This window comes from Malus domestica, chromosome 10, assembly GCF_042453785.1.
Source record: "Malus domestica chromosome 10, GDT2T_hap1".
NCBI lineage: Eukaryota > Viridiplantae > Streptophyta > Magnoliopsida > Rosales > Rosaceae > Malus > Malus domestica.
In genome coordinates this window covers 36,997,969-37,140,210 of record NC_091670.1, presented here as the reverse complement: position 1 = coordinate 37,140,210, position 142,242 = coordinate 36,997,969, and the positions used below count along the sequence as shown (strand labels likewise).

The 142,242-nt window shown below is 37.5% G+C and overlaps 12 protein-coding genes and 2 long non-coding RNA genes across 24 annotated transcripts; 8 read left to right on the top strand and 6 right to left on the bottom strand.

The window, feature by feature from the left end:
- Positions 1-10,690: 10,690 nt before the first annotated feature.
- Positions 10,691-14,330, bottom strand: LOC103422493 (thymidine kinase a-like). Its single transcript, XM_008360557.4, has 4 exons — positions 13,774-14,330; positions 11,507-11,651; positions 11,271-11,392; positions 10,691-11,161 (listed from the first exon to the last, which is right to left on the bottom strand). Exons 1-4 carry the CDS (start codon positions 14,103-14,105, stop codon positions 10,915-10,917), a joined length of 846 nt encoding a protein of 281 aa, XP_008358779.1. The 5' UTR covers positions 14,106-14,330; the 3' UTR covers positions 10,691-10,914.
- A 759-nt stretch (positions 14,331-15,089) lies between these two features.
- Positions 15,090-24,259, top strand: LOC139188896 (uncharacterized). 2 transcript variants are annotated; one of them, XR_011572288.1, is made up of 8 exons: positions 15,090-15,160; positions 15,296-15,431; positions 15,515-15,636; positions 16,392-16,450; positions 17,450-22,015; positions 22,099-22,220; positions 22,976-23,034; positions 24,034-24,259. It is a non-coding gene; the product is annotated as an uncharacterized lncRNA (long non-coding RNA). The 2 variants fall into 2 exon arrangements; XR_011572289.1 differs by lacking the exon at positions 15,090-15,160 and having other exon boundaries at positions 15,211-15,431; positions 17,450-21,744; positions 21,880-22,015; positions 24,034-24,258.
- A 5,530-nt stretch (positions 24,260-29,789) lies between these two features.
- Positions 29,790-33,924, top strand: LOC103435017 (CBL-interacting serine/threonine-protein kinase 23; the record flags this gene model as incomplete). The annotated part of the gene is given in 14 exon segments (NM_001328936.1): positions 29,790-29,969; positions 30,760-30,822; positions 31,127-31,198; positions 31,292-31,399; positions 31,583-31,663; positions 31,845-31,898; positions 31,977-32,102; positions 32,250-32,339; positions 32,466-32,585; positions 32,671-32,796; positions 32,966-33,082; positions 33,224-33,280; positions 33,406-33,480; positions 33,883-33,924. Coding segments are annotated over 14 exon segments (1,311 nt in total), but the record flags the coding sequence as incomplete, so codon positions are not given.
- A 10,610-nt stretch (positions 33,925-44,534) lies between these two features.
- Positions 44,535-51,669, top strand: LOC103435019 (solanesyl diphosphate synthase 3, chloroplastic/mitochondrial-like). Its single transcript, XM_008373408.4, has 12 exons — positions 44,535-44,913; positions 45,009-45,104; positions 45,475-45,555; positions 45,699-45,770; positions 46,034-46,162; positions 46,633-46,719; positions 47,316-47,387; positions 48,218-48,303; positions 48,883-49,015; positions 49,246-49,335; positions 50,330-50,431; positions 51,217-51,669. The coding sequence occupies exons 1-12, from the start codon at positions 44,773-44,775 to the stop codon at positions 51,394-51,396; spliced, it is 1,269 nt and encodes a 422-aa protein (XP_008371630.2). The 5' UTR covers positions 44,535-44,772; the 3' UTR covers positions 51,397-51,669.
- Positions 51,670-52,113: 444 nt separating this feature from the next.
- On the bottom strand, positions 52,114-56,876 carry LOC103435020 (uncharacterized). Of its 2 annotated transcripts, none has more exons than XM_008373410.4 (7): positions 56,191-56,876; positions 54,047-54,597; positions 53,308-53,384; positions 53,152-53,208; positions 52,959-53,048; positions 52,571-52,747; positions 52,114-52,419 (listed from the first exon to the last, which is right to left on the bottom strand). In XM_008373410.4, the coding sequence occupies exons 1-7, from the start codon at positions 56,676-56,678 to the stop codon at positions 52,375-52,377; spliced, it is 1,485 nt and encodes a 494-aa protein (XP_008371632.1). In that variant the 5' UTR covers positions 56,679-56,876; the 3' UTR covers positions 52,114-52,374. The 2 variants fall into 2 exon arrangements, with proteins under 2 accessions (XP_008371632.1, XP_070663042.1); XM_070806941.1 differs by having other exon boundaries at positions 53,308-53,357.
- A 3,921-nt stretch (positions 56,877-60,797) lies between these two features.
- Positions 60,798-64,526, bottom strand: LOC103435021 (pentatricopeptide repeat-containing protein At1g09900). Its single transcript, XM_008373412.4, has 2 exons — positions 61,830-64,526; positions 60,798-61,609 (listed from the first exon to the last, which is right to left on the bottom strand). Exon 1 carries the CDS (start codon positions 64,454-64,456, stop codon positions 61,925-61,927), a length of 2,532 nt encoding a protein of 843 aa, XP_008371634.1. The 5' UTR covers positions 64,457-64,526; the 3' UTR covers positions 60,798-61,609; positions 61,830-61,924.
- Positions 64,527-66,640: 2,114 nt separating this feature from the next.
- LOC103435022 (putative hydrolase C777.06c) lies at positions 66,641-76,609 on the top strand. Of its 9 annotated transcripts, none has more exons than XM_008373419.4 (10): positions 66,641-67,034; positions 67,140-67,275; positions 74,075-74,202; positions 74,568-74,715; positions 74,805-74,910; positions 75,627-75,685; positions 75,777-75,812; positions 75,892-75,992; positions 76,101-76,161; positions 76,298-76,609. In XM_008373419.4, the coding sequence occupies exons 1-9, from the start codon at positions 66,871-66,873 to the stop codon at positions 76,156-76,158; spliced, it is 936 nt and encodes a 311-aa protein (XP_008371641.1). In that variant the 5' UTR covers positions 66,641-66,870; the 3' UTR covers positions 76,159-76,161; positions 76,298-76,609. The 9 variants fall into 9 exon arrangements, with proteins under 9 accessions (XP_008371641.1, XP_008371642.1, XP_028966071.1 ...); XM_008373420.4 differs by having other exon boundaries at positions 76,101-76,180; XM_029110238.2 differs by having other exon boundaries at positions 76,101-76,202.
- A 2,178-nt stretch (positions 76,610-78,787) lies between these two features.
- Positions 78,788-80,843, top strand: LOC103435024 (uncharacterized). Its single transcript, XM_008373421.4, has 3 exons — positions 78,788-79,168; positions 79,296-79,361; positions 80,186-80,843. The coding sequence occupies exons 1-3, from the start codon at positions 78,995-78,997 to the stop codon at positions 80,702-80,704; spliced, it is 759 nt and encodes a 252-aa protein (XP_008371643.1). The 5' UTR covers positions 78,788-78,994; the 3' UTR covers positions 80,705-80,843.
- Positions 80,844-86,990: 6,147 nt separating this feature from the next.
- Positions 86,991-90,224, top strand: LOC103435025 (uncharacterized). The gene is made up of 6 exons (XM_008373422.4): positions 86,991-87,270; positions 87,769-87,937; positions 88,070-88,759; positions 88,952-89,378; positions 89,541-89,622; positions 89,884-90,224. The coding sequence occupies exons 1-6, from the start codon at positions 87,241-87,243 to the stop codon at positions 90,088-90,090; spliced, it is 1,605 nt and encodes a 534-aa protein (XP_008371644.1). The 5' UTR covers positions 86,991-87,240; the 3' UTR covers positions 90,091-90,224.
- Positions 90,225-93,493: 3,269 nt separating this feature from the next.
- Positions 93,494-100,022, bottom strand: LOC103435026 (auxin response factor 6). Its single transcript, XM_008373423.4, has 14 exons — positions 98,672-100,022; positions 97,984-98,096; positions 97,679-97,777; positions 97,540-97,596; positions 97,313-97,468; positions 97,072-97,156; positions 96,814-96,904; positions 96,552-96,716; positions 96,353-96,475; positions 96,155-96,230; positions 95,862-96,009; positions 94,634-95,769; positions 94,310-94,500; positions 93,494-93,937 (listed from the first exon to the last, which is right to left on the bottom strand). The coding sequence occupies exons 1-14, from the start codon at positions 98,712-98,714 to the stop codon at positions 93,739-93,741; spliced, it is 2,682 nt and encodes an 893-aa protein (XP_008371645.1). The 5' UTR covers positions 98,715-100,022; the 3' UTR covers positions 93,494-93,738.
- Positions 100,023-108,237: 8,215 nt separating this feature from the next.
- Positions 108,238-109,352, bottom strand: LOC139189014 (uncharacterized). The gene is made up of 4 exons (XR_011572471.1): positions 109,167-109,352; positions 108,986-109,083; positions 108,805-108,902; positions 108,238-108,629 (listed from the first exon to the last, which is right to left on the bottom strand). It is a non-coding gene; the product is annotated as an uncharacterized lncRNA (long non-coding RNA).
- A 14,136-nt stretch (positions 109,353-123,488) lies between these two features.
- Positions 123,489-128,826, bottom strand: LOC103435027 (protein PLASTID TRANSCRIPTIONALLY ACTIVE 12, chloroplastic-like). Its single transcript, XM_008373424.4, has 11 exons — positions 128,588-128,826; positions 128,344-128,412; positions 128,111-128,181; positions 127,118-127,798; positions 126,655-126,767; positions 125,910-126,169; positions 125,517-125,638; positions 125,324-125,392; positions 124,290-124,340; positions 124,036-124,137; positions 123,489-123,751 (listed from the first exon to the last, which is right to left on the bottom strand). The coding sequence occupies exons 2-11, from the start codon at positions 128,375-128,377 to the stop codon at positions 123,653-123,655; spliced, it is 1,602 nt and encodes a 533-aa protein (XP_008371646.1). The 5' UTR covers positions 128,378-128,412; positions 128,588-128,826; the 3' UTR covers positions 123,489-123,652.
- Positions 128,827-129,323: 497 nt separating this feature from the next.
- On the top strand, positions 129,324-134,433 carry LOC103435028 (hydroxyproline O-galactosyltransferase GALT2). Its single transcript, XM_008373425.4, has 7 exons — positions 129,324-130,907; positions 131,130-131,365; positions 131,579-131,869; positions 132,758-132,886; positions 133,050-133,223; positions 133,648-133,755; positions 133,901-134,433. Exons 1-7 carry the CDS (start codon positions 130,028-130,030, stop codon positions 134,108-134,110), a joined length of 2,028 nt encoding a protein of 675 aa, XP_008371647.1. The 5' UTR covers positions 129,324-130,027; the 3' UTR covers positions 134,111-134,433.
- Positions 134,434-134,877: 444 nt separating this feature from the next.
- On the top strand, positions 134,878-136,810 carry LOC103435029 ((S)-scoulerine 9-O-methyltransferase-like). The gene is made up of 3 exons (XM_008373426.4): positions 134,878-135,732; positions 136,219-136,283; positions 136,397-136,810. Exons 1-3 carry the CDS (start codon positions 135,018-135,020, stop codon positions 136,700-136,702), a joined length of 1,086 nt encoding a protein of 361 aa, XP_008371648.1. The 5' UTR covers positions 134,878-135,017; the 3' UTR covers positions 136,703-136,810.
- Positions 136,811-142,242: the final 5,432 nt, after the last annotated feature.

The following is a 142,242-nucleotide window of genomic DNA, read 5'->3' as shown; positions in this document are numbered from 1 at the left end:
TGTCTTTACTTTTAAGTTGGCCACATTTTTATCACTTCCTTTTTTCAACATATTTTAAATATATTAGTTTTCCATTCCAATGCAATCTTAGAGACCAAACGATCAGGGAGTTATTGGTTTTTCTTTTATCTTCAATAACATTAGAGACACTAAGAATTATACTAATTTTTGGTTACCAACTGATGTGGAAGTATTTAATTGATGTGAATAAATTAGTTGCAAAGTAAGGTTAAATTAAAAAAAACAAATGAAACATCATATGGTATCTAAAAATTTAGTGCGAGAACCTCGAACATATTTCTGAACTAAGTTTGTTTCCATATGGTTGCGAATTATTGTAGCTTGTAAAATAATTTCTTATCCAAAAATCTCCTCACAATTATAGTAAAAAATGAATTAAGGCAATGGGCAAAATTAATAGAGGGCAAAATTAATAGAGAAAATAGGCTGGGGAAGGGGCACAGATCAGATTATTACAAATTAAATACTGCTTAATTTGTGATTTAATTAGGCTTAACTAGGAGCATAAATGACATAACCAGTTTAAAATGGAAAAGGCTTGTAGCCAAGCAATGAAAGGATAAATGGAAGCATACACTTTTGGCTTAAGCTTAATAAAACGGTTGAAAAGAAAAATTAATTAGCTAATGAATCCTAAATATATTTAATTTCTTTTCTAAGCACAGTACTGGCATGCAATTGTAGGGCGAGTGCACGATGGAAGGGGCTTGTCCATCACTTGCAAGAAGCAGGCTGCCGAAAAGAATGATGATACCGGTGAAGAAGGCACCTGAGAACACACCTCTTCAGAAATCATATTATCGCCCTCAGATTCTTCCTCGTGTATTGTTTCCAAAATTTGCACCCTGCTAGAATTTTTAAGTAGTGGAAGAAAGCGAGAAGGTGCAACCGCAGATAATGGGGTCAATGAGGAAGTTTCAGCAGTGTTGGCCATTCTGTTATAAATATAATAAGTAGGTCGGACCAGATTTTAGAACCTCAATAGGCTAAGCTTAATTTGCATATGAATATTGCAGAGGGAGGAGGAAGGATAAGTTGTGGGTTTGGTATGCCATGGTCGGTTTATATAGAGGTCCTAATGTGGTTGGAATTGAACAGGTCTATTACTTGATCATGCAGTAACTAATTTTGGATAATGGATGTTGTATATTGAAGTTGAAACTTTTCAACTTGCTCCATTTCCTTTTTTGTTTTGTGGAAATAGAAAGCAAGTTGCTTTCCAAACAAGTAGCTCACAATTACCTTCCTACTTCAATACCATTATCGAATACTTCTAGATATTTCTGAGTTTTTTTTAATTTGTTTCATTGAATTTTGGGTACGATTGTTGGAAAATAATTTTTTGAAGAGAGTGTTGGAAAATAATTAAATTAGGACACTGTTTTTTTTTTCTTCCGTAAGTTAGGAAGTTGGTTTGTTTTTACGTTAGGGCTTTTTTGATATTTTATGTACATGTTTTTTTAGTGGGAAAAAGATTATGGTTTATTCCCTGTTTTTTATTAGGGTTAGATTGCTACTCTATTTGTTTCAGAATTAAGTCTTTATAAATACACCTTGTAATTTAGTAGACAAATGAAGCCTTCACACGATATTCTTCTTTCTTATGTGTCTTTGAAATAAAATTCAGAGTTTTGCAATATCAGTATCTCTTTCTTTTCATCATTTCATCATTTGTTAACAACGTTCCTTTACAATTGACTACACTCTGACTCAATAGTGTTGAAAGATCGTCGTGCTTAACCTAAATCTGTTTTGATTAATGCCTCATATATATATATATATATATTATATAGGAAAATATGAATTCACGTAGTATAATATATTTGGTAAGGGATTAAACTTTCGTTAAAGGTCGTGCGCAGGTTAGGACCTATCATTGTCTTCTCTCCGCCGCCCCATATGAACTGAGCAGCCTGAGCTCAGATGTGATTCTTCAACTAGTACAACTTTATTTGAGGAAACATTACTATAATTAAAAGAGAGAAAATCATAACATGTATTGACTGTAACTCTGTAAAATTAACACGCACATGCATCTTCCTCTGCAAAATTTAGAACATCTACTGATCATGTATTGCATGGAATTAGGGTTTGGGGGATTGAAAATCAGATGTACACTTTGCTGCCAAGTTTAGAAACCGCGTCCATCGCTTGGTAAGCAGATGAGCACGAGTACTTTATGAATTGAATGGAAATCTTGAAGCTATGTACGTACTCTGTCTTCATCAAGTCAGGTCTTTTTAGTTTTTATCCACATAAGTCATTGGAGTCATATGACAATTTGGGTAAGGGGGGCCCGACTGATGTCCGTTCTCGATCACACAGGCTTATTACAGACCAACATGCTGTACCAATTTCTACAACTTTATTTTAGCTTTTCGCATTTATTGGTGCCCTACTTCACACGGCACACGTACGTCAAGATCGTCGTATGCAGAGGCAACCCAAAGACAAGGCGAACAAGACATATGTTTTGAGTCTCACTTTAAATTAGACCTCATTTATACCCTTATTATATGTCTTAAAATTTTCCTCATTAACGAACAAAGTTATTCAAATAGCCAGATAGATGTATTGCATTTCTAGACCGCATTAGTGAACCACATTATGCAACTAATAACATCATATTATGATCCATGGGTGTTGGCACATCACGGATCATTCACTATAATATGGCCCCTCTGGCATTATTATCAAATTACTTCACTAACATATTGTTAAGATATATTAGTCATTGGTCACACTACAAGTTGATCTGTTACTGATCCGGCGGCCGACATATTAAGCAGGGTTTGAAGTACATCAGTAAATTCCTTTCTACTATGCTTACAATGCAGTGTTCTCTATTCATGCCGTCTTAGGTCATCATTCCTTTGTTTTATCACGATAAATAAGGCAAATGCCACGTCCAGAAAAAAAAACTAATTGGAAAGAACCAGCAGAAAAAAGGCCCTAAATGTCTGATAGGATGCAGACGAAAAGGGAAAGAGCATGGAAATTGTTAGAGCAAGAATATGAGTGTGGACCATTTGACACTTTTCTCCAAGAGTAGTGACTGTTCATGAGTCGGATAAGAAGCAATTTATAAGCATGGAAGAGAAATAATGTATGAACTTTGACCAATGCCCGATTATGCTTGGCAACCATGTGTAGTGATTATAATTTGAGAACATCCATATATCCCTTTCCCTTTGAGCATTCTTGTCCAAATTAGCACTTTCTAGCATGTGATTTGTAGGACCACGTATAAGTTCATCTGTATGCTTTTTTGCTTTGCAATTTTCTCCAAGGATGTATAATTGGGCTAAGGCTAGCATTTTTTATTTAGGATCATGTGCTATGGCTGGAAAATCAGGCTGAGCAATCGATCAAGTTCCAATTAATTATAGATTGTATCACAATCATCTAAAATGTTCTTCACTTGAATAAAAATTTGAGAGTTGTATTACGGCCAGTCGCTCACATTTGTAATAAAAAATTTAAGAAATGTGTTATAGTTAGTTAGTTGTGCCAACAATACTGGCTCAACCTTTAGAAATGTCATAAAACCACAGTGAGTACAAGAATTTCTACATTCATGAGTCAGGGTTTCACTCGAAGCAAAACTTTCAAAAAGTTGATTAATAAAATGAATGTTGGAAAAAGTTCCAAACTCAAATCTTCTTACTACATAATGATACAAGAATTGGAAAGGATATCTATCCCATCAACAATCAAAGCGAATCCTCCTAATGTAAGAGGATTGTCGTACGAGAACCTCACCTAGCATTTTGACAGTAGATTGAGTGTTGGATTACACACAAATTAGTGGTATAATGTAGGTAGGGGAACAAGTAGGTTTCCCTATAGAGGAATACAAGCATTATCCTTTTTTTTAACTTTCTTTGCAAGTGTGAGCAACTAAGCTCTGAAACCCTTTTGAGTTTGCTGAAGTTTCCCACCACACCGGGAAGGCATATGCAACTACGATAGCGGCCATCTCCTCCCCACCACTCCTCCTGAAATGGGATGGGATCACTACTTTCGTACAGCTATGAAGGTCGAGGGCAATAAGACGATTTGAAATTTGCCTGTAGCTGCGAACTCAGCTGTATCTTTGATTATAGGAGCAGAATCCGTTTCGAACTGAACTAATACTGAGAGTGCGCCTGGGCTTCTTTTTTCAATTGAGCTCAAGGGCAAAGTCCTCCTTCCTGGTATACGACGCCTTAGGTCAATCAGACCCACTGCTTTCAGACGGGCTTGCTGGTGTGCTTGTGTTTGATGGATTATCCTGTAATTAATTGGAGCTTGAAAGTAGGTTTTCCCAGGTAGCCCTTAATCCAAATCATATCCTACTCTATACCGGATGAAAGATCTGATACATGTTCAAAACTAATCAAACTCCAAACAATTATAATCACTAATTAATCATGTTTAAAAGCATGCTGTTACATAATTTCATGGGCTAAATAAACTGATTATCCTGATCATTGTCAACCTAACAAACACGGTACGTACCGCGTACTGGTAAGTACCATGAGTGGGATATTTTCCTAACTTGTCAACTGATAGGATTTTTAACGTCTATGCAAATAGGGTCAAAATCACTTGAAATACTTGCAAGAATACAAGGATGTTATAGTATAGATGCTCATGTAAGGTCGTTCTCCTCAAGGACTATTTGGATAATTTATGTAGAAACAATTCCTAATCAAATACTTAGAATTAAAAATTGAGAAAAGAGATTATGAAATTGAGTAATATTAAAAACGAATTCTAATTAAAAACTAATATGACAAAAGAAAAGAGTTTTAAATACCAATTTATAAAAGCACTAGGGTTCCACCATCACCTAGCAATCCTATGTATTTTTACCAATTACTTAATCTACACATGTCACTTTGAAGGTTAGGTTTTCTTAATTTATATTCTACTTGGAACCTCCAACATAGAATGTATATCTAACATGCAACCCGTCCGGACGTTCAGATCAAATCCGAACATGAGAGACTCATTATGCTTTATGAAAACCCTTTGAAAAATCATGCAACCCTTAAGAAGTGGTGTTCATCCTAAGTGAAATTACAATTATTAATCACAAGAAGCCAACGTCAATTTCAGGGAACCTTCTGACCAAAATTGCATCACATTACTTTTCTAAAGATCCTAATGGTGATCAGGCATTAAGACAATTAGATAGTTTTAATCACGGTGATTAATAATTTAAAGCATGCATGCAATCAATCATAAGCAATCAAATAAAAATCACATATTCATGCTAATGCTCAAGGCTTCGCCCTAGCAAAAGAAATTAGTTACGCATATTCATAATTAAAATCATAGAAAATACTAGTAAGAAAATTATTGAAAACACCTTAAAGTAGAAAATCTCCAAGAACCCTAGCAATTCTCTCTGTCTAGCATAAAAGAAAGCGTAGGAAAAACTAAGAACGGCAAAGCAATATATTTTCTAAGCCATCGCACAAACCCTAAACATAGGTCTCTTACTCCAATTAGGAAACTAAATAATAATAAAATATCTTAGAAAATAAAGTCCTAATTAAACTAGGATAATCTGTCAGGTAACTGTACAGCCATGTTTTAGCATCAAATATCCTCCAAATCCGGCCCATGAGAGGTTGTTCTGAAGATTAGGACATTTTGAACACATCTCTAGAAGGCCACGAACCCATCCGAGGTCATCTTGGGCTCCAAAAACGTAATTCAAACCTAAAACGTCACAATTTCAGCACTGCGCATCACTCCTTTATTTTATTGTCAGAAAATAACCGTTTGGTGGAAATATCTGATATTTTGATAAGATCAAGTTAACTGACTCACGAACGTCTTCCAACTAAAATTCCTCCAAAATTCCTCCATTTGACCATATTTTGCTCCAGATGAAGTTGAAAGTCCTATATTATAAATACAATTCAAAATATCAAAATTCTTCCAAAATATACTAAGAATATGGTTAAATATATAATATAAAATCTACTCATCATCAACCCAAATGAATTTGAGCCAGCCAAATGGTTGGACCATTATTTTCTCGGAAGAAAGAAATTTTCTCGAGAAAATTTTGTCAGCATCACTGTGACCAAGTCAGGCCGACTAATCCGAAACGTGGCACGGCAAATGGCTAATCCGGTTGCGTGTGGGAAAAGTGCAAATTTGGAAGCATCGTTCCCAACAAAGACCCTATCTCTCGCAGATATCTGACTCCCACCCAAGAATCGACACCTACCAATACATGGGTCCGACGTCAGCCCTAACAATTAATGTTAAAAGCAAGTGGCGGCACTAGCTATTAAAACATGATTTAACATTCTTGGACTAAGACCCGTGGGCTTAATTACTACAAACCCTAACAAATTTCATCTATATAAGTTTGCGTTCTTATGCTCGTATGACGGCAATACCTTTTTCTTCAACACATTTCCCTCTCAGATTTTCTTCTCTTCGCTCTTTCTTGATCACTTCTAAGTTCTCAATCGTTACTATAGTTTTCTTCAACTTTTAGTGAAGAAAATGGCGAATTCACGGCTAGCAAGGTTCGTCACAGAAGTTGCGCCACCACAGTTTGTGAGTGTGATGAGGCACAGAACTTCAAAGGTGTTGGATACAATCTATGAGGAGGAGAGAGAAAATGCTCATACCCCAAACGATTCTCTCACGTCATCATCATCCAACGGTTTTGCTCATTCCTCTTCATCATCGTCATTGTCGTCGCCGTCGTCGCTACCAAGTTTCGCTTCTGCTTCTTCCGCCAGAGCTGAGTCGAAGTACTTTCTGAGGAAGGTTCGTAGGTCTTTGTCGGTGTTTGGACACTAAACTTACACCTTTGAAGTTCGAGCAAATAAACCGTGAAGCTCGCTAGCTAGCCTTGAAGGCGTTATTTTGTGACAAGTATTTGAGTTGCAGCCGTGTTTTTGAGGCCCTATTTTATGCCAACAGGATCCTCCGGATGCTTTTGGTGAGGATCTTGGAGATCCGTGAATCGTGTTCGTTTATTGTACATCATGCAATCAGTTTTTATCAAGTACTGTTTATGTTTATTTTTAAATAAAAATATTTAAAATGATTTCTGACCTCACAATGTATGATGAACGGACACGATTCATGAATCTCTGGGATCCTCACAAAGAGGATCCGGACTTTATTTTATGTTCTCTCTTTTTCTTTTTTCGGTTCAACAAACATGGTCATGGAGAATTTTAGCGAGATGACCAAACCAGCTGAGCTGATGAGAGATTGTGAAAGGACCTTTTCTATTAGGCCAATGGAGGAAATATAAAATATAATACAGAAATTGAGAGGCAATATTAATTATGCTGTACAGAATCACTAACTATTTACTTTTCCATCAATCAATGTTTCATATATATTTGCTCCTATTCGTTTTGAGAAATATGAGGACTAATGCATCACATCCTCACACGCTGATTAAAATATCAATGTGAGACTCTTGAACATTCATGTGCTTCTTTCACCGACGTGGGTGTACTCTTTAACCTTAGCTCCGTATCAAACTATACGTGACTGCAAGGTCCTGCTATGTCATCTGAACCAACCATTTACGACTAAGAAGGTAGCAAAAATGTTTTGTTGATAAAATTACCCCGCCCGAAATCTTCTCTCTTAGGTAGAACTTGCTTCAATTCAAGGATGCTCTATTTCATTTCCTTTCACCGCTTTCTCTTCCGCGATGTTTCCATTTCAACAGTCTCCTTCAATTTCTCCAGAGCTGTCACATTGAGAAAGAAAAGAAAAGATATGATAAGGAGGCATTGTTGGTCTAAAGTCATTCGACTAAATCTAGCTGGTGTCCATGTAAGCTCAAAACCATTAGAGATAACACGTAAATTCGATGGAGGCCAAACATTGTAATGGTGGAAGCCATTAGAGCGAACACCGATATGATTTAAAAACCATTGACCCAAGTATAGTTCACCCAAACCAGTGTATTTATTTGTTATAAAAAAAACTATGCAGTGCAGTTAATCTACATAGACATGAAGAATAAGCAAAGCAATTACCAGAATCATAGATAGAGTGGAGTGGTTCAATGTAACTAGAAGGTACAGAGTATTTAGGGCGAGAATTATTCTCAGCTTTGCGTAATAGCTTGTTGAAACGCTTAACCTGCAACGAAAGGAGAAAATTACAAATATCCCAACTTATAATCGATAGTTCAAGTAAATGACATGTAAGCTTAATCTGAACAACGAGCGATAGTTAACACCTAAATGACTTTCGTTCCAACCATGCGCTGGTGTGCAAGATCAGCGAGTAATTTGTTATGAGCTAATATATTCGATCAAATAATAGGACTAAAAAGGGCAGCAAAGTGAGCCAAACAAACCCAAACTCGGAGCAGGTCGTCCTCTGAATGATTTTACTTATTCGAGCTCAAGCCTGCATCTAAATGAAAGGTAAAGTACATATGATCATTGGGAAATTGATTACTCACATGGGCCAAACCAAGGTTAATATTAATCACCTTTTTCGAATAGACCTCGGTTGATATATAAATTCGTTCCAAACTCAAAGCAAATATCTACTTTACATGACAAGCTCACAACGAGTAGACACTGACCAAGTGGCCCATTTAAGTTGTAGTTGGACATAGAAGAACGAAGGAAATACAAAAATAAGAGAGAGAAGAAAAACATGGGCCTTGATCTGAAATGCACGTTGAGGTGGAGATTAACAAGACAATGCAGACCTCTTCTTTACGCAACAGTGTGAAGCTACTGTTGTGCGAAAGCGTCAAATATAAAACCAATAAGCTAATATGGCAAAATATGACAAGACAAATAATTCAAATGACACAAGGATTTATACTGGTTCGGCGTAAGCCTACGTCCAATTCAGAGACGGTGAGGAAATTCCACTAATATCAAAATGGAGATTACAAATAGAGTTGAATTCTCAAACCCAATATCTCATATACACCCAATAGCTCTCACTCATACAAAGAACAAATGGAGAAGAAGAAACACATATCAAATTCTTCTCTCCCAAAAGCCACAAAATGTAGCACAATATCTTAGAATGAATGATGGCACAAATGGAGGATAGAAAAACAGTAACCCACCTCTTCTTCTCTCTAATCTGCCATTCCCAACCCCCAAAACCAAAGGCATAACCAAATGCTTTAATATAAACAAAAGGAACAAACATCATAATTGCCACTCATGTGGCCACATCATAAAGGAAAACCTCCTAATGATGTTCCCACATCATTATGTCCTTCATTCTTTTGGTTTGTTTAATAGCCGAAATGAGAGTTGGCTTGTTGTCCACTTGGCCACTAATTTGGCCACTATCCAACAGCTACGACCAGTTTGGCCTGCTCTTGCTGTCCGACCTGCACGGTGTATGAATGTCTTTGCGTACGGAGGCATATCATAATTAATGACATTCCTCACCCCTTCAACATCCATTCCATAAGTCACTGCATCAGATGAAACGAGTACTTGAATCTCCCCTTTCCGGAATGCCTTCAATGCCTTGCTGCCATAATTAATCAAATATTCACAATCTTATCCCTTTAAATTTATTAAATATCCAGGAACTTACCTTCGTATAGATTGGCGTTGAAGGCGTGAATACTCCTTAATCTTGAAAGGTAGATGATCAAAAGAGTTCAACAATGTGCATAGACGATGAGTCGACTCATCGCCCACTTGAAAGGCAAACAAGACAATGTGTGCATGATATGAGCTTAGAAAGAGGCTTTGCCATTACATCAAAGAGGACACCACTCTATTTATCCTAAACGCTAAATTGGTAAAAGTCGCCCTTACGTACAAAAACATATACGGAGCCAATCTCATGTGTTTACCAATAGAGTAAAGATGGAATACCAGTTTGTAGGACCGTAAGTTTTCTGGAAGCTGATAACGCCATTGTCCGGTTGTCAAGAATAAAGGATGATGCAGGTCAAGCTGAGCAAGCTTTCTTGGATCCTGGGTTAGCGTGGCTGAAATAACCATCTTCACAAGCCTGGGTAGGATTAGTGGTTGAGAATGAATTTTAGACACGACACATTCTAAATTTGATTCTTGGTGCTGTGAATCGCACGATGATAGTCAAGAGAAGACCCTGTGAGCCAGCACCCAACAGGGTGGAATGCCGTGGCAAAACTATCAGCCGACCTTATTTTTAAGGGTTTATTGGCCAAATCTGGATCGATTTTCTTTCAATTTATTGACCAACTCTGGGTGGTGATCGCATAAAGATTATCGTCGACGTTGACTGTCCTTCCGGCTTCGGCTTGGGGGCTCCTCCGTCGACGGTGGTGTCATATCCTGTTGCCTTGTGGTGATGCGGCATCACTGCCTCCACCATTTTGGCGGGCCATGAGACCGATATTTGATTTTATTCTAAATTTTTACAATTAATTTTAGTTTTTGAAATGTTTTGTTGGTAATTTGCCGGTGATAAAACACACCATCTTCCGGGAACGAATGTTTCAACAAGAAGAACGACCTTCAAATCAACCTATAAAACTGGAAAATTGTGAATTATAACCCACGATTTTCATTTGCTTAAGAAATAATAAGACCGGTTCCAAATCGCTAATAATTTTTTTCGATTACCATCCACAACAAATCTCACAAAAACTCAGAAATTGCATTTTTCTAAAAAATTGTGAGTTACAACCCATGGTTTTGGTCGGTTTTGCAAAAATCTTCAAATCCATAATAAAACTTTTTTTCATGGTGTTTGCGCATTCTATGGGTGGTGAAAAGAAATATATACATTCTTGATCCAGACTCGTAACCGTTTAAATAGGAAGGGAGGGAAGGGTAAAGAGTTTAGGAGGGAAGAGAATCCTACTCCTATAAAATTTCCAACAAGAAATGTAACGAGGTTCTAAAATACATGTACTACTTACTATGCCTATGACGCGCACTGAACTTGAGACTCCAGCACAACTCTCGCAGCTTCTACGGCCACTTGGCCACCAACGTAGTGTTGCCGGCAGACAGGCATGTAGACGTCAGCCCCGCCAATGAGTTCAGTCTGCAACTCCTCCGTCTTTCTTAGTGTAAAGAAAGCACGTTTCCCACAAAGTTCGCATCGAGCAGTTAACTTGGTTACAGAGTCAGCAAGGGGAATGATATCTAGCACAGAACCAAAGCTCCTCCTGCCATCAAATTTAGAATTAGAAGGGAACAACATTCTCCGAGTGACAAGGAAAACTGGTCATTGCTAAGTCACGAGAACGTCAACTGGTGGAGAAATCAAACAATTACCTTAAATAGTCACCATCTAGTCCAGCGACTATCACTTTTTTACCATCATGATCAGCAGCTTCAGAGCAGAAATCATACAGGTCTTCAAAGAATTGAGCTTCGTCGATACCAATCACATCTAGCTGTCACCGCATATTGGTTATGAGTGGATAATATGAATCATACATGGCAAAAAGATGTAATCATTTGAAACATGAACTTTTGTAATCATTAATCAAATAACGGAGCTCAGATACCTTATCATATGCCTCAGGGGTAAACTTTTGTTTGAACGATGATAAATCTTTCAAAGGCCAGCATGGCAACTTGACCCCGTCATGTGTCACAATTGAATCCAATCCATATCTTGTATCCTTGATCGATTTGATTATAGCAACATTTCTGGCAAACGGTTAAACAAAGGAATTAATGAATGATATGCAGGAACTAATCAATGATATATAATATTCAAGCAAAGATTTGGAACGATCAGCCCTTTGCTTACAAAGAAATCAGAAACCATTACATCACAAGAAAATCCGTGCAGATACTTGGAATGTGCAAGTATATAGATAATGTACAATATCATTCAGTGAAGCACTGAAAACCTAAAGGAGAAGAGTCAGAAGACACTCGGTTTCACGTATCAGTGTCATGCATGGGGTACATGTACTGAAATCTGAATATAAACAATATTCTCTCTCTTACATGCTTTTCAGCTTCCTAAAAAATGAAATTTCTCGCTTATGACACCGTTTAAATGACTTTGCATGAGTATATCACAGCATATTCAACTGGTGTTTCAGACAAGACCGAGAATACCTCTCAATCATGAAGCTCTTAGATAGATCTTTTCCGTAACATGAATTAGCTTCCCCTTACCGAGGAGCACAGGCTGAATCCTTTAGAGAGAAATCAACCAATTTAACCATTTCATAAATCTCTTCGGATTGTTTGTGATATGTATCAGCCTTGAGAAAGAAATGGACCTCCTTTTGAACCTCTATTTTGCTATAAGCGGGTTCCTTTACTAACCCTGATTCCTTCATCATATCCCTAATCTTAGAAACATTGTCCCACAACCCAAAAGTGGCATAAGCATTAGACAAGACCACATACTTCCCAGCATTCTCTGGTTCCAATTTGAAGTACTTCTTTGATGCAAGTTTTAACAAGTCTCTATCTCCATGAATTCTACAAGCCCAAAGAAAAGCACCCCATATCACTGAGTGCTCCTTCTAAGGTGAGTTTGAAACAAACTCATAGGCTTCTTCTAACCGCCCAGCACGTCCTAAAATGTCTACCAAGGCTGCATAATGTTGTGCTCTTGGCTGAATTCCATAATCTCTTGTCATGGAAGAAAAGTATTCCCTGGCAATCTGGCATCGTCAACTAAACCTCCATGACTACAAGCAGAAAGAACTGAGATAAAATTAACATAGTTTGGTCTGAAACCTTCACTCTTCATCCTATGAAAAAGATCTAGGACCTCTACAACTCTTCCATTCTGACCATACCCGGATATCAAAGCAGTCCAGGTAATGGCATTCCTATTTTGAGAGGTATCAAATACCCTATGCCCGTCAGATATATCACTACATTTACAGTACATATCCATGAGGGCACTACTGACTACAACATTTGTCAATTTGGCACTATATCATGACACCGTGGGCTTGCTCCATGCTCCAGTGTTGCTAAAAAGGCATACGCTCTGAAGACCGAAGCAAAGGTATATTGGTCTGGGATCAAACCACTCTGTCTCATCTTGTTATAAAGACTCAACCCCACATCCGCAAGCCCCTTTTGCACATATCCTGCAATTATTGGGTTCTATGAAACCAAGCTTTTCTCAAGCAACATATCAAGCAAACTGTGGGGCAGTTCCTAAATCCCCTGATTTTGCTACAAAATCAATAACTTGGTCTTCAGATATTCGCTAAGAACAAAACCCACAACAATCATTTGCGCATGGATTCGCTTCCCCTTCTTATACTCTTTCCCAAATATTTTCTGCCAATCTTCCCTAATAGCAGAGTCCCTTGAGTGTTTTATCCAGTTGGGTATGCTTTTGAGGCTTGACCTGAAAGCTGGAATATCTTACTGGTGATATATGTACTCAATCAAGAGACCCGAGACATCGGTACAAGACACAGAGACTGAATGTGCACCCCAATTACATGTAAATGAAAAGAAAAAAAGCCGCCAAACACTTACATTTAATTCTAATCTAGTCTCTTCATACAAAATTTCCATAAAACTCAGCATACAAGCTCTGAATTGGCAGTTGCAGAAAAAGGGAGCCATTAACTCACATGGAAGAACAACTCACATTCAATATACAAATTAAGAAACTTCAAATTTCTCCGGCATACGACATCCAAACATTCAAAATCTTAATAGCCAGCCAAATTATTCCTCTTCATCACAAATGGAAATTCGTACTTTTGTTTTTTTTTTGTCAAGCATAAAATTTCAGACTTCAAAACCAAAAAATGCAACAGAATAAGTGGGGGAGTCAAACCTGCCGTCGCCTCTCTCGGACTGAACTTTGCGAAGAAGCGTGGTGGTCTTGCCGGCGAACATGGGGCCGACGATGACGTGAATCTCACCGGAGCGCTGGTGAGATTCCGCCTCCATTTGCAGACAACGGACGTTCTGAGGTGAAAAAATGGATCTTTTGGGGAGAAAAATATTGGGTTTCGGGAGGAGAAGATTGGGTTTTTGGAAAAGGGTTGGAGGGCTGAAAGAGAAGGACTTGGAGGAGGAGGCTAAAGATAAAAGGGCGAAAGGTGTGGTCTTGGAAACGTGAGGGGCGGAGGAGATGAAGGCCTTCATTCTCGAAATAGCTAACATCTACTTGGGGTGGGTGGAGAGACAAGGCCGGAAGGAGATGGAGAGAGCGAGAGAGAGAGAGAGAGAGAGGGGGAGGGTTTAAGGGTTTTGCTTATTTCAATTTTATTCGAGGAAAAAATAAACAAATTTGCCATCGGAGAATGCTCTACTGACGCACTGCGACTGCCGGAAATTGTTTTTGGAGGGAAGGAAACCTAGGCAATTAACCGAAAAAAGTAACCTAAGGACATTTCCAGCCGATGGCTCGTTTTAGCACTCTCATTCTTCAATAAATTAATATTTTAATGAACAATGCAGGGTTAAATTTCTTATCATCTTTAACCGAGGGCCGAAGGATCATAAGGCTCATTTTAGCATTGTCACAAAAAACCATCCCTAACTGGGGGTCAAAGGGTTATAGTATGGAATGTGAATAATTGAAATAAAATGAGATAATATAGTATGGAATGGTGAAAAATATGTGAGAAATGGTGTAGGAAAAAATTAGAAATTAAAAAGAAAAGTCAAAAAAAAAAAGTGGGTTGGGCATAAATGAAGAATGTCAAACCATATCTTATACCATCTCCAACAGATGGAGCCAAAGGGCTATATGCCAAATATAGTCATTTGACGAAAAATCATCTCCAACCGAGGGGGTCAAAGGACCATCGGCCAAACATAATTTATTATTTTAATTGAATTAATATGGTTACTTAAATTAAACTACCATATTAAAATAAGGTTTTCGAACATATTTTGAGTACCACTTGTCGTCAAATGAATAAGCCTTCAAATTTCTTATCTCTATATAATCTCAATAATTTTTTGGATATGATTTCAAGTGACATATGTCACTAACGTAGGTAACTTTCCAGATTTCTTATCTTTATGTGATCTCAATAATTTTTCGAATAGGATTTCAAGCGACACGCGTCATTAAAGTGAGTAACTCTTTAGATTTCTTATATTTATGTAATCTTAATAATTTTTCGGATATGATTTCGTGTCACAGCCCGTCCCGGAATTTTTAATTCCGAGGACGTGAAATTACAAAAACGCCCTTAAACGGGATTAAGGTGCGTAATTTTGGTGTTTGTTTTACCTAAAATTTCTAAGCTATTGTTGTGTTGGACTTTAGGTAGGGTCCTATACCCTAATTTCCTCCCCATTTTCCGTAACCTTTCCTTATCTCTCTTCTTCTTCCATTTCAGATTTTCACTCTCTCTCTCTCTTACTCTCTAACATACGGACTCACACACAAACCACAATCAAATCTCCACGAACGTCCAAGTTAAGACCACCATTGCAACCCTGAGGACTCCACGATCACGTAGACACCATTTTCAGGTAAGTTTTGCTTCGGAAAACCCTAGTTTTTAAGGTCCCGTGTTTATATACTGTTCATGATCTTTTAAATGGTTACGATTTAGGCTAAAAAAAGCTCACAGTGAGCTTAAGGAGGTCACTAGGAGGCTCGGAGTGCCTCGTTTGAACAAAATGGACGTCGGGATCACGTGGTTCATCTTTGGCCGGTTTTCTTGGAATTTTTCCGGTGAGATTTCCTGGTTTTTAGAGCTTTAAAGTAGTATATTGTGATTCTACATGTTTGGGGCTTCAATTTGATATATTATACGAAGAAAATGGTTGAGAAACGAAGGAGAACGAAGCATTTGAAAATTCCCCAGTTTTCCGGTCACCGGAAAAACCAGTCCGGCGACCCAAGGAAGAAGAAGGTGCGCGTGGGGGCGCGTGGACCCGTGCCTTCCTTGGCGCGTGGGGGCGCGTGATAAAGTAAACAATTATTTTAAAAATATGTCGACGTCCGTGACGTCGAGTAGATCACTGTGGTATATTCATATACCTAAATTGAACACCGTATGAGAAAGTTATTAAGGATTGTTGGTTAGGTGTTCGAATAACGTTTTATAGTTTTGGTGAAAATGTGAATTGATGATCCGACCGTTGGATCGTCACCAAAATTTGATACGTTGTAATACGTAATATTTGAGGATTATTGGAACTTACGGATTGGGAATCCGAGTTACGGATCTTCCGGAATTGGAATTGTAAGTCCATAATATAAAATGTTAACCGTCACTTAGTTTTGGAAATTGACGGAGATCCGACCGTTGGATGGTAATGAAATTTTAGGATGTTATCCTAGAGATATATTGTGGACCTCTGGAAGTTATGGATTTAAAATCTGAGTGGCAGATCTTCCGGATCGAACTACGTAGTGACGTATTTTATATAAGTTATATATTCTATCGATATGAATTTTGAGCCTGGATTTGATTACTATTCTAGGCGGCGATCGTCATGACGCCTTGATGTGTGGTGCTAGGGAGTTGTTGGACGAACTCCAGGTGAGTGGGCAGTTTTGTTTTCCGTATATATATATACTTGACGTTTCCCAGAAATTGAATTGAAATGAAAATATGTTTAAAATGAAATGCATATGAGTTATGTGGAAAAACGGGAAGTGAAATACCATGCATAGAATTGATATGAAAAGTATATAGAAATGTGAGTTGAAATGCCATGCATGAATTAATATATGATGCATATGTATGAATTGGTGCGGTGGACGCACAAGTAAGAATTGATTTATGATGCATATGTATGAATTGGTGCGGTGGACGCACATGTAAGAATTGATTTATGATGCATATGTATGAAATGGTGCGGTGGACGCACAGGTGAGTATCAGGTGATTATTTAAATACTGTTATGATGATGTTGATATATATTGAGCTCAAATCCTGCACCATGGTTTAGTGCTTATAGTATTCACCGCATCGCACGCTCGCCTTGGATCCAAGTAGATGCTAGTCGTACAGTCCACGCGGAGTGGGTACGACAGACCAGTCGCGAGAGTGTTAGTGAGATTCCGACTGGTGGGTGACCTTAGATTATGTGCACAGATGATTTATGAGAAGCACTAGAGCGTAACTTGTGTGCAGAAGGCCGGACGGGTCACAGAGGTGACTCCGGTAGAGTGATAATGATAGATTTTGAGCTCTAGGTTCAACCGTATAGGGCTATTAGAGGGCCTACGGTTGATTACTTTCTTGCACCTGATATGATTATGTTGATGCATTCATACCTTATTACTGTTGAGATGATGTGGCATGGCATAATTAATATGAGAAATGTTGAGATGACATGGCATGGCATGATTGATAAAGAAAAATGTTGAGATAGTAAAAATGAAGTTTTGAGAATATATATGTATATTTATATTTTACATTTCTGGGAAAGTATACAGGTTTTACGGAGAGGGGTTACAACGTTTTGAGAAATGTTTGGATTTGGAAAAGAATTGTTTTACTGACCCACTCAATTTTGGTTTTGCGCCCCTCCAGGTTCAGGAATCACAAAGGTGTGGTGACTACGAGGAATTCGACGGTGTTCTGACAGATTGGACAAAATTAGGACTCACCTTCGGGTGTATCAACTTATAAATTGTATCTTAAAGCTTCCGTACTGTGCAAATGGTTACGTCACTCTCACGTGACGGCCAGCATGCCCTCCTTCGGGACGGGGTGTGTCAGTTGGTATCAGAGCATGGTTGCAATCTTGGACATCTTGAGAAGTTTCTAGTGAATTCTGTCAGAACTACACCGCCTCGTAGCAAACCACGTAGTTAGAGGAACTTAGTCTCCCTGATTTAGCGAGTTAGGGGAAACTATTCTTGTGGTGATTCAGTATATTAGAAAAATGGACATTTTAAGACGGGTTATGAGTTGAATTTGAATCACTTAAGAGAAATGATGAACCTGAGGGAACAAAGTGACGGTTTAACCATTTGGAAAAGATGTTTCGGATTATGCAAGTCAAAGGAATCTTCCTTCTGACAAGGGGTCGAGATGACTACCTGGTTTTGGTTATGAATTTGTATCCTGGTGGAAACAGGAGTATGATTTGTTGTCACCGGAGGAACAGTCGATTGAGAATTGTTTAAGGACTTGTTTAAGGAAAAGTTTATCCCTCCGGCATTTATCGATGGTAGTAAACAAGAGTTTACAAATATGAGACAAGGAAGGTGATGATCGAGGGATATTATAGAAAGTTTTCAGACTTGCCTCGTTTCATCCAGATATTGTTGTTAATTTGGTGGAGGTGTTATGTTGTTTTAAGTTGGGTGGCAAAAAGGGAAGTGGTATTTTGGGTGACCACTATCCATTGTACTTCTTACCAGGAATATACGAGATGCTATTGAGTCTTGAGGACTCTGAGAACATGAGCAACGAGAATAAAGAAGAATAAGAAATGAATGGGAATTAAAAGAAGACGATAAAGTTAATGATTCGTCATATCAAGGATATAGAAAAATTCAGAGCTTCGAAAGAAGTGAAGCTAGAGTTAATTCTTCCAGCTGAGGTTTTATTGTCGCTGGTCAGAGTAAAAGTGATGGATATACTGGTAATCCCAGATATTTGAGACAAGGTGTCTCGAGTAAAGGAAATGTACCTTGTGTAGCAGGTACAAAATTAACACTTTGGGAAATGTGAAATTAATGAATGTGTTTATGTGAACAGAGGGGACACAGAATTGTGAATCGTCCCTAGAATCAGTTGTACTCAACAATTTTCCATGATATCATAGTGTCGATTCAGCAGAGTTATGGACTTAGTAGTTTGGTCGGATTGACCGTGAGTACAGAGAGATTTGATGAGTTATATGTTCAGCTGTACAGACTATGAGAAATTGGTGAGTTATAGGCTCGGCCGTACCGACCACGCGGAGTGGATCCGGCCGACGTATTATTGAGATAAGAGTTGAATCAGCCGTATTGGTCATTCTAGTTGACTTCGGCTGATATATTTCTTATTATGTATGTTATTACCTTGAGAGTAGTAAATAAATGTAGTTGAGATGAGTGTATGTATTTTGCATTGAGTGACAAAATAGTCATGTTATATCTTTGAGAGTGGTTGCCTACTTATCGAGACAACGATGATTTATCAGTATTGCGGGCTGCAGACCGTAATATTAATAACTCATTCGTGGATTCGTTAAGCAAGCAACCCGGTAGATTATTTTATGTTAGTATTGTACTTATTTGGAATGCTTAATAATAATAGAATATATATTGTATCAGTTAATTCTGTTCCATTAGATTGGTTGGTTATAATTGTGACAAGACGAAATGTTATGGGAAACCAGTACTTTCCATCGATCTGGATGAACAGAGATTACTTTTGTAAGTATGCAAAATGGATTGAGTCAGGCTGTTATTTATGCTGTGAGAGCAAAGAGATTGTTTTCGAAAGGCTGTCAAAAATACTTAGCTCATGTGGTGCTAAATGATGTTGTTTGGTGTAGTGTGAATAATGTCGAAAGAGTTAGACTTTTCTTGATGTCTTCCCTGAAAGTATACCTGGATTGCCTTCAGGCAGAGATATGAGGTTCACTATTGATTTGTTGCCAGGTATAAATTTATATTGGAGATTGGTTCATGATGAGTTAAGGGAATTGGAAATTCAGTTGAGGGAATTGGTTGATAAAAGTTTTATTCAACCTAGTACAACACTTTTGAGGAGCCCCAGTTTGTTGGTGAGGAAGAAAATGGATCTTGAGACTGTTCATTGATTATAGACAATGGAGTCGGGTAACGATTGAGAACCGTTATCCATGGTGATGTACTGATGTTTATTTAACCAGCTCAGAAGTAATTGCGAAGATTCAAAGATTGAATTGAGATCTGGTTACTACCAATTGAATATTATAAGTGACGTTGATCATAAGATGGTTTTCTGGACTTGTTATAGTTTTTATGAAGTTTGGTGATGCTATGTGGATACTCATGCTGTTTTATGAGTTATTGGATGAAGTATTCCAATAATGCCTTGATAAATAGATATCATTTTCATTGAAGATATTCTGGCATATTCTGAGCCAGAGCGGAGCATGTAAACGTATTAAGTCAATGAAGCAAAGATTGAGAGAACGTTGGTTGTATGCTAAGTTTAGCAAATACTAATGTTGGATGAATCAAGCAGCATTTCTGGGATATGTTATATATTCTTAAGGTATTCAAGTGAATCCTTAAAAGGTAACAGAAATTAAAATTTGGAACAACCACGAGTCGTAATTGAGATTTGGAATTTCTTAGCTTACCATGCTATTTTGGATGGTTGTGAAAGAATTTTTAGTCATTGCTTTGTCATTAACGAGACTGTTGAGAAAAGAGGTCATGTATGAGTGGGAAGGAAATTGTGAGCAAAGGATTCAACAATTGAAGTATTTCCTCACTCATGCACGTATTTTGGTATTCCCAGATAATAGTAGTAATCATAAATTTTTAGTGATGTTTCTTGAATGGTATTGGAGGCATGTTGATGCAAATGTTAGGGTGATTGCATACGTTTCACGATAAATGGAATCTCATAAGATGAATTACCCTACTGGTGATTTGGAAGTCACGATTACCATTCTTGCTGTGAAGTTATGGAGACATTATATTTTAGTGGGAATGCAAGATTTTTTTTACGAATCCAAAAAGTCTTCAATATCCATTACTTGGAAGGATTTTGATATGAGGCAGCGAAAGTGAATTGTATTGCTTAATGAACATGATTGTACGATCAGGGTGATCGTAAAGTTTGTTCTAGCTGAAGCACTTGGTGAGAAGACTACAGTAAGATTAATATCTGGCACGTTTGCCAAGAGTATCATTTTGTGGATTGAAAACCAACGGAAGAAAAATTAAGAATGGAAGATCGAGAAGAAGTTATACTTGTTAAGTAACAAGTTAGTACATTTACTCCAGTGTTGAGTAACAACCTTTCCCAGACAGTGCAACACTACTTATTTGTTTTATGGAAAAGAGAATTGGATTACGGAACTGCTAAGTTTCTTAAGTATGTTGGTTGTGCAGTTTCCGAAGTAACGCCATAAGGACCATGAAATGTGTCACGTGAGTCGGTTTTTGATGACTTGTGAATGGAATGTTTCTGGGTAGAGAAAGATTCGATCGAGAAAGAGTTTTAGTAGACCCTGAGACTATGGATGAGTCTCCTCAAAGTATTCAGGTGATTAAGTTAACCTGAAGTAACCAGGAATGGCAAAAGAGATCAACAGATGGATATGCCACTAATCGAGTGTGTAAGGTAAATGGTTTGATATTTTTGGAAAATTCACCACGAACAGAAATGAAGAGAATTGGAAAAGAGACAAGATAAGATTTAAACACATCAGACCGTTTTGATCATTAAAAGAATCAATGAAGTTGCATATAAGTTTGTGATGCCTTCAAAATTGGCTAAGGTGCATAATGCATTATATTTCGATGCGTTGTCACTAGGTGGCAGATTCGTCACATGGGATTCTGGTGCAACTATTTAGAATTCAATTGGATTCGACTTGATAAGGAACCAAGGACTACTTTGGATTGGGAAAAGAAGGTCCTGAGAATTAAGACAGAGTAAGTGGTAAAAGCTTTGTGAAGGAAATCATTCAGTAGAAAATTATGTGGGAGAAAGAGAAACGGATGAGAGAGATTTACCCGAAGCTATTGTTGGAGTATGGTTGATTTAGTTGATTGCTGGAATTTCGGGGACGAAATTCTATAAGGAGGGAAGATTGTCACAGCCCGTCCCGGAATTTTTAATTCCGAGGACGTGAAATTACAAAAACGCCCTTAAACGGGATTAAGGTGCGTAATTTTGGTGTTTGTTTTACCTAAAATTTCTAAGCTATTGTTGTGTTGGACTTTAGGTAGGGTCCTATACCCTAATTTCCTCCCCATTTTCCGTAACCTTTCCTTATCTCTCTTCTTCTTCCATTTCAGATTTTCACTCTCTCTCTCTCTTACTCTCTAACATACGGACTCACACACAAACCACAATCAAATCTCCACGAACGTCCAAGTTAAGACCACCATTGCAACCCTGAGGACTCCACGATCACGTAGACACCATTTTCAGGTAAGTTTTGCTTCGGAAAACCCTAGTTTTTAAGGTCCCGTGTTTATATACTGTTCATGATCTTTTAAATGGTTACGATTTAGGCTAAAAAAAGCTCACAGTGAGCTTAAGGAGGTCACTAGGAGGCTCGGAGTGCCTCGTTTGAACAAAATGGACGTCGGGATCACGTGGTTCATCTTTGGCCGGTTTTCTTGGAATTTTTCCGGTGAGATTTCCTGGTTTTTAGAGCTTTAAAGTAGTATATTGTGATTCTACATGTTTGGGGCTTCAATTTGATATATTATACGAAGAAAATGGTTGAGAAACGAAGGAGAACGAAGCATTTGAAAATTCCCCAGTTTTCCGGTCACCGGAAAAACCAGTCCGGCGACCCAAGGAAGAAGAAGGTGCGCGTGGGGGCGCGTGGACCCGTGCCTTCCTTGGCGCGTGGGGGCGCGTGATAAAGTAAACAATTATTTTAAAAATATGTCGACGTCCGTGACGTCGAGTAGATCACTGTGGTATATTCATATACCTAAATTGAACACCGTATGAGAAAGTTATTAAGGATTGTTGGTTAGGTGTTCGAATAACGTTTTATAGTTTTGGTGAAAATGTGAATTGATGATCCGACCGTTGGATCGTCACCAAAATTTGATACGTTGTAATACGTAATATTTGAGGATTATTGGAACTTACGGATTGGGAATCCGAGTTACGGATCTTCCGGAATTGGAATTGTAAGTCCATAATATAAAATGTTAACCGTCACTTAGTTTTGGAAATTGACGGAGATCCGACCGTTGGATGGTAATGAAATTTTAGGATGTTATCCTAGAGATATATTGTGGACCTCTGGAAGTTATGGATTTAAAATCTGAGTGGCAGATCTTCCGGATCGAACTACGTAGTGACGTATTTTATATAAGTTATATATTCTATCGATATGAATTTTGAGCCTGGATTTGATTACTATTCTAGGCGGCGATCGTCATGACGCCTTGATGTGTGGTGCTAGGGAGTTGTTGGACGAACTCCAGGTGAGTGGGCAGTTTTGTTTTCCGTATATATATATACTTGACGTTTCCCAGAAATTGAATTGAAATGAAAATATGTTTAAAATGAAATGCATATGAGTTATGTGGAAAAACGGGAAGTGAAATACCATGCATAGAATTGATATGAAAAGTATATAGAAATGTGAGTTGAAATGCCATGCATGAATTAATATATGATGCATATGTATGAATTGGTGCGGTGGACGCACAAGTAAGAATTGATTTATGATGCATATGTATGAATTGGTGCGGTGGACGCACATGTAAGAATTGATTTATGATGCATATGTATGAAATGGTGCGGTGGACGCACAGGTGAGTATCAGGTGATTATTTAAATACTGTTATGATGATGTTGATATATATTGAGCTCAAATCCTGCACCATGGTTTAGTGCTTATAGTATTCACCGCATCGCACGCTCGCCTTGGATCCAAGTAGATGCTAGTCGTACAGTCCACGCGGAGTGGGTACGACAGACCAGTCGCGAGAGTGTTAGTGAGATTCCGACTGGTGGGTGACCTTAGATTATGTGCACAGATGATTTATGAGAAGCACTAGAGCGTAACTTGTGTGCAGAAGGCCGGACGGGTCACAGAGGTGACTCCGGTAGAGTGATAATGATAGATTTTGAGCTCTAGGTTCAACCGTATAGGGCTATTAGAGGGCCTACGGTTGATTACTTTCTTGCACCTGATATGATTATGTTGATGCATTCATACCTTATTACTGTTGAGATGATGTGGCATGGCATAATTAATATGAGAAATGTTGAGATGACATGGCATGGCATGATTGATAAAGAAAAATGTTGAGATAGTAAAAATGAAGTTTTGAGAATATATATGTATATTTATATTTTACATTTCTGGGAAAGTATACAGGTTTTACGGAGAGGGGTTACAACGTTTTGAGAAATGTTTGGATTTGGAAAAGAATTGTTTTACTGACCCACTCAATTTTGGTTTTGCGCCCCTCCAGGTTCAGGAATCACAAAGGTGTGGTGACTACGAGGAATTCGACGGTGTTCTGACAGATTGGACAAAATTAGGACTCACCTTCGGGTGTATCAACTTATAAATTGTATCTTAAAGCTTCCGTACTGTGCAAATGGTTACGTCACTCTCACGTGACGGCCAGCATGCCCTCCTTCGGGACGGGGTGTGTCATTTCGAGTGCCGTATGTCGAGATATAATTGGTTGTGCAAATTTTAGATATGATTCTTATTTACATGACACTTCTTATCTTTAGCTTCCAATGTTAATATATTGGCTGGATATTGGATTAGAATTCACACACCTCTAAACACCTTCACTTGTTTGAGAACTGCCCCTAACACTATCTTCTGAGACTCATCTATAAGCCCTGCAAAGAGCTTCATTTTCTTTTCGGGTCCAAGCCCTTCCTTTCATTGTAGATGTGACCATTTGAAAATTATTGAAAAAATTAAAGGAAAAATTATTGGAAGAGGTAAGAGAATAGAATGTGAAGAATTGAAATAAAATGAGGTAAGATAGTATGGAATTGTGAAAAATATGTGAGAAATGGTGTAGAAATGATTTAGGTATTTATAGGAAAAAAATTAGATTTTTTTTTAATTTGTCACAAAAAAAAAAACATCCAACGGTAACCTAACAGCAACATGACGTCAGCTAGTTGTTGCTAGCTAGCGTCATGCTAATACCAGGTAGCTGTTAGTATTCAAATGGGCTGAGCTAAGAGTTGGCAAATTGTCAAGCTTAACATTATGGCATTGAAGGGCTAGCAAAATGTCAAGATTAACATTCTGGCGCTAGAGGGTTAGGCTATAGGGCTGACGAGGCTGGTTGCTCTTGGCCAGCCATTTGGTCAGTTCTCCCATTTTTGGCCGAGTGGGGACCACGAGCCATTTGGTCTAGCCCTCGAGTGGAGATGATTTTCGTGTCAAAAAGGGGCTCTTTTTAGGCCTATGGCTCTTTGGCCAAGTCGGTTGGAGATGGCCTAAGTGTTTGAAAATGAATTTTTTTTATTTTTTATTCTAGTGTAAATATATTGGTGTATTTAAAAAAAAAAGTTAAAAGATTGTTTACTACCCTCATGTTTCGTGGTTTTCAACATTTAGTACATCAAGTTTTTTTCATCCCAAATTCATACCTAAAGTGTTAATTTTGGAACAGTCTCTTACATTCATTAGTCAAACTTTAATTCTCCCGTTAAGTGATGACGTGGTGCCCATGTGGACAATGACTGGGCGCCATGTGTCATTAAAAATATTAAAATAATTAATTAATTAAAAAAAAATCATCCATTCTCCCCCCCCTCCACCCCCAACCCAGAAGAAGAAGAAGAAGACGAAGGAAGAACAAAAAAAAAACCGAAGAAGAAGAAGAAAGGGAAAAAAAGAATCTGCAACCCAGAATGAGGAAGAAGAAGAAGAAGAAGAAGGAAAAGAAAGAAAAAAAACGAATCTGCAACTCAGAAGAAGAAGAAGGAGGAAGGAGGAAGAAGAAGAAGAAGGAAAAAAAAAAACGGAATCTGCAACCCAGAAGAAGAAGAAGAATAAGGAGGAAGAAGAAGAAGGGAAAGAAAAAAATAAATAAATAACGGAATCTGCAACCCAGACAGAATAAGAAGAGGAAGAATGAGGAGGAAGAAGGAGGAAGAAGAAGAAGAAGAATAAGAGGTGGTTGATGGGAGGGTGGGCATAGGTGGGATTTGGGGAAGATGAAGGTTTTTTTTTAATTTTTTTTAATTTTTTATTATATTTATTTAATTTTCCATGTGGATGACACGTGGCGCCCAGTCATTGTCCACATAGACGCCACATCACAGTTAACAGGATAATTAACAGTTTGACTAACGGATGTATGAGACTATCCCAAAATTAACACTTTAGGTATGACTCTGGGACGAAAAAAACTTGATAACTAAATGTTGAAAACCACGAAACATGAGGGTAATAAACAATCTTTTACCATAAAAAAAATGTGTTGATCTTGAATATAGTAGAATTTTAAAATCGACCTTTGGTTTGATTCTAGTCCCATATGTTTCAATGTTAGGTTTTAAATTTGGAAAAGTTTTGTAGTTTCAATTTTGCAGTGCAGTCCTTGCTTAAGTAGATGATGAACTTTTAGATACCATTTGGTACGTGGGACGGGACGAGCCGTTCCGTTCCACGTTTGGTGCGCCTAAAAACTGTGGAACGGGTTGTCCCATGGGACGAAATTTGGCTGATTTTTCGTTCCACCTATTCTCCCTGGAACGACCCGTTCCACATCAGTGGAACACAAATTTATAACATTTTATGACAAAATTTCTCCTTATCTTTTTTAATATTTACATCATCCGTTCCGTCCTGTCCCGTCCCGTCCTGTTCAGTCTCGTCCCGTCCCGTCTGCGTACCAAACGGTGTCTTAATGACAAGATGAAAGTGAATGGCAGAGCCAATTGAGTTTTGACTCGCTTTAACATGAAATAAATAAAGAGAAATGTTGATGGCATCAAAACTTTCATTTGCACATATATTAAATAAATATAAAAAGAAATAAAGACAAACCACGTTTCAAGTTCGTTTGCTCACACGGCCCCACACCACGATTAATCATAGCCAACATAACACAATGTCTATTGACTGGTTTGGAAGTATTTTTATAATGACCGTTCTTATAATTTTGAGATGAGTAGCTTACTAACTTAGAATAGAATTAAGCTACTCCTCTCAAAATATAAAAAAAAAAAAAAAAAAACCAAAACAAAATTAGCTACGAAAGAACACGCGCATTTACACAAATTTAAAATTATAAGAACACTTACCAAATGTTGGACAGCATAAAAAAAAGAAGGAATTATTAGTACCACTCCAATTAAAAAAATGCACTATTAGATTTTTTATATACCAATAATAGTTTACAAAAAAAAATGTTTGAGAAGTACAGAGAGAAGACAATGGAAAGATGATTTCTCCAAATAGTTTATTAACAAAGGTTATGAAACGTTTGAATGTTTATCTTAATCATATGGTGATTAAGAAATGCATAATTTTTTTAGAATTGTTATTGGCACTCCAAAATTTTTATTATACACTCCAAACTTTCTATATTTAGAAAGAAAAATACACTTATGAGGAGTGTAGAATGAGATTTTTGGAGTGCCAATAACACTTCCCAATTTTTTAACCTTAAATCTAGTCTAATATTACATAATGAGATTGAAATATTAAAGCCGCCATATTCATTGAATCATTGATTCTCCTTTTTAATGCCATATCCATAAAAAGTCTATCCCATCCGTTAATAAAATTCTCTAAGTTAATTAATAGAGGGTAAAAAGACAATTTAATATTCTATTCACAATTCAATAAAAAATCAAAATGAAAAAAATCATAGACATTAAAATAATTTCATATAAAAATAATTTTATTGTTTTCAAATCATCTCTCTATAAAATTCAACGTTTTCTTTATCTCTTCTCCCTCAAAAATGAAAAAAAAATTTCAATAAAAACTAAATTAACCCACATTTATCTCCTTATTGCTCCTATAAAATTTTAAAAATTTTCACACAGAGTGTATGCATAATCACTTTTTAATTTTAGTGTCAAACATAATATTTTTGAAAAATATTTTTTTTTGTATTTTTTATTATCACTTACGACGTTTTATTGAATTGGCATCCATTGTGGATTCAACTCCCACCCATTTTTTGATTTCACCAATTTTTCTCCTCGTACTACAAAATAACACACTGCTTATTTAACATTATGTTAGGGAGGCCAAAATTCTAAATTAAATTTTGTACACCAAATAATATAGTTTTTTTTAATTATTTTTTATTTTATAAAAAAATGACAACTGGTGGTAAGTCATGATTATTCATCCCTTCCAAGGGCCGGGAAGACTCGCAGAGGCATTTAAGCCTCCCCCTGGCCACAAGTCTGGCTTCCACACTAACAAAATAATATAGTTGTAGATAATTGAATTATTACTTAAATATCAGTGTTTTAAAAGGCTCGCCTCAGGGCGGCGCGCTTAGGCGGCCTCTGAGGCTGGGTGTGAGGGTTGGCACCTTTGTTTTGAGGGAGTGGGCGGAAGGTGTCGCTGGAGCCTTTGAGGCATGCCTCGAGGCGTCTTTGTTTGGTTAAAAAATAAAAAAAAACAAAAAAAAAACTCCCAAACCCAAAACGACGTAGTTTTGGGTAGGATTTTAACTACCTCATAGCTTTTCCTTGCATTATAGGTCTCTTTGCCTTTTTTTCTTGATTTCACGAGCTCTTTCTCTCGCGCGCTTTGGTGACAGCTGCGACACTAATCTTCAACAACCTTTTGTAGCACTCGTCGCAAGCCTTCGGCAGCACCACCGCCACCCCCCCAAGAGATAGCACCGCAACACCCAGAGACTGCGTCGCCGCTAGCACTTCCACAAATCCCGAATTTTTACAACTAGGGTTTCTGATTTTTATTTTTTTATATAATTGACGTGTGTGCTGTCTGAGTGCATCATTATATGTGTGCTCATTGTGTTTTTCATCCTCTATATATAATATATGTGTGTGCTCATGGTGATTATTGATTAATAATCTTTTTTTAATATAATATATGTGTATGCTCAGTGTGTGATTAATATTTATGTGCTATGTTCACAAGTATTATAATTAATATTGCCGTGCATTGTAATTACATAATATATAGTTCCATTGATTAATTGTAATGCTTGGTTAATTTTATAATGGATTTGGATGATATTACCATTTAAAATTTTACAAAGTATAATTTTCTATATAATTATATATAATATATAAAATAATATATTAAAAAATTTAGGTTCCGTAAAGCTTCGCCTCATGTCTCACGTCTCACTCCTTTCACACCTCACGTCTAGACGGAGCTATCCATGAAACGTCTTGTCTACACCTTCATCTTTTAATACATTGTTAAATATTAATTAATATATTTATTTTCATTTCATGACATATTATTTAATTTAAAATTTTGATGTACCTAATATTAGGCTTAACGTTATCGCCCTATTAGAAAAAGACACCAGAACGGATCCGCGAAGAGGTGGCCTGCAAAACACCCGATCCCAACTTCCAAGGTTGAAAAGGTAATTCAAAATATTCACAGATGCAACCTTCCTCGTATAGAAACGAAGTAGGCAAAGCCACAGTCCCTCAGCGTGACGTGTCCCCCAATCATCGCCCCAGAATATTCGCTTTTTGGTTAATTACAAAAAACCCCGCGGTGCCATTTATTTCCAATTTTTCACCCAAAAAAGCACAAAACCAAAAGCTCCAAAAAAAAGAATCAATCATCAAATCCACCGTCCACGGCCCTGATTCAATCTCCTGGAGATCTCCGATCCCTTTCGCCCCACAAAAGCTTTCAGATTCTCTGCATGCATCGCAATCCGTTCGATTTTTGTATGATTGGAAATCCGAATTGATGGGTTTCTTGTCGGATCGGACGGTCAACGATTCTTCAACCTTTTCTTTCTCTTTTGCCTCCGAGTCTCCTTCTTCTTTCCCGATTTGAACCGCCGAATCGCGTCTCGGATTCGTTTGTCTCTGCGGATTAAGGATTTCGGGTTTTTTTTTTTCGGATTAAAATTCAGGAAGGATGAGCGTGACGAAGTCTCAGGTTTGGCAGCCTTGCAAGAAGAAGAGGTAGTTGGAAGAGGGAGTGCGGACTGGAATTTTGAGAGAGAAATTTGGAAGATTTTAGAGAGAGAAGCGAGGGGAGAGAGAGGGGTTGGAGGAGATGGCGTCGAGGTCGAACACCGGAAGCAGGACGCGGGTCGGGCGGTACGAGCTGGGTCGGACTCTCGGGGAGGGGAATTTCGCCAAGGTCAAGTTCGCGCGCAACGTCGAGACAGATGAGAACTTTGCGATCAAAATTCTCGACAAGGAGAAGGTCCTCAAGCACAAGATGATCGGCCAGGTTTGATTTTTTTATTTATTTTTTCAAATTTTGTTAATTTGATCAGTTTTATTTAATTTAGCGTTTCGTTGCATGTTAGTTGGATTATTTTCTGGGAATATTGGATGACCCGCTGTTTGGTTGCTGAGAAAGTGATGAAGGAATCACGGAAAATGAAAAATATTTTATTGTTTACATATAGAGGGAAAGAAAAGTCAACTTTGAAAGATTGGCGTGCTGGATAGGGTTTGTCGTTTGATGACCTGAACATTTTACTGTTTGATTGCTACTGCTTTATTGACTTTTTGAATTTGGAGAAATTTGTTGACTTTCTTGACTCCGAAGAAATTTAGAGGGGTTTTTGTTTTGTTTTCCGATATCATCAGTTAAGCAAGCAAAACGAGATTAGGGAGATTATGGTTTTTTGTAAACATATTTGAGTTTAAGTTCGACAATTTGCATAGGATATCATCAGAATTGAACTAAACTTGACGAACATCAGAATTGAATCGACATAATTTGCTATTGGCATACCTGTTAGTAGATGTTATGTACCATCTCCAATGATTGAAGGTTGAGTTCATATTAACTTCAACCACGAAAAACAAACCGATCACATGGTCTGACTTGATGGATTTGCTCGGCACCCTCACCTTGCCTTGCTGATTTCTTCAGCTGCAGCATCTAGATTCTATACGCACAAATCTAATTGAAATTAGAAATCGAACAATTTACACAATCATTTTTCTTTGAGGGTACAATCCTAATTCTGATTTCTGATGAATTGCAGTCATATCCTTTCCTTTTGCAGATCAAACGAGAAATATCAACAATGAAACTAATTAGACATCCGAATGTCATCCGCATGTATGAGGTAGTCAAATCTGATCTTACATTGCTTTTGGATTCCTAATGGTTTATATGTATAAGCTAAGATGAATTACATCTTTGGCATAGACTTATACATGCGTTTAATCATTATCAGAACAAACATTTACAATGATGTGGTGGTCATTGCAGTTGGATTTCTTTCTATTTCTTGTTTTCTTTTTGGTTTGTGGCATAAGTCATGACAACAGTACAATGTCCACTGTCAATATTGTTAAGTGTGGGCGGATTTTTAAAACCGTGATTTATTTAGTACTTACAAATGACTTTTGGATGTATTTATGCTGTAGGTGATGGCTAGCAAGACGAAAATATACATTGTTTTGGAATTTGTGACTGGTGGAGAACTATTTGACAAAATTGTAAGATAGTGCATATTCAATTGAATTGCTGGACTTTCTATTTACTTCTGATGATATATATAATCAGAATCCTTGCGCTATTTGTATTGTCAGGCAAGTAAAGGAAGATTGAAAGAAGATGAAGCAAGAAAGTATTTTCAGCAGCTTATAAATGCTGTTGATTACTGTCACAGCAGAGGTGTTTTTCATAGAGACCTAAAGGTGTGAATTATCGTTGCCCCCTTTCATAGAGACCTAACATCTACATATGTATATATGATAATTTTTTTTGGCGTAATAAGTTCAGATCTATTGTTTGCAGGAAGTTTGGATCTATAGTTGCCCTGTGTGATGTATATATTTTATAGTGTACCACTAAATTGATTTTGTGGTTGTCAACTGCAGCCAGAGAATTTGCTGCTGGATGTTAGCGGGACTCTTAAAGTTTCAGATTTTGGACTGAGTGCACTACCTCAGCAAGTTCGAGTGAGTGCTATGCTTTCATGTATCCGTTCAAATTTGATAGTCAGGATTGGATGGCTTCTTTTAGCAATACCTATCTCATACTTTTAGTCATAAGCATACCATGGTGAATAATTAGGCAGCCAGTTTCACACGTTCATTTCTTACAGATTGTGTGAGTGATTATCTTATTCCTTTCATTCAGGAAGATGGATTGCTTCACACGACATGTGGGACACCAAATTACGTTGCCCCTGAGGTATATTAGCGTTTGCTCAGACTAGCTAGTTTCCCATTTTGTTACCCTGTTCCTCTTAATGACATTTTTTTTCTCTAGGTGATCAACAACAAAGGGTATGATGGTGCGAAAGCGGATTTATGGTCTTGTGGTGTGATTCTTTTTGTCTTAATGGCTGGCTATTTGCCTTTTGAAGATTCCAACCTCATGGCATTATACAAAAAGGTGATTCTCTCTCTTTTTCTCATCACTCGTAGACCAACGCATGGCGATGGAGGAAAAACAGACAGCACAGCCATAAAATTGGTCAATATATGGCTCTGTTATCTTTGTCTTACACGATTACATCTATCGTTTTTGTGTGGTCACCAGATATTCAAGGCTGACTTCACATGCCCCCCATGGTTCTCCTCGAGTGCAAAGAAGCTAATCAAGAGAATCTTGGATCCTAACCCCTTGACAGTAGGTCCCTGTCGCCTGTCCTTTTTAACTTTATACAATAGATTTGTCTGTTTTTCGGGCGTTTCAGTTTCTTTACGTTATTATTTATATCTTGCATTTACTGTACAAGCTAATTTCATGCAACAGAGAATTACAATTGCTGAGGTCATTGAGAATGAGTGGTTTAAGAAAGGGTATAAGCCACCTAGTTTTGAACAAGTTGATGTCAGTCTTGACGATGTGGATTCTATATTCAATGAATCAGAGGTAAGAGCGAGTCATTATGTATTATGATTTATTTTGGTTCATGATGCCAGGGCTTGACTTTCTACTCGATTCTTCCCAAGCACAGGATTCTAAGAACCTTGTAGTGGAGAGGCGAGAAGAGCGGAATGTGGCACCTGTCACAATGAATGCCTTTGAGCTTATCTCTACATCCCAGGGCCTGAATCTCAATAGTCTTTTTGAGAAACAAATGGTACGGTTAAATTTGAAAAAACAAACGTAAATTTGTTATTTATCGCACATTGTTGGTTTTCTGTTTGCTTAATTGGCAAGTTTTGACCTTTCCTCTCTAGTTCTGTTTATTTAGTTTATTCATAAACATAAAATCTAAGGAAACAGCTGACATTTCTTTAACAAACCAGGATCTTGTTAAACAAGAAACAAGGTTCACATCCAAACGCCCGGCTAATGAGATCATTTCTAAAATTGAGGAAGCTGCAGGGCCTTTGGGTTTTGGCGTAAAGAAAAATAACTTCAAGGTACAATGGCTATTCTCTTTGCATTTTGATTTTCTCTCTCTGTTACTGGGGAAAGTGGGATCGTAACTGGTAAAATTCTTTAAAGATGAGGAAAATTGCACCGTTATGTGACATATCTCCATGTCATATTTTATATCTCAGTTGAAGCTGCAAGGTGAAAAAACAGGACGTAAAGGCCATTTATCTGTTGCAACAGAGGTTTGCCTCTTTCATTTTCATTTTTTGTTCAGGCGTTTCACTTCTTTTTCAAAATTTCCCTTTACTGTTCAAGTCGGTTGATGTGCCTTTTAACAAATGGGTTACAAAATGACTTTCTTTTCCAGATTTTTGAGGTGGCCCCCTCACTCTACATGGTTGAGGTCCGCAAGTCTGGGGGAGACACTCTGGAATTTCACAATGTATGTATTGCAACGTTGACACACTCATTGATCTAATAAGTATATTCATCTAATTAAGAGCAATTATGGAGAACTACACCTTGGAAGAGTGTCCCTACAGGATTGGACGTTAATCCCCTACAGCATTAGAGTTACTGCACATCTAGCTGCAGCTTGGGCATTCACACAACATTTGAAACTGCACGTATCTTGCACCATTATTTGTTCTGTGATGTGAAATTTTGTCTTCTGCGTATATTTAGTCGATTGTCTTGTATTTACAGTTCTACAAGAACCTGTCGACGGGGCTGAAGGATATAGTGTGGAAATCAGCAGATGATGGTAAGTATCACCTCCTAATCTGTCTAAATTCTAGGATCCATCACAGAGCAAAACCCTCGTACACTTCTTTCTCCCGCAGGTGCAGCCGCAGCCGCAGGTGCAGGTGCTGTGCCATCTAGGTGATTGACTTCCTCTGCCGAACATGTTGATGGGGTTTCTTTGTTGAATGCTGTTTCTTTTTTTTTTCGAGTTTTTCGGTGAACATCATCGGATGTCCGTTGTCTATCGAGTATAAACAGTATTATGGGAGTATATACAGTATTATGTATAACTAGTACTTGGGGTTATCTCCTTTGAGTGACCGTGTCATTCAGAAGTCAAATGAATGCAGTACACTTGTTGGGGGTTGTATCTTTTGCGAGAGAAGATTCAACGTCAAGCTAGACTCTCTACAATTGAAAAACATTTTAAAGTTGGATAATATGAAAACATATGCAAATTGTATGTACTTTTTGGAAAGTGTATCCTCCTTGGAGGGTACAGGCAAAAGGAAAAGGATCCGACCTAGGGATACTGGGATACTGTGATCGTGGTCGTTTATCGTATATTGTACGGTTAAAAATCATTTTAAAATTTGAAATTAAATATAAATAGTACCTAACGAAAACTGACTGCATAATGTACGATGAATGATCATAATCACGTGATTCTTAGGATCTCTAGAAAAAAGGATCTAGCAAGGATCCTTTTCCCAGGCAAAAGGTAAATTCCGGGTGTTTTACCTCAAGAAGTCTTGTAAAACCAATGAAGAAGTGGGTCGTAAATCCAAATCATAACTTGTTTGGAAATACGTTTAAATGAGTGGAATCAATTTTAGAGAAAATGTTTCGGGGACTGAAAAATACTTGAAGTGTTTTTTGTGCTTGTTGCAGGAAGCATTTCGAGTGTTTTTTTTTTTTCCAGGATTTACTTGCATTTTTACAAAAAATTGGTTTCAAAATATTTTTACCAAAAGTGTTTTCAACTATTGAAAATACTTCTAAACGAGGGAATTAGATCCCCTCCGGACCTTAGTGTCTAGAGCCTAAGGATCAATTCATCTAGGGCACTGATTGGTGTGTAAAAGAAAGCATAGCTGTTGGTTAGTGTGTGCTGGGCCAACGAAATGAGTTAATGGAAACATTTGGATTCAATTTGTATGGCCTAGATAAGTTGATCCTTAGGCTCCAAACACTAAGATCTGGTGCGGATCCAATTCCCTAAACGAGTTCTCAAGCTACTCTGTATGACGATTGAACCTATCTCATTTATAAATAAAAAGAAATATCACACTAAAATAAGAATTTATATAGCATGAATACACTGTCATGTGTCGTTGCATGCTAACGAAACAATAGTAGCACATAAACACGTACACATGTTTTTATATCATTAACACGAAATACTACGTAACAATGTAACTAGATCATGTAAGTCATTCTCTAATATAAATCACTCGCTTAAAGTAAATCGTATTATAAAAGATTAATAAGATAAAATTTAAGGCCTACTAGGCTGGTCTAGCCAATAAAAAAACACTAGGCTGGTTTAGTCACGTTGTCCAGTCAAATTGGGGCCCGATCCAGCGTTGAGGGCGGCGGTGGATGGGTCCACCCAACTGCAAAGCCGTGATTCAATGCTACCAATCTTCAAACTAAACTTTCTTATTTAAATTTTGTCACTTTTTCGTACAACGTGTATTTTGCTAGGAGAGAGGATTCTCGTCGAGTTTTCTTTATGAGGATGAGAGATTTTTCAATTACATCTATTTATCGTATATTTTTGTCCGTTATTATTTATATTTAATTTTAAATAAAAAATATAATAATTTCTGACATCACGATATACGATAAAATATAATTTAAGGATATTCGGAATCCTTACAAAGAGAATCCGGTAAGAATCTTCACTCTTTTACTAGTACTCGTAATTATATTATAATTCTCATTCCCTTTCATAACTTAAATTTTAGGTTATTAATTAAACAGTAATTAATTTTAATAAAATATGCGTGAATAAAACTGAAAAAATAAATAAAATAAAAAGATAAGCGTAAAAATGTTGCTACAACTCCATTTTCTCCCGGCCTAATTAGAATAATAATCCTCGTAAAAATAGGATAGTTATAGTGAAAACAAAAAAGAGATTTAAGCTCATGTGGTGCAGTTTGTTAGAATTTAGAGTAAAAGTTGAAAATTTGTCAACTTTTAATTGTAAGCACCTGAGGCCTAAAAGAATAAAGTTAGCCTCACATGTAAGCATCACGTACTAACAATTAATAAAGAGTTTCGTTTTAGCCTCATATATGTGGTTTACATGCTAAAAATTAATTGAGAATTGATATAATTTTCAAGTTTAAAATTAAATCCTAACAAATTTTACCACATGAACTTAAATCCTAACTTTTTTTTTTTTTTTTTAATCACGAAAGTTTCTTTCGAGTACCTTTCACTGGGGACTAATAAGCCTTTTCACCAAAGCGGAAAAGGAAGTGAGAGTAACGCTTACGCGCCGCACCACACTCATTCGGTACTTGGTATAAAAAAGGGGCTGCCAGTACGCACACTCTCTCGTATCCTCTGCTTTCGAAAAATCAACAGGAGCAATGAGAGAGGAGGTCATCAGCTCCGGAGGGAACATTGATCCTGCCCCTGCTGCCAGGTACCCTATCCTCTCTCTCTCTCTCTCTCTCTCTCTCTCTCTCTAAATCTCCGTCTTCGTTTTCCTCCAATTTCTCCTGCTGATCCAATTAGGGTTTTGCATTTGCTTGCTGTTTGGTTCGAGCTGCGAGTGTAGTGTTCCAATTTGCATCAATTGGTGCAGTTAGTGTTAGGATTTTGGTCATATCTGTGACGAATTGGTCGATTTGTGCCTCTGTATGGTTGCTTGGATGGTGGAGATTTGAGCTTCATTTCCTAGTGTTGCGTGATTTTCAGCTTAATTTAATCAAACGTGTTGTTCATTTTTTGGTGAAAGAATTGATCTTTGGTTGATTAGAATTTGTTCTGTGTATTATTGTTCAATTGTGGTTAAATATGTTTGCTTTGTGTATGTTAGTTCGGCTGGGGCATCGTCGCCGACTGTTCCGGCAAATGTGGGCAGTGTAGACGGGTCTATTCATGGACAAGGCTCCAAAGGAGCATCTATATCTTGTGTTGGTTCGCAACCACCGGTGACTTCTTTGAGCACCAGTGCTGGCGGTGGTGGGGGTGGGGATAGTTCTGTTTTTGGATCATCAAGGCTGTCGTGTAGACCTTGGGAAAGAGGCGACTTACTGCGCCGCTTGGCTACTTTTAAACCTTCAAATTGGTTTTCAAAGCCCAAGGTTTGAACTTTTGCTGCTATATCCATACACTCAAGTCTTTCTGTACTTAATTGAGTTGTTAATACTTCCATTTTATTTTAAGTCATTTAGAACACACACACACACACACACACACACACACACACACACACACACACACATATATATAGATACATGCATCTATAGTTATGCTGTATGTACATTTAATATATTATTAATATTATGTTACATAAATGAAATACCTTTTTGTTGACTCATCATTTAGTAAATTTCTGCTAAATTTGTTGGTACATTTTGATTCTCATATTAAATGTTATATACAATATATCCCTTGAAGTGAAAATATGGTATTCTTGGACAACTCAACGTTCAACTGTAAGCAATCGAACATACATTTCCCTCCAGAAATCTTTCATTTCGTGCCTGCAACAGGCTCAGGACAATTTCAAAGCATCTAACTTTTGCTCATTTCTTTCAGGTCATCAGTTCATTGGCATGTGCTCGGAGAGGTTGGGTGAATGTTGATGTGGATAAAATTGCATGTGAATCATGCGGTGCATCCCTTGGTTTTGCTTTGTTGCCATCTTGGACTCCTGACGAAGGTTGGCTATAGCTGTCTTAGGGGATTTCTAGTAATTTAAATTTAAAACAATGTCTTTTAAAATACATGTTTATAATTTGTATAAACCTATTTAGCCTCCATTTTATATTGCGGATTACATCGCAACTCCCTAAATATTTCTGAGAAGACTTTCTGGACAGCTTCTGATTCTTTTCTGCTACATATCATGTGCATGGTAGACTTATTATTTCTGATTTTACACATAAAACGCTGTGGTGTTGCTTTTGGCATGTCCATTATACTAAAAAAATGTACGAAAAATTGCTACAGTCAGCTTAGGATGACTTCTTATGTTATTAAGGCATTATATTATTTTGGTTGAAAGTTGTTTTTCAGTCTTCTACATCCATATATATTTCACTTGCAAAATTAACATCTAAATGAGTAGCTGTAGTCCAAACTGTGGGTGCAGTTAAATTCCTTGCTTATAGTTAGGCTTCCTTGTGACCTTGTCTAAGCATCTGAAGGACCCTTTGGTTTGATCCAACTGGATTTGTTTTCTGTTTTGGGGTAAGTGTTTGTTTGGTTTAGTGTGGTCCTGCCAGTGCTTTTAGTTGGATTTTCCTACTGGACTTCTTGAACATCTTGCTCTATACTTCACTTTTCAGCTGTTAATAATTTCTCGTTTCTTATAAAAGTATAATGATGCTAATCTTCATTTTTAGAATATGCTATTTTTTTTATTTGATCAGAAATTGTGTTAAGAATTCAATGATATCTGCATAAGCTTGTCTATTCCTACTTTTAAAATTTTTCTTGTTCTGTCCTCTTCATTTCAATGCAAAGTTCAAAATGCGGGGGATGCCTTTGTCAAGCAGCTGGATTCCGGTCACAAAGCTGCTTGTCCTTGGAGAGGAAACAGCTGCCCAGAAAGCCTGGTGCAATTCCCTCCTACCCCTCAGTCTGCTTTAATTGGGGGATATAAGGATAGATGTGATGGACTTTTGCAATTCCACTCTCTACCTAATGTAGCTGCATCTGCAATTGAGCAAATGTTGGTTTCTCGGGGTCCGCAGGTTGATCGCTTTCTTATGGCAGGGGAAGTAGATTTTAAACCAGAAAGTATACCAGAACAGGAAAGCTCCCGAGATGGATCAATCTGTTTATATTCTCGTGTAAGAGTTATTTATAAACTTGTCCCTCTTTGTGATTTTGTTGTATTGGTCAAATTACACTGAAGTATATGTTCTTCTAATCCAGTTCCTTTCTATTATCAGGCTCAGAAGCTTATAAGTCTTTGTGGATGGGAACCACGATGGCTTTTAAATGCACAAGACTGTGAAGAACATTCTGCCCAATCAGCTAGAAATGGATATTCTCTTGGGCCGACGTATGCCCAGGTCCATCTTTCACAAGAACCTGGACCAAGCAAGAAAGCAGTTTCTGCATCTGCTAGAAAAGATGCTGGAAAGAGTAAAATGTTGGTTAAGGAATCTAGACGTGATCCCAGATCACCCTTACTAGATTGCAGCTTATGTGGGGCTACAGTTAGAATATTGGATTTCTTAACCATTCCTCGACCTGTGCGATTTACTCCCAACAACATTGATATTCCTGACACAAGCAAAAAATTGGGATTGATACGTGGCGCAAGTGCAGCCAGTGGAATTAGTGGTTGGGTTGCTACTGATGATGCAGAGAAAGAACAGACTGAAGACCGTGACGAAGTAGCAACAACAACTGAGGGGAGCTTGTTTCCAAAAACAGATGTTGATTTGAATCTTACAATGGGAGGAGGTTTTACTTTTAATCGGTTTGGCAGACCAGAAATGTCAGAAAACATTCAGGACGCAGATATGGGAAGGGATCTGATGATTGGGCAACCTGCAGGCAGTGAGGTTGGTGATCGAGCAGCTTCATATGAATCAAGGGGTCCCAGTTCTCGTAAGCGGAGTTTGGAAAAAGGAGGCAGTTCTGTTGATAGGCCACATTTAAGGACACAGCACGCTGATAGTTTTGAAGGAACTGTCATTGATCGTGATGGTGATGAAGTTACAGATGGTGGACAATACTCAGCTGGGCCTTCAAAACGTGCTCGTGATTCAGATATGTTTGATACGTACTGTTCATCTGGTGCTGGTCCCAGTCATTCAATGGGTCTTGATATTTATGCTGATGCTAATAGAGTTGCTTCGTTTCCGCAAGGTAGCGACCAATTTGGAATCCATTCAAATATGGATTCAGCACGTGCATCTTCAGTCATTGCAATGGATACAATCGGTCACGGTACAGATGACGACTCTATGGAAAGTGTTGAAAATTATCCCGGAGATGTTGATGATGTTCATTTCCCCACTTCTAGTACATATGGAAATCTGGACATGAATGATACATCAGAATTGAATTATAGTAATCAAGCTCAGCAGAGTGTTGGTTTCCAACCCGTGGCTGATGTAGTTATTGGGGAAATAGGTGTCAGTAGTACAAATGATGGGGAGGAAATTTTTAACACAGAAACTGTGACTGCTCAGGCCAGGGATGGTATTAGTTTCGGGATTAGTGTAGGAAGTGTTGGAATGTGTGCTAGTCATGAAGCTGAGATTCATGGGGCTGATGTATCTGTCCATAGAGCAGATAGTGTAGTTGGCGATGTGGAACCTAGAACAGAAGATGCTGAAAATCAGGGCCAGACAGGTGAATCTGCCCCAGATCCTGGGCTAATGGATGAAATTGTCCCTGATGAAATAAATAGGGAAGATCCCCATGGTGATAGTCAGGAGATGATATCTCGATCTATAGGGAGGGCTGATAGTGGCTCAAAGATTGATGGTTCTACTAAGGCTGAATCTGTGGAAAGTGGTGAAAAGATTAGTCAAGGCTTCAAGTTTGAGAACAGTGCCCGCCCTTCTCTTTCATGCAATGCTAATGTCTTCTCCAATTATCGGACAACCAAGGAGGTTAAAAGTGCTGGTAAATCTTCATTTACGAACAATTGTGTGTACCAAGAATCAGAGTATGCAGTTGCCAACGGGCTAGGTAAAATTTCTAGTAGGGCAATTATGCATATTTGTCCATCTTTTCTCATTGTTCTTCTAACAAAACCTCTGACAAATATGAAGACATGACTTCTATTCGTTCTTGTTCTTATTTTTGAGGATTAGGATGATTTAAGGCTTTAAAATTGTAATGTGATATTGTGAATGACTCCATCCTAAAAAAAAAACACACTTTTACTGCATATTTTGCATTTATTTAGTTATACCTATAAAGGAGAATGATGTTCTGCTCAGATGTATTCATTTACTATTATTTTGATAAACTCTATTTGGTTATCCAGGACCTCCAAAAGGTGAAAGCAATTATGAAGAACCTATGGAATTTGATCCAATTGGCCATCACAACCAATTCTGCCCCTGGGTCAATGGGAATGTTGCTGCTGCAGGCAGTAGTAGCTGTGGCCATGGTTCCAGTGTTGCTGCTGTTGCACTTTGTGGTTGGCAGCTAACCTTAGATGCCCTTGATGCTCTGCGTTCACTGGGGCAGGATGCAATTCAAACATTACAGTCCGAGTCAGCAGCATCTTTATACAAGGTTTGTTTCTTTACATTTACACTTTGGTGTTGTAGATCCTGCATTTATACATGGTGTTGTACGTACTCTGATGCTAATCAAGTACACCATATGAGTAGATGAATGCATAAAAAATGGGGTGGTGCTATCCACACACCTCAATTTCCGGCCGTCGGATCAAATGAATGGAAGAAAATCAAAAGACATAAATTAATAGGGGGTGTGTGGATGCAGCACCCATAAAAATAACCAATCATTTGAACAATTTCTTCTCGTTGCATTATACACATTGATTGCATTTGTACTTGCAGGATGATCACCAAACCCCTAGCCAGAAACTCCTTCAAAACCACTCTATAAGTCGAAGCCAGGGGCAATATTGAGAGGAGCAATGGAGCTATTTCCAATTAAAGGTAAACATTTCAGTAGAACGAAGCTCTTTTGGTAGTCTTGAAAGGATTCATAGTCATATTTCATTAGCAAACACGTGGTTTTATATCTCTGTAAATCTGCATCAAGAAGTTACAGTTTGCTGAAATGATTATAACTACCCACGAGGGGGTGAATATCGTGGGTAGGAAACTCAGTTTCTGTTGGTGCTGACTACTAAGTAAGATAATCATTACTGTTTCATTACAGTTCTGTAAAATTGGTGCTAACTGCACAGCTAAAATGATCTGCATCTTCTATATATTACAAAACCAACAATCTTTTTCTTTGGCGCTTTTTATTTTAATATATTTGTTTATGCGTTCCTCGCAGGATCAGAAACCTCATTCAGTGTCGAAAGAAGATTGAGAGCAAAGTTTCACTAGTTGCAACTGGAGCCGCTCCCCCTATTCCCCCTCTTTACGGCGGTGTAATTTTCATAATCGCCGCAATTTTAGATGCGATTTTGTTCTGGTAAGAATTTTAGAAGCATTCTCATGCAGAGGAGTTTAACTTCCTTGTCTTTACTTTCGTTAAAGGTTTTTGTTTATGACTCATCGAACGGACATGCTTGAACAATCATAATTTCCTGAATTTTGCTGTAATGTTGTTATAACGTCTTTAGACTGCACGTTATGGTGAACTGTGATAGTGTCAAGTGAGATTTCTTATGGGCAGTGATGGGAACCCTTCCTTTGCTCCACCGATGAATAAATTTTATTCCGTGTTTGTCCCAATTCGATGTTTTGAAGCATTTTGTTGTTTTGCAAATGTTGTACTCAAACACCACTGATAATTAGGGGAGGCTAGATTTGGGAAATAGATATCCGCACACCCTTGTTTATTTCCCGACTCCTGATTATTCCAAAGCCAGAAGTAAACATGGATGTGCAGGGAGAACAAATGGTCTACGGGAATCACTTCCCTTTAGATTTTCATCCACTCTTTTCACTCTGTTTCCATTGGTATGCAAGGTCTGGATTTAATCCGCAAACAGTCTTTGAAATCCAATCTCAACCAATCAGATTCAACCAAACTGCCAGGTGTTACTCCCTGTCCACCCATACAGTTAAAAACTTGGGAACTTTAATGAAAAGTTTATGGTACTGTTTATTTTAAATCAATTCTGATACTATTCATTTTCTTTTTATTTTGTTCTTATCTTTAAAACTCAAAGTAAGGATTCACATAGCCGACCCCACTTAGTGGGAAAAGATTTTGTTGTTGTTGTTGTTGTTAAAACTCAACGTAAGTCACTTTCATTAGTTTTCCTTAAAGACTTCCCAGCGGATGATATTTCAACAGACAAAAAAAGAAAAGAAAAACTCTCTCCCTCCCTCTCCAAAAAAACCCATGCCATTTTCAGCAGCAGCAGCTCTGCAAGACTGCAATCATCTCTCTGCTGCTCTTCTAAATCTTCTTCTACTCCCTTCAATTCCCAGGCATCATCATCTAATCTAGACACCCAATTGGCTGCAAAACCCAAAAGCCTGCTCCACAAGTATCCTCTCTACACACCCACCCGCACTAAACTCTCCCTCCAATTCAAAGAGAAAATCCTCTGCCTTGAAATCATGCGAGTTGATGCAGGCAAAGCCCTCTCCGAAAACCCTAATCTCCGCTCCGCGACTCTCGACTCCATCCGCTCCGTCATCTCCTTCCTCCACTCCAAAGGCATCCACCAAAAGGACCTGGCCAAGATCTTTGGGATGTGCCCCAACATCCTCACCTCCAGCATCAAGTCCGACCTCAACCCGGTTTTCGTCTTCCTCTCTGAAGACCTTAAAGTCCCGGATAACAACTTCCGAAAGGTCATCAACAAGTGCCCTAGATTGCTTGCCTCAAGTGTGAAAAGCCAGCTCAAAACCGGCCCTCTCTTACCTCCAAGGACATGGAGGTTGTGGAGAGGGGAGTGGAAGTGCCTTTGCCATTGATGCTTAAGAGCACAGATGAGGAGTTTAGGGACTTGCTCAGGGAATTAGGGGGTGGATCAGATGAGCATTGAGCACAGCTCGTTGTACAAGGTTATCCAAGATGTATAGTTTCTTCTAAGCTTGTAAATCGTTTAGTTAAGAGCGCATTTATCATGCACCCGAGATAATGTGTTTGATTCTCCCTTCTTGACCACTAAAATTTTAATATAATTTTATTTTTACTTCTTACACACTCTTTTAGTTTTTAGCCGTCAGATCAAATGAATTAAAGTAGATCAATGATAAAACATCAAGAAAGATGTACGAGGTAAAAATTGGTGAATAATATGCGGGGTGTGGAAAAATTTATAAATTTTAAATTGTCTACATTATGGTTTGGTGAAATTTCTGATCACTAAAATTTGATTTTTCATAAAAAGTGGATTTGACATTAAATTATTATGACTAGTTCATTGTATGGTTTAATCGAAACTCCTCGCTCTTTTAAATGTAAAAGTATCATTGTCTATAAACAATCAGTCTATCTAAAGTCCACAAGTCGAGCGAATGATGAATGGTTCTGGTGATTAAGATCTTTCTACGTGTAAACCCTTTTCATCTAATAAAAATAAAAATATCATTTGCACTCTTTTACTTAAACCCTAATAGGAACCTTCCCTTTCAAAATAATTGCAACTTTTGCAGCATTATTGGCACTTAATTGTGTAAAAATAGGATGCGGCTTCTCGGTGCTCCCAGTTCCCATACACTTTCATCTCTTCTTATTTTGTGCGGTAACGGTTATGCTACGTTAATATTTTATATTGATTTTTTATATAGATAATAAGATAAAAATTAATAATGATATAAAATATTAACGTGATTTAATCGTGACCGTACAAATAAAAAAAAATGAGAATATATAGAAGCTAGGTCCGTAAAACTAAACCTTGAGTAGGAGGAATTTAGGAAGCAAAAGTGCGCGTTTTGTTACATGGTCTGCGTTTGGCGGTCGTCAATTCGTCACATGGCTGTGGCGCTTACACATAAGCCACACACCTCTCTCCTCCCTTAGGCGTTCCTTCTTCTTCTTCCACTTTGACCCTCCTCTCCCAAAAAAACCCAAAAAACTCTCTGAAACTCTCTCTCTCTCTCTCTTAAAGTTCGTCCCTTTAAATCGCTTTCAGTTTTACTGCGACAGAGAAAAGAAAAGTATGTTATTTTCGCGGGGATTTTCTCGGATTCAAAGAAGCAGCTTCAATGGGTTGTGTCGGTGTTTTCTTTCCCATCGCCGGGACCCGCAGTTCGTTGCCGCCAGCGCTTACTCTCAGTCGCTGAGTGATTCGACCCAGAAGGTAACTTCGCTCCGTAAATCTCTGAGATTGAAAGTTTTGGGAATGTGTTTGTATTATGTTATGTTTCAGGGTTTTGATTGGTTGTGTGTTGGTAGATTATGGGTTGCAGAGAGTTCTTTTCGTGGGGCTTGCCGCCGGTTTTCCATGTTTCGAAGCACCAAATTCACCAGCAAAGCAGCTCCATGGTTGAGGTGAGGTTTTTGGGTATTCATATTTATGGTTGTTTTTTAATTTTCCCACACGCCCATTTGGAAGTTCAATGTCAAATGTATGAAAGCATGAAAATTTCGAGTTTCCGGGGTGTTATTTTTTTAATTGAATCCTGGCTGATTATGCAAAAGTTTAAGTAGTTAGTTTATGTGAGATCAGCCTCTTGAGCGAAATGTATGAGATGTTTATTGTTTCTTGTGGCCAATTACAAAGTTGAAAGTAAGTTTAACTTGTCGTCGTTGTCAAGGTTCAAAATTCTCATGTACCATTCTCTTAGAAACTTTAGTTTTCTTTCGTCATAGATAATTTTGTTTGTCCACTCTACCAATGTGCTTACATACTGATTTTCAGGAACCACTTGACCCATTCTCACTTGTTTCCGATGAACTGTCAATTATTGCAAACAGGTTGCGGGCAATGGTAGTTGCTGAGGTATATCTATTTTCTGTCTCCTTGGATTTCATTGATTTTACGCTAAGGACATACATGTTAGAATGGAGGGTTGATCCTGATGGTTTCATAAGATTCAAATGTTATATCATATGATCATGGATCAGATTTGTTCTTGATTCCAGGTCCCTAAGCTTGCCTCCGCTGCCGAATACTTCTTTAAAATGGGGGTAGAAGGAAAGAGGTTTCGTCCCACGGTAATATAAATAGTACTATTTCATTGTTTCACTTTCTCTGTTTCACAGAATATCAAGATGCTGTATACTGGATATTTTCTTGCTATATATTATTTAGTAAATTGCCTTCTGTCTTGTACTCTTAGGAGAATCCGTTGGAATAGATAAGTGGCTGAAGATTATTGTTCTGTGTCTAACATGCAAACTCTTGATCCCAACTTTATGTTTTCAGGAATTATGATTGTCGTCAAGGTTAAAAGTTGCTCAATTTATTCTATACGCAGGTCTTATTGCTGATGTCAACTGCTTTGAATATCACTGTACCTGAACCTCCTACGCAGTTGCGAGAGGCTTTGTCAACAGAGCTACGCGCAAGACAACAATGTATAGCAGAAGTTACAGAGATGATTCATGTTAGTTATATCATTGCTAGTGGTTTTGTTGGTATCGTTTTTTATTTTAATATATATGCTACATAGTACATATTACTAGAAAAAAAATCGTTTTCTAGTGTACTAATAACATGCATTGTCTGTGGGGAATCCCTAGATTCATTCGTGTCCTTCCAAAACTGTTTTTAATGGGTTGTTATAAATTCTTTCTGAGTTGCACTTGTTCGAATTAGAACTCCTTTTTCCCCTAAATTTTTGGTAAGCGTAAATGTATCATCTTACCTTTCCGCCCCAGCAAGTTATCTACAGTAATATTATTAACTTAGCATGTACTGTATCAGTGAATTTCTGTGAAAAATCTAGTTACACTTGATAGGAATGGTATATGTGTTATAATGTTTAATGAGTAAGTTGTTGACATTGAGGATATGATATTGTTCTCAAGATTGAAGCCAAAAAAAGCTTGTAACGTAACTATTTTTATGTGTCAGGTGGCAAGTCTTCTACATGATGATGTATTGGATGATGCAGACACAAGGCGTGGTGTTGGTTCATTAAATTGTGTAATGGGAAATAAGGTGTGCTTTTGGTTCCTTTAAATTGGTCAAATTGCCTTTTCTTAGAAGAACATAATTCATTTTGACACATTTCTTCTTCTCTCTTCAAAAGTTACTTACATTTTAATCAAAGGTATAGGGACGAATGTGTTTGTTGGAGTTTTGGAGAGTTTCTGTGATAATTTTACATATGTATAAGAGTGTCCATATGCATCACATTTAGCATTTAAACAAGGCCCATATCATGTTCTAGTCGTTGGATGATATCCAACAATCAATATGATAAAGGCCCAGAACATGAAGGAATGGTATGTTTTCTATTAAACGCTATTTGGGACAGCTGCTAGTTATGTAATTTCCATTCCTAGAAGAGCTTATTTTGATATCTAAAAGGGGAAGGGGACACATGGCTGCTGCTGATCACCCCTCCCGCCGAATGATATTAATTATTGCTAAACTATTGAACATTTTAATAGAATGTGAGATTGATTGCAGTACTATATCAATTTTTTCCCTTTTTTCTTTCCGTTATTAATAATGATTCTGCTTTGGGAACATACAGAGTTATGAATGGGTTTTGTATGATATGATACTCATCTTTCCACTATTGAATGCAGTTAGCTGTTTTAGCAGGGGATTTTCTGCTTTCCCGAGCTTGTGTCGCACTTGCGTCTTTGAGAAACACAGAGGTACGGATGGATTATTATGTACTAATATACTGAGATGAGCAATAACACGTGGGACTATATTTCATGCTTTTTGGCTCATATTGTTTCTGATATTAGGGATATGAGAGACTTGGCTACAAAGGTCCACATATTCGATATGCTGTTCTGGCAGACTATGCTTAGAGGAGTTTTATTTCATCCCTATGTTGAAAAAATGTTATTTAGATTTAACGCATAATCTTGATTCTTATTAGCCTATAACTAGAAAGTTTATTTGGTGGGGTCAGGCTGCAGGGAGGTGGGGGTGGGGAGGGAGTGTTGTCAGTTCCTTAATGACTGGGATTTGGGGCTCATTTTGGAATGGTATATTGCCAAGGTCCATACTATCTTCCAGGTCGACCTCGATGCCCTTGCTTATTACTTTTAGCACATTGCAATGTTCCATGTCATGTAAGCTACTACGAAAGATGTGGAGCAAGAATAAAGTATCTTAAGGCCAAACAAGTAATACGAAAGAGAAAAATCCCTGATATATTTTATTCAATCAAATGGGTCAGCTCCTTATCTTGTCAAGCAAGGCAGTTAATTTAGTTTTGCCTCCCCCTTCCTTCTTATGAACTTTCACACTCGGGGATAAACTACTGAATCAATTTTTTCATCACCAAACACGACAACCTTCAACATTATCATCCACCAGTGAAGTATGAAGGTGATCTGCCTGAAATTTCAGCAAGTCTGGACATGGATCCCATACCTTTTCATAGTCATATTCCCAAGTATCACAGACACAAGGATGCGCATTCACTTTAGTTGTTTTAACATGTTTTTGCATCATTTTTGTGCATTTGTAGGTTGTATCATTACTGTCAACGGTTGTTGAGCATCTTGTGACAGGTGAAACCATGCAAATGACTACCACATCTGATCAACGTTGTAGGTACACTGCTCTGCTGCTTCTGTCATATGTTTACATTTTTGTTTGCTTTTTTTCTATTTGCGTGATACATGATGTGAGTAGATGTTTAGGCCATGTAGTGTTTGTAAAACATTGACATCTTGATATTTGTTTCTTTTCCCTTGAGGTAATAAACTACTATGTTATAGAAGTATATCTATAGGGTGGCATTATTAGGTTGGGATTTGGCTTGTCTCGTCTTGTATGTAGTGTGCTGCTCATCTTTATAGTTTTTGAATACATGAAAAAATTCTTGAATAATGCCACTTAGGGGTGAGAATTGGGGATTATATAGAGGAAAAAATTTAAGTTGGGGGCTATTACAACTTACAACGAAGCGTGTTGTAGAGAGAGCGGAAGTGCGGGAGACAAAATAGGCATGCATTATTCATACTTACAATACTCAATCTTCCATTTGCAAAAGCTTCAATTAGTTGAGTGTGAGCAAATCATTGTTGATGTTATGTATATACACGGATTTTTTTTCTATAGATGTCTTGATTCAGGTTTCTTTAAGATTTAAGTATTGCTAATTATGATCAAATTTGGAATTTGTTGCAGCATGGAATTTTATATACAAAAGACATATTTCAAGACTGCATCACTGATTTCAAATAGTTGCAAGGCAATTGCCGTTCTTGCTGGGCATACAACTGAAGTTGCTACGTTGGCTTATGAGTATGGAAAAAATCTGGTGAGTAAGCTCTTGGAATTCTTTTGTCTAATTTTCTTGACGAGCAAGCGTAATTCTAGGATCTTTTTATGATTTTAATAGTCATGTTCCAAACAGAAGCACATATAGAGAGAAATAATAATTATATGCTCAAACAATGTATATTTTCCGATGGTTTTTTGACATGCATGTTCGATTGATGGGTCGATGTGCGTGTGTGTGTATCAAGCTGACTAATTTTTTTCCTTCAGGGATTGGCATTTCAATTAATAGATGACGTTCTTGATTTTACGGGCACATCAGCTTCACTTGGAAAGGGCTCTTTATCTGACATCCGCCATGTAAGTGTTGATTGGTAATGGAATATTTCTAGAGTTTTTCTATTTAAACACGATCTCTCATCTGACTTCACCCCAATTTCTTTCTACACCCCCTTAAAATTTTAAATTTTAACTTCTGCTCAGTTCACCATATTATTCCAAAAACATCCTTAAACACTAACACCACCCCCACCAACAGATACATGACATGTTTGGATGTGTTTTAGTTGTTATCAATCCCGATTCCAATCGAACATGAATTGCCCCATTTCTATATCAAACCCTAATCACTAAGTTCAGCAGCCACCTGGATTCCTATCAAGCATGAACTCAAGTAAGTTTTATAGGTTGATGTGTAGATAAGTATGAACTCAAGTGGTACAGAAAGATGAGCGATAGAGGAAGATGAAGGTTTTTATTTTGTTTTTAAAAAAGATTAGGGTTTATGGGGTCTAAATAGATATATGTCTTCTTTTGTCTTTTCATACAATTAAAAATTTAAAACAAATTAGACTTAAGTGGTGGCGTGAACTTAGCTAGGATGTGGTGTTTAAATAGAAAAACCCTATTTCTATGTTTGAACACGTGAGATTTGTCTCTCTCCTGCTCCTTACTGAGCTAGGTACATCTCATGGCTGAGTTTGGTAGCTTAAAGTGAGAGTATATCTGTGTCTATCAGCCTTAAAATGTTTCGGTTTTTCTAATTTGCAATAACAGTATTCATCTTTCATTCTTTCCTTTCTTTTCCATATTTGCATGCTCAACAAGCTTGCTTGCTTGCATTTTCTATGAAGAAAATGCATGGTGCACTTGACCTTAAGATACTATGTATTTCATGGCCAGTATTTTAGCGTGTTGAAACCAAGTATCAGTTTTTCAGTTCATAGTAAATTGAGAGAAATCCTTAACTATTCTAAATCATGTCATGCTATGTTTTCAACTTTCATGATTGAGAGCCCCCTTACTTTTTTGGTTATTTGTCATAATTTTGTGCTACTATATAATTGTTTTGTAGGGCATCGTAACTGCTCCAATATTGTTTGCCATGGAAGAGTTTCCTCAGTTGCGTACAGTTGTTGAACAGGGCCTTGACAACAACCCTGCAAATATTGAACTCGTAAGTTTGCATAGTTTGCTTCACAAGTTTTATTACTGTACTGTTTTATTTTAGTGTGATTGTGATGCGATTTCATGATGAATGCGATCTGTTTTTTCTTTTCGTTGAAAGTCTTTCCTGCAATTCCATTATTAGTAGCTGATATTGAAAATTTCTACAGCCAATGGCCAACTTTTCTTTTAAAATTCGACAGTTTTGACTCATTTCATTGGTCAAGAGTTTGGCATGTCAGATGTTTGGAATTACTTCTAAATCCGTCTTGGCAGACGTCAAGCATGATGTAGTAATCCCTTTAAAAAGCAATATTAAGTTTGAGAAATCTGCCACCCGATAGTGCAAAGACTGAGACTAGTCCTCAGTAAGTGCTGTTGTGGGCTAGTTTGGCATTGTTTTGAAGTACTGCCCGTCAAAACCTGTTTCTGTCGTCCAGCTTTAGATAGATCCATTGTGGTCTTAAAACTTTATAATGTCTTAAAACTATATAATAATGGAAACAGCAACCCTAGTTGCCATCTTTTTATCTGGTTTACTTGTAAGTTTTACTGGGTACGCCCTTATATACTGCTTTTGGGCAACCCTCTCAACAACAAAGAGATCCTCCGTTTCCTAATTTTCGCCGCTCATTAAATGTCCAACTCTAACCAGTATTGTTCATGAAATTTTATTAATGAGAGGTGAAGAGCAGAAAAAGGAAACAATTTTTGAATGAATATAAATGGTTTAATGCAGTCGTCTTAGTTTTATTATGTTCAATTCTTATTGGTTTTCATGGTATATTTCTACAGGCTCTTGACTATCTAGGTAGGAGCCGCGGAATACACAGGACAAGGGAGCTAGCCACAAAACACGCAAACCTTGCCGCAGCAGCAATCGAATCTCTGCCCGAGAGCGAAGACGAGAATGTCAGAAAATCGAGGAGGGCACTCCTAGATCTCACCCACATAGTCATTACAAGAACCAAGTGATGGAGAAGATCTGGCACCATATTGACATTAATAAGGTGTCGAAGTTCAATTATTTGTCATTGCCCTTATATTGAACTTCATTGTCCCCCTAAGGACGAGGGACCATTCGGTTTTCTTCATCATATTCTTTCAATCATTTCGTTTTCTTTTCCAAAATTTGTTCCGCCGACTACATTTCGTTTTGTAAAATTCACTTTACCCTTCATTGTGTAAATTAAACTCTGGAGTAATTAAGGATGATATCACACACAACGTCCCCAGATTCTGATCAAATGATGTAATTGGATCGTATTCGGCTCGGCTTCAAGAGTGAAGCTAGTAGCGACTTTCGTCTCTGATTTCCGATGTTTGGAGGATGCTTAGAGTATTTTGGTTTGCCTTTCCTGGTTCTTAAAATGTTTAAATGTTATTCATCGGCTTCTCCGAACGAAAATGGCATGCAGAACTACATCTTGTTGATGCTGAGCAAGATGAAGGTTGTGAGAAAATGGGTTACATAAACGGAGCGAAACACCAAGCAGCCAACTACTACAATCCATGTGTAATCGTTAGTGGTGGTGTACCCGTGTCATATAATTCATTCCTCCATACAGGAGGCCAAGGTTTTGTCCGTGGTTATATGCATGGTCCTTCCGCCGATCGTTTCTTAGAATTTCTCCTTGCGAGATCACCTTTCTAAATGATGATTTTACAAACGTAATCAAAGTTAATAGAACATTGAGTAGAAATATGATTTTCTCAACACGTCTGGACGGTCCGTACAGGACGGGACTTTGTATGAGAGTCAAAAGGGACTCGAAAATAAAATATACAGATACAAAAACCCAAACGCAGTTAATCGAACAAATTAATGTACATATTTTCCACAAGGAAAGGATAGCGGCCGAGTTTTCATACAAAGTTGCTGATGCTTATTCTTCACTTGCAACCTTGGAGTAAAAAATGAGTTCAAAAGGCAATAGTAATTCAGATCATCCACTAAATAATGAATACATCTTTGGAGATGAACACAGCCCATGCATCCTACAGTTCCCACATCATTACTTGTCAGAATTAGTCTGACTGTTCTTTGTTAACAATTAGGGTTAGTAATTTATCCCTCGAGGCGGGGAGCTGTTTTTCAAAATGGACCACGAGGTTTTAGTTCTCGATAGATAACCAAATATTTATTTACCTGGAGGATGGTGAAGGCCTTTTCAGCAATATATTTTTGAGCAGATGTTGCTCCTCTTTGTTGCAGTTTGTCCGGGTGGAGGCACAGCCTTGCTTTCTGATAGGCTTTCTTCACCTGTGAACTTTCTTTTAGGCTTGTCAATGGAATTGCATACCATCCACTGTTGGGCCACACAATCTGATCCCCAGTCAACACCACACAAAACAAACCATGTAAGTCAGTGGTCGATCCTCCTTACGGATTAATCAGAGTTTGATCCGCATGCATAAACGTTTTCAGTTGTGCTTTCAATAAGTTATATATTCGCACGTAAGAAGAAACAAATCTTTATCCGTAAGGAGCCGAGCAGTGCTAATTATTCGAAGTAAATCCAAAGATCTTTACTTACATGGTGTAGCGTCGAAAGCAGCATACGAATGTTGGATTCCTTGCCAGATGACCATAACCTTATGTCTTCATCCAAGAGCTCCAATTCCAACTGTAATAATATACAAGACACAAAGCATTGCTCAAACTTATGGTATGATTATTCCAAGTACAAATTTATGCAGCAGAATATCATGCAAGAAGAGAGAGCTTACATCTTTCTCTGAAGGTTTCCTTTCGTCTTCAGTTATCCGTGTCCTTTCCTCTTCATCCTACCCAACAAGTCGATGTTGGAAAAATGATAAATAATGTATATATACACACAGAATACAGTTCGCCCCGTGCCTTCAAAATTAACCAAAATAATTTACCTCTGGAGATTGAGTCAATTCAACAAGTAGTTCATCTTGCTGCTGATGATCTGAGTACTCATCCACATTAGACCTACCTGAATGATCCATATATATATTACAGGGTAAACAGCCAATTTAGTCCTTGAATTATCACCTTAGTGAAAATTAGGTCCCTAAACTATTTTTTTAGAAAAATTAGTTCCTGAATTATAAAAATCTGCCAATTACATCCCTAATGTTATATTTGAAGCTACTATATTCAATTTTTCGTCAATTTAAGTCACGTTACTTGCATGTAATACACATTGGAGGACAGATTGGTAGTTTTTCATAAAGAAATAGTGTATGGAGTTAACTTTGAAGGATAAATTGATAGTTTTTTTCATAAAGAAATAGTGTAAGTTAACTTTTGAGGGTAAATTAGACATTAAATTCGCAACCTATATGAAATGTTAAGGGCTTATAGACAAGAAACTGATGGTATTACACTCTAAAGCGTGTCAAGTGACTTAAGGTGACGAAAAATTGGATAAAACAGCTTTGAATATAATAGTAGGGATGAAATTAGCAATTTGTAATGAATTTAGGGACTTATTTTACCGAAAAAATAATTCAGAGACCTAATTTTCACTAAGGTGATAGTTCAAAAACTAAATCGTGACTTCACCAATATATAGTTAGTACTCATGCATAATTTGAAATTCCAGGGTTTAGGATTCAAGGTTTCGGGTTTAGTTTAGAGAGTAACAAAAATCACCTTCATCCATCGACTGCTGATTGTCTTGTTGTGTCAAGCTCCCTTCTTTCTCGGAATTACTGTGTGTTTGAAACCTCTCTTTAGCCCATGCAATTGCTTCTTCAATACCAACTGCTTCTTCTCTTTGCTGATCAGAATTGATCTCAATCACATAAGAGCTCATCACTTCATCATCTTCTTCTTCTTCTTGTTCCAATACCCCCACTTCTTTCTCCCGCAAAACGCGATCCCAAATCCCGGATTTAATCTCATGTTCTTGGCAGAGTGAAGAGACTGCTGAGGATGGTGAGGGGAGCTCCAGATCATCCACAGGTAATTTGACGCTTCGACAAGAATTGGGACCAACACTAATGGTTTCTGGGGACAAGACCTTCCTTGTGAATCCGAAATTGTTGGAGCTCCTGAGCTTTTCATCATATAATTTTTCCATGACTTGGTTTTCAGTGAAGGAAAGAGGGTTGCAATGCAGAGCTGATGTGCCTTGTTTCTTTGGGTGTTCCTCTGTTGGCTTCATAGTTGATGAGTTCCATCGACATGGTACATTTAGTGGTCTGTAGCAATCAAGAATATGTTTGAGTTGAGAAAACTCATTGATAATTGGATTACTAATTTTTTTGAAATATAAATTGGATCTTAATCTTTTGATTAAGAGTAATGCCGCCACTTGGTACTACAATCTAGTGGTATTCCTCTTCACTTGTAAGTGAGAGGTTTTAAGTTCGATTCTTGCTAAATGCGAGTTTGAACCACATTATTGCTAGTCCATTATGAGGCTAAGTCCACCCCTCCCATTTATTGTAGATAATATCGTTTGTTCAAAAAAAAAAAGAGTAATGCTATAAATGCCGCATTTTTGTACTGCGTCTAAATGCCAAATGATGCATACTCTGATAAAATTATTAAGATTTAATTGACGCAACATGTACGCATTGCTTAACAAAAAAGAAAAAAGGGGCTTTTAGATCCAGGTCCATAAAACATAGAGTATTTTTAGGAATGACTCAAGTTATCTAATTATATATTTTTATTTCTTTTATACTCCTTTTATATTTTCTAAAAATATTAAAAATCAATTAAAATCTTTTAATATTATGCATTTTTCAACTCCAAAATATCTAATTAATATCTTATAAACAAAAAAAAAATTAATATACTAACATAAATCTATCTGCAAAACATTATACCCTAAGTCAAGTAGCAAAATATATAAATGTATATTATACCTACAAGTGAGATATGAAACCTAACTAAAAGGTAGAAAAAAACATAATATACCTACAAGCAAGACACATTAATATGTGACAGGTTGACTATGAAAAAGAATTTGTTATATAGGTAGATAAATATAATTAACCTATGATATAGGTTGATTATAAAAATTAAAAAAAAATCTATAAATGGGTTAAAACAGGAGGAAGAACAAGAAATAACAATATATATATATATATAAAAAGAGATAATCAAAGAGATAATTAAGAAGAAATTTGATTTTTACAATAAGTTTTTTCTTTTAAGAGATAATTATTGATAATTAAATAATTAAATTAAAAAAATTGAACTTATTTTAATAAATTGGACCATTCTTACTATTAGCTTAAAAAATTGGAGTTATATCAAGTTTCCCAAAAAAAAAAGTGCTTAAAATATTTTAACTTAGTTAACTTCACTCAAATGTTAAAATATTTGAGCTATTTTATCCAACCAAAATCTTAAATTTACTTGGTACCAACCCAATAAATCCAAGGCATAAATAAATTAAAACACTAATAATAATTCTTAAGAATAGTTATTTTTTATTTAAAATCCAAATATTTTGGCCAAAAACAAGATTTAAATACCCTTAGTATTTAAGGAAAACTAATGAAAATGGCTTTAAAACTTTAAGTTTTAATGATAAGGACAAAATAAAGAGTAAAGTGAATAGTACCAGAATTGACTTTGACTTTTTAGTGTAAAAATGTGATCTTTTGTTAAAATAAACAGTACCAGAAACTTTTCGTTAAAGTTCTCTAGTATTTAACCAAATTCAAGGCAGAATGAAAGCAAATTTAAAGCAATATCAAGGGTATAATCGTCAAACTAAATAACAGCAGCAAAAACAGTTGGCCGTACCGCGAACTGACACAGCCACTACAGCAAACTACCTGAGCTTCGAAGCGAAGGAGGAGAATGCCACGTCATCTCCGATGACCGGCCGGAGAGGACTCAGCTCCTCGGAGCTCAGTACCGAAGACGAGTTCGATTTCGCCTTCGAGTTCGGCCTCGAGCGCTCTCTCGACTTCCGCTGGCGGCCATCGTCGCCCGATCCAAAAATATCACAATAAAACCCCTCGTTCCTCGCCGGAATTCTAAACGCCGGCAAGCTTCCCCCGCTATTCTTCGCGGTAGAGCAGAAATTCGGCGGCCGGAAAATCTCCTCGTGGAAGGAAGTCGAGCCGCGGGAGAGTTGGCGCGGAAGTACGCTCCGCGGCGGTCCGCCGAATACGTCGGCAAAGTCGTCGGGATCAAGCGTCATATGGGAGTCTTTGGCGGCCGCGGCAGCAAATATAGAGCTCGTGGAGGCGTGCTCAGCGGAGCGCCGCCGCGGGAGGCCTGGCATTAATCCCATGCGCATGCGCCACGACTCGTCCATTTTTCCGGCGGATTATATATACAGAAGAAGGAAGAAGAGATCGTATGATATATATGATATGAACAAATGGAACTTTGTGACAAAGTCTCCTACTTTTTTATATTTTGGATGGGGTTAGTTGGGCCCTCTAATTTCTTTATGAATGTGATGAGTTTTGTGATGATTGGAAATGTTGATGATGGAATGTGTTACTATGAATTCTATGTCGGAAAAAGAAGAGATTTTACATATGAAGTTTTTGGGATATTTTTTATATTGACAATTAATTTTATGGTGGAATTTTAATTTTCTTCGCGGTATGTTTCATGTATGAATGTATGAAGCTCAACGGTCACACGTGATCTACATTAACTTATTTGTGTTGTCTACGTGTTAGGCTTGCAAATTCGTCACACTTGAGGATGTGCACTGAGAGTACTAAATCTCACATCGAGAAAAGAAACGACATTGCATGTGCTTAAAAGTAATTGAGCTACCGATTGGTTTTATAGTGAAATCTCAACTTTTTTATGGTATCAGAGCAAGTTGTCTCATGTGTGAAGTCTAATGATCATAAGTGCTCTACATCATCCGATTAGTGTAATCTACGAGTTAGGCTCAAAAGTTTGTCATACGTTAAGGAACTCTAAACCCTAGAACCTCAATTTTCTTCAAAAATGTAATGTGTGAAGGATGGTGTGATGCACAACACAGGCTCATTGCTTCTCTGGAAATTAGAGGGGAATTCGGTTGATTTCGTAGAAAAAAATAATTTCTACACGCTTTTTTTATACTTTCTTTGTACATATTTATGGATTTTTTTTAATTTATATAATTTAAAAGTAAAAAGTAAATAAGATACGCAAAGAAGGAAAGAAAGAAAAATTCATTTCTTATGGGGTTTGCAATTCATTGCTTAATTTGTCCTCACAAAGATCATCCAAGGTCATTTTTTACCAAACTTTTCTTTTTGGATTTTGGGTAAGTTTTATGCTTATGTTTGTTGAATCCCACTATTTTTGTATTTTTCCGAACCTAACACCTTTGGTTGGTAAGTGATTCCCTTTGCAAAAAAGAAATTTAATTAATTAATTTATAACTAATTAATATCAAGTAAGTGAGAACTTAGGATTCGAATTTGGGGGTAAACCTCACAAGCCAGTTGTACTATTTAGATATCAAACTCATTACCAAGTGCGATAAACTTGAAACCTTCAACTTCAAGTGAAGAGTATTATATCACTAGATCATAGAGTTAATATGAGTATGCCCTGCTTTGATATACTGTTTTGTTGCGTAATAAGGGATTAGCTTAAAATGACATTTTTAATACCAACTCTCTTCAATAAAACATAAAATGAAAATGTTTGTTGAGTGTTGACGTAGAGAGCTATCTAGTTTAACGAGAGAAAAAATTTGAGTTATAGTTGTCCTATTACATCATTTGTAAGACACTTGTTGTTAAAGTATGATATTCTCTGTATTGTATGATTCTTGTGAATCTCATCGACTCCATATACTATTAATTAATATGAGAGTTATTGTAATAAAAAGAACATACCAAAAATTTTCTCTAACTTAACTAGTTATTTTTTGAAAAGGCAATAGTAGTTGACAATGTATGCATGGTGGAATGAACACTTTTGACTATGCTAGTACAAAACTTGGTATGTATAAGTGCAATTTCAAAGTCTCAATTCGGTTTGTGAAGCGTGGACAAAACCCAATCATATGATACCACTTACTACATGTCTTATGCTTTATGCTAATAATTAAACAAAGAATTAACTTCAAAGTTAATTATCAATCAAGGATAAATTTTTCAGTGCATAGGAAACACAGTATGACATAACAAGCTTCATAATACAATTAGTTGAAAAAAAATTTCTTCAAGTTTCCAACCAATTGTATTATTACACTTAATGTAGCGCTCTGTGTTCTGGGCACATTGAAAAGTCTCTTCCACTCAAGAGAGGAAGGGAAGAGAAGTTTAGAAGAAAAAAAACAAAGAGGAGTTTTAACGAAACACTCATGGTACTGTTAACTTTAACGAAAATGATATTTTTACTCTAAAAAGTCACTCATGGTACTATTCACTTACAACACAATTTTGTCATTTTAATTAAAACTTAAAGTTTTAAAGCTTTTTTTATTAGTTTTCCTAAAAAAATGAAAGTATTAAGTGTGGATAATAATTGACTAATATTCTCGTTCAACATCAAAGATTTGTTGTCATGTATGATTAAAAAAAATCAGTAACAGGGGGAAGGGAATGGAATATTGGAATAAAATAATTAAAGGAAAGCAATCATGAAAAGCACTTTGATGGCCCTTTTTTACGTCTTTTTCCCTTTTTGCATTACATATGCGGTTCAACTTAAGAATCTTTCTGAAAAATTTGAGACTTTTGGCCACATGGGTTTATACTTAACATACATGACTGAAAATAGAATGATTATATAGTGCGGTTAACTGCATTTTCTTTAATGTAAACGTGTATTTGAAGGCAAAGTGACTTACTTACAACGGAAATGCACACCCTTATGTGTGCCATCTCAACAGGAGCGAGAAGACACGGAAGGGGTCTTATCCGTTGTAGGTACAATAATATAAGTAGTCCTTTGAAGGGCCACCTTCAATCCATTTTAATATTTTAGGCACAATAATGTCAGCCTCTTCAAGCTTCATCAATTATGCGCCCCTTAATTATTCTAGCGCTCACTGTAAACAACTGGCTAAGTTGCTCAAATCAGCTTTATCACACATATGGTCGTCAGTTTTGCTGCGAAAATTCTGCAATGCAACGGCATGTGGGATGCATCGCTGCAGTGGACGTTCGTAGTTCCGGTGCATCACTTACACCGGTGTACTGTAGGAGACGTCTTGCTGTTTAGTGTGTCAAGTTCTGCAGCATCGCTTCTTTTGAAGTACTTCAAACGGGAAAATAGTTGAAAGATCAGATGCCATTGTCCCGTTCAGTTTCGTATTACATCGACTAGAGAAGCAGCAATCGAGCCGGCCAGGCACGAAAATATGAAACATTGTTGGAGTAAATATGTTTTTATTTAAATATTTTAATTGCTATGTTTTTGTTCGTTGTGGTATTTATATTTGGACTTATTACAATCATTAAACATATATATATATATATATAACCTAAATTGTATTTAATCCTACCTTTTGATGAGGAGTAATCTCATCCACTACTTTTGAAACGTAAGAAAGTTAAATGGTGGGATTCCTTCTCTGAATAGAGAAGAAGATTAGGTCCTGTACGTTCCTTTTGTTAGGTTTGAATATGTACATTTTTTATTTGATAGTTTTGGTTTCTTCAGTTTTTATTATTAAAGATTTTCAAGCCCTTGAATATCAAAAATTTGAAACGTATATTTAATTGTCTTGCATATATATATGTTCCCTGTTTCGAAGAAAAGAAAGAGGAGAAAAAGAAACAACATCTTATTCTTTTTTAAAATTAAGTTCTGAAAGCAACATATAGAAAAGATGTGAGTTCGAAGGTTCTTTCATTGTGCAAGGAAGAACCTATCAGAAGAAGAAGGTTCTGGGCTATTTTATCCTGGGGACGACGTGGTGTTTGTGAACTGGTTGCACACTTTGGGCAGAGCCGCGAAACGTCTTAAAGAGAGCGACTTAGTCCGTGACTTATCCCAAGAATCATTCACCACTCCAGGGTTCTACATTTTTTGGTAACTTCGTTCCTTTCTATTTCAGTTTACAACAATTTTAAGACGTTTTCAATCTGCCATGAAACGAAAGTAAATTCATCAATCCAAGATAAACATCTCCAGAAAAAGGAGGAAGAAGAAGCAAACGTACTGGTGCAGACGTAGTGCACACGCGATTACTGACCATCACGTTGGAAAAACCCGAAAAAACCAAAAGCTACGCTCTGATGATTTTATGCATTAAGCATGTAACATATGGACTTTTACTTCCGCAAGCGGTAACATGTTCCCCAATGCAAGCAGCATCCAAGGAAATGAATGAAAATATATACCAAATCAAGGCACTACATACTACATACTACATACTACGAAACAAACGTTTGTGCATTCTTAGGGACAAATATACGGTAAAGACCGGACACGTTTCACAACAGAATCCACAAGACAGGCATACTTCGAACAAGAAAGAACTCAGTCTCTGATATTTTACATGGCAGGAGACGACATGGGCAGAAACTAAACGCAAGTGTTTTAGTTCCACAAGTTTCAACAGGTAGCTCAAATAATGCACTAATCAACATAGTAATGCTACAGAAGTTTAAGAATATACAGCAGCAGTAAACAAAGGCTACTCACAGAGCTGAATGAGATACTAAGCTGCTTATGCTTGCAACAGTAGAATCTTTGGCAGCGGATGGGCTGTCAAGCAGCCATTGTTTTATCTCTTCAAATAATGCAAAAGTGAAGCCCCACAACATAGTTGCACTGAATGTCGATATTCAATAATGAGATAACGTTTGATGGGTCACAGTAAAGAAGAAACCATTCTGTTGCAGCCGGGAAACCCTTTTGGATTGATCGAGACAGAAAAATCAACGGATCCCTCTTCAAAATTAAGTCGCCTAATCTCCGCTAATCAGCTCTTAGGAGTTGCACCATTATGAGAAGTTTGGTTCCATTTCTTGTGGAATCTTATATTCCATTCACTGGAAAAGAAGATCTGCATCAACTTTTAGCCACATAAGCTTCCTTTGTTTCCAAACATTGAAGTACCACACATTTTGGCGCAATAATAATTCAAGCACGCGTTTAAAAGACTAGGCCTGCACCTGTTACACTTGTAGTTTCTATTTGCTAGGTGCTCGAAGTTATTCAGAGTAAATTAAACACTCAAACGAAGCCATTCACCGAAAGCTCACAAAAGCACGTCTCTGAAAGCATCAGCTGTGGAAGATACATGTAGCTCCACTCTTGCGAGTTTTCTTACTGCAATTGCATAAGGGACACAGAGGCTCTAGGGTTAGTGCATACGCCTCTCTTGACTAGTTCACTGGGGTCAAGTAAACGACTTCCCTATCCAAGGCCATACTCAATTACATTTCATGAATATACAAGATAAGTTCACATTCTTCAGATAGAGAAGAAAGCTAGGAAAATACGGAGACATTATACGATTGAGAAACCAATAAAGATAAGAAGGCCCTACCATACTAAAGCCCTTCATGAGAGAACATCAGCAGCAGATGATGCTGTATGGAGAGAAACGATACTTCTTGCAGTCTGATCTCAGAACGGTTCTCTTTAGCTTTGCAAATGTTCCTGATATTGGTTTGATATGCATCCACGCTCAACAAAACGTAACATTAGGTTGTCTGCCTCTTTGGAGTTTCCATCTAACATCAGTCTCTTGGTCACCTTCTCACATAACTTTAAATCAGGAATAAGATTCCGGTTGAACATTCGACAAGCCACTTTGTATGCTGACAGAGGATCCCCTTTTCTTAAGTAACCACCCATAAGAGAATGGCACGTCTTAGCATCGACTCTAGAAGCTGTTCTCAACACCTTACCTAATAGTTTATCAGCCTCCTCAAGGTTCCCAAAACTACAAAGCTTCTCAATCACTTGATTATATGCTGTTTTGCAATTTTGTCTTAAGAACATCTTCTCCAATAATTGTAATAACTCGTCAACCTTACCCATTTGACAATACCAGTGGATGACTGTCCTGTATGTTACTGGAGTCGGATCCAACCCTTTACCCAGCATCTTCTTCATAAGTTCGGTCGCCTCTTGTATTCGACCATTCTTTCCCAACGCATGGATCACTGTTGTATAAGTGACCGTGTCTGGGTGTTTGTTGCTCAGATACATGTCATCAAGCAATGACAAAGCAGCGTCCAAGTCATCCTTTTGACAATATCCATGAATCACAGTTGTAAAATTTATAACATTAACTGCACATCCCTTACTTAGACACTCCTCCATGAAACGTTTAGCCTCAGTTATCTTCCCTTCTCGGCAAAGAGACTGAATTAGTAAATTAATTTCAACTGGGTTTGGGAAAAAACCCATATTAACCATCTCTCTGACGATATCACAAGCCTCAACTAATTTCCCTTCCCTACGGAACCCATGCATCACAACACTATAAGTGATGGCATTCGGAGTCCACCATTCTTCCTCACTCACTTTCATCATCTCTCTTGCCTCTAATGAGTTTTGACTACGACAAAGCCCGTTTAATAAGGCTGTATATGATACGGTATTAGGCCTGCAACCATGCTTGTACATGTGTTGAAGCATCTTTTTAGCTTGATCCACCTTCCCAAGCCGGCAATACCCATCAAGAACAGCAGTGTATGTTACAACATCCGGAGTGCAACCTTTTGAGAACATTTCATTCACAATTTCTTTTGCCTTATCAATCCTACCGTCCTTACAGAATGAATGAACTATTGCACTATACCCAACCTTATCAAACCTAAGTCCCCTCTCTTCAGCTTCCCTTAAAAACTCAAGAGCCTCATCTCCATAACCGTGCTTAGAAAGCACATGGACAAGATTATTATAAGTGACCTGGTCCGGTAACAATCCACTGTCCTTAATCATCTTCTCCATCAATCCCCTCACTTCTTCGACCCTATTCTCCTTACAGAGGAAACCCATCACAGTATAGTAACTAACTTTATCCGGCACGCACCCTCTTTTCGGCATTTCATCAATCAGCTCCAATGCATCCTGGACGCGATGCACATCACAATACCCCTTTATCAAGCAATTATAGGTGACAACATCTGGTGTAATTCCAACAAGTTGCATCCTTTCCAACACCCTCAAAGCCTTCTCCAACTTATTCCCCATCACCAAAACATGAATTGCAGTGTTGCACATTGACACATTAAGCTCAACTCCGGCCTTCTGCATCAATGTCAGCACACGCAGGGCATGCCTCAACTTGCCCGCCCTGCTATAAGACACCATCACACAACCAAAAGCTTCAGGGCTACGCTCAATTCCTCTACGTGCCATAAGACGGAGAACCCTCTTAGCACCTTGACACAACTTAGTCTTGCTTAACACCTCAAGCATTGCATAGTACACAACTGGGCGATGCTTATACCTCCACTGCCTATCAGCCCAATAGAAAAACTTCAAAGCAACTCTCTCATCACTCTGAGACTTCAACACGGCGCAAACTTGCCTCGGCTTCAAGCTTCTTAACAAGTTCTTTAATTCCCCTTCAAGCTTAGGGCTCCAACCTGACCTAAACTCAATTAACCTACAAACCTCTCTCACCAATGGATGCCTGAATTCCTCTTCATATCCATCAACTCTCCTAAAGTTTTCGCCTTTTTCGTGAACCCGATTCGACGAATCCAACACCGTTAAATCCCCATCACCACCACCACCACCGTCATCATCCTCATCACCGCTACTCTCTTCTTCTCCACCATCAGACCCTTCAATGTCATAAAAAATACCAAACTTTTTGCTCTGATCATTATCGCAACCATTCTTCCTACTCCCTAAGAGACTCAAATCCCCGAAATTTTCAGAACCCATTTTCCTAGCTCTATCATACCCATTACTTGAATCTCCCAAACCATCAATATCAAAAGAACGAGCTTTGAATTCAGAGCTAAAACCAGAACCTGGGTCGGAGTTTCTCGAGGAAAACGATGAGAAAAATGCAGCGAGCTCGGCGAAGATCAATGGGTGCCCAGGAAAATGGCTAGTGGGCTCACAGGCAAGCGCCTTTCCGGTAGTAGAGTTATGAGGTCCGACGCGAGTTCCAACAGTTCTAACGCAACGGCTACGACCAGAGAGCATTGCAGTTGCTGCAGAAGCTCTGAAATGTGAAGAAAATATGAGTGGAAACAATTCGAGATTAATGAGTAGAAATGGTGTTTTCGTTTGGGTGTTTATTGTGCAGGAGGAGGAAAAGCCGCGTGGGTGGGCGGGACGACGGCGTATCGATGGTGGGCTATTGTCTCACTCTCAACCCAGGCCCGTCCACAGCAATATCCATATTCTTTTGAGCCCATATCGTTTTACATTTCCCCTTAAAGGCATATTTAGCGGGCAAATTAGGATGCGATATGATCAATTAAAATAGATTTGAATCTTTATTACCATTTGATGTGAGTAAACAACATTACGGATGAGATACTATTTGAGATTTCAAATCCAAGGTAACAAGGGTTTTGTAACTCGTTGCTCGACATGAATTACAAGTACACAATCTATTTTATCCGACTCATCAAACCGCCCTAAAAGTTTTTACAACCCACTATTCCTGTTTTCTAAAGTATTAAAAAAAAAAAAAAAAAAAAAGAGGATGACTGAGTTATAGAAGTGACATTCGAGGATCTTTAAACCATACATATAAAAATAATTGAGTAAACTGTCATTTAACCCCCTAAACTATCACGTCAGTGTCAATTTCCCTCATGAACTATTTTTTTGGCCAATTGACCCCCTAAACTATGTTAAAGTGGCCAATTGACCCCCTACCGTTAAGTATCTTTAACTCCATCCAATTTTCTGTTAGAAAGTGTCATGTGCTTGGCACATGACCATCTTTTTACATTTTATGTCTAAATCTTTACAAAGAAAACATATAAAACAAATATTAAAAAAAAAAACATACAAACCCTAAACTTAATCATTCAAAATAATAGAAAAAGTAAGGCTTTTTATATTAACCCCACAAAATGTTGAATGCACCCCATATTAAAATTTAATATTAAATGACTTATTTACTCTACTATGCAATGTCAATTTTGACCTTATTAGGTTTTTTAAAAACTAAAATTTTATAAATACACCCCAAATCACTTTTAGTGTATTATTTATCTTCTCAACTATCAAAACACTCACATCCTCCATTGTTGAACAAAACCCTAACCAATGAAACTACAAACATGTTGACTGAGAAAAATTGTTTTTGACGAATGAAACGCGAAATCGATGTTTCTGAAGCTTCACATGAGGTAAGACTTCACATTTTTCATTGTTTTAGTGATTTCGATGACATCGATAATTATTTAATCTTGTGTTTGCTACATTATTTTTCAATATGAACCCTAAAAGATGAATATGAATATGAATATAGAAGTTTGAATAATGCAGCAAATGCAAGATTAAATCATTATCGATGTCATCGAAATCACTAAAACAATGAAAAATGTGAAGTCTTACCTTATGTGAAGCTTCAGAAACATCGATTTCGTGTTTCATTCGTCAAAAACAATTTTTCTCAATCAACATGTTTGTAGTTTCATTGGTTAGGGTTTTGTTCAACAATGGAGGATGAGAGGGTTTTAATAGTTGAGAAGATAAATAATACGCTAAAAGTGATTTGTGGTGTATTTATAAATTTTTTTTTAAACCTAATAAGGTCAAAATTGTCATTGCATAGTGGAGTTAATAAGTCATTTAATATTAAATTTTAATATGGGGTGCATTCAACATTTTGTGGGTTGTTAATATAAAAAGCCTTACTTTTTCTATTATTTTGAATGATTAAGTTTAGGGTTTGTATGTTTTTTTTTTAATATTTGTTTTATATGTTTTCTTTGTAAAGATTTAGACATAAAATGTAAAAAGGTGGTCATGTGCCAAGCACATGACACTTTCTAACAGAAAATTGGATGAAGTTAAAGATACTTAACGGTAGGGGGTCAATTGGCCACTTTAACATAGTTTAGGGGGTCAATTGGCTGAAAAAATAGTTCAGGGGGGAAATTGACACTGACGTGATAGTTTAGGGGGTTAAATGACAGTTTACTCAAAATAATTTTAATTACAATATAAAAATCGATTTTAGTTGTGACTTTCTTAGTTTGTTGAAATTTAATATAAAAAATTTCTCTTTATCACATTAATTTATCATTTTTTTTATGGCAGTATCTAGATTAAAATCTCATGGTGCTCTTCAACAGTAACAGAAAAGAAAAGGTTAATTTTTTAATGCGCCGACATTATAACGTGGTATCGAACTCGCATTTTGCCATTCATATTTCTCCAACCCACCACCCTTGGAAACAACAGGAACCAATAGATCTCGGCCACGTAGACAAATACCCACTCTACGTAACCGTTAACATTTCCCGGGCCTTGTCGCCCCAAATATTCCCGGATTCATTTCTTCATTCCCTCTTCGCCAGTTCTCTCGCTCTTCCTCTCTCTCCCTCCCTCGCCCCCAAAGACCGAAACCCTTGTCTTCCGTGTAGGAGACCCCAATGGCGGCCGGGAACCAAGACGGCGGTCGATCGGCGCTGATCTTTCTCGGAACCGGGTGCTCCGGCTCCGTTCCCAACGCAATGTGCCTGATCCAGGCCTCCGATCCCTGCCACGTCTGCGCTCAGGCGCTCTCCATCCCCCCGGACCAAAACCCTAATTACCGGTAAATTTGAGATTTAGATCTGCCTTTTTGTGGTTGTTTGTATCCCGAGAAAGTGAAGGAAAGTGGGAAAAAAAAAATCAGCTTTTGAACGATTTGTGTTTGCAGGTGCAATACGTCGCTTTTGATTGATCGTTGCGGAAGCGATGGTAACCACAGCTACATATTGATCGATGTCGGAAAGACTTTCCGGGAGCAAGTGCTTCGATGGTTCACTCGCTATAAGATTCCGAGAGTTGATTCTGTGAGTTTTGTTTGTGCACATTTTTGTATGACTAGTTATGATCTTCGTGTAGAAAATGTTAAAAAGGGATATTTTCATTAATTAAACTTAATTGACAGTACTATGGTGGGTTCAAAAAACTAAAAATCGAAAAAAACCGAAAATCAAATCGAAAAAACCGAATCGAATTGAAAAAACCAAATTGAACCGAATTCTTTTGGTTCGGTTCGATTTTAATGATCTAAAAATCGAACCAAACCGAATCGAACCAAATTAATTAAATTAAAAATTTATTTAATTATTTGTTTTGGGTATTATTTTCTAAACCCAATTTGTAAGTTAAAATATGCTAAACCCAATGTGTTGTCAAACTTTAAGCTCGAAATATTTAAAAAATGCCTATAAAAACTCTAAACCCTAACCTATTATTTATCCCCATATAAGGTTCTGGAACCAAACCTCCTCCTAAAGTACCTACATCCATCTCCATATCACTGTCTACTTCTGTCCTAGCTTTCTTTTCCAAATCTACTCTCATATAACATAACATGTAACAGAATCCATAAACATTTATTTCGGGTAGATTACTTGGGTAATTTGTTATGGAAAATAATCCAACACACACTAAATAAATTCACCCACGCATTACGTTTACTAATCAAGTTGTCAACATGCAGTTACAAGCAAACAACCTTGATCTTTGAACAACATCATACAATTTAATTTTTCTAAGTCATTTGTACGATTTTTGTGTTGTGAGGTTGTTAGTTTGGACTTTGGAAGACTTGATTGATGATTTTAGTTCAACTTTAAATGTTTATTTTCATTGTCTTTGATTCTAGTTAGAATGCTTATGTTATGATTGTGTTGGATATGTTAAAATTTAAAATTTCAATGTTTTTCATTTTTTGAAAAAAAAACAAAAAAAAAAAAAACCGAAATCGATCCGGAAAAAACAAACCGAAAAAAAAATGAACCGAACCGAATCGAAATTTCGGTTTGGTTTCGGTTTTGGTAAAAAATCGAACCGATTTAAACCGAACCCATCCCTAGACAGTACACAAGAATATATATAGCCAGAGAGGCTCATTACATCAGTACCCTTATCTTCTACACCTAATTACACAAATACCACAATTAACTATTTATTGTTGTAACTAACTTGTGACTGGTTTAGCTCTCTCAATACACCCTCGCAAGCTGAGCTTGGGATCAACTGAGGAACCAAGAGGAAGCTTGGATTTAAGATACTGAAATCGACTTTTGGAAAGAGATTTTGTGTGAATGTTGGCTAATTGATCCTTACTACAAACAAAGTTAACCTTGATGAGATTAGCCAAGACCAACTCTCGAATATAATGATAGTCAATCTCCACATGTTTGGTTCTGGCATGGAATACCGAATTAGAAGCAAGGGAGATTGCTGAAATATTGTCACACCAGAGGGTAGGAACCTGAGAGAAAGGGAAACCAATGTCACGGAAGATTTTGCATATCCAAGTCAGTTTAGCGGCAGTGTGTGCAAGAGAACGGTATTCTGCTTCCGTTGATGATCATGCCACAGTAGCTTGTTTCTTGGCACTCCAATTGATAAGGTTAGATCCCAGAACGACATTGTAACCACTAGTGGAACGTCTATCAAAACGACAGCCAGCTCAGTCTGCATCTAAGAAGGCTGTGAGATTAGTTGCGCCCTTTTTGAACCATAGTCCTTCAAACACAGTACCCTTGAGATAACGAAGAACTCGTTTTGCGGCTTGCATGTGTTGGTCTCAAGAAGCATGCATGAACTGACAGATTTGATTCACAGCAAAAGAAATATCGGGACGCGTCCATGTCAAATACTGTAAACCACCTACAATAGATCCGTACTCAATTGGATTGGACAAAAGAGGACTAGTGTGATCCAATTTATTAGAGCCAAGTGGAGTGCAGCAAGGCTTTGCACCATCCATATTGGTTTTTCTGAGAAGATCCAGTAAATACTTGGTTTGATGAAGGAAGAGACCTGTGGATGATCGTTGAACCTCTAATCCCAGGAAGTAGTGCAATGGACCCAAATCCTTGACTAGAAAAATAGCATTGAGTTTTTGAATGAATAGATTGCATAGGGAAGAGTCAGGTCCAGTGACTGATATGTCATCGACATAAACAAGTACCATGACAGGAGTTGTACTGTGAAGAACAAATAAGGAAACATCTGAGGAAGATTGCTTAAAACCAAGCTGAAGAAGAGCTTGAAACAGTTTGTCAAACCAAGCTCGAGGTGCTTGTTTGAGACCATAAAGGGATTTCCGTAATTTGCAGACATGATGTGGCATGCTGAGATCAGTGAAACCTGGAGGCTGCTACATGTATACATCTTCCTTTAAATCACCATGAAGAAAGGCATTACTTATGTCTAATTGATTTAAAAACCAATTGAACTGCACAACAAGTGACAAAATGACTCTAATTGTGACTAGTTTAGCCACAGGATTGAAGGTTTCTTGAAAATCAATTCCTTCTTGCTGATGATACCCCTTTGTAACCAGACGAGCTTTAAATCTCTCGACAGTACCATTAGGTTTCTTCTTTATTCGGAAAACCCACTTGCAGCCAACAACATTGTAGGAGGAAGATGGAGGAACAAGTGTCCAAGTTCCTGTTGATTGTAAGGCCTTGAACTCATCTTGCATGGCAGATCTCTAGCGAGCATGTTTAGATGCTTGCAAATATGTATTTGGGACAAAGCCAATATCAGATGGAAGAGGATGTTTGGTAGCTGCATATACTTTGGGCTTGAAGATACCAGCTTTAGAGCGAGTGATCATAGGGTGAGTATTGGTAGGGGGTAGGGAAATAATTGGTGCATTGGAAGTGAGTGATGCGGCATGCGGAGATTCTGTATGTGATGCAGTATTTGTAGGAATGGGACCTTGAGAATGACCAATGTGTGAACCTGAAGAAGAATAATCAGAGTTGGATCTCAAATCTAGAACTGAAGATCCAGAAGGAACACCAATTCTATTAGGAACGGAGAACTGCAGATCCATGGGAGCTGAAACAGATTCTGAAGAGATAACTGGACTGGTGGGAGGAGACTGAAAAGGATATGTTGATTCATCAAACTGTACATGTCGAGAAATGTAGATACGACTAGTGACTAGGTCAAGGCATCAATAACCCTTATGTTGTAAATTGTATCCCAGAAAAACACAGCTTTTGCTTTTAGCGTCCAACTTGGAATGAGTATAAGGTTTGAGCCACGGGAAACATCTACAGCCAAAGACTTTAAGTCGGGAGTAATCTGGTGGCTTGAAAAATAGCGATTCCCAAGGAGATTTAGAGAGTCCAGAGATTGGTAATCTGTTAATAAGGTACACAGCCGTGGAGAAAGCTTCCACCCAATAAAGATGTGGAATATTAGAAGCAACAAGTAATGTTTTGGCAATTTCCACAATGTGTCAGTTCTTTTGTTCAGCACAACCATTTTGTTCAGGGGTGTGAGGACATGTTAATTGATGAACAATGCCATGAGTATGAAGAAAAGACCGAAACATAGCACCAATGAATTAACCCCCGGAATCTGAATGCACAACCTTGATTTTATTTCCAAGTAGATTTTCCACATATTGTTTGAATACAACGAAAGTAGAATAAGCATCAGATTTAGCCTTTAATAGAAATAACCAACTATATCTACTGTAATCATCTACTAGCAACAAGTAGTACTTAAAACCACTAGGTGAAGTGATGGAGGCAGGACCCCAAAGATCACAGTGTAACAATTGGAGGCTTTGAGTAGTTGTAAAACTAGCAGAGCCAAAAAGAAGCTTGTGACTTTTAGCTAAAGCACAATCTGACTAGAAAAGATCACCAGTAGTCCTGCCTTTCACCACAAGCTTATTGCCTGAAAGAACCTTGCGAAAGATAGAAGGAGATGGATGACCCAATCTTCGATGCCAAATCTGTACAGGAGCATTGACACTTGTGAAAGTCGAGGGTGATGAAGAAGTGGGATGACTAGAGCCTTAAAAATGATAGAAACCATCTTTAACTTGTCCCTACAAAAGCGTCTTCCCCGAAACACGATCCTTTATGGTGAATCCATTAGGGTCAAGAGTCAAGGCACAATTATTATCTTTTAAAAATTGGTAGGCAGATAATAAGTTGTGTTTCATAGCAGGTACATGTAATACATTACTCAACTTAAAAGAAGTATGAGATGTATTTAAAGAAGAGGTACCAATATTGTGAATAGACAGACATTTACCATCTCCTATATAGACTTTGTCTTCACCAGTGTAGGGAGAGGCGACTGAGAGATTGGCAATGTCATTTGTGATATGTGATGTGGCGCCAGAGTCTAACAGCCAAGATAGGGATGGTTTGGACGAGTAGTGAGCACAAAGAGCTGCAAGTTTGGCTGGTGGCACCCGTCCAAAAATCTCAGGATTCATCCTGTCAAAACAGTCAATGGCTTCGTGGCTGGTGGAGCCACAAATTTGACATGTGTTCTTGTGAGTAGATGAAGAGCCTTGGTTGGTAGACCGGGAGCCTAGATAAGAGGCACGAGATCGACCTTCACGATAAGTACCAATGTAGTGTCCACGATTAGTACGGATATTGCGATTGCCTCTGGAACCATTGCGATTGTTTCTGCCTTGATTAGAATTGTAACGGAAAGAAGATTGAAGAGGTTGACTATATGTAGCAAAGGCATGTGGAGAAGGCGTTGGCAGTAAAGGTGCCTGAGATTGGACAGAGAATGCCTGAAAGGGCTCAGTAGCAGCGGTGGACAGAGTCTGCTTGTGACGAGCCATGGAAATCTCTTTTGTCAGCAACTAACCATGCAATTCATCAAGAGATGTAGAAGACAAACGCAGCATGATGGAGTCAATAAAGGACTCAAATTCATCAGGAATACCGTGAAGTGGTGCAGCAATTAGATCACGATCAGATATAGTTGCGCCAGCAGCATTGAGAGAATCTAAAATTTCCTTGATTTGTTGTAGATATTCCGAGATCGATTGAGAGCCTTTTTGAATTGATCGAAGACGAGAGCGAAGTTGGTGGACATGAGCTTCAGAAACTCCACCAAAACGTTGTTCAAGCTTCTGCCAAAGCTCTCGAGATGTGGAAACACCTACTGTGAAGGGAATGAGATCTTTGGATAAGGTCGAGTTGAGCCAGATCAAGAGATTTTGATCTTTTTCAAACCACTGCCCAAATGCTGGATTCAAGGATCGATCAGGAAGAAGTGGAGTCGGACATGGGTCAGTATCGTCGATGAGACCAAGAAGTTTGTGCCGGCGCAAAATCGGAGCAAATAACGCACGCCATGGGAGATAATTGGTGCATTTGAGTTTGATTGGCACCATGCTACCAATATTTTGAATCGTAAGAGACATACGAGTTCTGAGGTTGAGAATTTGCAGAAAGATTAGGGTTTGGTAATGGCGGTGAGTTAATCGGAGACGAAGAGTGAGAGGGGGAAGCCATGATATACAAAAGCAAGATTCGAGATTCGAGAAAAGAGAAATCGATCAAGAAATCGAGGGAGAGATCGATCAAGCAATCGATCAAAGACAAAGAGCACAAAATCGATCAAGAAATCGAGCGAGAAATCGATCGAGAAATGAAAGCGGTGAGAAGAAGAAAATCTAGATATCACTGACTCAAAGACGCCATTACCGATCAACAGTGATCAGAATACCAAATCAATGAAGAACTTCGATCAAATTGAACAGAAATAAGAGAAACTGAGCGGAAGAAATGGAGGATCGAGGAATGCCGGGAGGTATTTGGCGATGAAACCATGTAGAAAATGTTAAAAGGGATATTTTCATTGATTAAACTTAATTGACGGTACACAAGAATATATATAGCCATAGAGGCTCATTACATTAGTACCCTTATCTTCTACACCTAATTACACAAATACCACAATTAACTATTTACTGTTGTAACTAACTTGTGACTGGTTTAGCGCTCTCAATACTTCGGAACATTTGGCCGATTAGCATCAATGGTTTAGAGGAATGCATGTTTAGCTTTGACTTGGATACTTTTAAAAAGTTCAAATTTATTTACGCGATGTACATTTACTTTTCACACTGAGGGATTCCGAAAAGCAAGAAAGAAAAGAAATTGGTTTTGTTTGGAAAGCATTGTGGTGCGATATGATGGTGGGATGCTTGCTTTCTATGAATTATTTGCTAAAACTTCAGTAGGGTGCCAGATTAGGAAGAGGTAGTTTCATGGTATGAGTGTGCGGAACCATCTCGAAGTGGGGAGCTTACAGAGGTTAGGGGTGCTTTTAATCTAAACTATTTGAAAGTTGATAGAATTCCCCCAATGTGACTGTAACTTGTCTTTGGAAGACAGAAAAAATTTATCAAGTGAAAATGGCGAGTTATTTGAAGTAAGTTGTGGATGTTGGTTATGTTCATAGATTGTAATTGCAGTTTTGTATGTATACAATGAATTTTTGTGCACTAGAAGGTCCCTGCAATCATATGCGCATGAAACGTGGTAAGAGTTGGGGATGGAATGAGAAAGTGATAGGAGTGTCGAAGAGAGGAGCGGGTATTTGAAAGAGATCAAAAAGTAAACATGTTAAAACACTGGGCAGTTGAACTGAAGATTGGGTTAGTGTGTAATTACCATTTGTGGCCGGAGTATATCGGGCATTGCATGTACATTCAGCATAGTAATAGAGGTTTCTTCAGTAATAACATAGATAATACGATTACTGTTATGTCCGAGTTTTTATTGTTGGGTATTTGAAAGCTTGTAAATACAGGGAGTTTAAGAACTAATTTTTCACCAACTGCAGATTATTTTGACTCATGAACATGCTGATGCAGTTCTTGGTCTGGATGATATACGTGCCATTCAACCACATAGTCCCACAAATGACATTGATCCTACTCCCATCTACCTAAGTCATTATGCAATGGAGAGGTACAATATTTTGGGTGAACTTGGATACTTATCTGCTAAACTGCTTGGTTCAAAAGCTAAGTTTTGCTTGTTGCTTAATCTGGAAACGGTTGCAAGTAGTGCAATGCTTATGACCGTATGATTCTTTGATGTTCTTTATGGTATTTTGTTGCTCCATCTCTTTTGATGGAAATAAATCCTTGGTCTGCTCTGATTACATTATAGACTTAAAATCTAGGATTCATATAAAAAAAAATGTAACTGTGGACTGAGGAATATGTAAAAGAAATTACTCTCGCCATTATATCTGATATTTTTGTCTTTCCATTTATGTGTAAATTCTATTTACAAATGAAACTTATTGTGTCTGTTTTACCTTTGAATAGCGTTGCAGTGAAATTTCCTTACCTGATTAAGAAAAAACTTGTTGAAGGTCAAGAAGTGAGACGAGTAGCACAACTTGACTGGAGGATAATTGAGGAGAGTATTGAAACACCGTTTCTTGTGTCAGACCTACAATTTGTTCCTTTGCCAGTTACTCTCATCAAACCTTTCTCAGTCATGACATGAAAATCCTATTTCTTGTTATTCTTGAAGTTTCTTACTGCTATTCCTCATATTAGGTGATGCATGGGGAGGATTATATTTGTTTGGGTTATCTATTTGGTGAAAGATGTAGAATAGCGTATATATCTGACGTTTCACGCTTTCCTGCAAGCACGGAACATGGTGAGTATTGCTTAGTTCCTTGGTAAACATTTTAGTGTCAGAGCACAGATCATGGTGAGTATTTCTTATACTGTCAGAGCATTTTGTAAATATTTTAGTGTTATTTTCTGAATAGATTAATAGTTAGGGAATTTTATTGTTAGACAAAATTTCCCAAATGATGGGGCTCAATCGTGATTAAGGGAAATATAAACTATGTTAGAGTATTTGAAGATAAGATCTTTAGGATTCCCTTCTTAGAACACCTTATAGCTGAGTTCGTATTGACCTTCCTACTCTTTAATCTGCCAACAAAGCATTGGGAAAACCCTTTACTCAGGAGAGTATAAGTACTCTGAGACATTTTATCATTTCCATTTTAGTTTATTCTTTGTCAATAAATTTGGATTAATTTATGCAGTGATAAGGATGAGTCTGTCACCTTTTATAAGAAAAATGACTTCTTAAGTGAATCGGTTGCTTGGCTATGGGGATTGTTCCTTACGGAGAAACATTTCGGAGAAACATTTCGTAGAAACTTTCTCACCTTTAGTAGGGAGAATTAGTTCTTGGCATAAAACGCCTTCCCAAAACATTTGATCCTTTGAACATGCCCTTACTGGCTTCATAATTGTTTTTGTCACTTGTTGTAAATCTTGATCTGCTGTGTCATTTACAAAACATTCTCTGTGTTTCTTACCTTTTATTTGGAAAAACCATACATATGAAACTTGCAGTTATTTCGAAAGATGGAGCTGGACAGTTGGATCTTCTTATCTTGGACACACTATACAAGGTCAGCAGAAAGTTTGTTCGCTCATCTTGCGTTTCCTGTTATTATTAAGGCATATTCTTCATAATCTGCTTTGCCTTTTGTTTTATTGCAGACTGGATCCCATAATGTTCACCTTTGCCTCCCACAGGTTGGTCTGATACACTAAAAAAAACATCTGCATTTCTTATAGCCAATTGTTCATGGCAGCGACTATATAATGTTTGCAGACTCTTGAAGCTGTGAAGAGGATTTGTCCCAAAAAAGCCCTTTTAATTGGAATGAATCATCAGTTTGATCACCACGTAGACAATAAGTTTCTTATGGAATGGTCTGAGAGGTTATGGAACTACTTTTTGCAATTCACTTTCTGTACAGGTAAGAAATATCGTTACTTAAAGAAACTTACGCTTTCAACTTTTCTGTTGTTTGCATATAGGGAAGGCATTCAAGTGCAGCTTGCGCATGATGGTTTGAGAGTGCCCGTAGACCTATGAAAGGTGCGCCGTGAAACATTAGGTGAATTTTGGTATTAATGCAAGTACGTATTTGAAATGCAAAGATTAATGAGAACTCAATTAGGTGGGCAGATGAAAGTAACCCAATCCCCTTTTTTATCTCTACTCACTCGTGCAGGTTAATGCTGTTGTACATGAAGATGAATATACCATATAACAGTTTCCATCCCCATGTTGATGGGAGGAAAGCAGATGCATGCCATATTCTTGAAGTCCATACTTGTTGGTTGTATCAACCAGTGTCCCTGAAGAGGTAGAATAATTTTACAAGGATTTTAGAACAGTTTGTTCACCAAAACCCACTTCACTTCGACGGCAGACGGAAACTTTACGCTCACCAAACTTGTAGCCTACATTTACGTTAATACAGTGTGATGTTACAGCATTTGATCATTAACTATTTCAATAATCATTTAATATTGAATGATTACGCATTCTGGGTAGAGAGAAATTTAGCTACTACTACTGGGTGTTAGAATGCGGTAATCCAAGACAAGTTTGCATTGCCACGCGTTTTAACTTTTTCTACTTGACTGTGTAATTGACTTGAGATATTGTTACAATCACATTTCGTTGCATGGAAGTTCTTTTCGTTGGTTTAGGTTTCGAAACTTGAGCCAAATGGTGTTGTTGCAATGCGAATGCGATTCGTTTCCTCATAGCTGGAGCTGTGGATTGAGTGTGCAACAGTAGTAGAAGCATGGCACTTTCAGGAATCTGGACGGTAAGGTCATCTCCAATGGAGAGGATTAAAAGTCCAAAAGCCAAAAAATGATCTAATTTGTCCAAAATTATTTCGAACCGATGGCTGAACTATCATGTTATGAAGCTCATCAGGCCATTATTTGGTCAAAAGGGCATCAGACTAGCCAAATGTAGCTCCCTTCTTAGCTCTTTTTTAGGGTTCAACTCCTCAGTTGTAATAATTAATTCAAATTCAACGGTCAGATTTGAAAACATCATATGGTAGTTTAATTAAATTAGTAAATAAATGTAATGTATAAGCTTAAAACCAATAAATTATTGATGGGCTATGTTTATTCTATTCGGTTAGAAATGATATATGAACATGACATGACACTGTTCATTTAAAAATAATTTCTTTTACAAAATTTTAGTTTTGGACAATGTTATATTTAACCATTTCGATTGGAAATAACTTAAGAACACTTCAAGTGTATAAAAACTCGTCTTGACAATAGGCAATTTAATTCCTTCAAGCGAATAGTAACTGTTCAAGAGACTTGTCCTTGGCAAATGGTATCTCCTTTTTACTCAAGTTTATAAATGGTGGGTGGTTGTGATGATTTCAAATTAAATCTTCTAATTGACCGGTCAAACTCAAACTAATCAAAATTTTCATCGATGACGGTTTTTCTCTTTGGGGAAGGAAGGACCACCGGACTTTCTGACTGCCACCGTCACTCATTTTGTAAGGCCGATGAAGACGTGCCACTTGTGAATTGTGTCAATAAGGACAGAAACAGCTCACTACTTCTTCCAACAACAAGATCCTACAATTTGTTGACCCACCAATACCAAATTACCAATTACCAATTATTTTCTCAATACTATTTAATAGTAACAAGCTTCATATGTCTCCACGCATGTCTTCTTAACGGTGCTGCGAATCCGCAAATGATCCATTGACACTTTATTAGAACGAAGACAGTTTTAGATTCGACTGATAACTTAACAGAGACGTGAGAACGATATGTATTTATAATAAATTTGATACTATTTGTAGTTATCGTGTCTTGTTAACGTTGGTAAGAGCTTGTTAAGGGCTCTTGTAAATATTATTGGTCAATTCCACTTAGTATTACAGTCTAATGATTTTTTGCTTCACTTGAAAGTTAGAGATCTTAGGTTCGATTCTTACAAAAAATGAATTTGAATTATATTTTTATAATTAGCCCATTGTAAGACTTAGCTCATTTCTTCACCCCTTAATGTAGATAATATGGTTTATTAAAAAAAATATATCATTGGTCGCCAAAATACTGGTAAGTACCACCATTAGATGCCTAATTTTTGCCACGGTTCCTATGTTTTTATAACTCAGAAAAGTGAAATTTATTTTTTCAAACATTGTCGATAATGTTTTCTTTATTACTTGAAAGCACTTCTAGTACTAAGGGCTTGTTTGGATATATTTTTAAAATGACTGAAAGTGCTTTTAGATAAAATATTTTTTGATTTCAAAATCACTTAAAGTGTTTTCTGTAAAAAGCACCAGTTATGTGCTTCTTTCAGGCAGCACTTTAAGTGCTTTTTCAAAATCTACTTGCATTTTTACTAAGGATTGGTTCTAAAAATATTTTCACTAAAAGCGTTTTCAGTCACTTTAATGTACATCCAAAAGCTTTAAAACAATATAGAATCATGGATGATACATGTATCCCCTATCGTTTCTGCTATCATGTATGTTAAATTTGGAACGCAAAATTTCAACATCTACAACAGTGTCAACACATCTAGGAAGAGTCAAAGCATGCACAAGACCAACAACCACTCCAAGTTTGCTATGCTTCCAACTTCCAAGTCTTTTATTTTTTATTATTTATTTATTACTATTATTACCGATAGCCATCCCTTTCTCCGTTTCAAACCAAGCCAAAGAAGACCAAAGAAACAGACTGCGATGCCCCTTTGATCAAGTTTCATTTTCTTTCTAACAACCTCCATAAATAACGCCACACTTTCTCTCACTTTCTCGTCGAACTTTCTACTTTCTAGTCATCTCTTAGCTTTCTGCTTTTCTTTTTCTTGCTAACCAAACAGAAAATAAGCTGCAGAGGAGGAGAGATTAGAAATGGCGTGCTTTGTGCCCTTCAACAGTAAAAATTTGGACATTAGCATGTTTGTGTTCAGGCCAACAATTGTGTTCGTCGATGACCTTCTTAATGCTCTCAAGCAATTCTCTGTGTGCACTGAGTCTCTTGGTTGTGTTCAAAGTTCCATCTTGCAGAGCATCCATGGAAATATGGTACGTACACATTTATATATCAGATGATATTGTTTACCCTATTTTATATTTAAAATACTTGTTTATATTCGTCGAGATAATTCGATCTTAATTAAACGGGTTGTTTTTTCTCCTTGATCATCATTAGTTCATATGGTTTGGAGCGTGGCTGAAGAGATCATGTGAAAACAAAGATTCATTGACTGCAAGCCTTGTAAGTCCATTTCCTGTTAATTACTTTATATCTTGTTCTTATATATTCTCTCTCTCCTCTCTTTTCTTTTTATTTTTAGTTTTTTGTTTAATCTCAAAACAGAAATTAAGCTCTTTTCCTTAAATTATACTTTCTAAACCTCCAAATTTTCGAAATAAAGATTATAATAATTTTATATGTACTTTCTCAGCTCGATGTATATAGATGATGTGTCAAGCGTTGAACCTGAGCATAAATTTTGAAGTAAATCCAATAGCCAATGATATATCAAATATTCAAACTTACAAATCCAATTGCTAGATATTTATAAATCCAATTGCTAAAAATTGTTATGCGAATTTTGACTCATCATCCTCACTTTCGAACGGATCATGTGTGGTGACTGCATCTTACACACAAATAGCTCGTTTGAAACTACTTTTAAAATAATTGAAAGTGCTTTCTATAAAAAAGTTTTTGAGACTAATGTTTAGTAAAAATGCAGGCGAATCCTGAAAAAACACTTGAAGTATTTCCTACAAGAAGCACTTGCAGGGAGTATTTGAAACTCTTTTTTTTTCTAAAAATGCTTCTAGTCATCTTAAAAGTATTTCCAAACTAGGACTTTAGTATAGAAGTGCTTCTATGTCCACCACACATTAAAGAGTGCAATTAGTCTAACATACGCATGAAGAAAGAAATGCGCATGTAACACACTCAAAATGTACGTGTAGTGTTGGAAATCCAACGAATAAGAGAACCTCTTTACCCCTTTATATAATTTCGAAGATATCAGAATTTTGAAATTCAGTACCATTAATTGGAGGTTTAATGATCCCACGCAGCTCTCAATGTTAACGAATTTATCGAACATGGCTATCTTACTCGATCACTCCTTCTTCGACGCGTATGCTGGAGAATCAAGAGACGGTTCTTGTGCAGCAAAATTTCGCAGAGGTGACACTGTATCACTGAGCACAGCCCTCATCAACGGTGGTGACATAAACAACGTCTCTTACGCATGCTTAGCGTTGTTCAAGTCAGGTTTTCAAAGGATGCAAGGCGTGACAGCCGGTGTTTGTTTGAAATGCCAAACCGGGCCAAGAATTGCTTCTCTCTTCGTGTGGAAGTCTCTGCACTATTGTTACTCATGGATTCTAAATTCCGACCAAAGAAAAGCAATGCTGCCCTATCTAGAAAGCGTCTCGATTGAGATTAAGTACGACATTTTTCGAGTAGTCTATGTCAGCGGCGACAGTGATATGAACCTGCAGGCCTTATATCCTCCTCATCAGATGTTAGAACCAGCTGCTTGCGAAAACAAAGAAGAAGGGCAGCTCATGCAAAGTACTTCCACAGTATAATCGTACGACTGAATTGAATTAATATATATATGATGAGTGTATTATCTGGCCATCGATCATATCAATTTTTTTGTAAACCTACATATATTTATAAATAAAATAAAATATATAATATATAAATACACACGATTGTTACGAACCCTTTTCTCTTTAACTTGTATGGCAAGCAATACATATATTGACGCAGCTATGTCTTCTGGAAGAATAATATTTGGCTTCTTAATGCTCACTCTTGGGGTTAGCTCAAGTGGTGAGGGAAAGGTAGGGGCAATGAGTTAGGATTATGCATCATAAGTTCAGAGTTTGATTCATTCCAATGTAATAAAGAAAAATGTTCAGCTTCTTACATGTAATTACGTGTCATCTATCACGCTAAAAAGCAAATTACGATTTTCTACACATTTGAAGAGTAGTTTGACATCAATGTGCAAACTGTTTAATTAGGGACCCAATTAAAAGACCTCGCCTGCCAATTTAAAGATAATAAGAAGTTAGGTTTGGATCTGGCTTGCATATTAGAGATTTAAATCTGCATTTGATGCTCTTAGCTGGGATAGTCAAAATTACGAAGCCATTTCATGACTTTTCAATCATTTAAGGACCCTACTGGAAAATATCTTGGAGAAATCATAACCAAACTAACAAATTGTCAAACTTTCCAAGGCAAATCACCTTTATTAGGTATCATATCCTTTGCTTTCTCTATCCATCTTCAAGAAGCTAATGCCTGCAATGAACTGCAAAGGCCCATAACGCATGATTATAAACCCAGAAATGAGAATTTCCCCTTTCCTAATTCCATCTTCAACGAGAACCACATCCAACTTTAAGATAATAAGAATGATGGCTTGAAAACACTTTTGCTCATAAGTACAACAGGAAGTGCTTTTAAAATAAAAACGTTGAATGCTTTTTTACTAAAATTTAGGTATTTCGTAGAAAAACACTTAAAAGTGAAAGCATTTAGCAAGTATTTCTTTAAAATTCACTTATATGAGCCACAAACATTTTAAAACTTTATGCTACACACATATATATACAACTTTCGGCCGTCAGAAAGCTATTTTAGTAGTTTTATAAATAGTCTTAAACAAGTCATTAGTTTGCAAACCTTCAATGACTATAAATTAAAGCTAACCCAACCTTATCCTTGTGTCAAGAAAAAAGGGATCGAATTAAACTTATATTAATGAAACAAAGTGCTTTACATATCAAAACAAAGCTATTCCCTTACAACTTTCAAAGATTGGAGAAGAAAAAGTGGCAATTACTTAGGGGACCAAAATAAAATAAAGCTAAAAGGTCATTGAGCCTTTTGATTCAAATAGAGTCAAAACAAACATAGTATTCTCTGCTACAAAAGGTCTAACACACTCCATCTCTAGCTTGTTCTTTTTACTATTAAATCATTCATACCGCAATATGAGCAACTATTGATGCCTTTATTTTCTATGGTGGGTGCATGTTAGGTCTTTGCCCTGGTCTACAAGTCCTACAACCAAAAGTTAAAAAAAAGTTTGAATTATGTGACTAAAGGGCGTGCAATTCAAAATTGACTACTATTGCTCGGGTCTTTTGCCTATAGATCATATGAAATATGGCCTTCATTTTTCTTACCATTTCCAATTGTGAATTCTTTTTGGTTAATGACAGAGATAAATGTCTAACAATGACAAACTACAAAAAAGCATAACGAGGTTTAAAAATCGTAGCAACGTGAAACACTCAAAGGTGTCGACAAGAGGAAGGTTATAGCGAATCGTCTTGCCTAAGCCTCCTCGGGGTTTTAATATGGAGTATCCTTTGCCTAAGCCTAAGCCTCATATGATTTGTTGGTAATTGAGTATCCTTTGCTATACGTACCCACCTAACATCAAGATTTAGGCTTTTCATAAATTTTCATTGCTATAACCGTTTCATATTACTCCCTAGTAACCTTTCGGTTACTTTCCTCATTCCCTCTTGTACAAAGATAAACAAAGAGGCTATCCATAGGGCATGAACAAGTTAGTTAAAATAGTGTGTTAATTTGTTCATTGAATCTAAGTTCGAACAATCTTCTTCCAACACTTTAAATTAAATTGGAATATCACTTGAACAAAAGAAAAATATCTTAACTAGGTAGAAACTAAGCTATATATGTAATCCAATAATCTTCATCCTCTTGATCAGTCTCTTTGCGTCATTGTGATGAGCTTTTAAACTAATTCGAATACTCTCAGCTCAAGCATATTTACATAGAGAAGAATTTTGTTGCAAACTGTTTAGCCAATTGGAGCTACAACCTTGACATGGGTCTTTGTTTTTTTGAAGAATTTCCTATTTGGATTTGTGATCTTTTGTTTGATGATATATGGGAGTTGGTAGGAACTGCCTAGTTTGTACTTCTCAAATAGTTTAGTGTTTTCACGGTATTCACCACCAGATTACAAAAAATAAAATAAAATAAAATAAAATATTTTTATTGCTAGTAAAAATATCCAGTGTAAAAGTAAGAAAAATTTGAACGCAAGTTTAATGATATCGAAAAACAACTCTTTTAAAACTTCATAAACCCAAAAAAGTTTTCAATAAAATAATGATAGGGAGATCAAATTTTCAAATAAAATTTGCAAATCAAATAATGTGTCACCAATAAAAAATAAAATAAACATGTTAATCAACACTTTAATAGTAATCCAATCATCAACAACTACATCATTTTACTTATAAAATTTCATTTCAAATTGTCTCTCTAGCACAATCACAGTAAGAATATCAAACACATGATTGGATTTTGGAGTATGATATATGAGCAGTCCGCAGAAGAAAAAAGAGAAAAACGAGGGAAACCGACTAGTTTTCTGTGGACTTGGCATGTGCAGAATGTGGTCAGAGAAGTAGGCTACAGATTAAGCCAAGTTTTCAAAGATTTTGTAAGCGCCAAGTGTTCACATTTCGTCCATGGATGCTTGTAATGGACCAGTTGACAAGCAAAACACATCATGTGAGTAGGGTTACAAGTCCCAATCCACGGATCGAGCACATTGCAAAGAGTAATGCCAAATTGCCAATACAAACTCTGTGAAGAATGTTTCTTGGTTCAAATTATTTTCTTGATGAATTACAATCGTAGGTGTAGGACCCATGATTATAATATAAGGGATCCCTAATTACTTTGCCTCCTGGGGCTTTGAGCACTAAATTTTCATTCTTAGCTAATAATATAATATAAAAAATATTATTCGTATCATATTTATCATCCTTTATTTTTATGATTTTTCTAATTAAGATAAATAAACGACTAAAGAATCGAACCTTAAAGTGCAAAGATAAAGACTAAATGGCTACTATAAGCCTTTTATAACTTAAGAGATTCATTAGTGTGTTTCTTTTCTTAAAATGAGATAACTAGTGGGAAACTACGATTACTCATCATTTTTGAACTTTCATTAATGTGTTTAAAATTGCATCTTTTGATACGCCACTATACTATACGACATCAATAACACAATACTATGTATTTTAACACGTCTAATAACAACGCTTATTGAGTTATTGATTTGAAATATGCGGAAAAAAGAGTAACTATTTCTTCACATGGTAAATGACACCAAGATTAGAGTTTATGATAGGATTATAGAATTCTGAACCCTACAAACAACCACAATGAAGTGACCCATCAGATGTGACTGACACTGTTCATTCACGTCCAAATTTAATAATAGTCTTGCTTTGGTGCATGTGTTCACCAAAAGTATATTTGACACTTTGACTGCTGACCTCACCCCTCCCCCTAATATATTCTTCCATTCACATCTATTCAACTAATCGACAACGGCCACCTCCGCGATTTAAGTTTTAACAAACCATTTGGCATTTTCCCCTTTAGTCTGAGTCCAACTTTGTTCTTCCCTTTTGGCATCCTTTAGTGGACTGAACGTGGTAAGTTGTAATCAATTAAAACAAATTTGAGTTCGATCTTTTATTAATTGTATTAAAATATAAGATGAACTGAATTAGACATGATGCGTTATGAATTTACTTTAAAAAGTAAGCAAATGGTTAGTTAAACAATTATGCAGCTATTAACCACTTCCACTATATTATCCCGCGATTAAGGGAATTAATTTGATTTCTGCTTCATCAAGCATTCCAAACAAATTATCTAATTAGTTTTCTTAAAAAAAAATCTAGTGAAATGACAGAAATATTTAAAAATAGGAGGACAAATAATAATTAAGGATATAAGTTTGAAAAACTGTGGCAGACAGTCTTACATTTCCGCAGATTATCATTTGCTAAATACACACATAATCTGAGGAAAGGTAGAAGAAGAAGAAGGTACGACTGAACATCTAATTATGTGGTACATTTCTGGCCATGCCATCATCATCCATGTCCAAATATAAGCCCGTGATCATTCAGTATATAAAAAAAATTCAACAAAAATATGTATTTGTGATTATTAACATTTTTTTTGTAAAAACTCTCGATTACAATAATTAGTTAAGAGAAAGCTAATTAAATAGGTCTCTCTCATGTGCCACATCATTATCCTCACGAATATCATCAATGATACACTGTATGACACACTTGTTTCTTGTTCTTGCTTTAATTATGCAATAATTTTATGATTATTTGTCGAATCTTTGATCAAGCTACGTGATGAAAAATATGGATAGATGGATATACCTCCATCTATACGGTTGAATCATCTCATGTTTGCGGTTAGGTTCAACGTCACATTTAAATTTGAGATGAAATAGAGAAATATGAATGAAAGAATATTAAGAAAATTGAAATTACCAGTGAGAAGTAAAAATAGATGTGTGAATAGCAACAGAAAGTAATGATTTGTTACATACGCTTGATTGATAATCATCAAAGATTAGGGCCCACAAATTAGGTGATTAGATTAGATAGATTGACAAGTAATTATTTTTTTCACCGCCATTTTCTTAAAGCAAAATGGTATTTTGGGCCAAAAACTGAAATCAAACTAACCTAGTCGGTTAGGTTAAAATTGCAATCAAAACCAACCAAGCTGGGTCTAAATGGCGGGTTGGTTTTGATCGTTCTCGGTTGTGTGAAGGCGAAAATACATAACAAATGTCTTTCCTAAAAGCTATAGAACTTAGCACTAATATGAGTGATTGGTCAAGGGAAAGTACAAATGAAGTAGTCCAAGAAGAGCACCAAAGCAGCAGCTGCTGCTGCCTTCTCCAAATGGTGCCCTCTATTCTTCTCCAAAGGAAATCTTAAGGCTGGTTTGGTATTGCTGTGCTTTGAAAAAAAACTGATGTGAGAATAAGCAGCTGTGCTGTGAGAATAAGCGGCTGTGAAATAAATCAGCAGAGCGTTTGGTAAACTTTTTTGTAAAAAAGCTTTTGGAAAAAAAAATAGTCTGATAGTGGGTCCTTTCATTAAAGGAGCACTGTAACTCAATGTGCTTTGAAAAAAAACCAGTTTTCCAAAGCTACAAATAGCAGTTTCAGCTTTTTCCTTTGATTTCAGCTTATTCTCACAGCAGCTTCCAAAATAAGCCATTTTTTTTCAGTTTACCAAACACCTAAAACCCTCACAGCTTTTTTTCATAGGTGCTTTTTTTTTAAGCACCTCACTCCCAAACTAGGTCTTAAACTAATCAGGTTTTGTTTTCATATGGTGGAAACACGTTAACTCGTAAATAACTAACAATTTGTATTACTACATGTATTAATTATGATTAAAAAATAAAATTAAATATATGCTGATCGATTCGATTACCTGCACCCTAAAAATTTGAGAAACCAATTGCCAAACCGATTAAGATCGGTCCTGTTCAGTTAAACAACAAATAATTAAAAATATAAAAAAAAACCAAACCAAACCAAATCACTAACACGATGCGGACGGTTCAGTCGGTTTTTTTTTTTTAAATGCCCATCCCTAGTTTATATGCAGAGCAAACTGAAATTCCACTTTTCATCATTGTCACTGTTCAAAATCACTCTGCCTTTAATCATTTGAGTCATTTTCAAAAATAGAAAAATTAATTAGTAAATAAAATTATAATACAAAGGAAAATAATAATAATCGGGATTCGGGTCTATGAGAAAATGGGCAATTCCTCGTTGGCTCTGGTGGAAAGCCCGCCAACTATAATTTAAAGGGAAGAGAGGTCCGCCTGCAGATTGTTGGCACGTCATGTGGTCCCCGGTGATGGTGGGGTCAATTGATGACGTGTCAGGATCAGAAAGAAGTACAGCACGGCCTTGTGCTGTAGAGGAGCACAACTAAACCAAACAAAATCATGCGATCTTATGACTAGAACAGTGAAAACACGCCTGTCTCTGAGACTGTCTGCCTACCCAAAAAATACAGACAGTCAAAATACAGAGAGAGAGAGAGAGAGAGAGATGTATTTCCCCCAATTTAAAGGTCCCTTCTTTCTTTCTAGTTCCTCCTCAGAATGATATTCTAGAGAGCAAAGAAGGTTCTTTTAGAGAGAGAAAGTTATAGAGAGAGAGAGAGAGAGAGAGAGAGAGAGAGAGAGAGAGTTAGAGAGAGATCTAATGGAGTACGAGAGGATACACAAAGTTCAGGTAAATTCAACAAAAACCCATGTTTTCAACTTTTTTATTTTCTTTTGGAGATGAATGGAGCTTTTTCTCTTTGGTTATGGACTTTTTCTGAATGATTTTTTACTTTGTGGGGTTGTTTTAGAAATGGGGTGGTGGGAAAAATGAGAAAATGCACTGAAGAATCATGAATTTTGTTGAAACTGGCTTTGCTGTAATATTTATGTGCTCAATCAAATTTGGGTTCCCATTTGCTACTTCATTGTAATATTACTTTATATTTCTGTAATAATTGTTAATTTTCCTCTTTATTTTTTTTTAATTTTAAAAATAAAATGAAACTCAAAATAATGCTATTTGGTTCGAATTTGAGATGATTTGGAATGATTGAAGTAATTTTATTAATTGGATTTGTTTAATCATTTTATTTTGTTCACAAAGATCACAGCTTTTAGCATCTTTTTTTATTAGTGGAATGAAGGGTAATAATTTTTACTGTTTCGTTTTTGTTTGCCTTCTCAGACTGGTATAATTTCTCCCAGTAAATTGAGGATGAAGCTAATAGGGCCTCACCATCACAAAAAGAAGGATGGATCAAACAGCAACTCCTCAAGAACTTCGCCCTCGAAGCTTGATGATTCAGAATTCGTGAAGAATAGCTTGTTAGACCCCATGAATGGCGATGAGGAAGGTTTGTCTCACTTCTTTTGATTTGAAAATTTGTAACACGAGCGTCGATTAATCCCAGCTTAGCTCTCGAATGGCTTTTACGTGCATTGCCGAAATGCTAAACTGTTTACTGATTAAGTCTTGTGCTGTCCAGTTACATCTTCCGGTTTGGAAGTTCTGTCCATGAATTTGTTGAGGGAAGCGGCATTGGACGTTGGACAAAGCGATCAGGCTTCTTGCCAACCAAAGGAGTCGTTGCCACGAGAAAATAGTGATGCCGGTCGTGTTAAATTGCAGCTTTATGCAAAGGGTGAGAGTGGTAATTCAAGCGCAATTCACCCCGTGAGAATGATGGATGACGAAAGTCTTGATTATGATAGTAATGCTAGTTCATCCAGTTTTGAGTTTCATAAAGGGGAGAAGTCGGTACATAAGCACCTTTCGAGAACGCTTTCAAGAACTATGCCATCTAAGTGGAACGACGCTGAGAAATGGATAATGAGTAAGCAAATTGTTCAAGCTAATTTTCCCAGAAAGGGTGCTTTACAAAACCAAACAATTCGTTTGCCGGTGACAAATATGGTGAGGGTGGTTCCGGAGTCTGCTAATTATGATTATAAGCCAAATGGCAGAGGGGCAGACACAAAGCGGGTTGATTTCTGTCAGCCTTCATCGCAGATTGGATTAGATAAATTCTCTTTTGTTCCTTCGGAGTCTCAATTGAGTTCAGGTCAAGCTTCTGACGGGAATGCTTTGTTTGATGAATCCACACAAAGTAAAGGTTTAATGGAGGTAGGTGATGGGAATGCACCGTGTTCTAAAAGTACTGTCGAAAATACTGCAGGTACGCTTTCATTGGCTTTAAGAACGTCATGTGGTACTTTGTTATGTAGGAGTTGTATTTCTTTTCGATGAAAATTTTCAATGCCTATATCAAGAGATTCGTTGTTGCATTACTTATAGCTTCCTTGTTCGTAGACTTCAAGGTGTATAGCAGAGGCAGAGGAAATTGACATTTTGCGTTCGGTTTATGTAGGCACTGCTGCCATAAGAGCAGTCTCAATGAGAGACATGGGAACAGAAATGACACCTATCCCAAGTCAAGAGCCTTCAAGGACTGCCACTCCCGAAGGGGCAACAACCCCAATCCGCAGCCCAATCTCTTCAATGCCGTCAACCCCCCGAGGAGGTGCACCGGCTCCCACACCTACCACTGATGGGGAATCACCGCCAAACAACAAGAAGCAATTGTCGGAAGAAGAATTAAAGCTCAAGACAAGAAGGGAGATTGTAGAACTTGGTGTTCAGCTTGGTAAGATGAACATTGCCGCTTGGGCAAGTAAAGATGAGCAGGAGAAAAAACTTTCTGCTGAAAAAACTGATACGGCAGAACTTGAGCGGATAGAGTATGAAAAACGTGCAGCTGCCTGGGAGGAAGCTGAAAAATGTAGACATACAGCAAGGTTTCTTCTTCAACCCAATAACCCCCATACTTTAAGAACTTCAATTGGATCACCTTTTTTCGTTGCTTCTTATAGAGAGAGTACTGTTATGCTTTGGTACTAGAAACCATGTAGATATATTCTGCCATCCTAACATGACTAGAGAACGCTAACATTTCTCAGATACAAGCGCGATGAAATCCAAATCCAAGCATGGGAAAGTCGGCAGAAGGCAAAACTCGAAGCAGAGATGCAGAGAATAGAGGTATTTAAGTTATTTTGATTTTGCATCATTAGTCAGCAGAACTGTTCTATTTTCGAGTCTGAAACCTTGGTTGATATTTCTGTTGTATTGTATTGAACTGGTTCAGTGAGCTCCATTTATTAACTTTATACCTGGCGATTGGGAAAGTATTATAATTTATGCTTTTCTTGACTCTCAAGTAGTGTTTCGTACTCTCAAATTATATGTTTTTGGTAGGGAGGATAACTTATTTGTCATAACTAATTCCGGAGTACTTTTCAGGCTCAAGTTGAACAAATGAGAGCGCAAGCTCAATCCAAGATAGTGAAGAAGATAACACTAGCAAAGCAAAGATCCGAAGAGAAACGGGCAGCAGCTGAAGCCAGAAAGAATCAAAATGCAGAGAAAACTGCAGCTCAAGCTGAATACATCCGCCAGACTGGACGAATGCCATCATCTCATTACAATTGTTGCGGTTGGTTGTGGTAAACCAGAAACAAAATATAGAAGAAAAGTTTCATACACCGCTTGTATTGTACATGTTCAGTACTCATTAGTATGATTGAAGGAGTTTGTGTGTAATATACAAACTTTGTATCGAAAGAGCAACCAGTGTTTTTGAACATCTACGTTCCGTCATTGTCTGCACTATCTCCCCCAACTTTCTGAGATTTGATGAAAAGAAGAGAACAAATAGGGAATGTTGAGACTCTTGAGAGAAGAAAAATCTGAAGCAATTTTATACTAGTTAGACTTATTTTAGCTTATGTATGTTGAAGGCAGAAATTCTCTCTTTCAAACTCTATCGGTGCCCATCAGAGGGTGTGAGTGGCCTGTCGACGAACAATATTGAGTCCTCGAATGGCTTCTCACACCCACACAACTAGGATGCGCATAGAAGACTACCTCAAATTGAAAGTTGTTGTACCTTAAATTAAGCCCACTACCATCAAACTCTTAAACCTATTTCAGCCCAGATAGGAGCATTGTAGAAAGTCCTAGGCTCCTAGCCCTAAGAAAGGTTCTTGGATATAGGTGTCCCTAGTCCCACTTGAAATTCATGGGACATCTTCCAATTCCCAACCCAACTTTTGATGAAATAAGTATTCCTACCTCACATGACAAAAAGCTTATACCTTTGTGTATTGTTTAATGAAACCCCACATGCTTGTGCACACCCCTAGAGTTGGAGGGCTCTTTTATATTTGGCACCCCCAATGCCCAAGGCCAGGCCACTTAACCTAGACACCTCTAGGCATGCTTCAAACATGGCTTAACATACATTTTTCAGCATCCACTTTTTGGAACTTGTCTTTCTTATAAACTAAACAACAATTCCCACCATAATCTTACTTTTCTGAGTTGCTTATGTCTACATGAGCAATCCTTGCAAGCAAAGAAATATTTATTTGTGCCACCTATAATCATTCTGATTCTTTACTTTTCTGCATTTAATAAAGGGAGTTTTAACAAAAAAATCCGCGGTACTGTTCACTTTAACGAAAAACCACATTTTTACACTAAAATGTCAATCCTGGTACTATTCACTTTACCCATTATTTTGTCCTTATCGTTAAAACTCAAAGTTTTCAAACATTTTTCATTAGTTTTCCTTTTAATAAAACTAGGTATCAAAATTATTTTAATTTTTAACTTCTCACGTGTTAATAAAAGCATATAATTAACTTTTTGAACACATGTCAGCAAATTATGACACCTACACAGCCATTAGCACACGACCTCTAACCCGACATACTGCATAAATGATTGTACTCATGCTAGCTCAACTCTCACATGGTGTTACCATCACACTATGACACCACAAGGGTCTTACCTAATGCACAAGATTTCCGCTTTACGCAGGGTCTGGGAGAGGTGAATGTCGGCTAGCCTTACCCCCATTTATGGAGAGGCTGTTCTCAAGTCTTGAACCTGAGATCTACCGCTCATGGGCGAAGACACTTGCCATCGCATCAAGTGCGACCTCTATCACACTATGACACCACAATTGGAAGAAATTAAAAAGAAAAAAGAAGTCCAATAATTAAACGTCGAGATCATATACAAATTTTCTCCTCCAAAGACTTTTGGACTGAACTTCAATTCAGGCAGACAATAAAAGGGTTTCTGCTCATCTTGTCTCTGTTTTCTGTGTTTAAACAAAGATGAAGACTTTGATCCAGTGATGGTGTGGATGACAGAGCATGGGGTCATGGACAAAAGTGATCATGCAAATTACAATGCAAGTTCAATAAAAAAAAGTCACTGCCCTGTAATTGTATGCCAACCTACCTTTTAAAAGGGCAGGGTCCTATTATTGTTGTGGAGGGTGCCCTACCTTTGTCACCGTTCCATCCATCAAAATGTCCCATCTGTGTAGGTAGCCCCACAACATGCATAACCCAAACTTCTACTCGGGTCCACTGGTCACTTTAGTGGTAAACTTTTTTGACCGTGAAATCTTTCCATCTAATCAATCTAGTCTGGAATCCGAATCATTGAAATTTGATTTAATGATTACAAATAGAATGATCGTTTAAAAGTGATAATAAATGTAGCCGTTGGATCAAATTCTCACGGTCCGGATCCATAACTATGTGAATTTGGTCGAAATGAATTTGCTCCGAATCCCTTTCCGTTAAACGTCTCTTGTTCTTTGGGAAGTAGACCTACAGTACATGTATTTATTTAATACATTTGTTATCTAATACGTAAATGAATGTACTATAACCAAGTCATATTCTTTGACCTTCTTTTGAAGCAAAATGCTCATTTGTTCGACCCTTTATTTGACGCTGGAAATATACATGATTGACAATTTAGTAAACTTTTTTTGTATAAATGTGTATGTTCGAGTTCGATCCCTTATTCGACTTCAAGTACGTGGATTTTTTTTAAATGGAAAGAGTTAGATTTGAAGAGCTTGGCAAAGTTCAAGTAAAAATAAAAAAATTAAAAAAAAACGCTTATGACTAATCATTCTAGTGGTTGGAGAATTGGAGATTACTCACCAACCCAATTTATAAAATTTCAATTAAAAGAAAAATTGAAAAAAATAGTGTTTAATTTTGAGAACATGCATACCGACACAGTAAGGGGCCCATTGTGAAAGAAGGTTGATAAACATTCATAGGAGCCTCGCAACAGTATTAGGGACCTCCGCCCCCAGAGGCACGTGTCAATGGCTTGACCTTCGCAGTGGACAAGCCACGAGAGTGGCTTAGGTATTGCTGTGCTTTGAAAAAAAACTGTTGTGAGAATAAACGGCTGTGAAATAAATCAGCAGAGCGTTTGGTAAACTTTTTTGTAAAAGTGCTTTTGAAAAAAAAAGCAGTCTAATAGTGGGTCTTTTCATTAAAGAAGCATTGTAGCTCCGTGTGCTTTGAAAAAAAACCAGTTTTCCAAAGCTGCAAATACCAGCTTCAGCTTTTTCCTTTGATTTCAGCTTATTCTCACAGCAGCTTCCAAAATAAGCCTTTTTTTTCAGTTTACCAAACACCTAAAACCCTCACAGCTTTTTTTCATGGATGCTTTTTTTTTAAGCACCTCACTCCCAAACTAGGTCTTAGAATTACGGATAGAATCATTTGCAAACGACTTAAATTCGCGACAAAATTAGGCAGAGATACATCTCCATTACCTCAAATATTCTGCTTTTAAATGCACAAACGAAGCGCGTGTAGATATGAAGTATGAGAGAATTAGGTATTTCGATATGCATGTAAAGCATTCACTCCTGCAGCCGAAGTTCAGAGTTCAGCTCCTCCTCCGTCAATATCGCTTAGAGAAAGCCATGCAGACACGAACTTACAGTTCATATGCAACGAGAGAGATTAATTGAGCAAACGAGGGGCTTCGTCTTCCCCACAATTTGTAAACTACACCAGAAATATACTGTAATAAACCTTTTTAAGGCTATTTTCACAAACATTAATCTCCTAATACAACGTTGAACGTATTTCGATAGAAGGAAATACTGAAAAAAAATACGTACCATTTAATTACAGTATTGGCTTATATATAAACTAGGCTTTAAAGCTAAAGTATTAGGCTGCCCTTCCAACTCTTTAAAAGAGTTGGAGGGGTTGCAAATAATATTACAGAAGAGAGAATGGTATCTTAACCGGTTAAAGTTGTTCAATACTCGAGTGACCCCACGGACGTTATCCCGCTGCTCAAGTTTCTTGAGTCCTGCCGGCTTCCATAGTCGTCGCAAATATTGTTTGGGGGCCTCTGATTTGGGACTGACTTCAGAAGTTCTAGGCCTCGTTTTCCCATTTGCTGCACTTCCTGTGGTGAGAGTATTTTGATACACCACACGCTATTTACAAACTCCCTGGTATCAGCATAAGAACAATGAATCAAGAGTCGGTTAATCGATAACCGAATTCAGACGAAACTAATTTAAAGGTGCACCGGAAAGTTTACTGTCAAGTGGTCAACATTTCAATAGTGCCTAAATATATGCAAGTTATTCGCTACAAAAATTGGAAGCCTAGTCCACATGGAAATTAAGTTGTTCTTACTTAGAACAGTTAGCAATGACAAAAATACTCCTTGTCTTAACTCTTCACAACTTACAGCTAGTCTCCGAAAGTTCAGACTCAGGTGGACTCATGCATTTTTTTATCCTACAATTCATAGCTAGGAGCCTAGGAGTATTTGCCCGAGTTTGCAACCAAACAAAATTATAGAAGTAGGAACTCACGGCCAGGGGTCATCCCCGAGGAGAAGAACATCGTTCTCCCGGTCAACAAATACAAGCTGCCAGCCTGATCTCACAGGGTCGTCCAATTCACCTTCAAGGCCAAACAAACGAGCAAGCTCGTTACGTAGCTCTTGATAGCTGCTGAACTTGGTAATGTCCAGAGACCTTCCAAAGGACCCTGACTTATAAACCTGCAAATAATTATGGTTTTGATTAAAAGACGAGAACATATTAAGGCATCTATCATATCACATGTGGTCTAGTTGAAAATTATTGAACTATACAAAATAATTTATAAACCTTAAAGAGGCCACTGCAACTTACCTTAACAAAATTTCTGTTTAGTGGGTCTCCACGGTCCGCATTTTCTGGAGACTGCAGGAACCTTGATTCATCAATACAACTAGAAGGTGTAACTGCTGGATTAAGTGAAAAATCTGTGCCTCCAGTGCTCATGTAATTAGAAGAAGGAAAATGCAAGGTCGTAGAATCACAATTGCTGCCAACTCCTCTAAGGTTTGACATCCCGCTCTGCATTATAAGAGGTGAGGACTCTATATTGACACCGAATAAAAGATGGCTTTGAGGATCGGTACCACCTTCTTGGTCTAGTGAGCACTCTCTCCCTGGAAAGGGTGGCAATGAAATAGAATTCTGCGACATAGTAATATGGGGAGGTCCCAACTGTTCCGCTCGAGGCAGAATACATTGAGTAACTCCAGAGGAAAGAGGATCAATCGCTGCTCGCTTTGATGGCCAGCCATCAGAAGATATTAATTGATTGGTTCTAGGCAGGTTGAGCAGGTGGGATGATTCATCCTGTGGAAATGAACCCATGAGACTGTGCAAGGGAGATAAAATGGTGCTGGTTGCAGGGTTCCCATTAGAATCAGAATAACTCTGTTGCTGGCATAGCGATGTGACGACTTGCAAAGATGGTGACTGGGATTGAGAGGCGGAAGCAAACTGAGTCATGGAAGAGACAGCACTTGGAATCTGCTGATGATCAACTAATTGCTGCTGCTGCTGGTTACTGAAAGAATTCTGATGCTGGAATTGCTGCTGAAGAAGGTGAGACTGAGTTTGCACCTGAGGCTGAGACTGGCGATGGTGCTCTTGAACACCTTGGAGAAAGGGTTGTTGAGATTGAGACACTTGCACCATCTGAGGCTGCATCAAAGCAGCAGACCTATTAGGGAGGCTTTGGGGCTGCTGGAACTGTAGATGGGATGTAGGTAGCAGTCTGGAAGGATCTACTGCCCTCATCTCTTGAAGTGCAGCAGCAGCCATAGCTTGGTACATGTCTGGTTGCAAGCCAATCATAGAAGCATCAAGTCTTGGCTGCATCCATGGTGTGATCCCCATGCCAGAAAAGCTCAGCGATTGCATTCCACGGTCTCCATTATTTCCTTGAAGCCACATAAGTTGAGAATTCATGCCAAGGTCGTTGTCCCTCATACCTGAGAGAACAAAGATTTTCTTGCTGCCTCAATGCTAGAACATATAAACTCGGGAGTTGAAACTAGCTATATAAAGCAGTAAATGAGCATACCATTGAAAGAAGGTAGTCCAGGTGGCCACGGCCGCTTAAGCCTGAGGGGGAACGTAGATGGATACATAGGGAATGTTGTTAATGGTTCAACCTCCCACAGTGAGACTCTTGGCTGTCTCTCCCCAGCCGTGGATTCATCCCAACCCACCTGAATTAAATTAAAATTTTCCCATCAATGTTCCAGCAAAGTTGCAAAAGATGTAAAACAATATTCTGAATGAACTTAAAAAAAAAAAAAAAATCAGATTATGATATTCAATACTTCTCTATATATTAAGAATTATAGAACAAACCTTGACTGAGCGCCAATGTGAATTAGGCCATCGAGCTGGATCTAGGTCACTTATGCCAGTTATTGTTCCCATGTAGCTGATAATGTATAATTGTCAGATATCAACCAATAAAGTTTGTAACTTCTAGAATAAAATAATATAAAGGAGGCTAGCAGCCTTCGATGTACCGAAAGCCGAGGAAATAAGTGTAGAACCTACCGGCGGACACTTGATTCTTCTGTTTCAAACAGCATCCGAAAACGCATGCCAACAGAAATGCATGTATGACAGACCGCTTTAATGTACTTGGCCAGGGGAATGACAAACTCAGATGGGCTCGCCCTGCACGAAAGGTGTTGAAGTTTCAAAGTAATAAACCTAAGAAAATCTGGTATCATCAGACTATATAGACTCATACCTTGGATTATAAAATATGGTGAAACGACTATTTGTTGCAGCTGCATGAGCTGCAGCAGCAAGAAGTCCCAAGTGCATGCTATCGCTTGATAAAACTGATGAAGGCATCACAGTTTGTGGTCGGTTAGCTCTCCGGATACCAAGGAGTAGCTGATTCTTTTCATTCCTGCAAGCAGGTAAAAATAGTGTGAGCATTGCAAAATAATACATCATTTATTTGACCAAAACAAAACAACACAGCAGAACACGGGTGAACAGCCTACCAGATGAAAAGGACCGAGTCTCCAGCAACAAGTCTTTTTGCACTTACGAACACGCTCCAACCCGTTGTAAGGAGGTGCCTTTTGGGCTGGCCTGAAATAGAAAAAAAAATCAACAAACATGTCAATATTCATTTTATAGAATGAAAGGCTATGTAACATGATATTCTCACTATTCGAGTCGGGATACTAAAAGAAGTCATGAAGAGAGGTTAAAAATATTTCTTCATTTTTCGCGAAAAATGTCCTTAGAAACCTCACCTCGAAAAATGTGTCTAAACTTCCATTCATTATCATGTAGATCCCTTGCAATTAACTCTTGTGCAGGTGGTTGTTGGGAAAAATCCTGCCAACAAAAACGATATCAAAAACAAGGGAAAATCCTATAATTTGCAGACAGGAACATTAAACGTCATTTCACAGACCACGTGCCCGAACTATTGCACAAACCCTAGTAATGCTCAAAAGTGGTGGTCGTACTGCATTTAGTTAGAGAATTTACCAACGGAGGAAACACTTTTTCAGCTGCCCGGCGAGGGACAGAGAAACCACCATGAGTACTTGTGTCACTGGCTGTCAAGGTTTTACAAAAATAATTTGTAGGCTGTTTGTTTGGGCTGCCCAACCCTGCTGGAAGGTAGCCGTCCTTTTGCTCTTGCTGCAGATGAAGGTTAACATGTGAGAAAGCGACCAATGGTTCCAAAAACCAAGCAAGGTAAAGTGGCATACCGGATTTAGAGGTTGCAAGGTCATCTGTGCATACACTTCATCTGTCTCAACATCTGCCTGAAGTTAACAACATCAAACCTTTAGAAACCATTATATCGGAATATTAAGAACCAGAACTACCAAACCAAACAAGCCTTACATGCATTGTCACATTGTGGAGTTGACAGATGAGCTGCGGTGGCAAGCTTGGATAGTTAGGAATATGGGCGTCCACTTCCTTGTTGGTTGATGCCGCAACCTACATTTTGAAGCATTTCAGTTTGCATATGAGGAAAATGAGCAAAAAAGTAGAACATTTACAGAAGATTCATCACCCAGAATACCACATTTGTTGCCCAAAAAGTAGGCAAAAATAAATTTATCCTTTCGCTAACATAAATTGACGAATAAAAACAACATGCCACTAAATTTGCAAAGCAGAACTGACAAATTATTTATACAAACCTGTTCGCTGTGACCTTGAGGAAAATAAACCACACGGCTTCCAACAGCGGGCAAAGAAACAAGAGGGCCGGCACAAGCATGCCAAAGTTCAGAATTCAAAACTCGCTTCTCCCCTGAAAAACGGAGTTCATGAAAAAGAATACCAATCAAAGCCAACACTTGGATTCAGAATTCGATTAAATCTACCAATTAAAGAATACAAAAAAAAAAAAACTAAAATCTCATCTCTGAGATTCTTTTTATAAACGGAAACAGTTTTCCATCAGTGTATGGACTTCTGGAAATTATGGTAAACTTCCAAATCTCAGACTAATTTTTTTAAGTTTACTACGATTGCGTCAATCTATAAAATCAAACCCCAAGCACAAGAAAGAGGCAGAAAAAAAATTAAGCCGGATTAAGACACTTCCAGCTGAGAAATGGAGGAAAGAAAAGAAACGAGAGAGAGAGAGAGAGAGAGAGAGAGAGAGAGAGAGAGAGCTTAATACAATTGTAACTTGGGTTATGAAGTTCTAAAATCTAATTTCTCCCCCCCCCCCCAACAATTTCTGGGCAACCAAACAGAACTATCAACATCCCAAATCTAATTCATACAACATGTTATAGCTATAGCTCGGTTTAAAATCCTGAAAAGAAAAAGAAAACACACACAAAAACAATTCTGCAAAGCAACATTAATCGACCATACCTTCCTGGGATTGAGGACTAAAAGCAGCAGATGAGAGCCTCATTATTTGCAGAGATTCAAAAACTATAGAAGCCTCCAAGAATTTGACTCCACAAAAAGTTATTAAACCCAGTCACAATCACAACAACTTAACACCAAAATTCCCCCAAATTACAGGACAATCCTTTTCTTCCCCTGCTTTTTTTTACTGCAAAATATCATATTTGACCAGCAAACACACATCCAAACCCCCCAAAGAAACAAACTTTCATGCAAAACTTTACCAGGAAATCACAAAAGCATGAAGCTTCACATTCATGCAAATATAAATAGAAGAACCCTCAATTCCCCAAGTCCTGAAACTTCAACCGAAACCGGTTTCGTTTAAAAAAACGATCAATTTCAGCTTCATTCGCACTTAGCCAGCCTCAACCAAACCCCCCAAAATGTCCAATCTGCAACTAAAGACTTCATACCACAATCTTCAACAAACCCACATCACCATTTGTGACTAACAGAGCTTCAAAGTCACAGATTGTACACTTCCAGTCCCCGATAGTCCAATCTAAAAAACCAGCAATTACAGCTAAAAAACCAGCAAAACTCAGAAGCCTAAAACCCCAGAACTGCTAACAGAATCCCCAGATCTCAGCCTCAGAACACCAAGTTGCTTGTGCCACCATGAAAGCAGGAAAGGACCAGATCTCAAACTGCAAGGAACCCAAGTGAAAGCAAGGTGCAAACAAACGGCCTGTGCATTATTCTAAAGAGGAAACTGAGAGCTACGCGATGATCAACTCTGCAGAAAATAGGCTGACAGATGACAGAAACAGAGACTGTTGAGGAAGAATATATGCACAGATGGAGAATCCAAGAGTTGGGTTTGCTTCCAAACTTTCCAGTAATGGAAACACAAGGTTTGCTGCTGGGTGCGGTAAGCGGTGGTGGTGGTGGTGATTGTTCTAGTACACTACTAGTGCTTGCTGGCTTTGCCACTATTGCTTTACCTCTCTCTCTCTCTCCCCCTCTGCTTCAGTCAATCAAGGCACAACCGCCATTATTTTTTGCTGTCTTTTTTATAGCAAGGGAACAAGTTATTAAAGAAAGACTTTAGGTTCAGGATGAGAGAGAAAGTGTCAGATTTTCAGAGGAGAAGGTTTAGCTGATTTTCCTTTTTGATTAATTTGTTTTCTTTGCCTGCCTATTTTTGAGCTTTGAGTTATGAAATTAAAAAAATGGGCACAGTGGTGATGATTTTTGCAGAAATAACCTTGAAATTTTGAAAAGTTAAATTGTGGAATAAACTAGGTAGCAGGGTTGCAAGAAAATATGTTGCCTTTAAAAATTACAAGTAGATGCCCAAACATACAGTATGTGTGAACCACCATTTTATTTTTTATTTGTATTAAGAAGTGATTAGTTTCTAAAATTATGAAATATGAGACAATGATGGGGTCATTTCTTCTAACATGGGCATATTTTTTTTATGTTTTTTAAATAGGGTTTGCTATATTACATGGCTGTGTGGTTGGTGTAAAAATAGCAAAATTACGTTGCATGTAACTATTAAATTGCCCATGTTTTTTTTTTTTGTTCAATTTTGGTGAAGAGATTAGAATGGTAATTTTTGGTATTTTACTTGACAAACAGGTACTATAAGTTGGTAGTTTAGGTAATCTTATATACTCTAATTTACAGAAGAAGAAAAAAACTCTAAATTAGGTATACCATTGCTTTTCTCAATTAGCCTGACTTGCGGTCATCAATTTTTTTTTTCTCCATTTCTCCTATCATGTCCTCACTCGTGGAATATGAGAAATAGAAAGAAGATGATGATGTATACCTCGTTGCACGATAAATCAGTCATTTGAAGAGAGATATAAAAACATGAAGATGTATGACTAGTTAAACGTTAAAATTTTGTATATAACCGATTGCATGGGAATAATTTTCGAGTGATGTGAGAAATAAAATAATTATATATATATATATATATAATCCTTCAAATTATCAAGAGATTAAAAAGAACAATGCATAGCCAGTTAAATGCCTCATTTGATGTGAGAGATAGAAACATATGGATGTAAGACTAGTTACATGGTAAAATCTCTCACGTGAGGTGGGAGATAAAAAGACAAAAATGTACAACTAGTTGCATAATAAAATCTTTCGCATCATGTGAGAAATAGAAAAGAAAATTCTTATGTATAATTAATTACACGGTAGAGGTCGCACTTGGTGCGATGACAAGTGTCTTCGCCCATGAGTGGTAGGTCTCGGGTTCGAGACTTGGGAGCAGCCTCTCCATAAAATGGGGGTAAGGCTAGCCGACATTTACCTCTCCCAGACCCTGCATAAAGCGGGAGCCTTGTACACTGAGTACGACCTTTATAACTAATTACACGGTAAAATTTCTCATGTAAAATACCAGGGAGAGAAAGAAGACACAATGTATAACCAGTTATGTACTAAAATTCCACCACCCATGGCAGTAAAAAAACCAGTTTGAAATTGGTACATAGTGCATGGATTGATTAGATGGCACTATACATTTGAAAAGTATGGTGATAGGGTGATAGGGTGATTGTTGGTGGCTATGGATTGCAACTTGCTAAGTATTTGCTGAGTCGATATCCTTTTCAAATCTTTGTGTCTGGAAATCAAAAATTCAGAAATCCGAACCTGAGTCGATATCTTTTTCGAATCTTCGTGTTTGGAAATCAAAAACTCATAAATTCGAGCATGAGAAAGAGATATATATATATATATATATATAAACATTTAATTTATATGAGATGAGCTAATAGAATGAGCTAATAAGAATTACAAAATTTAAAATTAGTTAATCTTCAACTTGATTGCATCCGAACACAAAAATTCGGAGAAGATCTCAATAGTAATTGGTACTACTCACTCACTACACTGCTCATCCACTCAGTAATCATGCACGGTCGAGATGGGCCAACACGGATTCCATCTACACATGAAATTATGAAAGTGCTTAAATTAAATTCTGCCCATATTATCTCCACTACTAAACTTCAAATTTGGCCGCAAAGTGAAATGCAATAATAGGCCTAGCCAGCACAAGAAATTCCAGGCATTTCATCGGTATAATCTGGCTTTAGATATTATTCTTCGAAAAAATTTGTTCATGTTGAAAAATAGTCGACATGACAGTTACAATTGAACTGAAACTCATTTGTATGAGTTGCTTCTTAGCAGGGATCTTGTTACACCATAACAAAAATAGGACGATATGACTTATGCAATAATCATGTATTAATCGTATAGGACCGTCATGTTCTAAAAAGCTGCTTGTACATATGCCTTGTGATTTTAATTTGGAATTTTTAAGTTATATGCGATCTAACACAAGATGGGTATTATGATACAAGTCTAATCATGGGATGAAGCATTTGCCTGACCTACAATATGACTCCAAAAATATTCATAGATTAGAGCCTTTTAAGAAAATCTAGGGAATTGGATCCCCTCCTGAGCAAATGGTGGGGATCCTCATGACCACACAACGCGGGCTATTAAATTATGATTCAACGGTTACAATTATTATAACTTTTAGAGTGCCCATCTTGTTTGTAGTCGTTAGATTAAAATTCAACGGTCCGTGTTGTGTGGTCATAAGGATCCCCACCATTTGCTCGGGATCCAATTCCAAAATGGGAACTTTAATGAAAAGCACCTGATATTGTTCACTTTAACGAAAAACCACATTTTTACACTAAAAAGTCAATCCTGGTACTATTCACTTTACCCTTTATTTTGTCATTATCATTAAAACTCAAAGTTTTCAAACCATTTTCATTAGTTTTCCTTTCCAAAATCTAGGAGAGATCTTTAGGGAAAAAATAATAAAAATTATGAAAGAATACGTCTCCAACAATAGTGGACTAGGTGGAGTGGGCAGCTATGATCATTTGTGACTTTAAAAAAAAAAAAGGTTTTTTAGTCAAAATGATTCAAAGATTTGCGTAACACATCATTTTGATTCTTGAGATTTAAAACCAATAAAAATGGTCTATGAGATTATCCACCATTCATTATTTTTGTCATTTCATTAAAAAAAAAACTCCGTTAAGTTGCGGGTATAACATATAACTTTGGTCTCTGAAATTTGCATAACACATAATTTTGATCTCTGAGATCTGTATAACACATAACTTTGGTCCCTGGGCTGAGATTGTCCATTATCCATCATTTTGGTCATTCAATTAAAAAGCTTAGGGATCACTTAACGGAGTTTTTTTAATGAAAAGACCAAAATAATGGATGATAGACAATCTCATGAATCACTTCTATTGATTTTAAATCTCGGATACCAAAGTTTATGTGTTATGAAAATCTCAAGACCATTTTGACTAAAAAGCCTAAAAAAAATATAAAGGCTACAAGGATAAGGAGGTTGGTTTGCAAGAATGGGAATAGGTTACCATCGGTCAATGGGATTAAGATCCTCTCTAGACTGGTTTCATGTAGATCTTGCAGACCAATTGATCATAATCTTTGGTACAAATCCAACGGCCAAAAGAGTCTTCTCCTACAGTCACGTGATCCGCTTCTTCCTTCTACGTTTTGTCTCTCCAAAAGTCCCTCTTATGCTTTGTTTGGTTGCCAATTAATTAATGATATTTCCAAAAAAAATTGAAATTTTATGACTGTGGTTCGAGATTCTCAAGTTTGCTTGATTTTATATGATTAATAATCTGTTACTGTGACTGTTCAATAAAATAATTTTATTCTGATAATTTTTGTTTCTCTCTCGCTCATAATGTATCGTTATTGTGGAGAAAAATGTGAGAGAAATTGTGTCTTTTGAGAACCATCATATTCAAGATATTTCAAAGATGATATTTCAGTTCATATCACGATATTTCAAAGATGGATTTGGATCCTCTCCTGAGCAGAGGGTCTGAATTTTGTTGATTAAGCAACACGAACTGTTGGATCAAAATCCAAAAGTTACAAACCAGAAAGCCCTTTAAAAGTTATAATAATTATAGCTGTTAAATTTTGATCAAACGGATCATGTTGCTTGGTCAGCAGAATTTGGACACTTTGCTCAGAAGAGGATCCAAATCCTTCAAAGATGACATAGTTTGTTATTTTTATTTCTTTAGGTCCACCTGATCCATGGTTGTAGGGATGGCCTAGTAGAGATATATTAGATCTTAGTCCCCATCTCATTTAATTCATACAACTATACATGGGACCGTATATAACTTGATTTCTATTTTTTAACATGGTCTATATGTTATTTTATTTTAATATAACCTAATCATATATAAGCATTTGGTAAAAAGTTATAAGGTCGGAAATTGGATGGTTCAAAGTTTTCGAAAGAAGAAATATATATTTGTTAGAATACACAACATGTAAAGATGATATGGTATTTATGTGACCTTGTTAAATTTTCCAGAGAGCTTTTAACCTAATCGAAGGAAATGCCATGCACCTAAAACTATTACTATTCTCTAAAAGCAAGTCCACCCCATCCCAATTATCCACTCAATTAGGCAATTGAATCCTCGAAAACTCAAAAAACTATCTCTACCATAGTCCAATTGATCGGGCTACTCGTGGGCCCATAACAACCAGACTAAATAGTTGGGCAGGAATAGCCTGAGTGGGTGGCTGAGTCCATTTGACATTAGGCTAACATCAATGATACTGAATCTAGACTTGTCTAATTATTTCATGGTGGAAGAAGACAACTGGCTTCGCAATGACATCTCTCATACAAGGTGTACTTCTCATGGCAAGGTATGCAATGTGATTATTGATGGGGTTAGCTTCGAAAATGTGATAACTACTACTATGGTGGAGAAGTTGAATTTGAAAACGGTGGACCACCCACGACCGTACAAGCTCTCTTGGTTGCGCAAAGGGAATGAGGTAAAAGTGAATAAAAGGTGCTTAGTTCAATTTTCTATTGGAAAAAAGTTATAAAGAAATTACATGAACAAGTTCGAGAACGTATCATTAAGCAAAATGAGAAGTATCAAAGGCAAGCCAACAAGCATAGGAAGTCGGCAGCTTTCAAAGAAGGAGATTTTGTGTGGGTTCATCTTCACAAAGGAAGGTTCCCTTGATGCAAGCATGGGAAGCTGAAACCACAAGCTGATGGTCCTTTCAATTCAAGGTGCTCAAACGTGGAGGAGACAATCCTTACAAGATTGAACTTCCAAGAGACTATGGAGTATCAACAACCTTGAATGTTGGTTGCAAAGACGAAGAGAACTCAAGGATGAGTTATTATGCAGCGGAAACGTATGACACCTGTTTGTACCATACTTGACCAATCCCGAAACTACCGAGCACCGGCCAACGCTATACTGTCAAGGACCCAGAAGAGTTCCCCTCCGACCAGGAGGCCAATCACTACTCGACACGTGTCAAGATTAGAAGCCAATCAGAGCGCAGCACGTGTCGACATCAAGAACCAATCATAACATGACACATGTCAATGTGACAAAGCTACAAGTTTTTCTATAAATAGGGGTCATTCCCCCACAATATGGCCTAATGCCATTTGTGTTAAATCATTCACAAGAACTCACTAAATTGAGAGCTTGATCCTTTGTACTTGTGTAAGCCCTTCACTACTAATAAGAACTCCTCTACTCCGTGGACGTAGCCAATCTGGGTGAACCACGTACATCCTGTGTTTGCTTCTCTGTCTCTATTCATTTACGTACTTATCCTCACTAGTGACCGAAGCAACCAAGCGAAGGTCACAAAACCTGACACTTTCTGTTGTACCAAAGTCTTCGCTGATTTTGTGCATCAACATTTGGCGCCGTCTGTGGGAAACGACACTTATTCCTACTCTCTTCAGTTGTGTCAAGCTGGTTTCTATCATTCGTACACTTTCTTTTGATCAGGCATCCCTCTCCAGCATGGGAAGCGAAGGAAGCCACAGCACACAGAATGACACCCCCCTTGCACATAGTGCGAAACAACGAAAGAATGAAGGAAAACGAGTTCTTCTTCAAGCTAAAGTCGATGAGTTGGAAGCTCATAACAACAAGATAGCAATGAGGAATGAGGTCCTCCAGGAGCAATATGAGAAGCTCTTCGAGACACTTCACGAAGCTAGGCAAGCTCAGACACGCGAGCTTGTTGCCCCCGTGGAAGTCAACCATCAACTGGGTGCCCTCCAACATGGAGGGTCACATGCATTCGACATAGATATCCCTGATAGGGAACAAATTACCCCTCGATTTGATAATCAACATGAGGCTTCTCTTAACCCAGTTGCTTCGACCCGAACCATGAGAAGCGGAGGGAGACACCTCTTTGCTGAAGGGGCAGAAGGATCGAAAGCCGTCTTTCGCGATTGTCGGGATTTCCTGAAGCAACGTCGAGAGAATTCCATCCATATAAGCTCAAAGATCAATGACCCAAGGATTTCTGAGAGACTCGGTCCCCTGCCACGGCCCGAGCCGGCCACTAACTTGGGGAAGGTGCAACAAGTCCTAGAGAGACATGAGGGTACAGGGGACTCAGAGGTGTTCCGACAGACATACCCTGGAAGCCAGTACAGCGAGTCCAGGGAAAAATCACATGCCCTTGATCAAACCTTCCTAATTCCAAGAGGAGATGGAGATTTACGAAAGAAAGCTCCAGTGGCACATAACTCCGCTCAGGACCCCCTTGTCCTACAACTTCTTGAGGAAGTAAACAAGTTGAAGGCTGAACGTCAGGCTGAAATACCTGACTGGAACCAACCCAGGCCTGGCCCTCTTACAAGGAGGATCCTCAACACCCCCCTTCAAGCAAAGACAAAGCAGAAGCTTGGCTTGCAACTTTATACTGGAAAAGAGGACCCGATTGAGCACCTTAACCTCTTTGAGTCCACCATGGCATACCGGATGCACACCGACGAAGAGCGATGTCTTCTCTTCCCCTCCACCCTCTCTGGCAGAGCTCTAAATTGGTATTGTCGTCTTACACCTGAGACGGTAGACTCATTTGAGGAATTGAGGAAACTATTTGTTTCCCAACACATTTTCCAAACCGATCGCTTGCACTCTGCAGATGACCTGTACACTATCCGCCAGAGGCCAGACGAGTCATTACGTATGTATGCTGGCCGCTTCAGCCATGAATACTCCCGGTGTGCCGAGGCAGACGACAAGACTGCCCTCAAAGCCTTCACGGCAGGCCTACGTGATTGTTTCTTTAAATACATGATCAATGCCAATACTTGGAAGACTTACTCTGAGGTGATGGCGCAGGCTTATAACCATGCCTCCGCCGAGGCAAAGACATATCAGGAGAAACGCCCTCACCCAACGCCATGGAGGAAGAACTAGCAATAGCTAAAGTTTGACGGTTGGGAAGATCATCCAATGTTTCTTTAGTACAGGACTCTAACAAAGACCCTGAAGACTCCGACATTGCAGACTCAGACTTAGAGCTAAAGCTAGAAGAGCCCTCATCACTAGAACTTCCAGGCTCTGACATCTACAATAAGAAGAAACAAATTCTATCACTACATGCATGATCAAAACATAAGGAAGTTCCTATATTACCCACATGAAGATGGTGCAAAGCGATGCCGGAACCCTTCTCAATCAGAAAGCAATCCGTCTTCCACAGTCACTACAAAACAAGCAAATGAAGACCGTGTCAAGCGCCAAAAAAAAAAAAAAAAAAAAAAAAAACAGCTTCATCCAAAAAGCTTCACCCGAAAAGCTTCACCTCCAAAACTTCACCCAAAAAGCTTCATCCAAAAAGTTTCACCCAAAAAGCTTCACCTAAAAAGCTTCACCCACAAAGCTTCACCCAAAAAGCTTCACCTCCAAAACTTCACCCAAAAAGCTTCACCTAAAAAAGCTTCACCCAAAAAAAAAAAAAAAAAACTTCACCTCCAAAAAGCTTCACCCAAACAGCTTCACCTAAAAAAGCTTCACCCACAAAGCTTCACCTAAAAAGCTTCACCCACAAAGCTTCACCTAAAAAACTTCACCCGAAAAGCTTCACTTAAAAAAGCTTCACCTACACAGCTTCACCTAAAAAAGCTTCACCTAGAAAGCTCCCTCTACATACTTTCACCTACAAAGCTTCACCATCAAAGCTTCACCTCGAAAGCTTCATCTACAAAGCTTCATCTACAAAGCTTCACCATCAAAGCTTCACCTAAAAAAGCTTCACCTAAAAAAGCTTCACCCAAAAAAAACTTCACCTCCAAAAAGCTTCACCCAAACAGCTTCACCTAAAAAAGCTTCACCCACAAAGCTTCACCTAAAAAGCTTCACCCACAAAGCTTCACCCAAAAAACTTCACCCGAAAAGCTTCACTTAAAAAAGCTTCACCTACAAAGCTTCACCTAAAAAAGCTTCACCTAGAAAGCTTCACCTACATAGCTTCACCCAGAAAGCTTCACCATCAAAGCTTCACCTAGAAAGCTTCAACACCAAAGCTTCACCTACAAAGCTTCAACACAAAACCTTGCTCCAAATAAACAAATTTTGTTCACAAAACCCAAGATGCCCTTGAACTTGTACAAAAACACAGGTCAACACAAACATTTGTTTTGTTCTACACCCACAACATCCCTGTCATAACCAAACAAGCAATTATGTATATGTTTCCAAACATATTATAATAGATCCAACAACAAGCCAAAGTCCCAAGTTTCATAATGGACAAAAGTACAAGCAATTCATCAATAATGAAGGTGCTACAAAACTTGGAATCTGCCCCAAAATAGAAATCCAACCCAAGAGACTTTTTCTCTCTCTCCCTCTTCCGCCTCCTTTCATCTATCAAATTTCTGCAACCTCTGCTCTTCTCCAATGGAGCTGAATTTTGGACACCCTATAGTTTTTGAGCATATGAACAACTTTCAAGAAGGAACCATTTCTGTTTGAGCGACGGAAATTAAAGTGTTGAAGCTCCAAACATGACAGTCGGATTCTTGCAGATTTCGAAGCTGCTATGATGTTTCGAAGATCTGGAAATATTTAACCATTAATTCATTCTGAATTTTTGATATGTTATGAAAGAGACGATGAGGCACAACTTCAATGAAGAAAGCATGCTGATCTGAACAATAGAAAATGGAGTTTCGAAGCTCACAACAAATCTGACGGGTTGACAGAAAAATAATAACCAGTCATTCATCATACCTGAATTTCTTGAGTTATACAGCTCTGAGGGATCTCAAATTTGGATATGTTGTAGTTCACAAGCTGAGGAACAACTTCAATGAAGAAAGCATGCTGATCTGAGCAAGAGAAAATAGAGTTTCAAAGCTCACAACAAATCTGACGGGTTGACAGACAAATGATAAACAGTCACTCATCATACCTGGATTTCTGGAGTTATACTGCTCCGAGGGACCTCAAATTTGGATATGTTGTAGTTCACAAGTTAAGGAACAACTTCGATGAAGAAAGTATGTTGATCTGAACAAGAGAAAATGGAGTTTCGAAGCTCACAACAAGTCTGACAGGTTGACAGAAAAATGATGAACAGTCACTCATCATACCTGAATTTCTGGATTTGTACTGCTCCGATGGATCTCAAATTTGGATATGTTGTAGCTGACAAGGTGAGGAACAACTTCGATGAAGAAAGTATGTTGAGATGAACAAGAAAAAATGGAGTTTAGAAGCTCACAACAAGTCTGACGGGTTAACAGAAAATTGATGAACAGTTACTCATCATACCTGAATTTCTGGAGTTGTACTACTCCGATGGATCTCAAATTTGGAGATGTTGTAGTTCACAAGATAAGGAACAACTTTCATGAAGATGACTTTGCGATCTGAGCTATAGAGAATGGTGTTATCTTGCATCCACTCAGGCTGATTAGTGGAAACGAAAAGCAATTCCACCAAAGAAAAGATGAAAAAGAGAGAAAAGCTACTAATTGCACTTGATCTTGTCTAGTCAATAGCATGCAGCATCAAACACACAAAAGTTGGAAATATTTTTAGATAAGGCATATGCGAATGTGTGACATCGAAACAAGGATTCGTTACTTTGACAAATTAGTAACAAGCGAGACACCTCATTCGGCAACTCTCTTCGCCTGAAGACTTGGGGGACTCCCACCATATGCTACTGCACCTTAATACTCGGCAGTCTCACAACCACTCAGTGACTTGGATTTTTCAAGTCTCCAACCGAGAAGTTTTCCTCACTCGGGAAATTAAGGGAACACTACCTCAAACTACATGCTTCACTCACAAAGCTTCAACAATACAGGTTTCAACAAAAGCAAAAATTCAAAGAACTTTATGAAGAAGGCTTTGGTGTATTTAACACAATATATTGAAATGAAGCAAAGCTTATTTATTAATATTTTCGATAAGCCACAAATATGTACATATACATGAGTCAAAATAAACAAACAAAAGGGAGCCTCCACAAAGGTTGCTTAGGGGAAGTCTCAGCAGTCGGTAGAGCCCCAGAAAGAGAAAGCACCGGAGGGTGGTTATCCGGAGCCTTAGTACTTGACAAAACCCCAAAAGGAGGAGGCATTGGAGGTTCATCATTTGAAGCTTCATTACCAGGTACAGCCCCAGAGGACGAAGGCAATAAATGCCTTTGGAACAAACCCACAAACCGCTGATGATCAAGTAAAACCTTACCATCAGATTCCTTCATCTGGTCAAGCTTCCTCTTCATGTTTGTAGCATAGTCATGGGCGAGCCGGTGCAACTGCTTATTCTCATGCTTGAGCCCTCTAATCTCCTGTTTGAGACTCATCACTTCAGCAGCCAATGATTCAACTTGGCGGGTTCTAGCAAATAGGCGTTGGGCCATATTAGACACAGAACCTGCACACTGAACACTAAGAGCCAGAGAGTCCTTAACAGCCAACTCATCAGACCGTTTGGAAAGTAGTCTGTTATCTTTGGGAGTGAGAAGGTTCCTGGCCACCACTGCAGCGGTCATATCATTCTTCATCACAGAATCCCCAACGGTAAGAGGACCAGTAGGGGATATGAAGGATGGGCGCCATATGTTGTCTGGAGAAGGCGTGGCTGTCTCTTCTCCAAGGTTCAGGTCAAAACGACGGTCGGAGGGTCCAGACATTTTCAAATGTGTTGAAGAGGGAAGAGGGCAGACAAATCAAGATCTTAGAAGTGCAAGAAATGAGCTTCTACTGGTAGAGATTCAAGTGTGCTGTGGAACTTAATGCCAGCCTCTATAAAAATCTGCACTCGACGGAGCTTCAGAAATCGAAGAGGCGTTTGCTTTCTCAAAAGCTGGGCTGCTCAGAGACCACGAGGGCCGATCTCAGAAATCGAAGAAGCACCTGCTTTTTCAGCCTCGTCAGCACCTGTCACATGCACACTCAGCTTTGCGGAAATTATGGGCAATCTGTCGAAGATTTCTGGTAAAGTAGAAAGCACGTGAATCTTACTGTTCAATCACCGCTCTCCATATGCACCATCAACTCCTCGGGTACCACATATAACTTTATCAAAGATCTCTGACAAAGTTTAGGCACGAGAATTTCGAAGTTCCAGCTACCCTACTATTACCCATAAGGGTAAAGGAACAGCACCACTGCTTGACAACTGGAAAGTCCCTATGTGTGTCGACCTCCGTGTTTTGCGGCAAGACAGGTTGGCAAGAACGTCCAACCTTTACTCACATTCGAGAAAAGACTCCCAACATAATTACTTTCTCAAAAATCGGAGTAGCACCGCTTTCCGAATCTCGAGAGTCAGATCCTCGACGGGATTGCTTGTTCGAAAACCGAAGAGGCACAACTCTCATAACTTCGAGAGCCAGATTTCCTTAGATAAAGCTTGTCTGTAATCTTCACACGTAACATCAGCTTTCCAGATACCACATACCACTTTTTCAAAGTGCTCTGACAAAATTAAAACACGTGAAGCTGGCAGCTCCCACTATATTGCTGTGACCAAGAAGGGTAAAGGAATATCATTACTACTTGTTATTGGGAAATCCCTATATACATTGACCTCCCTCCTCAACGGACAGGCAAACCTGCAAAAATGCTCAACCCTTTCTCGCATTCGAAAAGGCACCCTCAACATAACCTCTCGAAATACTCAGCTTTATTTCCCCCCGATAATACCTCAGCAAATAAGCCACACCAAGAACAAGAGTATCTCATATCATCAGGGTCGAAAGCAAGAGTATCCCATATCATGCTTTCTCCCTATCTTTGTCTTTGTCCTTGTCCACACCTGCAGGACAAGGAGAAAGAGAGCAGTCAGTCGGAACCTGAAATCAAACCTCCAATTTGGAACTGACTGCCTGGAGCCTTTGCCTGGTTGCTTACTTAGCATTGCTCTCGAGTACTCATCCTCAACTGCTGTCAAGGTCACGAATTCCACCGGCAAATACCTCATGACAGTTGATCAGATATTGGCTCTTTACACTGAAGCTGCCAAGCGTGGATGAGTCACTATGAAGGAATGTTCTGAAGGACCATTTAAATGCAAAGGTTGCACACCACTTCTGCCATGCAAAAGATTGAAGCAGAAGGTTCAACGGTGAGCTGAAACAGATCACTACAGCACGACACCTTTCCATACCACATTCATTATTCCGTCAACAGCAAAAGTATCCCATATCATCAAGGTCGAACGTACTCTAGATTTGATGGACTTGTTTTGACCCTCAAATTTTTGAGTCGGCCTTATACTCTGAAGGGCACCAGAAAACCCTCCAGCACAGTTCAAGAATAAGCCTGTGGAAAGTTACTTCTTCAAAAGCAAAAGTATCTCATATCATCTCTTATCCATTTGCTTCTCCTTATCCTGGCAGTTGAATGAGAGACAAGGAGAAGGAGAACAATCAACCGGAAGCCGAAGTCAAACCTCTGATCCTGGGTTGCTTACTTGGAAGTTTGACTGCTTACCTTGTCTGTCACCTCTTTCGGCAGATCTCCTAGCTCGGCGACTTGGGGGACTCCTACTATAGGGTTTGTATCACACTTGACTAAGCCCGAAACTACAACTAAGCTTCAAGTGAAATTGATACATTACCTTGTGCGTCAACATCAGCTAAATACACCATTCCCGGATGGAGGAAAGGTACTTCCAGAGAAGAGTAGATGAAGATCAGACCACACTTCGGTACTTAGAAGTTTCGTGATTACTCAAGGGATTGGATCTTGCAAGTCCCCAACCGAGGAGTTTCCCTCACTCGGGAACTTAGGGGAACACTGTTTGTACCATACTTGACCAATCCCGAAACTACCGAGCACCGGCCAACGCTATACTGTCAAGGACCCAGAAGAGTTCCCCTCCGACCAGGAGGCCAATCACTACTCGACACGTGTCAAGATTAGAAGCCAATCAGAGCGCAGCACGTGTCGACATCAAGAACCAATCATAACATGACACATGTCAATGTGACAAAGCTACAAGTTTTTCTATAAATAGGGGTCATTCCCCCACAATATGGCCTAATGCCATTTGTGTTAAATCATTCACAAGAACTCACTAAATTGAGAGCTTGATCCTTTGTACTTGTGTAAGCCCTTCACTACTAATAAGAACTCCTCTACTCCGTGGACGTAGCCAATCTGGGTGAACCACGTACATCCTGTGTTTGCTTCTCTGTCTCTATTCATTTACGTACTTATCCTCACTAGTGACCGAAGCAACCAAGCGAAGGTCACAAAACCTGACACTTTCTGTTGTACCAAAGTCTTCGCTGATTTTGTGCATCAACAACACCGAATCTAGACTTGTCTAATTATAATATGGTGCATTTATCATATTTAATTCAAAGATGATTCATGTTTTCATTTAAGTTCATGTTTAGTATTACATTATGCTTAGTAACCTATTCATGGAAGGTTGAAGGTTGTAACCTTTTCATGAAAGGTTGAAGGTTGTTCCATGCCTAGACTATTTAAAACCACTACTCATGCATGGAAATGGATCATTCAGAAATTAAGAATTACTTTTAAATTTGGTTTAGTGACGAATGTTTTTCTTCCTATACGTAAACTACTCTTATCTTTTTGGTGGATTCCTTAAAGTGACGAGTTGTTTATCTTTGAGTGTTCACTTGTGGTTTCTCTTTGATCTCCATTATTTGGTGTCGGTGAACCAAGTTATTTATTTTTTGCGTCACTCCTTCAACGCGGGTCCCGAGAAATCCAGCAACTGTTGATTACGAGGACAGACATGCATCTGGAGCAATGGATCTGAGGAGAGTTGTGAACCTACTTCTCCTAGTGGATGCCGCCCCGGGAGGCGGAGGAGTGGCGACTCATATATAGAAGAATGAACTCTTACTTGAAATTCCTAATACAATTCTTTTCTTCCCGATAAGTCTTGTATCAACATTGCATTTTGGGGTGCATTTTTAAACACATAAGAAGTAGTACGAGAGTATGACCATTCTACGGAACATATGTACAGAAACACCTAACAAAGGCAAAAGGACGAAACCTAACCTTTCACCGAGGAGTGAGGAATAAAATGGGTCTCAAGGGATTATGACGTGACATGACCACAACATTATTGCCTTTCCTATTGGTCGCTGTTGACCGTACCCTGAACTATACCGCGGACAATACGTTACCCCACACGTACTACTACAATTTTACTACGTGCAGCTATACTACTACAAACGACGTCAGTGGTAGAAATGTAATTTTGGACCTTCACCACCATCCTGTTGGGTGTCGGCATTGTTTTCCTCTTATTTTTCTTGTTTTGGATTTCAAAGCTACAGTGCTAGATATTATATATATTGTGTGTGTGTACATTTTTTTGTTCTTCTTGTTGGTGGATATAAAACAAATCTCCTTGAATTAGTCCTCTAGTTTTGGTTATACTTTTGGCTTTTTAGTTTGAGTGTTCATAAAATACAGTTAGAACTTGGTAGTTATAATGTAGTTGCTTGCTTGCTTACAGCGAGGATGTTTGTATATATAGATAGATGGTACAGAGACGGATCTCGGAGTTTTATTTTGATTGGGCGAGGTATAAAAGCTTGGTGTGGTGTTTTTGCCTAGTTTACTTGTTCGTGGGAGGGTGTTAGTGATGATGGCTAGAGGGATTGAAGAAAGAAGTTTGGATAGAGAAAAGAGAAAAAACTGAACAAAGGTGACCAAGACTCGTTGATTTCTGTGGTGGGGGTGGGGCGGGGAAGCCGACGGTGTGGGAGGAAGACTCGTTGATTTCTGTGGTGGGGGTGGGGCGGGGTAGCCAACGGTGTGGGAGGGGGTCGTAGGTGCCTGCTAGGGTTGTGGGGGTTGTTGGCTGATATATTATTCTTTATTGCTTCATTTTTATTTACACTTCACACACAGTTAATTGGGATTCAATCAAGTGGATATGTGTGAACCTTTAACATTGACGTGTCATATCTTAAAACATTAGATTAATAAAATGGTAAAGATTTAATGAAATATGAGTAAATGAGGAACATATGATGAATACGAAATGTGTAAATGTAGAGATTCGAAATTCTACTGTGACTTTAGGTAATAATTATCACTAATATTAAATCAATTAAGTGGTAGGAATTTGAATTCTAGCTAAAGACCAAAAAGTCCAAGTGGAGAATATTACCGTCCCTTTCAAGCTTTAATCGGATTCCTAATCAAGGCCTGTTTAGATTTTAATATCCAATGAAGTTTATATACGGTATTTAACAAGAAACCAAGATTCTTAAGTTTTTCCTTTTGTTTCATCCTCTCAAATTATTAGCAACAAGAAAATTAAGAAACCTTTTCTTTGAGGAGTGAGCATGTTATTAAAAGTTCTTCTAACATTAGAATATGCATAAAGATATTTATTCTGCATGCTACCTCTATATGATATAATGATCTAAGTCAAAATGTAATAAAATACAAATATGGTTTATATATTATGTTTAGAACTTACTCATCTTTATTTCACAAGATTAAACACATGAACTTTAGTTTACCATCTAAGAGGTCTTAGGTGAGATTGATACCTAAATATAAGAATTAGCACCGTAATTTTTTTTTTTGTAATACACTATTGTCTCACTTGTGTGAGGTCAATACGAGTGAGTTATATATTAAATGTGAGACCATTTTACTTTTTCTTTTTGCATATTTTATGATTGGTCTCTTCTTTTCTCTCTTGTCATTTATTGTATTATTTATATTCATGAGTTCAGTATATTAAACTCATAAATAAGAATCACTCTCATTACACTTAGATTTTCCAGCTCATTGTAGGAGCTTGATTTTTATATTATTGGTCGCATTCTCAACTTTTTTTAACTCAATATGAAAGGCTTAGTATAGATATCGATGTATTAAAAAAATTAGAAAAATACCCTTCTTACCTTACATTGAGAAAAAGGTTTTGCAAGTGAGAATTAGTAGGAACATGACAACTAAATTAATCCCTTAAAAGTGCGTTTATTTTATTTTATATAAAACTTATAATTGTTAGGGTATTTTCTAATTTTATATCATTTCAATCGTAAATATAGATTTACATAAAATTATACAAAAAGGCAATAATTAAAACTATGAATTTTATTGTATTATTGTGCCGTGTGGAATTTGAAAACTTTCAATTAGTAGTACGCACCTCTCAATCAGTCAAATCTTTAGTACGAGAAGTTTCAAAAACATTTGGATAAGAGAAGCACCACCGACTCGTGTTACTTATCAAGTGCATTGTATAATTACAAAACATGCAATCGATCTTTTTCTCCAGAAGCTGGAGGAAGACGATAGGTAGGAGTTCAGTTGGGTCCCTTTGAGTGAGCCGAATTAACGACCTAATTGTATGGCCAGAGTTGCAAAATTTTAAGATTCAAACAAGGTGTCTTGCAAGCAGATCACACCCCACCAAATTCGTGGGTCCTCAGCACGTTCTTTGATGATCAAGTTTTGTATTTTTTTATTTTTTTTTTTGTTTTGTTTTGAAAGAGAATGAGATTTTTTCTTAAAACTAACACAAAATACATACATTATTGCTAGTCTACTATAAATCTTAATAATATGGTGTGTTTTCAGTATGGGAAGTGTGATCAACAAAATATGAAATGTTAATAAAACAACCTATTAAAATAAAAGAAGTTTTCTATAATTTCATGCAAAGCATAACTAGTCCATCTTGTACGTTGTACAATCTTTTTAAGTAGCTTAAGATAAACTCGTTTAATTTTTTAATTCTTCAAAATACATTTAACTGTTAAATTCAATTATATGCGCTATACATTGATGTATTCAATTTTCATAGCAGAATATCTAAAAAGTTTGTTATGATTTTTAACTTCATTTTCCATTCACAATAATAATTAGAGAGTTTTAATAAAACACTCTAGGTACTGTTCATTTTTAACGAAAATTTTACATTTTTACCTTTTCCTGATACCATTTACTTACACCTTATTTGTCATTTTTTATTAAAACAAAAGTTTTTTTTTGAATTTTTCGTTAGTTTTCCTTAATAATTAACACCAACCATAATTTTTAAGTGAATAAATACTTAATACTACGGTCTAGTGGCATTCTTCTTTACCTGTAAGTGAAAGATTTTAAGATCGATTCTCGCCAAAAGAAAATTTGAACCACTTTATTGCTAACCCATTGTGAAACCAAGCTCACCATCTCTTAATATAAATAATATCGTTTATTTAAAAATAAAAACATTTAGTATTTAAAAATAAAAAATAAAATAAAAATTAATTGAGTGAAAGAGGAGCGTGCCAGCGTTAAGCTTGTAGGGCTTTTGATATCGATATTCTTCCTCTGGGGGGAAGGAGGACAAGCGATAGGTGAGGCGTCAAGAGAAAAAGCGACAGCTCACCTCCTAGATTTGTGGGTCCCGATCAATTCCCCTCTCTAGATTTCCTCGTTTACCTTTTTGACGCGACGTGATTGGAATATGGGCTCCCCCCACGCTCGTCTCCACACGCGCGTGGCCCCAGACGCTCATCATTCATCACCATCCAGGGTAATCCATTGCTCTCTCCTCTACTACATACCTTTTTGCGTTATGCATTATTCTATCTCCGAGATCAAATCTTCTGCACCTAAAATTGTATCATAATTATTGACTCACATGTACTTATAAAATTCAATTTTCTTAACTGTATTATCATAAATTTAATATATGTCAAACATAATTAAGACCACAAAGATGCCACGTTCATTTTAAATACAGAAGATGTGATCTCCCCTTCCCTTCCCCTTTCTTAATAAATTCTCCAAAATGGAGGCAGATTGTCTGCCCTTCCATTACCATGCCCTTCCCATTCCCTCTTACATTGTGCGGTCACGGTTAAGCCACGTTAACATTTTATATTGATTTTTTTATAGAGATAATAAGACATGTTAATGTGGCTTAACCATGACCGCACAATGTACCATGACCGCACAATGTAGGAGATAATGGAAAGAGCATGGTAAAATGAGGGCAGACAATCTGCCTCCCTCCAAAATATGTGGATATTCTCACAACTCATGAAGGTTGACTCGACATGAACTTTACCTAATATTCCAAACAAAAAAAAGTGTATATTTCAAGAGTTTTCAATAGAAGAATACTTGGCTACTCAAACTTGTTGGTTGTTGATTTATAAAATTTCGTGTTTATAATTGAAACCGTTTATATTATAAATCATTCTGTAAAAATCGCATTTGCAAAAAATCAATTAAAACTAAGGTTGTTTAGTCATTAAATTGTATCAATACAGATAAATGGAATTGATAAAGGTACTACGAACTTTCTATGTATATGCTACAATGGATTGACTAAATAACTTTAGTTTTGATTCATTTTTTTCGTGATGATCTTTACAAAGTGTTAGTAGTTGGAACAAGGATAATCGGTGGACCACATAGTGAGACGGACCTAAGCAGGCTACTATAATTTGTTTCTTGATAATTAAGGTAAAATTTCATCTCAAATTTCTTACACAATTCTAATTCTAAACTAAATTAGCCAAGGCTTTTGTGTGCATGCAACTCTTATTTCCTATTGGTGATGGTGATGATGGAAAGAACCATAGCCCATGCTCAAAAAGCTTTATTAGAATTGATACAAATCAACTGATCAAGCCCAAACATTTGTCTTGCTTGTACAAGTGCATAGGGGAATAGTGAAAAAGCACAATGTCAATTTGGTATGACCAAAACCCTAATTTCTTCACTAATAAGAAGCATTCACCCATATGATATTGACCTATTTTGTTTATTGTTTAGTTAAAAAAAGTTGTGTTACAACTTCATGTCAAGTGTTAGTCAACTTCGAGCTGATGTATTTGTGTTGAGTTCGAGTACACCTTTAATTAGACATGATAGAAAAACGACAAGACGACACAATTAAACTTTGAAGCATATGATCCTAATTGGACGATTAGAGTTTACACTAAGCAAATGAGGAATATGGAAAAAGTATATAACATGACATGCAAATGGGCAGGCAAAGACTAACAAACAGATGATTAGCATGGAGCCCATGTGTTAATCATGATTAAGTGTGGGCTGTAACCAAGAACATACACTAATTAACGAAAACGAAAGGTCGAAAGGCCGAAAGGGCACTTAGTTAATGATGACGATTAGCATAATTAAAAAGGATTAGAACCACTAGTGAGGACTGTGGAGGGAGTGTCCCTTCTCAAAAATATGATCGCATCCAAACAGCATACAATGCTGGAAAGACACAAACACAGAATCAAACATAGTTGACCAAATAGAAATAAAAATGGTGGGAAGGGAGGGGGGCAAGGCAAGAAAGCAAGCCAGCATTACTTAGATTTGTTCTTGACCATGTTTTGGGTGACAGAAACTGTCGTCATTAGTAAAATCTGCTTTGATTAGTTCTGATGTTTTGCTGCCAGCAGCATCCCTAATCATTTCTCCATCATCTCTTGCTTTCAAGTCAAATATTTATATATATGTATGTATGTATGTATGTATGTATGTATATACAGACTATACAGTAATCAAGGTTTGTGTCCCGATTAGTCAAAATCTAATTGGGGACATAAGCAGAACCCTAATAATAATGTGTCTTCGTTTAGGTATTAGTGTCTGCATAAACCTGCTTAGGGTTTATACTCAATGATCAACAAATAAATAATAAATGATGTATTTCTCTTTTATATAAATAATACTCTACTTTAACGAAAATCAGGAATTAGACTAGACCACAATACGAGTTAGTTACAGTTAAAAATCAAATTAAACACAAATATTATACGTTAAACGTTCTCATTAAGAATCCGTGCATATATATTTTTAATGATTTATTAACATATTTGATAATTTGGGGTCCAACTAAGAATCTGTGCTCATACCTAATGGGTCCACTTCATAAACCCATCAACTTTGACCCCTGAAAGCATGAAATGTTTTTAATTAACTTGTTCCAAAGCTTTAAGTTTTGGTTTTTGTATATTGATGGCTGAACCTAAACAGAATAAGTGGGATCCAAATGATTATTATATTTAATTGAGTGTTAATGTGAAGCAAAGAAGAGGTTAATATAATTAAAAGCACTTTTAAGATCTTGCAGAGGCATCAGATAGATAGTGTAGGCCAGAGGGAAATTCATTAATTTATTAAGGTGAATTTCAATTAGCTAAGCACCTGAGCATCTTGATTAGCAAATACTTAATTTGTTCTGGAAGTCACTAAGTGGGCAATTTGCTGACGTAAGAGAATCTAACCTGATGCCAAAACCTAGAAGAGCTTTTGCTCTCGTGATCCAGAAATATTTTACTTTAATCATCACATTTTACGCAATATTATATATCATAACATATACTTTGTTATATTATTTATTCATGCATGAATTAGTATCTGCGACGTTAAGAAGCTAATAGTCAAAAGTTTCTCCTCGTTGTTTATCTGTGTTCTTTTTTGCTGAATATTTTAATATATGTTTTCTTGCACGGAATCGTTGAAGACTTTTTGGTTTTTGTTACTGAAAATTATGAACCGATTCTTTTCGATTGGCCTGGCTTTTTCTATACAACGTTGGACGATCCATTTATATGTGGGCCGGTGTATCTTTTAAGGCTCACACTTGCATTGCCCCTGAAGTCATGGACATAAACTAGTTTGTCAAACAGTATTTCTGGTTTGGAAAAATTATTATGGAAACTTTTAATACAATAGAAGTGTTTTCAATCCCTTAATATTATAACACGTATATTAGTACATAGAAAACCCTAAAAATTCATCCCATCATACCACATCAACCCATGCAAATGGGATATAACCTCTCAATAACGAGGTGACAATTTTTTTTTCCTTCTAAAAATGAAAAAAAATGATGCATGTCTCACTGAAGAAGTTTTTATTTTTTTTAATAAACGATATTATCTACACTAAGGAGGAGGGGTGGGGTTAACTTCATTATAGACTAGCAATAACGTGGATCGAATTCACATTTGGCGAGAATCGAACCATGTCTCACTAAAGAAGTTTTAGTTTTTTTTGTTTTTGTTTTTAATAAACGATATTATCTACACTATTTACACTAAGAGGGAGGGGTGGGCTTAGCCTCATAATGGGCTAGCAATAACGTGGATTGAATTCGCATTTGGCGATAATCGAATCTAATACCTCTCATTGAAGAAGTTAAGGCTTCACTGTAAAACAATTGGTAATATAGGAAGAGTTCAACTACTTATAAGCACATATAGAGTTTCTACTTTTTTCGATGTGGGATTCACTCTCAACACGTACTTTCATGTGTGACAAATTTTTAAGTCTAGCATGTGGACAACATAGATTGGGTGGCGTGGAGCACGTGTGACCAGCTTTGATAACATGAAGAAATCGAGGCTCCACCATAAAACTAATTTGCAATATGGAAGAGTCTAACTACTTATAAGTACATGTAAGTCCCTCCTTTCCACGATGTAGAATTCATCCTAAACTCCTGTGAGAACCTGTATTTTTAAAATATAGAACAAATAGTATTTTAAAACTACTATGATATTAGTTTTTTCATTTTGCTGTCAACTTCTAGTCGATAGTTTCTTACAATTAGCAAGGTGTAGTCTTGCAATTGAAGTCTATCCCATTTTTCCTGGAGGTGTCCAACACTGAGATGGCATCCTTCATAGTCCAACACGCAGCACTTCATTTTCTTAACAGCTGTTATATTTACAACGAGGTGTGAGGTTTTGAGAGATTCCATTGACACCACCAGCTTCCACCATTGTTGGCAAAGCCACGTGTGTTAATTCCAAGTCATCTACCCCATGCACAACGACACCTTGAAACCCACTTGTCAACTGGCCATTCGTCAGTTACATTTCGATCCCTAGATATAATATATTTTACACTGTAGGGAGCCGACCCTTTCTATTATAAATAGAGGTTGCATTTCATTCTTTTATTCACCATTTTTTAGGAAACATATGTTGGCTGCTATGAAGCCATGCATGTATGTCCGTGTATGTGTGCGTGTACATATACACACACACAAGTGTGTGTGTATACATTATATATGTTAGAGAGAGAGATTAGAAAATAAAATAAAGTAATACATGGCATTAGAAAGTGATCAAGGAGCTTGCTCAAGTATGTGGAACTTAACTATTTTATAGTGACGTGGATAAGTAAGTGGAGCTTAGCTATTATGGTAGTTCCATGGATCTTTGTTTTATCTTGGAATCCAGGTAGGGGAAATATGGCAGACCTTTACGGAGATTGGCTTTATTAAATTTCATGAAGTATTATATTATTATTATCGATCTTGTATCTGGTTTACTAATTGGACAAATACTGCTCTTGCGTGTTTACTTGTTATTGGTTATGAAATTATTGCTGGAATGCTATTCGTTGAGAATATACTGTGATATATGTGAAAGATGAAATGACATTATTTGTGCATAATTCATGTTGATGTGGCTGGAATTTCAGTATTTAGATTGGAAGTATGGAAATGAGGGTAGTTGGAAAGGATCTTTTGTGTAGTTGAATCTATTCATTGTGAAACCAGTTCTAGGCGAGCCCGGTGTGCACATTAGAATAGGATCGACGGGAATTGTCAACGTGGGTGATTTGGGCTGGAGATCAATGAATTATATAAGATGACTAGCAAAAGGGGTTTATGAACTTGGGATATCATATGGGGGTTAGTTTCTATAATAGAACATTTGAACCACCTCTGCAGGGGTAAAATGTATGGTATGAGACATGCAGGTCTGCGTGTTTTATTATATAAATTAACGGGGATTACCGAAGGGGTTGCATTGCATTCATGCATTGTTATCATTTATGATTTGATATTTGGCTATGTGATTTCATGACACTTAATTTAATATTGTCAATTTACTGTGATAAAGTTATGTCCCTACCGAGCTATGCAGGTTTAAGAACTAAACAGTAAAAAAGGGTAGACGGGATGAGATCGGATTAAGTGTGAGGATATAATTTAGTATTTATTTATTTTAGTCTTGTAGAGAATCCTGAATTATTTTTATAAGAGGAATTTCATATTTTTCCACCTAGCTTCACTTTCCTTTTATTTAATTTTACTTTTAGCTTGCGCGCCGGATTCGGATTCGAGATTTTTCCTATTGACCTCGGGTCCGGGGGTGTGACAACTCCATAAATGGAAAATTATTTTTGTATATTATTTTTCTCTTTTTACAAACCTCTAGTTATACGACCGATCATACTTAATAGAATAAAGCTTTGTTGTCCTTTGTGTTTTTCTCTTTTTACAAACCTCTTATCTATATTTTTCCATTGATTCTTCTTTGATTTATTCCATCTAAAGACCAAAAATAAACAGTGTTATGCTGAGAGAAAAAAAGGCGTGTGCGCTTATAAAATTGTGTGAGAGAAGTTTCCCTACAAGAAATGCACGAGGAGTTTCTTAGAGTTCCAATCACAATTCCCTTTGATCATCAGTAACTTTCATTCATATAGAAAATTGTGTAACTTTTGTCTAATTTATATTTAACTTAGTTTTACTGCTGGACTACATATTGCACGCACCTACATCTTCATCGCCTACTTCTCTGTGAATCTCAAAAAGCCAAAATCTTCCAAAGAACGTAATTTTACACGTCTTCCTCAAAGTCCATCAGAAAATCAGTTAAGTTCTCTGAATCGTCTACAGCTTCTTCCAAAGACATGCCGTCGTTCTTTTTCGGTTTATCCTGCAGGATTGAGAGAAAAAATTACTTGGGAAATACATTTGCTTGAAACGCATAAGAAATGGTAAGCATGCAAATGCAAGTTTAACCAGCTAGCGTTCGATAATCTTTGGTTGCTGTGCACAGAGATCCCAGACCATCCACTACAATACAAGTACGTCATAAAACCCGATATTGAAATAATATCATATGGCAACCAGACATTTAGATAATGACATTTGGATATGTCAAAACCACCAAAAGTTTTAATACGAAAACATGCCGCAAAACTGAGAAATGAGAATCACCTTTGACTTGGTAAGCTCAGGAGTAGTTTTCAAAACACTCCAGTTGCGTGTGATTTTCTCTCCTTGTTCATCAACCTCGGTTTCACTATCTTCTCCTTCATCCTATTATAAACAGTGTCAAATAAGATTTCAGTTTCATACATAACAACCATAACTGGATTACAAGTATGCTGGATAGCTACATTTAACCAGCATCAGTGTCGGTGTAAGAACATGCAATATGGAACTGATGTATCTGAAGCAATTAAACTTACATCTTCACCGATGTCAACTGCTTGTGCCATTGCTTCTTCTATATCAGGCGCCTGCCATATAAGAGTTAAACAAAGAACAGCTGGATTAGATGTTTTGCTTCCACACATTCTATTACGATTCAAATCTTCCAATCCAATAAAGTTTTTGGCAATAAGCTACAATAGACATAATTTGACATTTGGTTGCAGACATGATCAGTGTTTATTATGTCGTCATTATATCATCGTTGTGTTGTTGTTATGTCAGTCATGATGTGTCATCGGGATATCATCAAACTGTTGTTGTTACTAAAAACCGATCATTTCTGCAAACCAAATGTCACAATATGTTTACTGTAGCTAGTTTCCCTAAAGTTTTGTACATTTACTTTAGGATTATAACCAGAATATGCAGCAGGTCTTTAACGAACAAGGGCAGGATCTCATATATAAGATGCTCTTTGCACTATAGGGGTTGAATACGATAATGGTTGTCACTAATTAGGAAAGGCATTGCCCGAACTCAGGATAGGTATATCGTATCGATGCTGAACTTTTTATGAATGCATGCATGAGCCTTTGTTTGTCAGTACACTCCACATGTGGAATCGTTGCACAGCGGAGAGGTGGCAAATCAACCCATCGGGTTGCTAATGCTTAATGGGTAATCATTAAGACCCATTCAATTTGATTTCACCCCAATGGGTTGATTTGCCACCTTAGACAGCCCTTTACTGGGAGTTTACCACCCAGGCATTATGCAGTGAACCTATCTGTTGTGTTGATTTTTAGTCCAAATGGACAAAAAATGACGCATTTAAAATCCATAGTATCACTCAAGGAGCTGACCCAAAGCTCACAAGGAGAAGAGCAAGCTGGAAAATTGATAACTTGGAGAAAGACTAATAAAGCTTCGTTGAACAATGGAGTGGAATCGAGAGAGTATTTTCATATGATAACAAGAAATAGTTCACTGTGTGCACATTCTCTGTTATTCGAGTTTCTAGACAGATAGTTCATCAGACTAACTAAACTTTACACAGTCAATTGATTACCTCAAGCTCTTGAGTCTTCTCTTTTGACAGAATTTTCTCAAGCTCCTCCCTTGATATGATTTTTTTGTGCTGATTACAGAGCAGGAAAGTAAGAACGTAAGTAAAAAAATAATGATACAGCAGATGCTGTAGAAATCCAGTAAGCCAAATAATAAAAAGAAAAAAAAAAAGGGGGAATGTGAAAAGTGCTGACCTCCTTCAGAAAAGACAGCATATCTGGTGTCGGTTCATGAAAATCCGCGCCTCTGTAATCAATCACTTCATCTGGATCTTGAATATAGTTCACAGTTGGGTAAACAGGATCTCCGCCCCATACTGCAAGGCCAAATAAATTAGTCAACAAACTAAACCGCATCATTAAACATGTTTAATGAAACTACAGTGTAACTGGTGAATAACAGATGACAAACTAAAGTACTGAATTAAAAATGTACAAGAATGCATCACTTATCCATTTACGATAAAATGAATTAGAAACCTTTTTTAAATGAACTGAACTATCTCAGGGGTCGAAATGATTAATGGTGATATAAAGAACGTATTTCATGATAATAATGCACAAAATTATCAGCTTTAGAGTGAGTACTTTGCTTTATTTGATCCTCTCGCATACGCATTGCTAAGGGGTCCCTACGTATACGGGTATCTGTCCCCATCATTATGCGATACTCTCGATCTGTTTGATGAGAAAACATTTCAATTAGTTGGGTTGTTTCATTTTCACCAGTCTCTTCATAATGTTTCTGAACAGCTTCTCGAGAAGTGTCCCTTTTCCACGCTTTTACCCATTCCGAATAGTATGCAAGTGGACCTGTTCTATCCAGTCTCTCTTGTTCCGCTTGAAGCCTACAAATTCAGCAGTTACTTGAAAATTCCATATTAAGGAAAAAAATACTCCATAGAACTTTTAAGTGAATATTATAAGGTCACAAGGCAATCGCTACATGTAAACAAACTAAGACAGAGAAGCAGGTGCAAGGAAAAGCCTAACCTAAATAAATCCTAAACTAAGACACAAACCACTCTAAGTTGACAATGCAAAAGTCCCAAGAGAGACTTCCATAAGCAAAGGATTCGAAAACCAAGAGCTGAGCACTGGAACCATCCTTTCCTCTCTTTAGTTTGATTAATGTTTCTCGATCGTTATCACTCTCCTTTATAGTTAATACAATACTGTCCAAAAGATGACAAAACCAATAATCAATATTCACCAGATCCTAGTTTTCTTTTGCTTCAGTTACATACATAATCCTATACTACATATATATGTCTGCTCATATAATATTATATTTGCATATACAGAAGATTACTATATTATTCATCAATTATACCTTTCTTCCTTGAAAAGATGTCGTCTTGCTCTGTAAAGTGAAGTTTCAGTCAATGTTGGATTTTCACCATAAAGCTTTACCTGCCCAGTCTCTGCCATTGCTTTGAGGAAAACCTGAAGAAGTTGAAAGACAATATCAACGTGAAAGTCAAAGACCACTTTCCTTCTGATATTCCAGTTCCCCAGTTCGTTTATGAATTGATTACATGGGCGCTTTAACAAAAAATGAGCGTATATTGATATCATCCATATATATAATACAAGCAGCATTGCTTTTTGTGACAACCTCATGTAAACAAGATCCAAATGTTGAAATCCAAAATGATATGCATGGTTCAAATCACCTATACATAAAAAATTTGGCTTACAAATCCCTTGAATATGGCCCGTGAGCCTTAAATCATAATTTTCAAATTAAATACAATATTATCATATTTCTCCATTATATATACGAAAGCACTAACCGTTTCAGAATCGGGCCGTCTCCTTTGCCATCTGGACCAATTTTCTTTCTCTGGTTTTCTCCAGTTCCACCATAGTTCATCACTTGTGAGTGGCTCACCTAATGGCTTCTTTGTTTCTGGGTCAATAAAGGGATGAGGACGTCCGAGTTTCTTGTCCAGGTCAAATCCTGTTTCTTCTTCTTTTTCAGGTTCTGTCTGATAGACAACATATTCAGATGGGGTATCTTTAGGATCCTCTAGTGCGTCCTCTGAAGTTTCTGGTTCCAGCAGTTCCACTGCCACTGTATCACTTGACTCTACACTTTGTTCAGTAGATTCACCGGCAGCAACTGATGTTTTATTCTTCCTCCTCCTACTTCCAGGATCTTTACCATAAGACGGTGACCCAACTGACTTACCAGTCGGCTCAGGAGCCCTGGCAGCCCTAACTCGACTAGCTGTGCCTTCAGGCCAATAATCCTGCCCTGGAATGCTGGCACGAGCACCAGATGCAGGTTCAAGCTGCCCAGATGTTGAGTCCATATAACTATCATAGGGTGGACGCTCAATAGAGACCTCTTTGGAGGACTCATCATCCTTCTCACACTTTATACAAGGAAGTAAAGGTGCCCTCTTTGGCAATAGATTCGAGCCAACTCTAACTTGGAATAATCCAACTGGAAATGAACTTACAGTTGATGCCTGTACCATGCACATAAAATTATACATGACCAAATTAGCATGACGATAAATGGCTAAAAAAACCAATCAAGCTAAGAAGGAAAAGTTTAGCGGCAATGAAGTGTCTTTTATATTACAAATCACCCATGTTTAATTACTAAAGAAATCATTTCACATTGAAATAGAGATTGAGTATCGAAAGCCTAAAATTCAAGCAACACAAATAATAAAAATTAAAAGAAAAACAAGAAGAAATCCATAATAACCGGAGAGGCGTAGACACAAACACATATGTGTATATGTAAAGTTGAATAAATTGAGAAGAATATAAACCTTGAAGTGATTGAAACATGGCTTCCCAGAAGCATGGCTCTGTGCTGAGACTACGCCTATCATTCCCCTATCTGACAAAAGCACACCACCAATTGTGAAAAAAACGATACAAAAAAGTTTAGGGGGAGAGAAGGCTACCCCATCTCACGGCCAGCGGCCAGGCACACCACAAGCCGCTTTGAGGACTTCATACAAAATTATATTCGTTATTAAATAAGAACAAATGAGCACACCTTGATACAGCCAAGTTCCTGGTAGAGATGCCATTTTTCACTTCAACGCAGCATAAATATCACCAAAATCTGAAGAAAAAAAAAAAAAAACCCAATTTGACAAATTTACACTACTAACTGCTTTAATTGCAAAGAAACCGAAAAGTTCTAATCTTCACTACAAATCATTTTGTAACAAAGAAAAAAGTGGGAAAAAGGTACAGCCGAAATGAACTGAACTGAACTTTGAGGGAATGAAATGCACCTTTATATTCCGAATTTTGAAAACTGGAGTTGGAGAGCTTGGTTCAACTGCTGGCTAGCGATTCGTTTCTGTAGAGACGAAGGTTTGAATTGGTGTTGGGGATTAAAGTTCGGAGCTTTCGGTTATGGGGTCACCCGCTCCAGAGTGGGAAGTGAGGACGGAGAGGGCGACTGAGAGACAGGGTTTTGGAAAATTGGATAAGGGGCTTTGCTTTTATTTATTTAATTTTCTACTTTAAATAGTCCAACATGACTTTACTTAATAAGAAAAATCTTCAAACAATATGATTTCACGTTGCTTATCACGTCAAATAATTGTGATACAAAGTTTTTATCATTTTGATAATTTTCTTTTAGATACAAGACATTCGTCACGTCATTCGTAAAACGTTTAAATTTGAGATTTATAAATTTCAAGTATCATTCTACTTGATCCTAATCAATCGTAGCGATGTTTTAATATTTCAATTCAATTATACAAGGTATTTCTCTCATCTTTTCTTCTCTCCTTGTGATATAAAAATTAACACTATGTTTGAATGATGAAATTTAAGATTACTAAGAATTTTAAAATGACAGGATTTTATTTCTATGTTTATGAATCCAAATAAAAAAAAATAGTGCATGTTAACTTATAAATTATATATCCAAATTCTAAATTTATTTCTTTTGTTCGGATGAAAGACCGCTTTTTATAATTAGTTAACATTTTATTTAACAACAAAAAGGAGGTTGGAAGTTTGTTTAATTTGTTGCAACAAAAGAGGAGCATGAAACCGTGACATCATGGTGTGGAGGTTGGTGAAAGGAAAATAAAAACTCAAAAGAAAGGGAATGAAATCTACCGACCAACATTTCCCGTTTGAGTCAAATATCTTCTTAATTTCTCCCAATAAAATTTCCCTCTTTAATACAACATACCCTCCCTACCTTCCCCCACCCCCTTCTGCTCCTCTGCTCTGCGATCTGCCAATCTGCCAATCTGCCTAGGGTTTTTCTCGCCCATCTGCATTTCCATTGCGGGGTCTGTTCATCTGGGTCGAGATCGAACTGTTTGGAGAATGCCGGTGAGACTGTTGACATTTTTAGCTTTTCTGCGTTGAGATTTTTTGATGGGTTTTCTACTTTTCCTGCATAGTGTTGCTGAATTGTGACGTTGATTGGATTCTTGAACTCGATCTCTCCGAACCCATTGGGGGGGGTTCGAGTTCTCTCACTGTATGATGCTTTGTGTTTCTTGCCATTGTTGATTTGGATTGTATGTTTTGGATTTGGTTTCTTCTTGAGGATTTTGAAAACTTTGGTTTTGGAGTTTTTCTTGGGTTTGGAGCTTGAATTGGGTTTCTTTTTGTGATTGAAGAAATGGGTATTGGAGGAATTGTTCGGTGGTGGTGGTTGTTGTTGTAGATTATATTGTAGTCTGTGTATTGGTTTCGTAAAGATGAAGAGGCTAAAAGTTGAACCTTCAGTTGCGAGGAGGTTCAAGTTGCAGCATTTGTTGTTTGGTATAGCGGCATTGTACTTGGTCTTCATATCCTTTAAGTTTCCCCAGTTTCTTGAGATAGCAAAGACGCTGAGTGGTGATGATGGATTGGAATTGGTCGAAGATGTGGATTTGAGTAAACCGTTATTTAATTCTGTTTATAAGGACACTTTTCATCGCAAATTGGAAGACCAAAACCAAGATGCGCCTGTGAGGCCTAGTAAGGAACCTTTGGAAGAAAGTAAAGGTGGATCTAAGCCTATAAAGCCACTACAATATCAATATGGTCGGATCACTGGTGAGATTATGAGGCGAAGGAATAGAACTAATGAACTTTCGGTGCTTGAGAGGATGGCAGATGAGGCTTGGACATTGGGTTTAAGTGCTTGGGAAGAAGTGGGTAAACTTGATGGGAAGGAGATTGGAGAGAGTTCTATAATTGAGGGAAAACCTGAGTCATGTCCTTCATGGTTATCAATGAGTGGGGAAGAATTGGCAACGGGAGATAAGTTGATGTTTCTTCCTTGTGGGCTTGCTGCAGGTTCTTCAATTACGGTGGTGGGAACATCCCGTTATGCTCATGAGGAGTATGTGCCCCAGCTTGCAAAGTTGAGGAGGGGTGATGGAACAGTTATGGTCTCGCAGTTCATGGTTGAGTTGCAAGGGCTGAAGTCAGTAGATGGGGAAGACCCGCCAAAGATACTGCACTTGAATCCACGATTAAAAGGTGATTGGAGTAAGCAGCCAGTCATTGAGCACAACACCTGTTACAGGATGCAATGGGGAACAGCTCAAAGGTGTGACGGCTTACCATCCAAGAGCAATGAAGACATGCTAGGTAAAAAATTTCCATTGATTTAGAAGATAAAGTCCTACCCTTGTATTTCTGCAGCCATGATATTTGTAAAAAGGCATGAAGTTTCATGAAAGTACAAAACTAAATAAAAAAACATGAGTCTGTATTAATAATACTAATGCTGTTGATTCTGAAGATTATATATATAAACCATTGTCTATACCTTTTGGGTTGTGACATAACTTTAATGCACATATGTGGCAGTTGATGGATATGGGAGATGTGAAAAGTGGATGCGGAATGGTATGGACTCAAAAGAGTCCAAGACCAAGACTACCTCATGGTTCAAACGATTCATAGGGCGTGAGCAGAAGCCAGAAGTAACCTGGCCATTTCCGTTTACAGAGGGTAGATTGTTTGTCCTGACCATACGTGCTGGTGTGGATGGATTCCATATTAGTGTTGGGGGGAGGCATGTCACTTCATTTCCATATCGGATGGTATGTCGGATAAATGAGTAACTTACTTAAAGTGCTTATGCTTTGCCTCTGACATTGCACGGATGTGCTAAGGCCATAGTTATGATTAATGATCATATCTGTTCTTAAGCATCCGGTTGTGTCATTTCAGTTTTATTTCTTGTATTGTTTTCCTATTCCTTCCCATCAATAGTGATGCACTTTTTTCTAATTATTTTTATGCTTTAACTTTAGGGTTTTACACTTCAAGATGCCACTGGATTAGCAATTAAAGGAGATGTTGATGTTCACTCTGTTTATGCTACTTCTCTTCCCGCTTCTCATCCAAGTTTCTCACCTCAAAGAGTACTGGAGATGGCAGAGAAGTGGAAAGCTCGTCCTTTACCCAAGAGAGCTTTTCAGCTGTTTATTGGGGTTCTTTCTGCTACAAATCACTTTGCAGAGCGCATGGCAGTGAGAAAAACTTGGATGCAATCATCAGCAATCAAGTCCTCCAATGTAGTAGTCCGTTTCTTTGTTGCATTGGTAAGTTTATTGCTTTTAGCTATTCAATAATTGATTTTGTATTAAGAGTTGAGCAGTCAGGTTCCAGGATCTGGTGTGCTGACATTTTTACAAGATTATATCCTTTCTATTGCCAGAACAAAAGAAATCTTCTCCATTTATAAGGCTGGAGAACAAATACTACATAAGTCCTTTTTTCTTTAGAAGTATAACGTCCTTGAGTATTTATATCTCATCATGCATGAGAAGATATAGGTGTGGCTCTAATTGGTCAAAAGTGTGCGATTCAGTCTTCCAAGCTTTCTGTTTGTTATCTATTTTGAAGTTCTAGCTCCAATTGTAAACCTCTGTTTATGCTTGTAACTAATTTATCTGCTCCTTTCAAGCTTGGATTTGTTTGTGTTAAAAGATTCTTTGACTGAAAGAGAAAGAAATTCTGGATTGGTTCTGTTTCCCTTTCATAACGTCAGACAGGCCAGATTAATGTCTATATTTTATTGCGTAGATGCTGATGTAGATGTGTTTGAATTGTATGGGCTCAATTACCTGATATGGAATGTATGTAGTAAAGTTGATTGGATGAAAGAAAACTACTTGTTCTAAATGGAATGAGTTGATTCAAATTTTATACCTGCTTCATTTTACAATTTTATTTTAGAAAAAAAGTGAATTGTTCCTACAGGCGCAGGGCAGTGATAGCATGACCCACCCTTCAGTGGGGATTGACTTGAATTTTAGCCTTAGGGTTGTAACCTTTGAAATTTGCCTAGCAATAAAAAGAAACGAATTTGAATTACGGCACTCAGTGACTTGTATATTGATGAGTTTCAATCTTATATTGAAACTGTTTCTGTTTTATATGAATCTGTTCCTTCAATATTTGGTTTTACTAATTATTAAGTTTTGCAGAATCCAAGGAAGGAGGTAAATCAAATGCTGAAGAAAGAGGCTGCTTACTTTGGTGATATTGTTATTTTGCCCTTTATGGATCGATACGAGCTTGTTGTTCTGAAAACCATTTCTATTTGTGAGTTTGGGGTGAGTTCAGTTTATTCTCCAGTATTTCGTTGTTCAGTAAACATATTACATATATATTGTTATAAATCAAAAAGGTTATGTATCTGTAATTTAGTAAACCATTCAACTGGGCCTTTTTGAGTTTGTATTCGTTGTATTGAAAAGCTTTAACATCTTGATGCAGACTCAAAACGTGACAGCTGCATACATCATGAAATGTGACGATGACACATTTGTTAGAGTGGACACTGTCTTAAAGGAAATTGAGGGCATCTCTTCTAAAAAATCCCTTTATATGGGCAATCTTAACCTCTTGCATCGCCCTCTCAGAAGTGGAAAATGGGCTGTAACCTATGAGGTATGCAAGTTTGCGTGCACCTCTACTTAGTTTTCAAGTCATCCAGTTATCTGCTTTTGTTTAAGAGTTGCATTTGATAAGCTGTCTTGTGGGTTTTTGGAATGTCAAGAATGGTCCATCCGGTTTAGTAGGAGCTTCTTTTCTTAATCGTATATTCGGAAAATTGGATATAGTGGTTGGACCCCAGTCAATTACAGCTCCATGGTACCAATAGAATCGTATTGAATGGACAAGAAATAATTTCCATGCATAGGGCTCCTTCCCTACTGTTGTCGCTGTTATCTAATTGTAATTCATTTTTAGTTTTCCCCTGAGAGGATTAAAAGTTTTCAAAGAGGATGGACGTTAATCCCTTTATGTTTGTGATTTTTTCTTCTACTCTTCTTTCTCTCTCCCTCTGAAGCATTATTGTCTGTTGTGACAGGAGTGGCCCGAAGAAGTTTATCCTCCATATGCCAATGGCCCTGGATATGTAATTTCCATTGATATTGCTAAGTTCATCATTTCTCAGCACGTTAGTCATAGGCTAAGGGTAAGTTACTAATTGTCTGGCTTATTACCTCTGTTCGGAGGATGATTTCTTTCGTTTTCCTTCAGTTCCTGTTCAAAATTAATATGCATTGACCAAAAGAAAAGCTATAATATATGTGGTTGCTGAAAGATGTGTTTGGTTGCAGCTTTTCAAGATGGAAGATGTGAGCATGGGAATGTGGGTTGAGCAATTCAACAGCACCACAGCAATTGTCCAGTACTCCCATAACTGGAAGTTTTGTCAGTACGGGTGCATGGAGAACTACTTCACCGCACATTACCAATCGCCAAGGCAAATGATCTGTCTTTGGGACAAGTTGGCTAGAGGTCGAGCTCAATGCTGTAACTTCAGATGACACCGAGCCGCCTGCTTCACACTAGTAGATTGCAGCACTCTTCACCCTTCTTTCTGGTATCCTCACGCTTGTGCCAGTTTTTATCTACCAGATTCAATTGAAAGCACAAGCTCCTAACGATGAATCGCGAGAAATGATTTTTGTCAAAAAATGAATCATCGAAGAGTAGTATAGATTGTGTTGTAAAATGGGGCTGCTTGACAAATTCTCCCCACTACCACTAGATTGTACATTATGCTCGTAATCTTGTGATTTAACAAAAGATGTAGAATGTCTTATCCATTTGTGGTTGAGCAATTGCACCTCCCATCTTGATCATAAAACTACTAGTCACCATCTACCATGGCATCATATGCCAGCATTTCGCTTCGATGTGAACAGATTTTGCATTCGAATTTTGAGTAAAACATTGTGTTACTTATTTTTATCAAATCAACATGTGAAGGTTTTTTGTTGAGATAAAGTGGATTTCAAATACTCAAGGAAAATGTGTTTTTCTTTTTCCACCATCCTTTTTCGTAATACAAATTTTTGTTCTCTTCAAATTCAGTGTATGAAAAACATGCCATATTTTGCTACTTAACATTATAGTTGTAAGTGGGAGATTCTAAGTTTGACCTCCTGAATGGTAAGTTCGATATCAATTTATTATGAATGACCAATTCTACAATATACCGGTGTATCTCATCCACGGGTGCATTTTAGAATTCTCAAATAGAATATTGTTGTATATAAATGGGACAAAAAAAATCAACCACTGTGTAAATAGGTCAAGCTTTAGTTTTGGTGCGGAAATTAATCTCCGCCGGGAGAGAAAGTCTTTGCCTTTAACTATCAAAATATAAATTGGTGCCCAAAAGCGAAGCCATGCAAAGCACAAGCAATCTAGAACAACGTTCCCAAAAACATGGAGGAAAACCAAAGAAGCATTGGAAATATTGTGTCAGCTAGGAGTTTGATGAATTTCATTCCCCTCCAAATGACTCTAGAAGCTGCCATTGAGCTAAATGTCTTCAGCATCATTGCCAAATCAGGCCCTGCAGGATCTCATCTCACTGCAAAAGAAATCGCTTCCCAAATTCCGACTTCGAATCCGAATTCAGCCCGGAATTTGGACAGAATACTAAGAATGCTGGCCGTCCATTCCCTCCTCTCGACATCTCTAAAACCGTCTGCGGACGATGAGGCATTGCAAGACAGGGCTTATGGCCTCACAAAGGAGACACTTTGCTTGGTGCCGGATGAAAATGGAGTCTCATTAGCTCCATTGATTAGTTTCAACTGTGAGCTTGACATTGTGAAGAGCCTTTCCATGCTCAAGGATTCCGTGCTCGAACCGGAGATTGTGCCCTTCTACAAGGCTCATGGAATCACCATATTTGAGTACATGTCCACGAAAGCTGAGCTGAGCCAGTTGTTTAATAAGTCCATGGCAGAGAGTTCTAACCTAAATTTTGATGAGGTGTTGAAGGTTTATAAGGGTTTTGAAGAGGTGAAAGAGTTGATGGATGTTGGAGGTGGAATTGGAAAAACCATTTGGAAAGTAGTTTCCAAGTATCCCCACATCCATGGAATTAACTTCGATTTGCCTAATGTTGTTGCTCAAGCTCCTCCTTACCAAGGTTAGTAACTAAGTATCGTGAATTAATTAGAAAATAGATTTTATAATCTCGCCTTTTTTTTTTTTTACTTGTTTAAAGGAAGCAAGATTACACTCAATTATGGATGAGAACGTCTTGAATAGTGTCAGGAGGGTCCTCAAACCATAATAGATCTTTTTCAATACTAAACTTGACTTTAATATGACATGTATCACACGTAAAATTTCCTCCTTTATTCCTTACAGATTAAGATTAAGAATGAAACTAAAAGATTAGAAGGCAGTCGGTTTATTTTTTTTATATTCAAACGCTGAGTTTCGCTTGCAATAATAAATAATCTCAACAACTTGAGTTAAAAGCCTCTTACTTTGAAAAAAAAAAGAAAAGAATTATAAGCCTCTTGCCGCATACGATTATTTAGTTGTTATCATCATCTCATGTACACTTCTTAATTTTAATCAATTTGACCCCTAATTTGGTTATATAAATCATTATAAATACATACAGGTGTGAATCATATCGGTGGAAATATGTTTGAGACCATACCAAATGCACAATCAATTATGCTGAAGGTATGCATGGTTTGCTTCTAGCTTGTACTCGTTTTAATTGTTCTTTTTTTCCCATGAATTGTTGAAAATTAATTTATCATCAACCCAGATATAATCTTATACATGGTTTTCAGTGGGTGCTCCACAACTGGGAAGACGACCGGTGCAAGAAATTATTGAAAAGCTGTTTTGGGGCATTACCAAAAAATGGGAAGGTGATAGTTGTGGAATTTACAATTCCAGAAGTATTGGAGAATACTAAAGCAGTGTTGAACATAGTAACGTTGGACATCTCAATGATGGCATTGCCTGGTGGTAGAGAAAGAACAACGGCTGAATTTGATAACTTAGCAAAATCTGTAGGTTTTGTGGAAACAAAGATTTTTCCAATCGCACAGGAGATTTGTGTTATGGAATTTCTCAAGAGGGAAGAAGCATGATACAAATAGTAAACAAACAATGTGTCTTGGCTTATATTTTTTAGAACTTTAACAAAAAGTTCCCGATATTGTTCACTTTAACGAAAAATCATATTTTTACACTAAAAAGTCAATCTTGGTACTATTTATTTTACCCTTTATTTTGTCATTTTCATTAAAACTCAAAGTTTTCAAGCAATTTTCATTAATTTTCCTTATATTTTTTTATTCTGCATTAATCTATTATCTTCAGGTACGTTAATTGTTACTGTATCTATTTTTCTAATCATATGCATGATCTAGTTTTGAAATGAGCAGAAGAAGTTTATATCCTGTTTTTCAATTCTTTTATCTGAAAACTGTTACTATATACAAAATACTAAGGATAAATTACAAAAAATTATCTCAATTATTAGGGTCAGGTATCATACCTCATCTTTTAAAATTGACAATGTCATCCTTCATCTTTAGAATTTGGTCCAATGTTATACCTTCCGTTAGCTTGGCCGTGAATTTCCCAGTTAAATGCTGACGTGGCTTGATTCGATGCCCATTTTCTATTAAAAAATTAATAAAATATTAAAATAATAATAATTTACCCTTAAAAAAATAAAAATAAAAAACCCCCAAACACCCATCTTCCCCGACCCATTCCCCTTCCTTGCAACCCAAATCCAAAGCCCAGATCCCTTCCCTTTCCTTGCAACCCCCGACCCCTTCCCCACCCACGCCAACATCTCCCCCAAGACCCACCTCTCCCCACCTTTCCCTGCAACCTCACCGTCCTCCAGCTCCTCCCCTCATTCGTCAAGTTCTGCAAACCCCTTTCCACCGCCTCAGAATCGGCCCAAGATTCTTATCCGTGAAACTTCGACGCTCCGGCCAGACGCCGGTGTCAAATACTCTGACGATGACGTCGGAGCCATAGTTCGATTCCGACCACAACCCCCTCTGGTTCCTGAGCCCCAAAAATTGTGGGGATCGAGTAGTGTGGAGACTCCGGCGGCGGTCCTGGATCACAACAACACACTGAATGGTGGTCGGAGATGGCGGAGACCTGGTCGGGAGTGAGAGACACAGAGAAGCCGTGGAAAACGGTGTCGTAGACGTGGAGGATTTGGGGCAGGTCGGCGAATTCGAAGGTGTACCAGTGGTAGTGGGTGGGGAAAATTGAGGGCTTGGAGTGGCGGTCGATGCGGAAAATGAAGGTCTTGAGGGTTTGATCGGTGGCCTGCGGGGCGATTTGGGCTGAGAATTTGAATACTGTGAGGTTGGACTGCTTCCATTGATTCGGCCTCGGAGGCTTCGATTACGAATCTGGGTAGGTCCATTTCGGGAAGAGGGGTGGGCGGCAGATAATGAGGATGTGGGTTGACGTGGGTGGGGAAAGGGTCGGGGGTTGCAGGGAAGGGGAAAGGATCTGGGTTGCAGGGAAAGGAAAGGGGTCAGGGGAAGATGGGTGTTTGGGTTTTTTTTTTTTTTAAGGTAAATTATTAATTTTTTAATTTTTTAATAGAAAATGGTCCCGGATCAAGCAATTTAACTGAGAAATTCACTGTCAAGCTAACGAAAGGTATAATATTAGACCAAATTCTAAAGATGAGGTATGACCTTGTCAATTTTAAAAGGTGAGGTATGATACTGTCGTGACCCCAATAATTGAGGTAGTTTTTTGTTATTTACCCAAATACTAATTAAATACACATTATTCAGTCTATAATATATATATATATATATATATATATATATATATATATAACCCATTAAAACATGATTTAACCCTTTTTAATAGATAATACTTGAGTACTACTCACATTTTAATTTTGTGCAATGATATTTTAACACATGTTTAATTGTTATAAAAAAGTAAATTATAGCAATGGTCCTTTAACTTTAACTCAATTGGAACAATGGTCCAACAACTAAAAATCAAATATCATTAGCCCCTCAACTCATCAAAACATGCAGTTATGGTCCCTCAACTAAAAATCCATTACCATTAGTCCAACTTTAATCTAACTGGAGAAATGGTCCCTCAACTTTAACCCAATTGTAGCAATGGTCATTCCAACATAACTCATTTTGACAAAATTCTGACGAAGTTAAACAAAAATGACCATATCTACACTTTTTGATGAGTTGAGGAACTCTAATTGTAGCAATGATCCTTCCAACATAACTTATTTTGACAAAATTCTAACAAAATTGACGAAAAGAACCATAGCTACACATTTTGATGAGTTGAGGGACCAATGATAATAGATTTTTAGTTGAGGGACCATTGCTCAAATTTGATTAAAGTTGAAGGACTATGGCTACGATTTACTCTGATAAAAAATAATGGACATGTTATTAATTTTTCTTTGGGATTAATAAAAATGAAACACGTGACATTTTTTTATTGAGCCAAATCAAAAAGTGAGTATTCATTGATAATACCTAAGTATTTTCCTTTTCAATAAGCAAAATTTCTACTCAAACTACATTAAAGAGTGGAAAGATAATTTGAATCTGAAACACAATGAGTTAAAAAGACCGATCATAATCACTGTGATAATCCACCACTCATGCCTTGCATTAGACATGCCCTAATCTATAATTCTTTAAAATCTTCAACGCTGGTGACAACCTTTCATTTCGTGGCTACCTCTAGCTAGTCCAATGCCCACTTGAATTCGTTGATATATATTAATTAGGGATGTGTAGTCGGTGAATTTGCCAAATATTACACGAAATGTTGGTGAATTTGCTAAAAGTCGTGGCTAGTTACACGAAATTAAGGGTGATAATTATAACCCTTACTAATGGTCTTACATGTGGGGGTCCTTCATTTCTTCTCCCTTACTAATGCTCTAACGGTATTCTACCTTCAACATTCCATGGACAATGTTTGAGAGTTTCCATCCATTCCTTCCAATTTGTCTTGAGTTTGGTGGGTATTTTTTGTCAAAGAGTTTGAGACGAAGACTTGGAAAGAGTAATTAACGAAAAATATGGAGTATTTGGAGCTAACAAAAGATACGTCGCAAAACCGAGCGCTGTGATGTTCTATAATCCATATAGCCGACCTCACCTAGTGAGATAAGACTTGATTGTTGTTGTTGTAAAGAGTTTGGTGAGTTATCTACCTAAAAACCTACTATTCTTGGAGGCCATATATGGTTAGGCGCCCCTTAGCTAAACCCAGCTGGCTAGACATGCTCACCCACTTTTTTCCGCTCAAAACGACGTGTATCATGCATGCAAGTGTATCTGTATATATAGAGAACTGATGCTCGGAGCCAAAATAAACAAGGCAATCCAACAAACTAAAATTGACTGAGAGCTTGAAAATCCAAAAAAAAAAAAAAGATGGAAAGCCAGGGATTAAGTTTAGAAAATTACATCTCAGCTTGGGGTTTGACAAATTCCACCTGCAATCAAATGGTTCTAAGAGCTGCAGTTGACCTAAGTGTCTTCAATATCCTTTCCAACTCAGGGCCTGGAGCTCATCTTACTGCGGAGGAATCGCTTCTCGAATTCCGACTGCAAATCATCCAAATGCAATGTTGAGTTTGGAGAGAATGCTAAGGTTGCTGAGCGCAATTGCCTCCTATCTACATCTCCAAGGCCATGCCCCAGATGATAAGTCCAAGCAAGAAAGGACTTATGCCCTAACAAAGGACTCGCTTTGTTTTGTTTCCAATGAGAATGGAGTTTCTCTAGCCCCAATACTAAAGCTATCATCGAGCACTGAGTGCTTGAAGAGGGGTGCGATCCTTTCTACAAGGCCCACGGAGAGACTACATTCGAGCATATGTCAAAGAGACCTGAGCTTGGTCGATTGTTCAGTGAGGCTATGACCGCTTACTCTGCTATATGTTTTGATCAAAAGGTATTCACTGAATATAAAGGTTTTGAAGAGGTGACAGAGCTGATGGACGTAGGAGGTGGCACATGGGTAATTCTCTTGCGAAAATAGTATATCTAAATATCCCTACATCCATGGTATTAACTTCGATTTGCCTGATGCTATTGCCCGTGCTCCTAAATATCAAGGTTAGTATATCCAAAGAGAACTGAAAACTGAAAACCAATTGAAAATTAACAAAAGTGGTTTTCGGTTTTTGGTTTTCAAAATTTGGCTTGATTTAAGTTCTCTATTGTCATTTTTTGAAAAAGTGAAAACAGTTACGATACAAATTTTTGGAAAAAACAAGAATTGAAATAGAAAACTGAAAACTAAAACCAAAATATAAAGAATTGGCTAAAGCTGAAATACTTAAACAAATAGCCTTTAATTCACACACTTTCTTATTTGAATTATGGTCCAAATGCAACAGCTACAGATCCTATTTAACTATTAGTTGGCTCACGTTCTTTACTGATTTCATTTATATATAGGTGTGAAGCATGTTGCGGGAAATATGTTTGAGTCAATACCACATGCTCAGTCGATAATGATGAAGGTTCGGTTTTGCTTACTTTTAGTAGTTATTGAAGAAAATGTTAGCGGAACTACATTTTACCATCTCTTTAATAGAGATGGCCTCTGTTTGTATTAAAAAAGTAGTACGATGTGGACGTCGTCTCCTTAGCATTACTCTTCATCAAAACTACTTCATGCATGTTCACAATATGAAAATTTGATTTACCCTTGTGCTTTGCACTGGGTACTTCATAACTGGGCATGACGTGTGCATTAAGTTGCTGAGAAACTGTTGGAATGCGTTACCGGAAACTAGGAAGGTAATAGTTGTGGAATTTGTAGTACCTGAAGTACTGGAAAATACACCAGAAACAAGGAACACACTCGCCTCGACATGATGATGATGGCCCTTTTTCCTGGGGGCAAGGAGCGAACAGCAGTTGAATTTAATAACCTAGCAAAATCTGCAGGTTTTGTTGGAACAAAGCTTTTTCCAATTTCATATGGATATCATGCGATTGAGTTTATCAAGGGTAAACCATTCAAAAAGTAGTGTGCATCTGTGTGTGTATTTATATACACCACATCTCCTTCCTTTATAATGTGCTAGATCTCGGGTTTCCTCGGTCCTAAAATAAACTCTTGTACTACAAAAAATTTATGAAACTGATACTCAAATAATAGTTTTTGTGATCGGTGATACATATTTTGTTTATGTCGTAGTATTATTATGTAATTCAAGATTGCTCATGAGTAGTACGAGAAAAAATTATTGATATAAAAAATACAAGTTACACTTAATCAGAAAAAACAAAAATCTTACCTCCCGTAAATTAGAAACGAAGAGGGAACAAATGACTCTTTTGCAACTTGAAGAAAATAAATATAAGAAAAGAGGAAGAACAAAGAACCAAAATTCCTCTAATACAAAACTTAAGAAGTCACTGCAGCCAAGCGACAATCACCAAACCATATTAAAAAAAAAAAAGATTACTTTAACGAAAAAAAAAAAAAAGGAAGTACAATGTAGTTTCTTCCATGTATAATCAGGTATCAGTACCACCACGTACAACAAAAATAGGATCCCACTTTTCTTGTGTCTTACTGGTGTGTCATCATTTGAGCCACAAAAAATAGGAATGCAATGCATTAT

Bases quoted from the DNA above. Each gene is read 5' to 3' on its own strand.
- LOC103435026 (XM_008373423.4), bottom strand. From the start codon at position 98,714: ATGAGGCTCTCATCTGCTGCTTTTAGTCCTCAATCCCAGGAAG. The intron at 96,476-96,551 runs GTATGAGTCTAT...CCTTTCGTGCAG, and splicing joins ACCATATTTTATAATCCAAG to GGCGAGCCCATCTGAGTTTG. The intron at 96,231-96,352 runs GTAGGTTCTACA...ATACATTATCAG, and splicing joins GAAGAATCAAGTGTCCGCCG to CTACATGGGAACAATAACTG.
- LOC103435021 (XM_008373412.4), bottom strand. From the start codon at position 64,456: ATGCTCTCTGGTCGTAGCCGTTGCGTTAGAACTGTTGGAACTCGCGTC.
- LOC103435020 (XM_008373410.4), bottom strand. From the start codon at position 56,678: ATGGACGAGTCGTGGCGCATGCGCATGGGATTAATGCCAGGCCTCCCG. The intron at 53,049-53,151 runs GTAAGCTCTCTC...ATATTATTACAG, and splicing joins GGAAACCTTCAGAGAAAGAT to TTGGAATTGGAGCTCTTGGA. The intron at 52,748-52,958 runs GTAAGTAAAGAT...ACTGGGGATCAG, and splicing joins TGCTTTCGACGCTACACCAT to ATTGTGTGGCCCAACAGTGG.
- LOC103422493 (XM_008360557.4), bottom strand. From the start codon at position 14,105: ATGTTAGCTATTTCGAGAATGAAGGCCTTCATCTCCTCCGCCCCTCAC. The intron at 11,652-13,773 runs GTTTGACTCCCC...ACCGTTTGCCAG, and splicing joins TCCGAGAGAGGCGACGGCAG to AAATGTTGCTATAATCAAAT. The intron at 11,162-11,270 runs GTAATTGTTTGA...ATTTGATGGCAG, and splicing joins CTAGATGGTGACTATTTAAG to GAGGAGCTTTGGTTCTGTGC.
- LOC103435022 (XM_008373413.4), top strand. From the start codon at position 66,871: ATGGCGGCCGGGAACCAAGACGGCGGTCGATCGGCGCTGATCTTTCTC. The intron at 74,203-74,567 runs GTACAATATTTT...ACCTTTGAATAG, and splicing joins AGTCATTATGCAATGGAGAG to CGTTGCAGTGAAATTTCCTT. The intron at 74,716-74,804 runs GTTACTCTCATC...TCCTCATATTAG, and splicing joins TACAATTTGTTCCTTTGCCA to GTGATGCATGGGGAGGATTA.
- LOC103435025 (XM_008373422.4), top strand. From the start codon at position 87,241: ATGGAGTACGAGAGGATACACAAAGTTCAG. The intron at 88,760-88,951 runs GTACGCTTTCAT...CGGTTTATGTAG, and splicing joins TACTGTCGAAAATACTGCAG to GCACTGCTGCCATAAGAGCA. The intron at 89,379-89,540 runs GTTTCTTCTTCA...AACATTTCTCAG, and splicing joins AAATGTAGACATACAGCAAG to ATACAAGCGCGATGAAATCC.
- LOC103435019 (XM_008373408.4), top strand. From the start codon at position 44,773: ATGTTATTTTCGCGGGGATTTTCTCGGATTCAAAGAAGCAGCTTCAAT. The intron at 45,771-46,033 runs GTAATATAAATA...TTCTATACGCAG, and splicing joins GAAAGAGGTTTCGTCCCACG to GTCTTATTGCTGATGTCAAC. The intron at 49,016-49,245 runs GTGAGTAAGCTC...TTTTTCCTTCAG, and splicing joins ATGAGTATGGAAAAAATCTG to GGATTGGCATTTCAATTAAT.
- LOC103435024 (XM_008373421.4), top strand. From the start codon at position 78,995: ATGGCGTGCTTTGTGCCCTTCAACAGTAAAAATTTGGACATTAGCATG. The intron at 79,169-79,295 runs GTACGTACACAT...GATCATCATTAG, and splicing joins AGAGCATCCATGGAAATATG to TTCATATGGTTTGGAGCGTG. The intron at 79,362-80,185 runs GTAAGTCCATTT...GATCCCACGCAG, and splicing joins ATTCATTGACTGCAAGCCTT to CTCTCAATGTTAACGAATTT.
- LOC103435028 (XM_008373425.4), top strand. From the start codon at position 130,028: ATGAAGAGGCTAAAAGTTGAACCTTCAGTTGCGAGGAGGTTCAAGTTG. The intron at 131,366-131,578 runs GTATGTCGGATA...CTTTAACTTTAG, and splicing joins CTTCATTTCCATATCGGATG to GGTTTTACACTTCAAGATGC. The intron at 133,756-133,900 runs GTAAGTTACTAA...GTTTGGTTGCAG, and splicing joins ACGTTAGTCATAGGCTAAGG to CTTTTCAAGATGGAAGATGT.
- LOC103435027 (XM_008373424.4), bottom strand. From the start codon at position 128,377: ATGGCATCTCTACCAGGAACTTGGCTGTATCAAG. The intron at 127,799-128,110 runs GTTTATATTCTT...TGCATGGTACAG, and splicing joins CATGTTTCAATCACTTCAAG to GCATCAACTGTAAGTTCATT. The intron at 124,138-124,289 runs GTAAGTTTAATT...TGTTTATAATAG, and splicing joins CAGTTGACATCGGTGAAGAT to GATGAAGGAGAAGATAGTGA.
- LOC103435029 (XM_008373426.4), top strand. From the start codon at position 135,018: ATGGAGGAAAACCAAAGAAGCATTGGAAATATTGTGTCAGCTAGGAGT. The intron at 135,733-136,218 runs GTTAGTAACTAA...AAATACATACAG, and splicing joins TCAAGCTCCTCCTTACCAAG to GTGTGAATCATATCGGTGGA. The intron at 136,284-136,396 runs GTATGCATGGTT...CATGGTTTTCAG, and splicing joins CACAATCAATTATGCTGAAG to TGGGTGCTCCACAACTGGGA.